The sequence below is a fragment of the Anabrus simplex genome, chromosome 1, assembly GCF_040414725.1.
Source record: "Anabrus simplex isolate iqAnaSimp1 chromosome 1, ASM4041472v1, whole genome shotgun sequence".
In the NCBI taxonomy this organism is placed as follows: domain Eukaryota; kingdom Metazoa; phylum Arthropoda; class Insecta; order Orthoptera; family Tettigoniidae; genus Anabrus; species Anabrus simplex.
This window is the reverse complement of record NC_090265.1, coordinates 332,126,432-332,270,610: the sequence shown is the minus strand read 5'-3', so window position 1 is coordinate 332,270,610 and position 144,179 is coordinate 332,126,432. Positions and strand designations below refer to the sequence as shown.

At 41.8% G+C, this 144,179-nt stretch overlaps 1 non-coding gene across 1 annotated transcript; it reads right to left on the bottom strand.

Annotated features, from left to right (window-relative positions):
- Positions 1 to 56,199: 56,199 nt before the first annotated feature.
- LOC136859206 (U2 spliceosomal RNA) lies at positions 56,200 to 56,386 on the bottom strand. Its single transcript, XR_010858924.2, has one exon. It is a non-coding gene; the product is annotated as a U2 spliceosomal RNA (small nuclear RNA).
- Between the last annotated feature and the right edge of the window lie 87,793 nt (positions 56,387 to 144,179).

Below are 144,179 nucleotides of genomic sequence, written 5' to 3'. Positions count from 1 at the left end.
GCCGTTTCCGTTGCCAAAGTCGTTTATCCATTACATCCGTCCGGTTTCATTTGTCCTTTGGTTCCGTAACGAGAGTTTTTTCCGGAGTAGGGTTGTTGACCCCACGCCCGACCCCCAACTTGGAGGACCAGGGTACTGCTCTTAGTCTGGCCCAACGCCTTGGACCTGTCCAGCTTGGGTGGCCCTACCAGGAGCCGTAGCTCCCGCTGGCATCGCTCTAAGGGTCATTTGAACACGCAAGCCTCCAAAAACACCAGGTAATGCCATATTGCCTTCGTCAAGGTGGCAGTACACGCGGCAGGTTGTACAAATTATATATATATACATAATTCCTAGTTCCAGGAGACGAGTTACTCGACTAAGTGGTATGTTCCGAGCAGTCAGTAGAGAGATGGCGTGGAACGACATTAGTAGACGAATAAGTTTGAGTGGTGTCTTTAAAAGTAGGAAAGATCACAATATGAAGATAAAGCTGGAATTCGAGAGTACAAATTGGGGCAAATATTCGTTTATAGGAAGGGAAGTTAGGTATTGGAATAACTACCAAGGGAGATGTTCAATAAATTTCCAATATTTTGCGATCGTTTAAGAAAAGGCTAGAAAAACAACAGATAGGGAATCTGCCACCTGGGCGACTGCCCTAAATGCAGCAGATCAATAGTAACTGACTGAATTTTATTTAACCGAAAGTCTCCAAGTAATAATTACATTCAGTTATGATACGAAAATGTATATTCCGTTGCCAAGGTCGTTTATCCATTACATCCGTCCGGTTTCCTTTGTCCTTTGGTTCCGTAACGAGAGCTTTTTTCCGGAGTAGGGTTGTTGACCCCACGCCCATTACAATTAACGCCCAAGAGTGAGGCAAAGTATTTAAGTAGATTATAATTGTCACCCAGCATTTGTAGAGTGGTAATTGGTATATTATAATTGGCACCCAACAGTAGGGCATATTTTATTTATATTAATCAGCTATGCAACATTCGCCTTCGTAGCGTAACTGTTAGCACTATTAGCTGCCGTCATCAGAGGCCCTGGGTTTGATCTCTGGTACTGCCAGAGATTCGAGAATGGCAGTAGGGCTGTCCCCAAAATCTGCTTCAACCTAATTCCTGGATAACACTCTACCCCGGTCCCCTTTTCTCCACACATACTTTTCCCACATATCTAACAATGGAATCCCCCATGACCATAGCCTCAACCCTATCCTCCCCATTTGATCCCCTCCCCTTCTCTCCTGGTCAGCCCTATCTTTCCTGATAGCTGCAGAAGCTATTTCCTCCTCCATTTCCTCCTTCCCGTGAACCGGTTCCACCTGTTCCTATCCACTACTCCACATTTCCCTTTCCTACCTTTTCTCTTCCTCATACTTCCACATTTCTCAGCAGCAGTTCCCTGTTCCTCATCCTCCCTCGGTTGTTCTACCTGCAATGACTTGTGCCGATTTCTTACAGTCACCTGTCCTGAATTCTGATATTGAATAGAGCTCTTAGTCTGCAATCTCATTCCCCTTAAAACATTAGACCTCCTGTCTTCTACAATTCCCCCCTTTCCTTCCCATCCCTCTTTTACAACTACTGTATCCTGTACATTTGTTGATTGAGGCCTACGTTCCATCCTGTCCTCTGACAGAATCTTAATTATCTCCCTCAAACTCTTCAACTCCTCCCTCATACTTCTTAATGCCTGGCCACACCCACAGTCCCTACACTTGCACTCCTTAGCTATTCTTTACGGAGCAACGAAAATAAAATGAAAAATAAAATAACATATTCTGTGAACAATAAAAATGAAAGGAAGGAAATATTGTCTAGGATAGTTCATAAAGATCACAGGACAATATGGTAATTAATATAAGGTAATTAAGGTAATTAATATACGGTAATAATATTTAAAATGTATGAATAAATAAATAAATAAATAATAATAATAATAATAATAATAATAATAATAATAATAATAATAATAATAATAATAATAATAATTTATAATTTTTTGAAAATACAGGTAATTGGGTGCCATGTGACACCATTGTATCACTCAATTAATAATAATAATAATAATAATAATAATAATAATAATAATAATAATAATAATAATAATAATAATAAGTGGGGGCCCTCAACCCCAACACGGTGCGTCCCAATGGCGTATAGGGGAAGTTCCTGCAGATATGCAGGACAGGTGTGAATGAGGCCTAGTCAAATAAGCATCCGCGGATCAACTGAGGGAATGGGAATATGGTCAGTGACAAAAGAGGATAATATATCCCAATGGCGGAATGGGAATGGGAATATGGTCAGTGGCAGAAGAGGATAATATATCCCAAGGGCGGACCAACCTAATGAACACAAACCATCTAGCAGCGTCTGTGCCCCATGTTAGGAGCGACTGTGAAAGGCTTCCGTACCCCATATCAGGGGTGGGCTCATTAAAATCCTAGCAGTAGTTATAAAATGCAACCCATCATTGATGGAGGAAATGAATAATAGAAATGAGCCTCGGAAAAGGACGCTACCCGAGGTTCGTCGGGGCACGCTCGGAACTGGTGCTGAGCGTGACAGCAGGCAAGTCACCAATGACATGATGCTAATAATAATGTTATTTGCTTTACGTCCCACTAACTACTATTTTAAGGTCTTCGGAGACACCGAGGTGCCGGAATTTAGTCCCGCAGGAGTTCTTTTACGTGCCAGTAAATCTACTAACACGAGGCTGACGTATTTGAGCACCTTCAAATACCACCGGACTGAGCCAGGATCGGACCTGCCAAGTTGGGGTCAGAAGGCCAGCGCCTCAACCATCTGAGCCACTCAGCCCGACATGATGCTGATCAGGCGGGCACATGTCGATCACCCGAAAATTATACAGCCAACAATCCAGCTAGGAGAACTCAACAGCTACCTACTCCTCCTGCCAAAGGTGTTTCAGAAGTTCAGTTGACCACCAAGGGAGGTAAACGGAGGCAGCGCTTGAAATGGACGGATGAAATGAATAAATTCATAATGCGCTCCTACTTTATAACTACGAACTTAGAGAAAGACCTTACAACGTACGGGAAAAATATGCACAGGTTGTTTGTGGAGAAATTCCCCCAGTACTCCTTTGTCACAAAACAAAGAGTTGCAGACCAAAGACGTGCAATAGTAACCAACAACAGACTTCCTGCCACAATAAATCAAAATCTTAAAGGTGAAGCTGCTAAAATTCTAGCTACCCTACGAGGCTGAATAGTGAAGGCATCTCAATGTCTCACGATACTGGAAGAAAAGAACCATAGGAAAACATATCTGTGGAAATAAGAGGAACTGGTGATGCCAGGTGCTGATGAAACACGTCATGCTGAAGACATGTTTAAAGAGGCAATGGTGGAGTTCGTTGGTCTCAAATTGAACTATAGACCAAAACTCCCCAAAATTCGAGAAACACCAATGAGCATAATCCTTGTAAGTACTGTAAATGACATATTAAAGCAGTATATAGAAACATCTAGTAGCAGAGAGGAAACAAATGCTCTCGTTTATTGCGCAGCAGTAACTGTCGTTAGGTTGAACAACCAAAATCTAATACTCCTCTCCCGAAGGTCTTGTAAGAATGCAGATTCAGAATACATTCCATCATGGCAAGTTCGATTTCAAAGTGATGTCCAAGAACTAAGAGAAAGCATAGGTCAACTTTCCGCGTACCTGTGTAAGAAAACTAAAACTAACATAAACTTGAAGAATGTGTTCAGGAAAAGTAACACCCATACAAAGGAACCTGAGCACAGAGAAAAGGTAAAAGAATACATTGACATCCAAAAGCAAAAGTGTGCAAAAGCAGCAAGGCTCAGGAGGTACAAAGAATCTCGAGCTAGGAAATCGCAAAACAACCTTTTTTCTTCAAGAATGAGCGCCAGTTCTACAGAACACTCAAACAAAACCGACAGACTTGTGGCAGAAGAACCTCCAAGTATGCAGGACACGGAAGGCTTTTGGAAACGCATTTGGTGTACCAACACAGTCCACAATATAAACAAACATGGATTAAGGAAGAGCAAAACAACAATGCTTATGCAGAAATGAGTTTTGATACCATAGAAGAAAGCCATGTGAGTAATGCTGCCAGGAGAACTCAAAGTTGGAAAGCACCAGGTACAGACAAAATAAAACTGTTTTGGTACAAACATTTCACTAGCGTGACCAGAAGATAGCCCAACAATTCACTTACCTCGTACATCATCCTCAAGAGTGTCCTGAATTCCATACGTCAGGAATTACATACCTCCTACCTAAGGATGGTGGAAATGTTAAAGATCCATCAGTTTACAGGCCAATTACTTGTCTACGAACGATCTACAAACTATTTACATCCATACTCACAGAAGAAATGTATAAACATATCTGCAACCACAACATTCTGACTGAGGAACAGATAGGATGCAAAATAGGTCATCACTAGGGTGCAAAGAACAGATAATCATCGACTCCGCTGTAACACAACAGGCAATACACTCACAAAGGAACCTGTATACAGCATATTTAGATTATCAAAAAGCATTTGACTCAGTTCCTCACTCATGATTAAAGTACTTCATTTTTACAAGATCAATCCTGCCATAATTCATTTTCTTGAGGTAACTATGAACAATTGGAAGACGGTGCTCTGCGCTAAGACAGAAAATAAATGTATCATATGCGACACAATTAAAATTTGAACGTGGTATATTTCAGGGAGATTCGTTAAGTCCTCTGTGATTTTGCCTTGCAATGAAACCCCTATCCAGCCTTCCAAAAGCTACTGGTTTTGGATTTGATATTAAGTATAACAATAGGAAACACAGAATATCCCATTTGTTTTATATGGATAATTTGAAAGTGTGTGTTCACAACGAAACGCTAAGGAACGCCCTGCTGAATATAATAGACTCCTACTCATCAGATATGGGAATGACGTTGGCAGTGAAGAAGTGTAAGTTGCTAGCAATTGAACGTGGTCGGTACGCAAACTCCCAACCATACGAGCTTCATACCGGACTTTTAATTGAGGGAATGACACAAAGATACCTACAACTACCTTGTATTTGCTCAGAATTTAACTCTGGAGCGCAAGAAAATCAAACAGGAACTCATTGATAAATATACATCGAGGTTTCATCAGACTTTGCGTAGCTACCTAAATGCCTAGAACAAAATTAAAACAATAAGCGTACGCTATTCCAACTCTTGTTTATTCGTTTGGAATTCTGAAATGGTCTGCTACAGAAGTAGACAGCATACATAGAAAATCGAGAACTTTGCTCACCACCTATAGATTACATCATTCAAATTCATCATGGAAAGGGTCACTCTTCCACGAAAATCAGGAGGCCGAGGAGTACTGGATCTTCAAGTCATACTCCCAAATCGTATAGAGATCCTAAGAAAATACTTCCATAAAAATCAAGAAAGCAGCCTTCTCTAGAAAGCTGTAGCACTTGCTGACAAGTACACTGTACTGTATCCATTTAATGCCTCTGACCCTCATACAAATCATCAACATACAAATCACCAAGTACCCCTGCAGGAGAAAGAAATTGTCTGGGGAGAGAAGATCCTCCACGGAAAATACTACAGCAATCTAAACATACAGAGCATAAACAAGAATGCGCCATGCATGTGGTTACAATGTGGGCGCTTATTTGGGGAGACAGAGGGATTTGCAATTGCTATACAAGACCAAGTAATAGCTACAAACAATTACAAAAAGTACATCATCATAGACACCAGCGTACCCTCTGACGAATGCAGACGATGGTCCGTTCATCTCGAGATCATCGACTATATCATTGCAGGCTGCCCAGTACTTGCCTCCGTAGAATACACGAGATGGCACAATCGTGTCTCGGGAATTATACACCAGGCACTTGCTCAGTAAAACCAATTAACTCAGGAGCATATCCCTTATTACAAGAACCATCCAGCACCACTCCTGGAGAACGAGTCGATTAAGCTTTAAAGGGACACTGTTGTAGTGACGGACAAAACAATCAACCATAACAGACCAGACATTATACTGGTAAACAAGCCAACTGGGACAACTTTTACTATTGACATCTCAATCTCCAATTACATCGACAGGAAGTACCATTAAAAAATCAGCAATCGCAAAGAACTTGCAGAAGAGATCAAGAGGATCTGGAACATTATACTGGTACGGATAGTCCCTGTAATTCTGTCAGTCAACGGCCTCATTCCACACAAATTTCACAAGAGTCTGCAAGAACGGGGTCTTCCACCGAACATCTACAAAATTATGCAACATTCTGTCCTCCTGTCAACATGCAACATTGTGCATCCCGTACCCCGTTACTACCCATATTTCGTGTTGAGAAGTGTGTATAATAATAATAATAATAATAATAATAATAATAATAATAATAATAATAATAATAATAATAATAATAATAATAATAATAATAATAATAATAATAATAATAATAATAATAATAATAATAATAATAATAATAATAATAATAATAAATGGCAGAGCATAAAAGATTCCATTCAGGTCGTGTTCATAGAGCTGAAAACCTGGTACTCTGTTGACTGGGTCTTGTCTTACCAACCAAGGCCGACTCCAATCCTCAGACTGTAATATAAAAACACATGGCAGCCGAAGTAGCCGGATTGCTGGTATTGGCTAACACGAAAATATCACGTACATATTATACAAACGGTGGTAATTTAACATGATACAGACAACATCATAGGAAAAATCACATTTACACGTATGAAAACGCTTCGCCAACAAGTACGCGCCAAATATAATCAACTGGAATCACATATATTCTACTAGAAAAGAATAACAAGCTGATTATTTAGAAATTTCAATGAGTGAAATAACGTTTTCTCTTAGATTTCACTTCGCTGCATATATGAAAACACATGATAAAACTGTTGAAATGATATTTATACCTTCATTTTGAATGTATCAAAATAAATTAAGGTGCGAAATTCCTCAATTTATTCGATCTCATGAGAACTATGAAACATAATTTGTTGCCTTAGTTTTGAAGTGGTGGACAATTTCGTATGTTCAGCACCCAATGAAAGGAAAGTACACCCGAAATAATAATTATTGGCTTTACGTCCGACTAACTACTAATTTGTTACGGTTTTCGGAGACGCCGAAGTGCCAAAATTTAGTCCCGGAGGAGTTCTTTTACATGCCAGTAAATCCACCGACACGAGGCTGACGTATTTGACCACCTTCACATACCACCGGACTGAGCCAGGATCGAACCAAGGCCCCACACCGCTGGCTGCGCAGAAGCGTGTGACTGGGGAAGACATGTCCATGCGCGTACCGCCATGTTGCGGGCGCTCCTCAGCTTGACGCGGAGGTTGTACGGAACTCATGCTTTAACTTACATTTCGTACACATGAAAACATTCGCCTTATAAAATTAATGACAGCCTACACCGATTACCGTGTACACACGCGATAAATATACATAATATCAAGACTGTGGTAATATTAAAATATACTTCTGTACAAAACTGAAAAATCTACACAAATGCTTTGGATAGCCTATAGGTGGCGCACCTAAAAAAAAAAGAAACCTTTAGCAGACTAAATAAGTAGACTGAAAAATACACTACTACAAAAAATACACTACCGGTACCTCGAAAATGATCATGTCGCTCACTTTAACATAAGGGTCATGTTTGTAACGGATGTGTTTGAACATTGTACGTATGGCAAGAGGCCAGAAGGACGAGAATCACGTGGTAATCTGTCTCTTGAGAAACCTAGGATCAACAATTATTTAGCTTTATTGAAAATATGAAGACACATTCAAAAAGCGGTCTACAACTTAAGTATGATTACACATCGTGAGATAAAAATTGCCTGTCTCTCAGCAGACTGGAGAACACAAATTAAATATTTACACTCTCCTGTACCGATAACAATAATCTTCAATATCAACAAAAAGAAAACCTGTGAAATAAAATCTTTCTATGGAAGGTACATAGCTTATGATTCCTCTCAGATAAGTCATTACAGCAAATTTTACTCGATTATCTGAACAGACTGTTTAAAAAGTACACGACTGCAGAAATCTTTCTAAAACAATCAGATACATGTTTTTTTCATTTTCTGAATATGAAATGCCGGCTCTGCGGTGCAGGGGTAGCGTGTCTACTTCTTACCCGGAGGCTCCGGGTTCAATCCCCGGCCAGGTCAGAGATTTGTACCTGGATCTGTGTGCTGGTTCGAGGTCCACTCAGCATACGTGATTACAATTGCTGAGCTATCTGACGGTGACATGCGGCCGAGAGGATTCGTCGTGCTGACCACATGACACCTCGTAATCTGCAGGCCTTCAAGCTGAGCAGCGGTCGCTTGGTAGGCCATCGCCTTTCGGCCTATTGTGCCATGGGGTTTGGTTTGGATATGAAATAACGTAATTGGATGAGTAGAAGTTTAATTATCATGTTTGTGTGATTTGGATTTAGGTAAATGCTGCCTGACATTCGTTACACTGATGCTAGTCTTCTATTGTGAATTTCTTAAAATTAAATTAATGTCTAGGGTTAGTTTGAGTTTCTCTGCGTGGTTTAGGCTTCAGTTTTATTTTTTACAATTTGCTGTACATCGCACCGGCACAGATAGGTCTTATGGCGACGACGGGATAGGAAAGGCCTAGGAATGGGAAGGAAGAGCCCGTGGCCTTAATTAAAAGTACAGCCCCAGCATTTGCCTGGTGTGGTTTCCCATTTTCACACCAAGCAAATGCTGGGGCTGTACCTTTAATTAAGGCCACGGCCGCTTCCTTCCCACTCCTAGCCCTTTCCTGTCCCATCGTCGCCGTAAGACCTATCTGTGTCGGTGCAACGTAAAACAACTAGAAAAAAGGGAAACCACGGAAAACCATCTTCAGGGCTGCCGACAGTGGGGTTCGAACCCACTATATCCTGGATGCAAGCTAACAGCGGCGAGGTTCTAACCGCACGGTCAACTCGCCCGGTTAAGCTTAAGTAAGAATATTATAATTTAAGATGTAAAACCCTCCTCATAATATTATCTTCTTAAATATTACTGCTTTTACAAACTCATTCTGAATTAACATTCTCTGAGCACATAAAAATTGAAAGTGCGTTCTAATTTTTCTCTAATATGAGCACCATGATTTACACCAGAAAGAAAATAAAATGAAATTGAAAGTAAAGCACTTGCAAACAAAAAATATTAATATCATAGTGAAAAGTTAATTTGAATAGCGTTTTGTAATGCAGACTAGGATTGACAAGATTGTAGTCAGCTTTGTTTAGACTTTATATTGTCAGATTTTTCAGGAATAGCGTATGTATTCTTTTATTACAAAGCAAGTGGGAAAAATTGGAGAAATTAAGACATACGATACTAATAAAGCATTTTTCAGATAATTGATCATTTGAAGCGATACCTTACCCTAATATTAGAAGGTTTTATCAAGTTGTATCAATCATATCTTACGGATTCTAGGCCCAGGTGTATCAAATTTGTAATACCGCTACACAGTTTGTATAAAAATTTGTAGTCTTTTTCCGAACAGTTTTCTAAGTTCTAAACAATTATACCCGATGGATTGGAAAAAGGCAAACAAGAAAAAGAAGCCTAAATATTCTAAATTTCATGCCCATGCGCTCTCTGAATCAACCACCCTATAACCTGTTTAGTTCTCGATTATGGTAAATGAAAGTTACTTTTTAACAATTCAATTCCTACTCACATGTGAAAAGAAATACTAGATCCCTTCTGATAGCAGTCTGTATAAATGAAGGCTGCATACGAATTCACCCTCGTGAATATCTTTCCATTCCACAGGTAATGCCTAACTTTAGGCCTAATATTGCCGATCAATTTAACTAACGTAATGTATCAGCTCCCACACTCCTTGAAAATATTTGACAATATATTATCACTCCGTCAAATATAATACCAAACCAGATCCACTTACAGGCACGATTCAAATCGAAAACATGCAAGGGTCGGGAAATATCACGTGCTAGCCATGCATTCGAAGCTGAAGCGCCCGCAACATGGCGATGCGCGAAAGTGTTCAATATTCCGCTTAGCATCAGCGCGCTCTGTGAGTCTAGATAAGTAATATTAAAGTCTTTGGATCGAACCTGCCAGAAAGCCAGCGCCTTAACCGTCTTAGAAACTTAGCCCGAGTACACCAGAAATGATTATGTTAACCCAATGAACGGCCCTGGTAATGTTAACATAATGTTGTCATGTGGCATAGCAACACTTCGCACAATGATGGTAACATTAGTAATGAAACGTTCAGACACTAAAGATATAACAGATTTTTACCTATTCAAGAACATGAGTGCAAAACTCTATTGACTCTAAACACTGATGTTGAACCACATGGACGAGCTTCAGTTTGGTGCTAGTCTGCTTGATAACAGACAACCATAGCATGAACTGGAAGGTGTTGGTAGTGTAAAATTCTGCGTTACAAACCCAACTAATCCCTCCACGTCACTATTTATTCTGTGTAACAGTGTACAGATGGCTCCATCTGTCACACTTATAAGTTCTGTTATGCTCCAAGATCCAGCCAAACATTTCCGCAGGCAAGCACAGATTATTGTAAAATACACTTGCATCTAAATCACTCGCTGAAGCACATAGACACTGACGGAATATCACAATATCAGTTATATTCTATCTAAATTAATATTTTTCGAGGAACACGAAATAGGTTCACCGTTTGGAATTAGAGAAAATTCTTCCCTAACCTCAGACTTATTCTCAAAATGATGTACTGTATGTACACTAGAGTTTTGTCATCGACTTCAAAATAAACGCGATGTGTATTCCTAATCCATTCCTTTGTTGTTTTATTCCGTAGAAAACGTAAGAATAATTGTATGAGAGGCATTGGCATAGTTAGACTTAAACCTGGTTTACAACACGATCAAAACACATTTTTCACATTACTGCGTATAAGTACACATCGTAAATATCCACTAACTCATATAAATACGCTCGCACATTTATATTATACAAAGAAACTAACATTTATCTTTAACTTTCATTAAATTACACCGACTACATACGATAACAACAAACCAAAACAAACCCACATTTTCAACATATCCGGCTACACGATTAGCCATCTCTGAACGATCGAGAGTAGCATCAAGGTCTGAGGACTGGAGTCGGTCTTGCACCAACGTGCTACTTTGCGGGATTTCGCAAAACATTGATTGCCAGCGCACCCAGCGAGACGACTTTGAAACTGAGTATAGTAGTACACTATTATGAATTATGCCGAAAGTTTCACGTTCCAAGTCGTTAAAATGTGACTACAGAAGTTTCCCCATTTCACATTGGATAGTAAAATTATATTCTGTGACGTTCACAGCAAAGAGGTGAGTGAAACTTCTTTTATATATTTACCCTTAACGAGTTATTATCAATTCAGTAAAATAAGCATGGCATTTTAATTGACGCCTATTAAAATACCGTACGTAAAGTTGAAGCTGCCTAAAAATATTTTAGAACCTATTTGAGAGTCTATTTCGGCAGAAAAAATTGCATTTAATCACCTAAAAATGCGAGATCTAGTAATCACTGTTGAATGTTTCTGTGGTGGTAGGGAGTGTGGGGTGATATCTTAATATTAAGAGAAATATGTTAGAACAAATTCAAATACCCACTCCCCTAGCCAAAATAATTAATTAGACGCGATTAAAATCCCCTACCCAGCCGGGAATCGAATCTGGGACCTTCTGAATCGAAGGCCTCAACCCTGACCATTTAACCAAGGATTCGGACAAAACGAAATCATTATTGAGTTTCACTATTTCTATCAACATTAACATTCACCTTTCATAGTTGAACAAAACAAAAATTGTTATTTAGTTCGGTTATCTATATCAATTTTAACATGCAACTTTCGTAGTTTCAATCTTGCCGTCTGGTGTTTAAGGTCGAGCCGCCATGTGCGCCACTGTCAACCTGTCTCTCGGTTTAGTACGGGAGAAAACGGAAGTGTCCAGCTTTGTCTTTAGTGTATTTGGTCTTATCTACCACCCCCTGAAAATGTTTGATAATTGTAGGAGCATTTTTACATGCCTACTATAAATAAATTTACCTGTTTGACTCTAACATATGTATATTTAAAAGGAAATAATATCATGTGAAATTTTACAAAAATAACAATTTGCTATAAAAATCAGAACAACCCTAATCCCACATCTTATTCTCCTCTTTCTTACCACCTTCAGAATAGATGGTTACTCACTCTCGTAGCTTTCTGCTTGCGTGCTTGGATTTCAAGCTTTGTATTTTCATGAGTATATTTCATTATTTTTTATAAATAAGGCTTATAGCAGAAACACACTTCAAATTAATCAACGCCTGAGTCACAGAAGACATATAATTTCTACAGTCAATTGTTCTCTCTCTGCTATTTTGAGGATCGAACCACCCTCTGATGAACTAACAGACAGGCAATAATGAAAATAGAAATGAAATCTACCCTTTAAAATAACAAAGTATATAATATTAGTTCTCTTATATGATCCTTGTTCAATGTAATACAACCACTCAAATGTCGAACTCAGACCAAAGCTAAAGAAGAATTACATACAAGTTTATTCAAGTTGTCGACATGAGCAGGAGTTAGCATTATTTATTATTCATTAAGTGAACTTCGAAATAATAAAGTTCACTTCGACGAGCGATCCCATTCACAGCCGCTAGTCGGATATTAGGTAAAAGACGTATAGTTTAGTTTATACGACTGAAAGTACTTTCATCTTATTCCTTTCGATGCTGTGTGACTAAGGAGTAGGGTTTACAAATCTACGGTGCATTATGACATAGGCAGGTGATGGTGACGTTTCCCAAGGGGATTTTAACAATGTGGTTATTGAAAGCGAAACCTTATCTATGAAGGATACTATTGTATTAGATACTGAAATCCAATCTGGTTCTCAGTCTATTCCAAAGAATACTGAACCGTCAAAAATGGACTCTAGAAATCCTAATCCTGAATTTGTTACGACAACCATGCAGGTCCTTATATTATATTTGTGGGAGCTGAGACTGAGAATACAAATTTAGGCAACCTTCATCCGATGTCACCTGCTAAGCTTTTTATAAAAAGTAGGAATCCATCAAATTACTCGTAAGGGGTGCAACAGAATTCAAACTGAGTGTACATCTCGGATATCGACCAAACTTTTTCTTTCCAATCTCATACTTAATGAACGGAAGTTATCTGCATCTTCGTTTATCAATAAAATTGGTATAATTAGGGCTGTAGAAAAATACATTACTGAGGAGGAGTTTCTTAAATATGCAGAATCATCTCCTCCTTTAGTGGCTGCAAAAGGTATGAAAAGAAGGTCATCTCAAGATGGTGTTATTACATATATATGCCGACTAGGACCTTTAAGAACACTTTCCAATGTCAGGCGCTACCAAAATATGTGGCTTTATATACAGTTCGGTCAGAAGTTCAACCTTTTATTTTCCAGCCAATTATTTGTCAAAAGTGCAAGCGTTATAGCCATACTGTTAAATGGCAGGGGTAAAGCACTGCGTTTCTCAAAATGTGCCCAAACGTATGATTCAAATGCATGCACCACTACTAGCTTTCAATGCTGTAATTGTCTGGGAGATCACCAGGCTGGGTCGTTAAATTGTCCGGAACACAGAAAGCAGCAAGAAATCAAAAAGAAAATGACGCTAGGAAACGTAAGCTTACCTCTGTGGTTACCTCATCTTCTCCCAAAATTGATCGTGTTCCAGGGTTCGATGTGAGCGGCTATAAAGAACTGCTTGCAGCACTTAAAGTTACTACATCAGTGACTCTGAAAAACCCAGTTGTACTATTAATCCTAACGTGGAACTTCCAAGTACCTCTAACATGGATTCCCCATTAGTAGAAACAGTTAACCCACTTCTTTTTGTGGGAAAAATCCAAGCTTTATCGAAAATGATGTCGCATTATCTGCAGTAGGCAGAGGGCAGTTCAAAGTGGATTAATCTATTAAATTGTATACATGAGGATGTGTTAACAGTAATCCACTCTTTAATACCTAACTTATATAAGTCATGATAATATTACAGTGGAATGGGCACAGTATCCTTAACAAGAGGCACGAGTTATTATTGATTATTAATTCGCGTAAACTCCACGCCATCTTTCTTAGTGAAACTTGGCTGTATCCATCTAGGCGTATTAATGTACCATACCTAATTATTATTGTATCCGTCATGATGACTACGATCATGATGGTGTCTGCATCTTTATCTCATCCCAACTCCATTTTAGCTTAATACCAATTTCGTATAGAATTCCGGGAACATAAGCAGTAGCTATTAAGATTGGGAATATATATTTTGTATCTACCTATTGCTCGCCCAAAGTTCAGGGTTCTTTTGGCAATTGAGATACATTTTTATCTAAATTCCCAACCCTTTTTACTACTAGTTGGGGACTTGAACGCAAATCAACCTGTCTGGGGATGTCCTTTATCATGCCCTAAGGAAAAAAAAATGTCCAGTTAGAGGATCGATTAAATTTACACATTTTAAACGATGGATCCCAACACGACTACAAAACAAAAGTACCGTAGACTTAACGCTATTATCCACTTCGATTACCCATACTCTGTCGTAGGATGTCCTCAATGATACCCATTCCAGAGAGCACATCCCTATCATCATATCACAATTAAACAGAAGTCCTGCAACACAACCTTCAAAAAAATTTGCCAGAAAAATGGGGAACTTTAATTCCATGCAGTTTAAATCCTTTCTTGTTGATCGATTATCTCACTACTAACAAGCTGTCATCTTATAACGATCTAACTACTCTGATTACTCAATATCTATACCAATTTTACCCTCGTCAACCCGGCCTGAGTTCGGGACCACTTCGATACATTCGTTGGTTGGAAGGGGGAGAAGATGAGGAAAATATCTAAGTAGGGTTTTTAACCACACCTATTCGTAGGAGCGGGAACAAAGAGTTTAGAAATGTTAGGAATGTATCTCATAATATGGGGAAAATATTTGACGTCAGCTGGGAAGCTAAATTATAAATACGCATTACTCTGACAAGGAATGAATATAAAACAAAAATAAAGGAAGTGCAAGTATTCACGTTTTCGTCAGTCATTTCCTTCTTTTCAGGTTAATCAATCCAATGCTATAGGGGAGACTGTGAAGTTTTGTTAAGATTATTATTGCCAATACGTAGGTATCATACATATGCGAAATGAAAAAAAAATCAAAGGCAGATGATAGTAAATTAAAGAGAGCTGAACACAAGCGCGGTACATAATAAGAGGAGTACAATACCGTAAACATTTGGGAAGTAAAGTCTTTACCAATTGACTATGATACTGAAAGTGTTTCTGTAGTGTGTTTTTCAGGCTTGGTTAAGTGGAATATCATTGTAATGTTGAGTGTATCAGTTAGGACCGTATTCACCAAAGTCAGTTACTTTTGCTGTTATCTTACTAGATTTCCAAAACTCGGATAATATCATTATCTCGGATAACGCTCACTTTTGTATCCACCACAGACAATATTATCTTGGTTTACCAAAACTAAACTAAGGTATCGTTTCAATCTGAATTTGTACCTTAAAATTTTCATGCGCACGGAAAGCAAATGACTGTGTGCTGCCATCACTGTCGAAATGTAAAAAAAAAAATTGGATTTCGTTCGGTGTTTGCAAATAATTTGTCATAAATTATGCCCGCCATTGAGCAGAAACGAAAAAAGATGCCCAATATAAATTTCCAAGAGAATGAATTGTTATTGAATTTGGTAGCAGAAGACATTAACAAAATAGAAAATAATAACAAATGTAGCCTGCACATTGCATATTTCATTCAAACAATAAGGCAGTATTCCTTAATTCTTGATTAAAAAGTCATCCAGTCGTGTACTGTGCAAGATATAAGCTAACATCGAGAATTCATCTTAGGCCTACCTATCTGTTGGGAACTCCAGGTTATGTTTAATCCTGGACAATGTCGGTGCTTTAGATAACCTAATGTGTGTTTCAAAATCAGTGTTATCGTAGTCCTCAAAGTATGAAGCACGTTCTTTTTCTCCAGATAGGAATACTGCCTTATTTTTTGAGTGATATACAATGTGTAGGCTATAATTTGTTTTCTTATTTCCTTTGTTAATGCTTTCTGCTACCCAAGTTCAATAACAATTCACTCTCTTGGAAAGTCATATTAGGCTTCTTTCTTTGTTTCTGCTCAATTGCGGACATAATTTATGCAAATTATTTGCAAACCGTGAATTGCATCAAAAGCCTGTTTATATTTCGATAGCAGCGGCAGCACATAGTCATTTGTTTTCCGTACATCAGTATGAAAAATTTTCGTTCAAACTCAGATTGAAATGAAAACTTAGTTTTGGTAAACCGAGATAATAAATTCTGTGATGAATACGGAAATGAGCGTTTTCCGAGATAATGACATTATCTGAGTTTCTAAAATCTAAGATAACAGCAAAAGTAACTGACGTTGGTGAATACGGGAGATGTCAAATACTCGGATAATGTCATTATCTCGGATAACTCTCATTTCCGTATTCACCACCGAATTTATTATCTCGGTTTACCAAAACTAAGTTTTCGTTTCAATCTGAGTTTGAACCGAACATATTCCATACTGACGTATGGAAAACAAATGACTACGCGCTGACGCCACTATCGAAATGTAAACAAGCTTTTGATTCCATTCGAGGTTTGCGAATAATTTGCACAAATTATGTCCGCTATTGAGCAGAAACGAAGAAAGAAGCCTAATATGACTTTCCAAGAGAACGAGTTGTTATTGAATTTGGTTTAACGTCAAAAACTTCATAATTGGTCCGTATTGAAAACAGTTTTACATTCAAAGATAAAGGGTAGGATTTTCCACCTGTTCAATACTACTTAAAATGTGATATAATTAAAATTTCACATTTTTATTGTCAATTTTTAGGTACCGGTTTCGGCATTTTTATGCCATCATCAGCCTAGGTTACAGAATGAAAAAACGAAATCAGTAACATATGCAACCTTTAAAATTAGCCCTGATACAAGTAACTAACATATTCAAAAATAAAAACACTAAAATCGCCTTTAAAACCAACAACAGAAATCTTGATACATTCCATAATTCTAGCCGTGTCAACCTTCCCAACCCTTTCGATAAGTCAGGTGTGAACAGATTTCACTGTAATGACTGTTCCAGCGTTTATATTGGGCAAACAGGGAGAGCCTTCAAAATCAGATATAATGAGCACGTTAATGCCATTAAATACAAAAGATTCTCAGCAATAGGACAGCATACGCATGATTAAAAACACAGCTTTTACGGCATCAACAATGATTTAGATATCATCGAAATAATAATTAAAGGGCTTCTTTTAGACCTAACAGAGCAGGGCTTCATTCTTTTGGACCAGTACTACAACCCTAACTTTAATCTTAATGAACTGTCCGAAAAACCTACTATCCTATTTGATGTACTCATTTCAGTTATTAGCAAGCTTAAAATTCCAAAAGATCAACCAATATATAAAACAGTTTCCAACACGCTGGCGTATTACCCCTACCCGAATCCACGCCCCCCCCCCGCCCCGAACCTTACTCGCCTGTTCCTGAGACCTCCCCTCCCCCTCCCCCTACCGGGCAAGCCACGATTCCCCGCTGATGCGTGCGGCTTGTTGCCTGACACACCGCTTGGCAGTTCTGTTCGCCAGTTCCTCTTTAACTTCTCGCCGGTAACGTGGTGCTTGAGGTGAGTTTCTATCTTAAAATTGCCTAATAGCTTTCTTGATCCGTTTACGTCATACTTACACAGTGTTCAATTTCTTTTAGGTCCGTTTGAATCGAGATCTTTCCAGAGTTACGTTTGACCACCTGAAAAAATCGTTTTTCATGACATCTCACCTGTCATCCTACGGCCTCAATCCACTCACATTTTTGAATATACTACTGAAATATAGGTTCAAAAACAATTTTATACCCTACTAAGTCAAGCTATTTCAGTAAGATTTAAGCAAGATACATGTCATGAAAGTTTTTCACTTTATTCTAAAAATCCGACAAATTTATGATGGCTCTCTGATTATAATCCATGAGGAACTATTTTTTACAAACATCGGACAATAAAATGCCCTTTTATACTATATAGTAATACTCTGGAAAAAATTAGCTAATAATGTATCTATGCTAAAATCGCTGATGATAGAATGTTCAAAAAGATTTTATATATTGCTCCAAGGCCAATAGTCTAATTTTAATCAGCTGTTTAGATAGTCAAGAAAGAAGATTTTACACAAACTTGTTAGCTACTGTAATTCTATACACAATTACAGCATTTAACATTACCAGGTGATAGAAATGCACAGAGCTGTATATAGAATAATTTATGATATATATAGGAGATATTTGAGTAGTCAAATGTTTTATGTTGTGACGCAATTATAAATTGCTAGGTATTTGAGAAGGTTTATCTGTGTACATACATATGTAATTTACTCAATGTCCTTGTTTGCTTAACCCTAGGCTGATGATGGCATAAAACTGCCGAAATCGGTAACTAAAAATTGTCAATAAAATGTGACATTTTAATTATATCACATTTTAAATAGTATTGACCAGGTGGAGAATCCTACCCTTTATCTTTGAATGTAAATTGAATTTGGTGGCAGAAAGCATTAACAATATAGAGAAGAAGGAAACAAATTACAGCCTACACAATGTATACAGTATTTCACTCAAAAAATAAGGCAATATTCCTTAATTCTTCATTAAAATGTCACCCAGTCGTGTACCATACAAGATATAAGATATAATTGAGAATTCACCTTAGGTCTACCTACGTGTTAGGAATTCCAGGTTATTTTCTATCATGGATAACCTAAAATGTGTCTGAAAATCATTGTCGTCGTAATCCTTGAAATACGTCGCGCGTTTTTTTATCCACCTAGGACGTTTATTAATTGCATGATCTTGATCTAATAACTCGTCACTGTGATTTAATCTTTCAGTTAGATATTCCAGCCGTCTACGAGCTGCCATCTTGGAAGCTTATTACCTTAGATTGTCCATTTTACAAGCCAACCCTTCTCCGGTAAAAATTTAAACGGGGATAATACCCGTTATCCGAGATAATGTTGTTGGTGAATGCAAACTTTACCGTTATCTCGCTTTACGTATCTTTAAATTAAGGTAAAAGCTTTTACTCGCGTTGGTGAATACGGACTTAAGATATTTGCCGTAATCTATATCTCGATAAAAGGAGTTGGGTTAAAGTGAACGATACACAATTCAAACTGAGTCGAATTTTGAACTGTGCATAATAATTGATAGTGTTATTTTTTCCTCAAAGAGTTTAATAATTTATTAATGAGTAACTCGTGAACATTCGTATATTTATTGTAGTGTCAAGTGCGACCATATTTCAGTGGAAAGCAATCACGAACTGTGCATAATATGTGAACAGTCTTCAGTTTCGTTATTTCTAAAGATTATGTACATAAACTGTGATCTATTTCTTTTGTTTATTAGATGCTATCCGCATCTTCATCTTGAAATAACATTTAAATGGTATCTACAAGGGGTTAGTGAAGATCGACCTAATATTACGTCAATATTAAATCAAACGTTGGTGTCAAATAAGTGTGACGGGGGACTGTGCAACTGTGGACACTCATGTGAGTAATATAACGAGTGATTCCCCCGAAATATCGTCGGAGAACGTCGGAGACCCTCTAGAACTTCAGAGGTACGAGTTCGATCCCATGTCGGACCAACCTGGGTGTTCCCGCTTCATTCCCTGGTAAAAAATGAGGCCTGCAGAACGAGATCCAGTCCAGTTCAACTTGGTGACCTGGGAGTACGGGTTACCTGATAGGCGATGTTGAAGACGACGAATATCTACACCAATGTGATATGCAATTAACATGCATTTATTTGAATAAACTTCATTCTTTAAATAACTTTAAAGTTTTCTTGTAGATAGGAACCTTCCTCCTGTACCAAGCCCTAGCTATAATTTACCTAGAAATGCCCTGAGACATAACTCGTGCGATTATAAATTAAATAGTAAATCCGGGCTATGTTTAACTGGTACAGTATGTATGTATGTATGTATGTATGTATGTATGTATGTATGTATGTATGTATGTATGTATGTATGTATGTATGTATGTATGTATGTATTTATTTATTTATTTATTTATTTAGTTATTGTACACGGAAATAGTTGTTGGGAAAGAGCATGCGAAGGATCTCATATTGTGTACTTTTGCTTTTGGAGCAGGTACAGAGAAGGATGATTTCGCAGGGCGAATAATAGATGCTAATAAAATTTTGACAAGATTTTATTAATAATTTCAAGAAAACAACCCTGCTTCTCATTAAATAAAAATTAAATCTTCCAATGATCTCTTCAGAATGCAATTAAATGAATGAATTGTATACGCTGTTACGATTGAACAAAATAGAGTCTTTGTCCTACACATCCACTTGATGTTTATATGATGTTCAGAATGAATACCATCTTTCGACAGTTTCAATACACCCTGCAGTTCATCTAAGGTTCCACACAAAAATTCAAAAATAAAAACCTTGTTCATGAACCTTCGTTCAAACACTTTGTCAATTGACCAAGATTTTTAGAATTCAAAGACAATTAAATCAATCACTTTTGGTGTAAGCCTACAGTCTGTTTAAAACCATTAAATATCAAATTGCACTTGCTTTAGCAATCCTATAGTCCAATTAAATCACTTGCTGCAGACATCCTACAGTCCAGATAAATAAATTAAATATAATTTTTAAATTGTGCACTTGTTGTAGAACAAGTCCTACAGTTCAATTAGGTTGTTATGAAGTGACTTCAGGTTACATTGACTTTAAAAAGAACATCCTAAAGTTCATTTAAAAATTGATCTCTAGTTATACTTGCTTTGGAGAGAAACCTAAAGTTCATTTAAATATGACCTAAAGTGTTGTTAAATAACCTCCTACAATTTAAGCAAGTAGTGGGATTGGAATTCACACGATCAAAAAATTATTTTGTTAGACCAGGCACTTTTCACTTGATATGCGTAGCACTGTTGAATATTGAGAATGATTGATTGCGTAATTAATAAGTCAGTTAATGTTTAAGTGTAATTACTCACTCAAGAAAATGTAAAATACACTTATATCACCTGAGTTCTGCTTATAAGAATGATTGAAGTACAGCTCTGCAGCTTGATGACTGGAACTTCTGCATCGAACAGCCTGAGCTCGAACTCAGCACCAGCAGCGAACCACGTTCCATCCCACGAAGTTACCACGTCTTAATCCCACGAAGATACCACGAATAATCCCTCACAAATACCACGAATTATCCATCGAAGTCGCCTGTCCTATGCTGGATACGATGTTCGAAATAGTGTGAGATTACGACACTTCGCCATGATTTCCGGTGTTTTAGAAAGAAATGTAAAAACACACGGGAAATTTCAATTGGCAATATTATGCACGACGTAGTACTGTAAATGATTAATAATGAGTTGCATTTCACAGTGAGACAAGTTCGAATGCACAGTTTGTACTTGCACTTTTATAATATGGCAGTGAATATGTGACTTGAAATAGCACAGTCTATGTCACAGTTCGAACTACACGTCAAGTTTCTGTGGTAATAAAATGAGATCACTTCGGAAGTCGAAAACACAGTATTTCACTACACAGTTTGTATGACATGAGATTAGACACCAGCACAGTTCATAATATCCATAAATTATGTCGTAAATTCAGCATTAAAATGAGTGTCACAGCCCATTAAATTCACTAGTAAATGCATTTAACACAACTTCTACGACAGTCACTAAAATTCTGACATTCACTGCTTAAGTGGATTTTATGAGTGAGTTTTCATAATAAGGGTTCGTATTACGTAATATCACATCACCAAAAACGTCCTTGGAGGAGTGGAAGGTAAAGGCTTCCACCACTGTTAACCGCGGCACGTGATGGGGTAGAGTGGTTAGCTCTACTCCCGGCCGCCTTTGCCCCCAGGAATTAACCGGGTACTCATTTTTGGTGTAGGCTGAGTGAAACTCAAGGCCACATGCACCTCCGGAAGTGGAAATCTCATTTCTTAGATTTTATGACGTTCTGACGGGGATTCGAACTCACGTTCTTCCGTGATCGCGACAGAGTTCGAATATATATCGAACTAAAAAGTCCCTAAGGCTGTCAATCTGGCAAATTTGACACTCGTATTCTAAGTTCTAATTAAATACACAGTCAATATCACGAGGTCACTTGTTCAAGAAATTTGTAAGTCTATACGACGAAACTCAATTTTATAGAACTTTATAATAATCCACACGTCCACGACGCGGTTGAAGTTTTCCACTTATTACGATCTCGCACAATGAAATTCAAAGTCTTACAATATGACTTACTCGTATTTCGCGCAACGCGACGAAGCGGCATGACCTTCAGTCATGAGTGAGTTGCAGGTTTCAACTGACCATCCCTCTCAAGTCGTTGAGCTATATATACCCCGCTAGAAGCGAGTTCACTGTGTCAAGCGACAGATGAGTGGTTATCTATACCAAATTTCTACTTGTTATGTCTTTTAAACTAATGGATGGATTTATCTCAAGTTTCTATCATAATACATTTGAAATGTGGGCTTCATGTTGGTGTATGTCTAATTTTTATATATTAAGCCGTTTAGAAGTTACAGAATAAGTTCTGGACCTTTCCATAGGTGAGGTGAGAAATATGTTGCGCTGACGTCACTTGACCTTGTTCCCCTCTCTCGCTGTCTCCCTCACACTTGCACGGAGCAGTATAGACTAGAGCATTCCTTCGTACAGCTGTTTCCGATATTACAACTCAGCCGTTATTTAATGATTAAAGATTTGTAAAATATTATGTGCCAGGGCTTATGCCTTCCTAGTACAGTATGTATGTATGTATGTATGTATGTATGTATGTATGTATGTATATGAGTAAAGAACTGGAATCACAGAAAAGGTTTTTGCGTGTGATGTTATTCAGTATAGAGTAATAAATAAGTTAGAGGATTGGGAGCGACTGCAAAGATTGCTATTGGATTTACGTCGCATCGACACAGATAGGTCTTATGGCGACGATGGGACAGGAAAGGGCTAGGACTGGGAAGGAAGTGGCCATAGCCTTAATTAAGGTACAGCCCAAGCATTTGCCTGGTGTGAAAATGGGAAACCACGGAAAACCATCTTCAGGGCTGCCGAAAGTGGGGTTCGAACCTACTATCTCCCGAATACTGGATACTGGTCGCACTTAAGCGACTGCAGCTATCGAGCTCGGTCGGCTGCAAAGAAGAAGAAAAAAACAAACAAAATAGACCTCAACAATATTTTGAGATTAATAGCAGGATGGTAAATGGTGTGAAAAGTCAGATTTTGAGTTTCACCAAGAGGAAAAGTCCTCTCAATTTTAATAACTCTATTGATGGGGGTGAAAGAGCCTTGTGAGGATCACTGTAAGGCATTACTGTATGTGATAACATAAGGAAAGATCTGTATTGGAGCAATTCTATAAACGGGATTATAAATAAATATTTCAGATCTCTTCATATGGTTATGAGGGTACTTATGGTTGTAGTAAAGATGTAACGAAGAGGGCTAAGACCCGAATTAGAGTATGGTCCATTTGTGCGGCACTCTCACCAGAATTACTTGATTCGAGAACTGAAAAAGATCTAAAGGAAAGCAGCACGATTCGTTCTGACTGATTTCCGTCAAAAGAGCAGTGTTACGAAAATTTTGCAAACTTTGGGAGCAAGAAGAGCTGCTCTACTAAGCGATGTTTCGAGCTAATCGCGTGGAATGACCTTAGTAGTCGAATAAGCTTGAAAGTAATTTTTCAAGAGTAGGGACGGCCTTAATAAGAAAGCGCACTCCGTTTATGATTGCCCTTTCTCTAATTCTTCGAGTGATCACTTTCATGCTTTATTACCATTTCGATTGTCATCTTCATTATTATTCTGATGAACAGGGGCTAATAACCACATTTCTCCCTCAGTGATGCTTGCCGTTGGTAGACTTCGTAATAATAAATATCTAAATTCGTGAATATCTCCATTATTATAACAAAGCAAAGCAAAGTCATCTCCGTACAGGCCATGAAGTCCTTTGGAGGGGTGGAAGGTAAAGGCTTCCACTATCCGCAACCACGGCAATCGATGGGGTAGAGTGGTTAGCTCTACGCCCGGCCGCCTTTGCCTCCAGGAATTAACGTGATAATCATTTTTGGTGTATGCTGAGTGAACCACAGGGCCATATGCACCTCCGGAAGTGGAAATCTCGTTTCTTAAATTTTACGACTTCCTGACGGGGATTCGAACCCACGTCCTTCCGAGCGAACCGAGCACGCCTCGGCCAGGCAACCCCTCCATTATTATAGCAAGTAATGTAAAATGCACACCATACTATATAAAATACTGAACAACGGAATTTCTATCATTTGTGTGTGCACATTTTTTAGGTATAACTAACATTCCCGGAGATATTTGGAAGTATCGGAAAAATACAATAATCGCGAATACATCCATTATTTTTCCTCGCACGGTAAAAATGTATGTTACACAAAATAACAGAAATTATATTTCATACAATGTTTATTGTCCGCCTCTGTGGTGTAGTGGTTAGTGTGATTACCTGCCACCCCTGGTGGCCCGGGTTCGATTCCCGGCTCTGCCACGAAATTTGAGAAGTGGTACGAGGGCTGGAACGGGGTTCACTCAGCTTCGGGACGTCAACTGAGTAGAGGGGGGTTCGATTCTCTCCTCAGCCATCCTGGAAGTGGTTTTCCGTGGTTTACCACTTCTCCTCCAGGCAAATGCCGGGATGGTACCTAACTTAAGGCCACGGCCGCTTCCTTCCCTCTTCCTTCCCTCTTCCTTGTCTATCCCTTCCAAACTTCCCATCCCCCCCACAAGGCCCCTGTTCAGCATAGCAGGTGAGGCCGCCTGGGCGAGGTACTGGTCATCCTTCCCAGTTGTATCCCCCACCGAGAGTCTGAAGCTCCAGCACACTGCCCTTGAGGCGGTAGAGGTGGGATCCCTCCCTGAGTCCGAGGGAAAAACCGACCCTGGAGGGTTACGAACGAACGAACAATATTATTTACGGTTTTTCCATACAGTTAATATTAACGGAAATATTTCCTGTTTTGGTCCCTTTAATACTGCTACACCACTGTAGACTATTGAAATAATATATAGGCTAGTGTGCATGCGGTTATCCGTAAACTTGAAGTACCGAGTTTCTTAAAAATCATGTTCAGCCGTTTTCCATTGGTGACGTTATAAAAACAAACAAACAAACAAACAAACAAACAAACAAAAAGAAACAAAAAATGAACTGATCCTACATTCGACTTTCTTTCCTTTTTGTTTTTTCACAATTTACGTCCCATCTACACAGATAGGTCTTATGGCGACGATGGAATAGGAAAGGGTTAGGAATGGGAAGGAATCGGCCGTGGCCTGGTGTGAAGGTGGGTAAACACGGAAAGCCATCTTCAGGGCTCCCGAATGCACTCTGACAGCTACGTGATTCAAACTGCACAGCCACTCGCCCGGTCAACTTTTAATTCCTCTTCCAAGATAAATACGAAGTATGAGTGCGCAGAAAAATTATAATTTTCTTTACATAGATACCTTCCGCGTATCCCAACTAGTTTCCAAGAGTATATTATCGGTTATTGAGTGTCAACTCTAATAAATTTCCTGCTGCTCTTATGTCGCAGGTTTGAGTCATCTGTATTTCTGTCACAATCTACAAATGTTTTATTTCTGGTGTGATGTTTTATACTCTTATCATTTTTGTGGCAGCTTTTATTCATTGATTTTTCTTTCACTTGAGATTGGTAGTTTTCAAAATAGTTTCCTTCTCAGATCCTTTTAAAGGACTTAGCAATGTAGGTAAATTCATGCATTTTTCCTGGTAGAGTTTGGGCACACTGTCAATTCGTTTCAATATGCCATTCCAAAAATCAGACAGAAAAACTGTTTCTAATTTGTCTGTTCAACCCTGAGCTATAATTCCTGTCTCCTATCTAAACTTGATCTGATTTCTTCATAACCTTCGTAAAGAATACGTCGAGTTAAATACACAATTGTCTTACCACGTTAAGTCGGGATTTCAAATGCGAAACCGACAAGGCGAAGCTGAAAAGAAATTGTCTTTTTTTTTTACAAAATCAAAATATTTTATGACATTTAAGGTGCTGGGGTTTACCTAGCCGAAGCGGTGAAAGCGTGCGCGGCTCACCCGGAAAGACGTGGTTTTCCATTCCCTATCAGCAAGTCGAGAATTTGAGAAACGAGATGTCCACGTCTCAAGATGCACATAACCTAGACGTTCATTCAGCCTACTCAGAAAATGACACCACATTAATTCCTGGGTGCAAAGTTCCAAAACTAAATATTGCGATTCTTAGGCGAGAGTATGGTTTGATTATCTGCTCATAGCAGTTTCTAGACACTAACGTTTTTGTAACTGCATTTTTATTATTTTCAATACTTCATCCAGTACGATGCTCACTGTCCAACGAGGTTATAATTGGTGTGTTTATACGCCCATGCACTTTTAAACGTTTCCTGTACACGGCAGATGCCGCCCATATTTGCTGAAGGGTCTGCTTTACAAGGGTATAAATAGCTGCACCAAGGTAATAATATTATTAATAATAATAATAATAATAATAATAATAATAATAATAATAATAATAATATACTGAATCCATTGTTTTTCATAGTCTGAGTGGTTTGTATTGGAGGGCAGCGGGATCGAAGTCTATCGTTACTGATAGTAGGGATATCTTCAACAGGAAAGTCATTGCCAGCCCTCATTTTTATAAACTCCTTTATGAGGGCACATTCATGTCGCAGAGAAGGGGTGCTATAATTATGGCTAAGAATGGGTAGCCTGAAAATGTCAGCGCAGTGGCTTTCAGTTCAGAGGGCCCCGGGTTCGATTCCCAGCCGGGATGAGGATTTTAATTACATCTGGTTAATTCCTGTAACTTGGGGGCTGAATATTTGTTTTCGTCTTAATACACATCTTCATTTACAAACACACCCTTTTTTTACAGTTCGCATTACGTCGTATCAACATAGATAAGTCGACCGTGACCTTAATTAAGGTACATTCCCGCAATTTGACTGGTGTGAAAATCAGTAACCACGGAAAACCATCTCAGGGCTGCCGATAGTAGAGTTCGTACTCATTATCTCCCGAATACAAGCTCATAGCTACGTGATTAAACCGCGCGGCTACTCACTCTACATACGGCTGACGTCAGGAAAGACATCCGGCCATAAGTGCCAACCCTAAATAATTGGAGGAAATGCCAGGGAGAGGAAAAGACTTGATTAATCGTATATATTAAACACTGAAACCTCTTACAGAAGCGCTTTATTTTATTACATGATATATTTGAAGTAGGTAGTAATTGTTTTATCGTGAATCACATGCCTCGTAGTGCAGTACGACGAGTGATCGATATCACTTGTCTCCATATTCATTCTGTCAACACGCTCCGCCCTTAATGCCCGGAAGGTTGGTCCGGCGCCGATTTTCAACAAGCAATCATGGGATACGAAGAGGTCAAACTTATCTTTACTGTGTGAGCTCTGTAAAAGTAGGTGATGCATTTACCACGTATTTTTTTTTGGAAGAAAACATTCTTTATGGCGAAATACCCAGTTTTGTTAACAATTACTAAAAATACACGACATAAATAGCTTTATGCGTACTGGACATCAAAGCAAATTTTTTAAAAAATATCTACATTCTTTCAATACCGGTATTTAAAATCAGATTTACCTCATAAATATAACTTAATGTTATAGAAGGGAAGTACAAAACATATACTTCAAAATATCTTGGTAGAAATATGCAGAACCGTAACTTCGTCTTCACCCCAGCGCCTGATAGTTCCCAATTCAACCCCACTTGCTTCATTTGGCTAAGGGTCGTATCGGTACGTTTTGGCGCGCCCAAATTGCCAGGGAAATATCATGTGCTAGAAGGTAGTTCATCCCCTGGGGTGGTATGATGACATAATCCGCGATTTAACCCTAATTAGTTCATCAGATTATAAAGCCAGGTAGTTGCCAGTGATCCCTCTAGGTAATCGCTATCTGGATTTCGGGAGAGTTTCACAATAGCCGGGGAACTAGGGATCCAGACTAGGGTAGGAGGTAAACGGACGCCGGAATGAAGCTAATCAATATCCCCATAGCAACCGGGACGCCTGGCCACTCCCCACTGAATTGCATGAAGGCGTCGTCGGTTGCGGGCGGGAACGCTGAAGTCCCTACCTCTTCAGTTCTAATTCGATGTTAGCTGGTGCTTCGTGTGTATAATATTTAGGTGATGTTATTACCGCTAAATATAAGGAACTTCGGCATCTTTTGTCATAACGCAAGCTATTTTGTATTTTAGTCGTGGGGCCTACATTTTTACACTGAATACAGACAATTTCAAAAATCCCATTTGCATTTGTTGAGATTCGAGTTACGGTCGCCACGGTGAAAAGTTGGTAGTATCTTTCAGCTGACACAATTCGTCTTTTGACATCAGCTCCGAGAGTTAATGCATGCAGATGCTGTCTAATAAACTATAAAACTATGCAATTTCATTACTTGGACTCCAGGTTGATATAAATATCCCTAGTCAGTTTCTTGCTATTGGTTTAACGTCGCACCAATTTAGACAGGTGTTTGGCGACGATTGGTTAGAACTAGGAAGAAAGTGGCCGTGCCTTTAAACCATTTGTGCTCAGAATAAATTATTTATTTATCATTTGAAATATTTTTATTGCGTAACTAAGTACTGTATCACTAATTTATAAGTGAAGGCAAATAAAAATATGGCTGTGAAAAGGTACTGAAAATTGATTGCAAATTCAGTGGCCTCAGCATTGTAGGAGATGCTAATAATAATTCCTAAAATGCTGTATGTTTCGGTGGGACTTTAAAACACAAATTCATATTTAACAGGATTAGTAACGTTTTATATCATATGTAGACATTCCCAAAATCATACTGCAGAATAATGCATCTGTTCTACACAACAATTGCCTTTAGAACGAAAGTTGTTACTGAGGAGGCGGTAAGATATATTCAAAACAGATGCAAGTCTCTGTGGTGTAGTGGTTAGCGTGATTAGCTGCCACCCCCGGAGGTCCGGGTTCGATTCCCGGCTCTGCCACGAAAATTTGAAAAGTGGTACGAGGGCTGGAACGGGGTCCACTCAGCCTCGGGAAGTCAACTGAGTAGAGGTGGGTTCGATTCCCACCTCACCCATCCTGGAAGTGGTTTTCCGTGGTTTCCCACTTCTCCTCCAGGCGAATGCCGGGATGGTACCTAACTTAAGGCCACGGCCGCTTCCTTCCCTCTTCCTTGTTTATCCCTTCCAATCTTCCCATCCCTCCACAAGGCCCCTGTTCAGCATAGCAGGTGAGGCCGCCTGGGCGAGGTACTGGCTATTCTCCCCAGTTGTATCCCCGACCAAGGGTCTGAAGCTCCAGGACACTGCCCTTGAGGCGGTAGAGGTGGGATCCCTCGCTAAGTCCGAGGGAAAAACCGAACCTGGAGGGTAAACAGATGATGATGATGACAGATGCAAGTACAAACAGTAATATGGGATAATTGAGGTAGAGTCCAGCATTTGCCCGCAGACCACCTCCACAGTCTAATTGATAGAACCGCAGCAATTGCATACGCAGGTTTTGACAGCGTATTTCCGATTTTCAAGAATTTATATGCTCTGGTTGCTGTTCACAGCTAACCTCTCTTACATACACGTTCTAGAAAACCTGAAAGGAATAATATATTACGGGCATTATCTGTCCTGGAACTCGAACATAGGGTCTCTGAAAAGTGAATTTCACCAGCTGATACTCTTGTCATTGATATGCCATTGAAGCAAGGAATAAGTCAATGGCGTTTTGATACGTCTAACGTCTAAACAGTCTTTTTAAAAGCAACTTAAAATAATGTGGAGGGGAGGACAGATCCTGTACAAGGAATTAATTTCCTCATTTCGGTTTTTCTTCGTGGTAGAAAATGAAAACCAAATTAGATTGAAGGGAAATTACCTACACCCTGTTTACAAAACAATGATGTTCTCATTGTAATTTGCTCAGTATTAAATTTGATAGAACAGGTGAAATATAGCATTATGCCTCTTCAAAGCCTGTTATGTTAAATGCAAGCTGAAAAGAACTACTAGTAATAGCAGTAGTGCTGTAAGTGTTGATAATAATACCGAGCGAGATGGCCGTGTGCTAAGGGGCGAGAAGCAGTGAGCTTGTATTCGGGAGATAGTGGGTTCGAACCCTACTGTCAGCAGCCCTGAAGATGGTTTTCTGTGGTTTCCCATTTTAAAACTTGGCTGTACCTTAATTAAGGCCATGGCCGCTTCCTTCCTTCTCCTAGCCCGTTGTTTTCCCATCGTCGCCATAAGATCTATTTGTATCGGTGCGACGTAAAGCAACTTGTCAAATAATAATAATAATAATAATAATAATAATAATAATAATAATAATAATAATAATAATAATAATAATAATAATAATAATAATAATAATGACTCAGTTTTTTCGTGTGGCTATCTCTAGCCGGGTGGACGGCATCTGCCATGTGTAGGTAACTGAGTGTTATTGTGGTGGAGGTTAGTGTTATGTGTGGTTTGTGAGTTCGGGGATGTTGGAGACAGCACAAAAACCCGGCCCCCGAGCCATTGGAATTAACCAATAAAGGTTAAAATCCCCGGCCCGGTCGGGAATCGAACCCGGGATCCTTTGAACCGAAGGCACTACGCTGACCATTCATCCAACGAGTCGGACTAGAACTCAGTTGACAGCCCTACTCTCATGAAAATCCTGCACAAACTAGGACTGGACCGGAAGACACATAACTTTATCCAGAAGACTTTAAAGTTCAGAGGGACGCTCTCAGAAAGTTTTGATATCAATACAGGAGTAAGACCGGTACGCGGTCTCCCCACTCTCCTCTTTAACTGTGCTCTGGAAAATGTAGTAGGAGAGTGGCGAAGGGAGTTAGCTAGACAAGGGATTCTATGTGGTATCTCTTTGGGACACAAGTGCAATGGACTTGATATTGATTCCCTAGTATTCGCTGACGATCTGGCACGTCTATCTAATTCAATATAAACTTCAGTGAAACACCTCAATGTTTTCAGACGAAGAGCAGGAAAGGTAGGGCTACACATCTCACTTGAGAAAACACAGTGTATTACGAACATCAGTGAATCTCCTTGCACAATGCATCTGGAGCAGGGAACGATCACGAGAATCAACAGGTATAAGTACCTGAAAGAATGGATAGAACCCAATCACTCCGAAGGAATAACATTATCAAGTCGAGTTAACAAGCTAGAACTGGCATACCAACTGACCAAGAACACCTACAATAAAAAGTGCCTCTCCTGTAACAGTAAAATGAAGCACTGCACTGAAGCCTTATATGCTTCAGAATGTCTAATATTCAACAGGAAGGGACTCGCGTGCAAGCTTGAAATCCAGGAGAGAAAAATATTGAGGAAGATATTAGGACCAATCTAGGAAAGGAGCGAATACAGAATACTAAACGAATATCAAATTGTAAAGTAATTTGATATTTTAAGGTTTACTAAACTGAAATGATTATTCTTTGTTTTTAGTGTGTTAAAGTTTGCAACACTTCTATCTCTTCCCGCCAATAGGGATGTACTGAAACACTATCGATAGATGTCTCACATGTAGTACCCGGTATGCGCTTGTCGATCGTCATTTGTTTCTATTTTTTTTTAGTGGCAGTTACCTAGTTAAATGTCCGGCTCCATGGCTAAATGGTTAGCGTACTGGCCTTTGGCCACAGAGGTCTCGGATTCGATTCCCGACAGGGGCGAACATTTTAACCATAATTGGTTAATTCCGCTGCCTCGGGGGCTGGGTGTGTGTGTCGTCTTCATCATCATTTCATCCTCATCACGACGCGCAGGTCGCCTACGTGTGTCAAATCGAAAGACCTGCATCTGGCGAGCCGAACTTTTCCTCGGACACTCCCGGCACTAAAAGCCATACGCCATTTCATTTCATTTTTTACCTAGTTAAATGATGAAGTTAAAGATGTAATATATCGTTACGACAACAAAGACAACAAGAAAATTGTGATGCCTGACTATTGCTGTGTCCCAATGTCCCAAAATCAAGATCGACCGTATTCATACTATCAATTTCCTAAGCAAGATCCTTTCCGTAAAAAGTGGTTGCATGCGATTCGTAGGCAGGACCTACAAATAAAAATATGACTCCTAATATCAAAGTCTGCTCGAAACATTTTACAGTTGAAGATTGTGTCATTACTGAAACTGGTAAGTAAGCTAATTAGTACTAATTAAGAAATAATTTTATAATGAGGTAGTGACATTCTGAAAAGTTAATATGACATATTTCAATAATTTTAGGCGAAAGACGAAGACTTAAGGAGAACGCTGTACCTTCGATATTTTAAAGGTGTGGCACCGGTACCTTGGAAATAACTCCGAGAGCAAGGAGATATAGAAGTAGGAAAACAGCCATAACACCGTGTGCGGTACGGTACCCTGAATCACACAGTGACCTGTAATTTGACACTGGAGCACCATCAATTTCAGACTTCCTGAACAGGAAATATTTCATTACTTCCAAATTTGAAATCTTTATATTTGTCTTATGGTCCGAAACAAGATCCTGAAACTCGTACGCTACACGGAAATGAAGTTCAGTCGTACTGGATGTAGCCCCCAGGCACTGCTGTCACACCAATGTCATGCCTTATGTACGCCTCTAACCTGCAAAGAAAAGAAAAATGCCGTATTAGGAATGTTTTCAAAATGCTATTTGTACTTTAAGAATTCAGTCTTAACAAAAACGTTAAAGAAGGAGTAGCTGCATTTATTCCTTACCTTTCAATCAACTCTTGCATTTTTTCGGATATTTTTTCGCTCCTTTTCTTCAATTCTGCTTCCAAATCCGCAATCGTCATTGCACCTATACCATTGCCTGTCTTGTTAAAAACATTAGCAGAATATGGTAACTCCATTTTCATGTATTTAAAACAAAAGTTTCGTTTCGATGATCACTAATGTAGGAATACTCTATACAAGTCGCATGTAAAACAATCGAGCAGCGGAAAGCGCATACCGGATATTACCATTACGCTGCCTAGCGGACAAGTATTGCGTGATACATCCCTATTTAAGATGTTGCCCAATAGAACATTTTTTCTATTTATTTTTCATATTTTGTATATAACGATCGTGGCCAGGAGGAGACCCTAGCATTTTAGGAACGCGTCTACAGGATGCATGATGTCAGGTTGACCAACCATCTAGCTTCTCTTTACTGGCAAAAGAGAAAGTCCAAGCCACCATGGTTGATTGGAAAGACCTGCGAAAACTGGCAGGTACAGAAAGAGACTTCAAAGACCGGACATCTGTCAGGAGGGTGCTTAAACAAATGGGGTTCCCGGAAAAACCCCAAGAAGGAAGAGAGGTACGCTATGTACAAAGGAGAGGAAGGAACAACACTGCCAGAGGATGCACAATTACTGAGGAAATATCAAAACCCACCCTACCCCAAACGCAAAAATTGAATATCGTGGTCTTTAGTCCGCCTGTACGAAACACCACTACTACTACTACTACTAATAATAATAATAATAATCGCATGGCCATCTAGTCTGCGTGCGTGTCAATTGCGCCACTCCATTTCACTCTACCAGATAGCAGGGTAATCCGAATCTGTTTCGGGCGATTTATGGCTGAATTCGAATCAATTTTATCACATAGACACCAAGTATGTCACGAGAGATCTTTTCCATGCCAATATCGTACGACTTTATTCTGCCCTTCAAAAATCCAGCTACTTCTAATAATAATAATAATAATAATAATAATATAGATCATTTATTTTCTGCTGTGGCAATTTATTTGAAGAATGATTTTTGAGAATGTCTGATGTGTGTCGATATCAGTATTGATTTGGGAGGGTAAACAATACTAGTTTAATATAAACTTCTGTTATAAATTAATTCATATTAGACGTCACTGTGAAATCAATAATCATGGTGTCTATGGAGACGAAACTGCAAACATCTTTCAATCAGGTGGAAATAACTGAAGGGTCAATTGCAAGTCTAACTTGCTTGCTTGGCTGGCGCGATAGTACCTCATTTATCCGGTAGGCCTATTTGTGACTGATGGCACTGAAGTCACTGATGATATTGGTGACACTGATAGGAGATAATAAGTGAAATAGATGATGTTCGTAAATTATGTCATATTTTAAAATAATAACAACAATGTTCAGATTCTAGAAGACGCGATTACTGTATTCTTATTAGCAGTAATAATAATCAGTAATCTCGCCTCTGCATGGGAGATATAGGCAACACTTCGTTCTCTCGAGATCGGTGTGTAGACTATATCAGCAATATCTCGCCTCTCGCAAGCCAGTTTGCCCACTGGAGCATACAGTGCTGTAGATAGATACATAGCTTGAAAAACATCTGCAAGCATTGTATATTTATTACGGAAATATCATCCTAGGTAGGGCTTCATTCTCATAGAAACGAATGTCGTCCACGGGCATCAACTTGGAAGACCTGGTAATAAGGGAGAAAGCGTACAACGAGTTTCAAATCCATAGGCTGGATTAAGTAGGAGATGTACTCTGCGTTTCTGTATAACTGGTAATGAAGGAAACTGGAAAAGGGCCAGACGAAGACGGAATAGGTAGTGAGGGTGAACCAAACTGCAATAACAATTGTGAGTTACGTTAGCAAGTGCTGACCAGCTTGGTTTATGCTTATCCGCGCATGCCACTGAATAGATATTCTAGTGCGCTGTAGCATAGCCGGTGTTATTGATATGCAGGTTTCGGCAATGAAACTGGTTCGAAGAACATGTCATGTTATGAAGAATTATAACATGTTAAAATAATCTAAATAATAATAATAGTAATTGTACCGGGCGGTACACCTCCACGCCGCTAATTTAAAATGTGCGCCTGTTGAAACTCCTCTGCTGGAGGAAGTCTGAACTTTATCTACGCTGTTAATTCTTTACCTTCTCAGAAGATGTCACCACGTGGAAAATTTTGAGTTTTTGAACTGTGTCATTTTTGATGTGTTTTTGTTTCGCTTGAAGTAAGAAGTGTAAACTTTCTCTCCTAGAGGACACTACTGAAGATCAACAATAGTGCACCCTAGTGTGGAGTCAAAGAACTATTTTGTTGGAGAAATTTTTATTTCAAATGTTTGTTTCTTGTTAAATTTCCTTCTGTTATTGTTTAAGTTGGCTGTATACCCCTCTTTTTCCCCTTGTTTTAGGTTTATCCAATCCCGAATTTCTTTTAGTAATTTCCGACCAATCCGATGTATTTTCCCCCAACTTGGATATGTTTCTGTACCCTAGCCAATAAAATGATTGTGGGCGGGTGTTTTCATTCCCCTAACGCCTAGAACCTTCCGCGAGAGGATATAAACTGCTGATTTTTGGGTCTCTGCGCCACTTCTGTTCCATCTTTCAGTGTGTTAAGTACATAGCAGGGGGCGGGAAGCGCCTCTTTCTTCGGCAGCGGTCAACAACAAGGTAATGGCCGATTAATAACTTCCTTCTTTGCTAGCTCAGCAGTTTAACTTTCGGGGCGGGTTCTAAGCGTTCAACCATGTAACCTTTTCCTAAAATGTAACTACTCTTTTCATATATTCTCTTTTAAAACGACATATCGGGATAGAGAGTGCTTAACCCTCTCGAGCTCCCACTCACAGCGTCTTGAGGTGAACTTATCTTTCTCAACCAATTCTTCCGTAATGTAATGTAAATTGCTATTAAGTCACCTCTGTAGTATGGGATTAGCCCTTGTGTTAACGGCCTAGTGCCCAGTAGGTCTTAAGCAAAGTGTATTAGGAGTGCAAGTTCGCCTCCTCTCAAATTGTATTTTAGAGGTCATGTATTAACCTTCTTGTCATTTACCAGACCTCAGTAGGTTGGGTATTTTACCCCTGTGTATATGTCCTTGGAGGACAGCTTAAAAGTGGAGTTCGGAGTGGCCTATGATAGGCTTGTATTTTAAGGGGAAATTGCCCTTTATTGAAAATTGTGTCTCTGCCTCAAGGAGGCTTTTGGGTGTAATTGGAAGCAAATGTTTCTGGCATGTTTGGGGGTTTTCGGCCCCTTTGTTGTATGGTGTTCATTGTAAGGTTGGGCTCTTTGCTCAAGAATTATGTTTCTGACTTTTGAAGCCCCAAATGGGGTACCTATGTAAATGTATTTTTTTCAATCGTGTTTCGGCTACTAAGTACCTGTTCTATTTGTTGTTACCTAATTTGGCAAAGAAAATATAACCTTGTTAAATTTTAAAATTAATTTCACTTTAGTAGCTTGAGACCTATTCACCACCCAGCACCTTCTTTCATGCATAACTACCACCAAAACACGGTAACAAGTGGTAGCAGAGCGTGGTTGAATGGGTCTCAATTTAGCCCCTTTTGACGGCTACACATTGTTTTGATCCGAACTCTAACCATTTTCGCAGTTGCTGGAATTTTTTGACTTTTTCAAAATTGTTCTGTCATCATGCCAGGCCCTCGCGATGTTCTCCATCTTAATTATTTGCGCAAAGAGGAGTTGATCTATGAATTAACTATCAGAAATGTGCAATCTGGAGGCACGGTTGCAGTAGACACTAACAAGCTTAGAGAGTCCCTAGATTTGCCCATTTCCATCCCCAATTTGGGAGAGAAAGAAATTGATGACTCTCTTTCCACGATCGTCGAGAATATTACTGGGCTAGCTTCTGTAGTTAGTTTTTTTGATGAAAATGATCCGTCTCCTAATCAAATTAAGCGTGTGCAAGGCAGGCTATATCATTTTTCGAATAGGGTTAACGATCTGTTGTCTCTAAAACTGAATGACGTTCAGAGGAAGGAAGCTAGTACGCTCCTGGAAAATATTTCCGAATTATCTAGTAAGGTCACTCTATTGTTGACTGGGGAAGTTCCTCCCAAATCTGATCAACCCACCATAGTGAATGCAGGTAGTGAGGAAGCGCCTCCCAAGGGAGAAGTTAATAGGATAACCGTTGCTGCTCAAACTATCCCTGCCCCATTGGACAACGAATCTGAACGTCGTGCATCATTGAGTAACATCCGTTCTGAATTAACTTCCTTGCCATTGAAACCTTTACCTACTATGTCACCCGGGTTTAGCAGCTTGCCTCATCCATTGGCAATGTTGCTCAGAGGCATTTCTAAGTTTTCTGTTAATACCACCAGTGATGTAATTTCATTTTTAAGATTTCTAGTTGAATTTCAGGATCATGCCCTTGTGTTTTCTCTTTCTCCATGTCAAATTTTGCAAATTATTTATCCGTATGCTATTGGTAGTCTCTCAGATAAAATCGTAAGAGCCATTGCCGAGCAATCATCTATTGAGGATTTCCATGCCCATTTGCTAGCTAATTTCATCCCGGCTAGGGCCAGGTCCTCCCTTATTCAGAAGTACTATTATCGTGTACAGCGCTTGGATGAAAACTTGGCTGATTTCATACAGGACATTAAGTTTTACACTAGGGTGTTTGCCCTTCATTTTCCTGAAGATCAGATTGTACAGGCTATTGTCGAGGGAATTTCACCTCCCTATAGGTCATATTTGTGTTTCGCGGCGTGCCCGCAAAGTTTCTCTGAACTTGAAGCATTGGCCGTCTCAGCGGAAGGAGTTAGATACGCCGATTCCTTGCGTGTCGCGAAAGAACCCCCGCCTTCCTTTAGTAACACTCGGCCTCCACCTCGCCGACCAGTCAATCCCCGTAAATGTTATGCTTGCGGGTCGCCTGACCATCTTCGCAATAAATGTCCATTGGTCAAAAGCAGTAGGGCAAATAATGGAACCGGGTCATCACAAGGCTGTTTTAAGTGTGGGGCCTTCTCACATATCGCCAAGAATTGCCCAAACTCAAATAGCACCCCCTCCTGCACAACTTCCGGTGCAAATTCCAACTATGCCAATAATAAAAAGTGACTAGTGGCTTCGGCTGAGTCGACTAATCCATCTTCCCGAGACTCAGCCCCTAGTAAACAGGTTGTAAATGCAGTGAACGATCAGCCTTCAAATTCATCTTTTGAATGCCCTAAAGAATGTCTTAGGATTGCGGCGGATACCCCCGCACCGGTTCCTTTTCTTAAGATTGAGTTAAATAACGAGCCTATTACAGCTCTCTTAGATTCAGGCAGTGTTTGTTCGATTATTTCGGCTGAATGGTATTCTAAATTGAAAACGGTTTGTAAACTTCCTGACTATGTCTCTTCTCCTGTTCAATACGTATCGGCTTTCATCTCCATTAGAAATTCTAGGTTCCTTACTGGTCAAAATTCGTATTTTTAAGTTTACATGGAAAGTTAAATTGTTTGTGGCCAAGCAATTGTCTTGCCCCATTATATTGGGAGCTGACTTTATTTCTCACACTGGTCTTGTGCTCGATCTCCAGTCTAGGTCGTGCACATTCAAATTTGCTTCTAATGGTAAAATCCCACTATTAAAGTGTAATTCTGTGTCATGTTCTTCTATTTCGCCTACCCAGGATGAGATGTTGTTAGACCTTAGACATCTACCTGAGGAGCAGGCTGATAGTATTCGCAAACTGTGTCAGTCGTTTCCCGAGGTGTTCTCTGATACTCTTGGTGTTACTGACCTTATTGAATACAAAATTGAGGTCACGGATTCGATTCCGGTCCGTTTTCCACCTTATAGGCTATCTCCACCTAAAATGAAGGCTCTAAAAGAAATCATCGATCAGATGTTGAAGGACGGTATTATTAGGCCCTCTAAGTCAGCGTATTCATCGCCTATTTTTCTAGTCCCGAAACCCCAAGGAGGCTTCAGGCCTGTCATTGATTACAGGGCTCTCAATCGGAAGGTGGTGTTGCAATCTGTGCCCCTTCCTGACCTTCATTCTTGTTTTTCATGGTTTCGTAAGGCCAAGTTCTTCACCATCTTAGACTTGAATCAGGCCTATAATCAAATTCCCCTTGCCGAAGAGTCTAAACACCTTACAGCGTTTGCCACGGACTGGAATTTATACGAATACAACCGCGTACCTTTCGGGCTCCCCACGGGGGCAGCTGTGCTCACTAGGCTACTAGATAGGGTCTTCTCCGACATCAAATTCGAGTACTTATATCACTACTTAGATGATGTCGTCGTATTTTCAGAGACTTTTGAAGAATATCTAGATCATCTGCGAGAAGTTCTCGATCGCCTTCGTAAGGCTGGGTTAACTGTTAAGTTGTCCAAGGTTGCCTTTGCTAAGCCCTCTATGTCTTTCCTAGGGCATATTGTGTCACCGGATGGTGTAGCAGTCGATCATTCCAGAACACAGGCCATCCGTGATTTTAAACCTCCCAAGGACATTAAAGGTATCGCCAGGTTCATTGGTATGGTGAATTTCTTCAGGAAGTTTATTCCTAACTTCGCTAATAGAGCGGCGCCCTTAAACCTTCTTCGTAGGAAAGGCATCAAATTCGAGTGGGGACCTTCTCAACAAGCCGCTTTTGAAGACCTTAAATTAGCACTTTGTAATGCCCCTGTACTTGCTATGCCTGATTTCTCGAAGAAATTCATCGTCCAAACCGACGCGTCGTCGTCAGCGGTAGCTGCAGTCCTTCTTCAAGAGACTGAACTAGGGAGGCGCCCCATCGCCTATGCGTCTAGGACATTGTCGGCTCAAGAAGCCAAGTATTCCATCTATGAGCTCGAAGGTTTGGCAGTCTTATTCGCCTTAGAGAAGTTCCGTCTCTATCTGGAACATGTCAAATTCGACCTGGAGACAGATAATCAAGCCCTAAGCTGGGTCTTAGGTAGGCCGCGTCGTACTGGTCGTATAGCCCGTTGGGCCATCCGTATTTCTGCCTTCCAATTTGATGTCAGGCATATCAGAGGTACCGAAAATGTTGTTGCTGATGGACTCAGCCGTATGTTTTCTAACGACGTCGAGACCCAGGAACCGGTCGACAGTTCATCACCTCCCGAGTCCATACTATCTGGTGTCAATGCCATCTTAACAGATGCTCCCATGCTTTTTAGGGATATTGAGAAATACCAACGTGAAGATCCGACGCTGGCTCCGATAATGGAAACCCTTTCTTCTGGGGAACATGTCGTCCCTTATGTTCTGAGGAATGGTGTTTTATGTTGCCCTTCGAGGCATGACAAGATGATGAAGGTTGTCGTTCCAGCTGTTCTTGTGCCTATGATCTTCAAGTACTATCATGAGACCCCATTAGGGGGGCATCTTGGAATCTTTAAAACTCGTGAAAAGATTCGTGAAATGTTCATCTGGAAAGGTATGGACGGTGAAATCCGTGAACTAGTAAAGGCTTGTAAATCCTGTTTGATTAGTAAACCAACCATGTCCACCAAGGTAGGCCTCTTGTCTTCGCATCAAGCATCGCGCCCCATGGAACGCCTGTATATTGATTATGTAGGACCCTTCCCCCAGTCGAAGGGAAATGCCAACAAATTCATCTTTGTATGTGTAGATGGTTTTACCAGATTTTCCTGGTTATTTCCGACTAAGCTGGCTACCGCTCAGTCTACCATTACTTGCCTAAATTCTATTTTTGCTTCTTTTGGTCCGTGCCAATATATTGTATCTGATAATGCTAAGGCTTTTACATCTAATTTATTTCGTAAATTCTGTTTTGACTTATCCATCTCTCATGTAACTACTTCTGCTTATTACCCTCAACCATCTCTGGCTGAACGGGTTAATCGTAATCTCAGGTCCGCACTTATTGCCTATCATCATGATGATCATTCCAGGTGGGACACGTCCCTGCATTGGTTAGCTTTTGCTTTGAATTCAGCGGTTCATGAATCACATAAATTCACTCCAGCTTCTTTGATGTTCAAGTTTGTTCCCAACTCGCCGCTCTCTAACCTCTGGTCTCTGAGTGACATTCTACCCGAGACAATAGATCCGGATAATATTAAAGATCTTTGGAAGAAGGCTAAAGCCAATCTTAAAGTGTCTCATGAAAAGGTTAGGGAAAAGTATGATCGTGGACGGAGACCCACCACTTTGAAGGTAGGTGACCAGGTGATGGTCAAGAATTTTGTTCCCGCGGGCAAGCTTGCCCCCAGATTTCATGGGCCATGCATCATTCTCGATTTTCTTACTCCGGTTACGTTGTTAGTAAGCAATCCAGCCACCGAGAGGATATTTAGGGTTCACCTGTCACAGGTGAAACCAGTGTAAATTTTGTGTCAACTTGCTTCATATAATTTGGAAGGAATATGAAGGTTATATTTTTTTTTTGAGTTCAACTTTTAAGGCTTTCTGCCCCTTCTATAATATTTTGTCTTATATGTAAACCTCTTGTAAAACCTTCCCCGATCCGTTAAACTGCCATTCTGTCCTTGCCTCGGCCATTACCACGCTCCCGTCTCCTGCTTCAATACACACTGTGGCTTGATTTGAGTAAATGCCATGGATATCTGCACGCCGCTGACCCCTCAACCTCCTCACCAAGCCTGTGCCCTTAAAAAAAAAAGATGATGGTCCAACACAATTCTGCCGCCAAGCTTTAATGTTTCAGTGCCCCCGCAGCCGCGCGGCTCCGTGCAGCAACTGGAGCAGAGGACGGGCCCCCTCGGCCCCAGCGAGGACGACGTGTGCACGGCGAGCCGGAGCTCTCCTCCCGGCCAAGGCTGATGTGCGGCGCACGACCTGCTACTTGCCCGCAGCCGGTATATGTTCACCGCGGGCGCGGCGTGCTTCAACACCTCTGCTCCCCTCATAGTGCGGGCGAGCGGTATCTCAGGGTACTTGAGGGGTCCGAGCGGCCTCCTTTGGACGCAAGCCGCAACGGCCGGTCTGGCCATCCCACTTCATCACCATCAACTACATGAACGGTTACTATAAGTAATGACTACACTTGGGAATTTAACTGCAATATTTGGTGGACTATGCAAAATTTTTCATCACTTTTAAGTATTAAAAGTTTATCTTCAGAACTCAACTTCTACAAACATAAAGACTGTACTTCACCTGCAACAACAAATGTTGAAATCTTATAAATGCTTCTGCAATCAATCTTCATATCCACAGCATAACTTGGACCTTGTTTCAAACAATTTCATGTGTCACCCCTGGAGGAACTTTTGGGGGGGGAGGTCTGTACCGGGCGGTACACCTCCACGCCGCTAATTTAAAATGTGCGCCTGTTGAAACTCCTCTGCTGGGGGAAGTCTGAACTTTATCTACGCTGTTAATTCTTTACCTTCTCAGAAGATGTCACCACGTGGAAAATTTTGAGTTTTTGAACTGTGTCATTTTTGATGTGTTTTTGTTTCGCTTGAAGTAAGAAGTGTAAACTTTCTCTCCTAGAGGACACTACTGAAGATCAACAATAGTGCACCCTAGTGCGGAGTCAAAGAACTATTTTGTTGGAGAAATTTTTATTTCAAATGTTTGTTTCTTGTTAAATTTCCTTCTGTTATTGTTTAAGTTGGCTGTATACCCCTCTTTTTCCCCTTGTTTTAGGTTTATCCAATCCCGAATTTCTTTTAGTAATTTCCGACCAATCCGATGTATTTTCCCCCAACTTGGATATGTTTCTGTACCCTAGCCAATAAAATGATTGTGGGCGGGTGTTTTCATTCCCCTAACGCCTAGAACCTTCCGCGAGAGGATATAAACTGCTGATTTTTGGGTCTCTGCGCCACTTCTGTTCCATCTTTCAGTGTGTTAAGTACATAGCAGGGGGCGGGAAGCGCCTCTTTCTTCGGCAGCGGTCAACAACAAGGTAATGGCCGATTAATAACTTCCTTCTTTGCTAGCTCAGCAGTTTAACTTTCGGGGCGGGTTCTAAGCGTTCAACCATGTAACCTTTTCCTAAAATGTAACTACTCTTTTCATATATTCTCTTTTAAAACGACATATCGGGATAGAGAGTGCTTAACCCTCTCGAGCTCCCACTCACAGCGTCTTGAGGTGAACTTATCTTTCTCAACCAATTCTTCCGTAATGTAATGTAAATTGCTATTAAGTCACCTCTGTAGTATGGGATTAGCCCTTGTGTTAACGGCCTAGTGCCCAGTAGGTCTTAAGCAAAGTGTATTAGGAGTGCAAGTTCGCCTCCTCTCAAATTGTATTTTAGAGGTCATGTATTAACCTTCTTGTCATTTACCAGACCTCAGTAGGTTGGGTATTTTACCCCTGTGTATATGTCCTTGGAGGACAGCTTAAAAGTGGAGTTCGGAGTGGCCTATGATAGGCTTGTATTTTAAGGGGAAATTGCCCTTTATTGAAAATTGTGTCTCTGCCTCAAGGAGGCTTTTGGGTGTAATTGGAAGCAAATGTTTCTGGCATGTTTGGGGGTTTTCGGCCCCTTTGTTGTATGGTGTTCATTGTAAGGTTGGGCTCTTTGCTCAAGAATTATGTTTCTGACTTTTGAAGCCCCAAATGGGGTACCTATGTAAATGTATTTTTTTCAATCGTGTTTCGGCTACTAAGTACCTGTTCTATTTGTTGTTACCTAATTTGGCAAAGAAAATATAACCTTGTTAAATTTTAAAATTAATTTCACTTTAGTAGCTTGAGACCTATTCACCACCCAGCACCTTCTTTCATGCATAACTACCACCAAAACACGGTAACAGTAATAATAATAATAATAATAATAATAATAATAATAATAATAATAATAATAATAATAATAATAATATTTCACGTCCCACTAACTACTTTTACGGTTTTCGGAGACGCCGAGGTGCCAGACTTTTGTTTCGCTGTAGTTTTGTGCGTGTCAGTAATTCTACAAACACGAGGCTGGCTTACTTGAATACCATTGGACTGTGCCGAGATCGAATCGATGAATTACTACTGATGCAGTGCACAACGATAAGGGCATAGTTTCACGATTAGCGTATAGAACTCGAATGGGTGTGTCAAAAGGAAGATTATAGATATTTTTGATTGCTCTAGTTTGTATTACCATAAGTTGATAAAGGACTGTCTTTCTGCAACGAAACCAAATTTCGTTTAGATACTATAAGTGTAAATGAGTAATATACTGTGAGTAGAACTTTTCTAGGGACTATATATCTTAATCTTATCAATAGCCCAGATATTGGAGCTATATTTTTCGCAATGTAACCAACATGCTCTACCCATCTGAAATGTTTATCTACTATTAGACCTAAATATTTAAAGTGATCGACCTCACCTATTTCTGTGTTATTAATCTCTCCGAATGATTATATTTTTATACTCGGCTTAGTTATTATCATATATTTAGTTATTTGACATTCATAGTTAATTTATTGATACCGAGTCACTTGTTTATTGCTATTATGTCTTCTTGCATGTTATTGATTAGCAAGTCCATTTTGTCAGCACTGTAGAATACATTTGTATCATCAGCGTAAAGCATAATTTTACCTTTTAAATTTAGAATATTTATATCGTTTATTTATATCAGAAACAATGTGGGCCCAAAATAGACCCTTGTGGAACCCAACATTTCACCTATTTTTCCGTGATTTGATAATCATTGACAGAATCAAATTGCTTCTTCCGTTAAGGTAGCTGCGGAGCCACTCTAATGAAACACCACGGATTCCAGCATCTTCTAATTTAGACAACAGTATTTCGTGATTTACGGTATCGAAAGCTTTAGCGAGATCAAGAAATAATCCTGCCGCTATCCGGTTACTGTCAACGTTTTCCTGAAGCATCGACACAAGATCAGTAACTGGGAGTTCTGTACTGGAATTCTCCCTGAAACCATACCGGGCTCGATAAATGAACCTGTTTTTTTTTAAAAAAAAAAGCCATTAGTCTTATCTTTATAATGCTTTCCAATATTTTGGAAATGATTCTCCGGGTTTACTTGTGTTCTCTCCTTTGAAAATCGGGATGACTTTAGCAATTTTTAGAGACTGCGGTACGACCCCAGTTGCCATGGATTAATTAATTAATTAATATAACAAGTTTAGTTATTAGCTGTTCATCAAATATTTTGACCATAGTAGCTGTAATTCCATCTACTCGACTACTATTTTATTTTTTTAAATTCTTAATTATACATTTGACTTCCATGTTATCTGCTGGATATAGTAAAAGGGATTCGAGCTCGCAGTTACTATTCTGATATGTGAAATCATGTCTGAGATGCAAGAGTATCGGCTATGCATGTAAAATAGTAATTGAATTCATTAGCAATTTCTTGCTTATCTTTAATTACCATGTTCCCTATTGACAGAGATTTGCAAGTTTCTGAACTGTACTTTTTATTATACATAATTTCATTCAAAATCTCCCACGTTTTCTTGGGATTTTTACCATGCACGTTTAATATTTCCGAATAATAATTTGTCTTAAGTTTTCTTTTTAGGAATTTTACTGAATTTCTAAATGTATTCTTCTCCCAAGGATATATTATCTTTTTGTTGCCCAATCTTAATTTTAGAGTAAAGAATGTTACGTCCCTCAACGAGTTTTATCAATTCAGATGCTATCCAGGGAGTTGCAACATCTGTTTTGAATGGGTTTCTTTGCTTTATGGTATGGCGATTGCCTCTATTTGTGTTTGTTTTAAATTTCAGCAATAAGGGAGCTGTACATGTGGTTCATCTTAATTTCCTGGGCAGAATATCTTGCATTCTCTGGCAGGAAATTAGTGTTATTTAAATTATTTTTATCTGTGCATTATAAGGGTAAATTCAAAGTGTTGTTTTGGATATAGGTTCTCTTATGTGGCCATACAGTATCTGTGATCAAGATGTTATGATCATGTATGTCCCTATCTACATTCGAAATTGTGAAATATATTTTATCCGCGTTAACTGCTACATGATCCAGTAGAGTTGATGTTTTGTCAGTCGTGCGTGCTACACAATGTGAACCCATAGCATGATAGGATATGTATATACTGCTTTTTTAAATGATTTTCAGTAAAAGTGTCAATATTTGTATCATCAATAAAAACCGAAGAGTATTGCTAGTCTAAGAAAGGAAATTTTCCAAAGATGTTAATAATGACGTTGCATTGCCCTTCATAGGATTGTATCCTCCAATTATATGCAGACTATCTGAATTGGAATTACCAGCGGAGATGTCTCGCCAAATCTCAACCGAGATTAAGCTTTCATTTCACATTTATTAAGTATTTTAAATTTTTACATTTGATGGATAAATATCCCTAACCCACCACCCCCTTATGTATCTCTGCGAGCAACCGAACATGAGTAGTTATTTAAATTGTAATATTTGGCCTCGTTACTTTTAACCCAGGTTTCGGATATAACCAAGACATGAACTTCACCTAAGATATGGAGCAGTATTTCTTATTCGTCTAACTTATTTTTGACACTTCTACTGTTAATATGCAATATTTTTTTTTTTTTTGCTAGGGGCTTTACGTCGCGCCGACACAGATAGGTCTTATGGCGACGATGGGATAGGAAAGGCCTAGGAGTTGGAAGGAAGCGGCCGTGGCCTTAATTAAGGTACAGCCCCAGCATTTGCCTGGTGTGAAAATGGGAAACCACGGAAAACCATTTTCAGGGCTGCCGATAGTGGGATTCGAACCTACTATCTCCCGGATGCAAGCTCACAGCCGCGCGCCTCTACGCGCACGGCCAACTCGCCCGGTAATATGCAATATTTGTAGCTTATTACAGTCAGCAAGAATATTATTACTATGATGATGATGATAATGCTTGTTGTTTAAAGGGGCTTAACATCGGACCATTATTACTATGAATAGTGTTTTTTTTTTTTTTTTTGCTAGTTGCTTTACGTCGCACCGACACAGATAGGTCTTATGGCGACGATTGGACGGGAAAGGGCTAGGAGTTGGAAGGAAGCGGCCGTGGCCTTAATTAAGGTACAGCCCCAGCATTTGCCTGGTGTGAAAATGGGAAACCACGGAAAACCATTTTCAGGGCTGTCTACAGTGGGGTTCGAAACCTACTATCTCCCGAATACTGGATACTGGCCGCACGTAAGCGACTGCAGCGATCGAGCTCGGTATGAATAGTGTAGTCATGCACTAACAAATTTTAATTTCCTGCAGTCGTGGGGATTAGTGTAGACAGTGTGGTCTGTCGATATCGTCCCTGTCGTCATCGGCGTTTCACCGTCAAGGCCACCTTAAATGTCCACGGGGATGTTACTAGTTGCTGCTAATACGGCTTCCATGGTATTGGTAAGATGGCTTGTTTGTTATTTCGGACTGAAATTTGCAGATGTCATTTATGCTGGTAATATGCGTAGTCCTTCCAGTGTCGTTCTTTTTAACATAAATTTTACAGTCCTTCATCCAAACATACTTAAATCCATGCAGTCGAAGGCCTCCTGCCTTTTTGTGCAGATATTTATTCTGGGATTTCAGGTGTTCGTTCCGTGGGATAGTGAAGTAAGCTCTATCCCCGGAAGTAACCAAATTTCTAATCTCTTTTCGTGTCTGAGTGAACCCCGAGGCCATGGGCTTCCTAAGAGTTGGTAGGCTCTACATATATATTTTTTTCTATTTGCTTTACGTCGCACCGACACAGATATGTCTTATGGCGACGATGGGATAGGAAAGGCCTAGGAAGTGGAAGGAAGCGGCCGTGACCTTAATTAAGGTACAGCTCCAGCATTTGCCTGGTGTGAACAGGGGAAAGCACAGAAAACCATCTTCAGGGCTGCCGACAGTGGGGCTCGAACCCACTATCTCCCGATTACTGGATACTGGCCACACTTAAGCGACTGCAGCTTTCGAGCTCGGTATATTTAAATTTCTAGACGGAAAACCTACACGGGGAATTGAACAAACGACCTTTCAGGAGAATAGAGCAAGTTCTTTCCGTTACGACGAGGCCACTCTCTAATGTTATTACATGTCTATACTAACTTAATATATAAGAATAGACTAAGTTTGTTTGTATGTAAGGGGTCCTCTCAGGAACTACTGGACCGATTTTGAAATTTATTTCATCATTTGAAAGATAAAATAATTCCAGTGAGCATGAGGTATGTATTGTCACGGAATATCAAAGTTTCCGCGATAACCGTGAATGAAGGAAAAGATGGCAGCAGTAATAAATCTGTATGTTTGCCTGTCTGTGTTTTTCACGTAAAATCTACTTGACTGATGGAGCTCATATTGACCAAGATTATAGATGGTACTTCCGTTTAACATATAAGCTACTTACTACCATGCGATATTTTAAGTGGGTCATGTAGGGAAAGAAAATGTGAAGCAAGTCAAATGGAAATTACGCCTGGGACTGTTAAAATTGAATACGCTGCTTAAACGATTAGTCCTATTGAACAGTGGTGCGCACTATGCGAACTTAAAACTCCATTTCCCAGAAACACATTTATATGAATTTTCTTCGAATCTCTAATAGTTTTTGAGAAAATAATGTTTTCCTGTGCTTTGGTGGATGCTTTACCCTTGGACTCTTTGTCTTAATTTCCTTCACGAAAAACCTACTTCACAGACCGTGCTCAAATTTGGCAAGCAGGCCGCTGGATGGAACCTTTGGTTAAAAAATAAGATATTTGCTATCGCACTGTTCCTTAAGGGGGTCGTGCAGGGAAGAAAATGTGAAGTAAGTCGAAGGAAAACGTACGCCTATCCCTTAAAGACGAATACGCTGCCTGAACAGTTAGTACTATTAAAGAATGGGGCAGAGCAAGTGTACTTAAAATTCAACTTGCCAGAATATGTTTACACGAATTTTCTTCGTAACTCTAACAGATTTCGAGAAAACAATGTTTTTCTGTGTTTCGACGTATGCTTCTGAGTGTTGGAGTGTGATGTCCTCACTTTGAACGAATAAAATAAGCCACAAAATGGCAGAAGCTGCACCATTTACTTCGAGAACAATTCAATGTACAACATGCATTTGTGTATGATTCCCAGCGCCCGCTCAGGATTTCGCGTTATCTTTGCTTTTTCGCAGTAACAAAGTACAAACCATGTACAATTGACTCCGCTTCAATCCGAGGACCGTACATTAGGACCGCAAGTGAATTTATCTTATTTTAAATGTCCTTGATTTGCAAGGAACATAACTAGGTTAAACAAAAGACAAAACAAAAGCAGAAACACACTTGGTCAACTATCATGGCATGGAGGTTCACTGCAGGATACTGCACTAATATAACAGAGTGCGTTTTGCATCTCGCTTAGTCACAGCCTAGACACGTGCTTAAAAAGTGGTTTATTGCGTTAATGGTGCCGTCATATCGATGTTCTCTTATTTGACAGATACTTTAAGACTTCGGGAAAACCACAGAGACAGTCGTTCTGAAGATTTGAACAAGGCAGGTCGAAAGTGAGTGTCTCACATTATGATGGTATTTGCCCAACTCTATTGTGACTGGCAGCAGGCAAGTGGGCCTGCCATTACAATGAAAACTTCCCAACCCGGACTTCACATGAGAAACGACGTATGGTGACCTACCAGGAGTGTTTCTTGGATAACGCTAAGATCTTCGCAATTTCACAAAATCTTACTCACAATGTGTACACTACTTCACCTACAATTCTCTATACAGTGTAGAATTCCGTACCGAGACAGGGTATATCAGCTAGTTAAATATAAAATATATGAAAACGTATGATATCAGTGACTGTAATTCCATGGTGGGCAGAAATGCCTCCAGTATCTGTGCTGTAAGGTTGTACTAGGAACAAGGAATGAAGGAGGCCAAGGCTGGTGGACTTCTGCGAACAATAAAGCCTGACAACAAATACCGCTTTTTCAAGCACCAAGACGACGCCTTTATACATGGTAATCGCCATAGGCACCAGATAGTAGTAATCCTGGTAAAACAACGATACAGGAACCAAACACAGATATTTATGGAACAACCTGGGATCGTGCAAGCATAGACCAGAACATTTTGAAAATGAGTATGTGGCTAAGTTGGATGTAAATTTACAAGAAAACCAAGGTAGGATGTACATTCCTTGAACGACGAGACAAAAACAGACATGTTTAAAGAAGCCGCACACAGAAGAATCCTTGAGAAGACAGAGAATAGAACATCCACAGTTGGTGGTTTATAAAGGATCCCGTTGTTCAGAATGCCACCGACGTACTGGGAATGATCAAAACATTTAAACAACCGTGCATTATGCAAACAGTTTTGTCCAGAATTACAGAACTAAGAAAATGGGAAAACCTGGTGTAGAAACAGGACGAGGGACTTACTGAAATCTTCATAATGAAATAGATCGGTACTCTCAGGATGCCAAGGATCACTGGCCTTCTGAAGAATGCGACGAGATTGAGACACATGAAAATCGCGGAAAGAGTTCACAAGCACTTAATACAGCCAAAAGAATTACCTGCTCTCCCAAAATAAATCTGACAACAGCTCTGTGCGATAGAATATAACGAAGAAACTCTGGGAATTGTGTAGTAATAAACTGTAAAAAAGGAGATTTCATATACTTGTACACTAATACCCGTGGAACATATATAGACGAACTTCTGCCAGTGACAGGAGAGAAATTTAATCAAATTAATGCCTGAAGAGAAAATTCCAGGTATTGATAATACGTCTGTCAAAATTCTAAGATCAACGAACCGGGAGCTTACTGATGAACTGTACGAACTCATTATTTAGTCCATGGTACAGCGAGAATTTAACTCAAACCATTCGGCTATTTGAAGTTGTATTATGTGAACACCATTGTCTAAAACCACTCTTAGACTGACATGACACTTCTCTATGCTACTGTAAGTAAAGATTGTCACAATAATATCCTTCAACTGTCATACACAGATGTTCCAAAAGGTATTTTATATACACTGACTGACAGAGCAAATGCAACACCAAGAAGGAGTGGTCAGAACTTTATGCCAATTGCAGGGTAGACTGACGTCACTGAGGTATGCTCATGATGTGAAATGCGCCGCTGTGCTGCGCACGTAGCGAACGATAAATGGGACACGGCGTTGGCGAATGGCCCACTTCGTACCGTGATTTCTCAGCCGACAGTCATTGTAGAACGTGTTGTCGTGTGCCACAGGACACGTGTATAGCTAAGAATGCCAGGCCGCCGTCAACGGAGGCATTTGCAGCAGACGGACGACTTTACGAGGGGTATGGTGATCGGGCTGAGAAGGGCAGGTTGGTCGCTTCGTCAAATCGCAGCCGATACCCATAGGGATGTGTCCACGGTGCAGCGCCTGTGGCGAAGATGGTTGGCGCAGGGACATGTGGCACGTGCGAGGGGTCCAGGCGCAGCCCGAGTGACGTCAACACGCGAGGATCGGCGCATCCGCCGCCAAGCGGTGGCAGCCCCGCACGCCACGTCAACCGCCATTCTTCAGCATGTGCAAGACACCCTGGCTGTTCCAATATCGACCAGAACAATTTCCCGTCGATTGGTTGAAGGAGGCCTGCACTCCCGGTGTCCGCTCAGAAGACTACCATTGCCTCCACAGCATAGACGTGCACGCCTGGCATGGTGCCGGGCTAGAGAGACTTGGATGAGGGAATGGCGGAACGTTGTGTTCTCCGATGAGTCACGCTTCTGTTCTGTCAGTGATAGTCACCGCAGACGAGTGTGGCGCCGGCGTGGAGAAAGGTCAAATCCGGCAGTAACTGTGGAGCGCCCTACCGCTAGACAACGCGGCATCATGGTTTGGGGCGCTATTGCGTATGATTCCACGTCACCTCTAGTGCGTATTCAAGGCACGTTAAATGCCCACCGCTACGTGCAGCATGTGCTGCGGCCGGTGGCACTCCTGTACCTTCAGGGGCTGCCCAATGCTCTGTTTCAGCAGGATAATGCCCGCCCACACACTGCTCGCATCTCCCAACAGGCTCTACGAGGTGTACAGATGCTTCCGTGGCCAGCGTACTCTCCGGATCTCTCACCAATCGAACACGTGTGGGATCTCATTGGACGCCGTTTGCAAACTCTGCCCTAGCCTCGTACGGACGACCAACTGTGGCAAATGGTTGACAGAGAATGGAGAACCATCCCTCAGGACACCATCCGCACTCTTATTGACTCTGTACCTCGACGTGTTTCTGCGTGCATCGCCGCTCGCGGTGGTCCTACATCCTACTGAGTCGATGCCGTGCGCATTGTGTAACCTGCATATCGGTTTGAAATAAACATCAATTATTCGTCCGTGCCGTCTCTGTTTTTTCCCCAACTTTCATCCCTTTCGAACCACTCCTCCTTGGTGTTGCATTTGCTCTGTCAGTCAGTGTGTATATATATACATATATATATATATAAATCTCCGAGGTGACAAATTCCCCATCGTTTGTTTACCTAGTCGTTTCATAAATGATTTCAAAGAACTTTGCAATGTATCGAACTTGTTATCGGACTTGTAATTGACATAGAGGCAAAAATCTTGATTTGTGTGGATCATCAGCTCGAAAGACTGCCTTCAGTCCACTTCTTAATCTATTCAGTTAATTAATAACTGACTTTTCTATTCCATGTGACCGGATCAGAGAGAACATCCAACAGGTAGCTGCCGCTATTAGGGAATCTAACCGCTCGGCCTCCTAATCAGTTCACACAAAACAATATTTATGACAATGAGTGTTTTTGTGCTATGTTTTATTATTAGCAAGCAGGTTATATCTGGTATGGTTGTCTGTTGGATTTCATGTCCTTTACTTCATTGAAAGTTTAAGCATTTTCACAGTCATGTCGTGGAATGCAGGTAGTGTCTGATAATTAGTGATAACGAGTGTTTTAATACCGAGTCTGCTATAGTCTGGATGGTGGATTTATCTTCCTCAAGAAGTCTAAAGTTTGTCTATTCCCTCTCGTGCCTATCATCAGACCAACCACTTTACATTTTTGTATTCTGTATCTTTTGTTAGGGTCCTCACAGCATGGTGACGCTCCCGATAAGCCTTTTGGCTCTCAATATTGGTGAATTTGTACCTTTTGGAATTTGATTTTTCTCATCACAGATTTTTTTTTTGGATAGTGTTCGTTGTCCTCAAATCTCATTGCTGGGTCGATGACCATAGCTGCTCCTTTAATTCGGTCGATCACTATGATGCCAGCTCAACATGTTGATCCGTCTTCGGAGAGGCATCCGACTTCTTCGTAGGCTTCTTTTCTACGAAGGATTCCAGTGATCACAGAACGCAGTGGATTGTGGCGATTGATTCTCATTAGCTCTCTCTTGGAACAGAACCCTAATACGTGAGGAAGGGTTTTGAAATCGCCGCATTTTCTGCAAGGGGATGCATTAAGACTCCTTCCAGGAAGAGTTTGAACAGGGATGACAATGCAGTTCATTTTAATTACATCCGTCCATTGCCCACATGGCATGCCTTTCTTAAGGCTTACTCAGGAGTTGCCTTTCTTCGAATGAGAAAATAATATTATTCCTTTTCTTTAAGATGGCAGCAAGGTTATGTTCCTGAAAGGATCTTCACGAAGCAATTTTTGCATAGATTTAGCATTAGAGTTTCCGAGATGTTCAGTTTGCTCTTCGGTGAGCGGTAAGCGCTGGAGACAGCGATTGATTTCGGCTTGAAGCTAATCTGGTCGCGTCTATACAGTATATTGGTTCTTTACAGTCTTCAGCCTTTTGCATAGCATATATTTATATGTTGAATAAAGTCTTCCCGTTGTGATTAAAGATACGAAGTCCTCTGAGACTGCGTGGTGCACAGATCATAGCATGTGGGACATCTGTTGGTAAACCGATAATTTCTTTAACAGAGCTCTTCATGACTTTGTCAATGTCACAGAGAAAGTTTGTTGTCAGGTTTTTACGAGGTGCACAGTGGGTAAACCAGCTGTGGCCAAAAATACTGGTTGAGTACATTTAGTCCGCCTCTGTGGTGCAGTGGTTAGCGTGATTAGATGCCACACCCGGAGGCCCGGGTTCGATTCCCAGCTCTGCCACGAAATTTGAAAAGTGGTACGAGGGCTGGAACGGGGTGTACTCATCCTCGGAAGGTCAACTGAGTAGAGGGGTGTTCGAATCCCTCCTCAGCCATCCTCGAAGTGGTTTTCCGCACTTTCTCACTTCTCCTCCAGGCAAATGCCGGGATGGTGTCTAACAAGGCCACGGCCGCTTCCTTCCTTGTTTATTCCTTCCAATCTTCCCATTCCCCACCAAAGGCCCCTGTTCAGAATAGCAGGTGAGGCCGCCTGGGCGAGGTACTGGTCATTCTCCCCAGTTATATCCCCCGGCCAAAATCTCACGCTCCAGCACACTGCGCTTGAGGCGGTAGAGTTGAGATCCCTCGCTGATTCCGAGGGAAAAATCAACCCTGGAGGGTAAACAGATTAAGAAGAAGAATATATTTAACTTCTGATGAAGAATAAGGAGGGGTGAGCTAACCAACTGGTTTAAATTCTTTGTGAGCTATTCTATGCCAATAGAGGGATTGAATTTAATTTCATCTTGAAATTTTACGCCAAGGTATTTTATGGTATCATCGGAGGTAAATGCACGTTATTTTGTTTCCGTCTAGAGTAGTGAGAGCAGTAGGACTCAGCTGACCCTTACAAATAGAGATAGCTTTAATCTTTCTAGTATTTGTTTGGAGCCGAAATTGTTGCTAGGGAAGTTGTGGCCAGATCTGTAAGGTGCTCAGCAGAATCTTTATTCTTGCATGGAAGGGTAGCGTGTATCCATATTCCTGGGAAGTTTCTTTCTCAATTAATTCTTTCCACTCGACTGCTAAACTGAACAGTAGAGGAGAAAGAGGAGCAACTTGCGCCACGTCTTTCTTAATAGGGATAGTACCGGTTCTGGTTGTCTTATTTATCTGTATGCTAGTTGAATTTTCAGTCAAAAGATTTGCGATCACTGTCCTAAGTTTGGTTGATATAGGGATGGTGCTAAGATGATGCTTGTTGTTTTAAGGGGCCTAAAATCGAAGGTCATCGGCCCGATGGTGTTAAGTGTTCGCTCTATATGCTGATGAAGTATCCTGTCAAAGGCCTAAGAAATATCGAAAAAATACAATATAGTAATCTTTCTTCTTAATTTTAGCGTCTTTCATGCAACCGTTAATAATGGGTGTATTCGTGAAAGTCTCTGGACAGGACATGAGATCATTTTGATTGGAGCTGAGTTCAACAGTTTCTCTAAGCATTCTGTCAATCACACCTTTGATGACCAGTCGTAGAACTGAACAAAATTGCATCTATACTAAAAAAGGCTCATGGTGTCATATCAAAGAGAGAGTGTACAGATCACTTGTGGTTGATCTTGATGACTTGGGGGCTAGAATAGCTGAAGACATAGCCACAGCTGGTGTGAATATGCTATTGCGGTGATGAACAGAAGTGAAATCACGGTTAGATGTCAGGGAAAAATGACATCCCGGCTGCAAATACCGCGCAATAGGTAGCCTATTGTTGGAATATATCTGGCCAGGATGAGTTCGAAATTTTGTCCAGCTTCTTGGCTGAATGGTCAGCATAGCGCTTTTCGGATCATAAGGCCTGGGTTCCATTCCGGGCTGGACTGGAGATTTTAGCCATGTTTGGTTAATTCTTTTAGCTCGGAGGGTGGGTGTTTTTATTCCTCTTAATACACATCTTCATTTACATACGACACACCACACTACCAAAAACCACATAAACACGTAATAGTAAATACACCAGTCCAGATAAGGTTGCCGTCAGGAAGGGCATCAAGCTGTAAAACTCAGCGTAATCCACACTAGTATCGATCCCAAATAATTGCATTAGAGACCAGGAAAGAACGGGAAAAGTATGGGTGTGACATTTTATTGGTGACTTTTGTTTCTTATTACTAGACAAATTTACGCATCAAGACAAAATCGATCTACTATGGGTCTGTCATAGTAGAAGTAATGTACTGTGCATACATATGGAAAGAAAAATCTATACTTATATCACACAGAGTCGTGGGAGCTACGATGGGCGCACTGAAATCTCTTCATCGTCACCAGGGTTATCAGTATCCACATCAATTAATTAGAAGTAATTTTTCCACCATTGGAGTGATAAAATACAATTATTATTATTATTATAATTATAATATAACATTAAAAACATGTAATAAAATGAACAAGTACCAAAATATTCAACTTATTTTTGCTTTTTTGTTTTTAGGGTGGGCCGATCCCGACTGTACTGCAATGCCGGGCCAACCCGTGACAGAGGTGGAGCAAGCACCTAGCAGTCCGTCGATTTCCAAAAATAAGTTTAATATTCTGGTCGTGCGATGCACGACGTATCAGATATTAAGCTGATAAGAACAGAAATATTTTTATTGACCAATGTTTTAGGAAATATTTACATTAGTATTTAAAAATAAGCACTACAATTCATGGTATAAAAACTGGCATAAAAATGTCCAGAACTGTTCTTTTATAGCATGAACACTAACTACACAACACTGCACTACACAATTCACTACGAACTCACTACATTGCTGTAGTCTTTCATGATTGGGAAAGCAGTCTCTTTCTGCTTCACTGTCACAACCACGGCCTCAAGTGACCGGTATTCACCTTGATAGGCTGGGGCAAACCGTGGGAAAACCCCAGTCAGGGCACTTGGTCACCTCTGTCGGACACCAGTGATATGCTCCACATAGATGTCACGCGTGAAGCTAATTGTGTCCGACACACACAGTTTCTTCAACAGCTTGAGATACTTTTTGTACAGATGGAACGTAGCAAATTATCATTAGCTGGGTCCCAAGATCCCAATGACCCAACTAATACGGCGTGCACCTCAACAGATGTAAATCGAGAACGAAGAGCCGTCGCCAAGGTCGCATACTTATCCTTTTTGGCCTGTCGGGCATCTTCGAAGGCGGATTTTCTGTTCTCAAACGGAATAGAAATGTCCAAAACCAAGGCTTTACCATCTTTTCTAAGACCAGGTCTGGTCGTAGATTATCGTGAAGGACCTGGTTATCACTGAAGATGTTATACCTCGTAGCAGCTGCCCTTCTGACCCTCGCGACTACAGCATTATGTCTCTGCTGGTATAGTGCAGACTACCTCATGCAATGGTTGGCTACATGAGGGAGGGTCTCATTCTCGTAACCGCATCTCCTACACCTCTTGTTGCCATCAGCTGTTGAACGGCGACTCCCATTGAGCGGTAGTAAGTTTAGCCTTGCTCGGTGGATAAATCTCCAGTCTGCAAATCTGGTAAACAGACCGGTTCTCAAGAAAACTGTCAGCGGCTACACATTCAATAACTTTTCCTTGGTTAGGCAGGCTGATTAACCTATTAAGGTGCTTTGACTGGAGGTTCATTCTGAGGGTCATAAGCACATTATGTCGATCGATTTTGTACAAGGGTTTTTCATTAATTGTTAAAGATGGGACGAAGTCTTCCAATTTCCAGGTAGTCTGGTTTCTAGTCGATGCCTTCCGAGCTTGAGTCCAGACAGATTGTAAAGGATTAGAGTTCCATCTGAACTCGCCCTCGTTGTGCCCATTCAGGTAAGCCGAGATATCATCTTGATCAACAGGTCTACCAATTCTCTTCTGAACCAAGGTCTTAAGGTCATCCAAAGCAAGCTCAGCGGTGCATAGATCCGTAGACGTAAGGAGCTTGAACACATTGTCGATCAGATGAAAGTCAGTCTCACTCTCTGTAACGGGCAAACCAACACATCCAAACTTCGTTGGGCCATATAAGTAGTCATTAATGGCCTCTTGAGACAGGTAAAAAGTCTTTTTGACCTCGGCCTTGATGATGTTGTCAAGTTTTAACAACTTGCCCTTTTGGTGTTGTGCGTTTCTCATGAGAAACTTAAGTGATGGATAAAAGAACGCCTTCAAGGCATCGATCCTTTGCCAAGGAGCCAGTTTAGAGTGCAGGATCTTCTTAGCTGTAGATATCAGGTCAGCCAGTTCCTTGGTGTTGGATGAGATGTGAAATCCAACAGGTTTCCCCAGAAAGTTTTCAAATTCTCCATCTTTTAAGGCCTTAAGATCTTCATTCTCAATTTTAAAGATGGAGTTCCTTGTTCCTACTGGGGTCACACCAAACAAATGTAGACTGAATGACTTCGAAGCCTTGAGATTAATGTTGATCTTCTTTGATAAGTTGTCTATGACAGTGATGTTATTTTGTAATTTTATCGGATCGTCTGATAAAAGAACAATGTCATCAGCATAGGCAAGAATCTGATGGTCTGTATTCTCGCTCTGAATTGATCTTATTATGGGGTCAATGACAAGGTTAAATAGAAGTCCACTCATGGGACAACCTTGTCTAACACCACATTCGATGAAAATGCTGTCCGTTACCCCATTTCCAGTCTGTATACGGGTAGACGAACCCGTACTGACTGCTTCCACTCATTAGGTATCTTCTCATATTTCATGCAGATGTTAAAAATTTTAGCCAGCAGTGTACAGGCAGGATCAACCATCTTCCAGTGTTCATAAGTGAGACGATCGTCCCCATGAGCTGAGTTTTCGCATTTTTGTAGGCGACTTTGAACTTCATGTGGAGTTATTCTAGCAGTATTAACGCATGGAGTATTCTCAGATGGACAAGAATTAAAATCAGACAAGTCGGCCGATTTTCTCTTAGCAGTCTCTCTGAAATGTTGAGTCACAATCTTGTTAACAATGTTACACCTCCGCCCTTCATCTCCCAGGATCAGCCTTATGGCTTTCCTTCTGTTGTTCCTGTAAAGGGATTGGATATACTTCGGGTCTTCTGGGTCCTTCTTCTTCTGTGTAGAGTCGCCTTGGTGGACAGGGATTTTAAATATGTTTTGCGCATCCTCAGTGACTTTACGGAGAATCCCTTCGAATCTCTGCCAGTTGGTGTGAGAGATTCCTTCCCGAAGTATTGCATCCAGAGCCGGAACATGGACGTAGAGAGGTGACTTATCGTCCACGTCAATAGCAATGTTATCTTATTGGGATCTGGAATAATATCAATATCAGCCAAAGGGTCTAAACCCTCTCGAGGTAAGGTGTTCTCCTCGGAGACACAAGAAGATGGTAGAGTCAGAGACTCGGGAGGTATACCACGCAACTCCCTCAGCGTTGAATCAGTATCAGAAGAGATGGATTTTTCTGAATTACTGATAACAAAGTCGATGTCAGGAGTAACATTTAGAATAATGTCGCCATCATGACCAATAATAATGTCATCGGTGTCAACTGAGGGAGCCGTGGCCGGTCCAGACATTGTCGGCACCGGGTGGCTGTCACTAACACAGCCCTTCTGTGTTGGATGGACCACAGGAACGTCGCCCGACCCGATGTCAACAAGATAGGATGGGCTCGGAATTGGTGCGGGCACAGCTCGAACTACAGCCCGTTCCGTTGCAGGCACAGCAGGGACTACAGCCTGTTCCGGTGCGGGCACACCCGGATCGTCAACCCGTTCCTCAATCCTCGGTGCGGGCACAGCTGGATTATCGACCCGTTCAGCAACCACCGGTGCGGGCACAGCAGGATCGTCAACCCGTACAGCAACCACCGGTGCGGGCACAGCAGGATCATCAACCCGTTCTGCAACCACCGGTGCGGGCACAGCTGGATCATCAACCCGATCTGGTACCTGTACACCACCACCCCTCGTTCTACGTGTCTTCCTCGTAGCTGGTTTTGGGAGGACTACCTCGTTCTGGCTGCGAATCTCTTGGTCACGGTGCCACTGTAGATGGTTCCTAAGTCCCCCGGTGGTCGGGAACGTCTTCTCGCAATGAGTGCAGGCATAGGCGAAGATGGTAGCACTCTCATGTGTAGCTAATAATACCAATCGTTACGCTACGAAGGCGGAATTTGATGATTCATATAAATCAAGTTTTTACTCTATGCCAATTCCAAGTTGATTTTTTTTACAATTTGTTTAACGTCGGGCCGACACAGATAGGTCTTTTGGCGGCAATGGGATAGGAAAGGGTCTTAATTAAGGTAAAGCTCCAGCATTTGCCTGGTGGTAAAATGGGAAACCACGGAAAAAACATTTTCAGGGCTGCAGACAGTGGGATTCGAACCCACTATCTGCCGAATGCAAGCTCACAGCTGCGTGATATTAATCGCACGGCCACTTACTCGGTCAATTTCAAGTCACCTTACATCATGATAAAGGTTTAAAATACCGGGTGAGTTGGCCGTGTGGTTAGAGGCGCGCGGCTGTGAGCTTGCATTCGGGAGATAGTGCGTTCGAATCCCACTGTCGGCAGCCCTAAAGACGATTTTCCGTGGTTTCCCATTTTCACATCAGGCAAATGCTGGGGCTGTACCTTAATTAAGGCCACGACCGCTTCCTTCCAACTCCTAGGCCTTTCCTATCCCATCGTCGCCATAAGCCTATCTGTGTCGGTGCGACGTAAAGCCACTAGCAAAAAAAATTATTTGAAGTCCGTTTTGAGACATCCTATACAGGCTATTAGAACATTAAGAAATGATTTGCAATAAAAAAATGGAGAAATAATTATGAAATATTCGACCCTGGCAAGAAAAACGTTCTCGAAAAAAGAAAAGGAATGTTAGAAATTAAGTGGGGAGATAGTGGGTTCGAATCCCACTGTCGGCAGCCCTGAAGATAGTTTTCCGTGGTTTCCCATTTTCACACCAGGAAAATGCTGGGGCTGTACCTTAATTAAGGCCACGACCACTTCCTTCCTATTCCAAGGCCTTTCCTGTCGCATCGTCGCCATAGGACCTATCTGTGTTGGTGCGACGTAAAGCAAAATAGCAAAAAAAAAGAAGAAAAAAAGTGGATAACGGCAATAACATTTTATTAAAGGTGTGCAGTGCCTTAAGGCAGTTGCTATGCTAGCGACAGGCCACTCCGCCGAACTTTACACGTAAGGAAGAGTAATTTAAGAACTGATTGTCGACAGATTTGATCTGCCTTTATTAACGTGCTCGCAGCGAAATGAGCGACCCCTGAGCGACCTCGCTGCATTGTGTATCTATAGCCGGAGGTCTTGAGAAGCGGAAGCTTGGGCAGCAGCGGTCGTTGGCCCGCTCATCGCGAAGGTCAAGTGCAACATAGACGGCTCCGGGCTTAGCGCCTGAGCTCGCTCATGACAGTCCGTGTGGTGCACAATAACCACCACTTCTACTCGAGTACAATTGCTTTTGTATGGGAAGATACTTATCGCTGCAACATTTCTCTTGAAAACAAACCAGTTTTATAGCAAAGGTTCTTTTCTGGAAACAGAAAAGACCCAGACTCGCTTTTTCCTAAAGCGACTTGCCTAAACAGCATTGGTTTCTCAAGTTTCTTACATTCCGATGCCTAGATTGGTTTCGAAATAGCCGATTTGCTTTAATATAGTCCAGAGAGGAAATTATTACGTAACCTAATTGTTAACGGGAGATACAATATTTTTAAAACGCGCTTTAGTTCAATAATAATAATAATAATAATAATAATAATAATAATAAAGCGCTGGCCTTCCGAGCCCAACGAGAGACATGCAGTCTTTCTTTCTTTTCTAATCCGTTTACCGTCCAGGGTTGGCTTTTCCTTCGGACTCAGCGAGGGATCCCACCTCTACAGCCCCAAGGGCAGTGTCCTGGAGCGTGAGACTTTGGGTCGGGGACAAAACTGGGGAGGAGGACCAGTACCTCGCCCAGGTGGCCTCACCTGCTATGCTGAGCAGAGGGCTGGTAGGTGGGGGGGGGGGGGTATGGGAAGATTGGAAGGGATAGACAAGGAAGAGGGAAGGAAGCGGCCGTGGTCATCCCGACATTTGTCTGGAGGAGAAGTGGGAAACCACGGAAAATCACTTCGAGGATGGCTGAGGTGGGAATCCAACCCGTTCCACTCCATTGATCTCCCGAGGCTGAATGGTTCCCGTTCCAGTCCTCGTACAACGTTCCAAATTCCGTGGCAGAGCCGGAAATCGAACCCGGGCCTTCGGAGTGGCAGCTAATCACATTAACCACTACAACACAGAGGCGGACGAGATTTGCGGTAATATTTTAAAACATCCTTTAGTCTAATAATATATATTTTTGCTATTTGCTTTACGTTGCACCGACACAGATAGATGTTTGGCGACGATGGGATAGGAAAGGCTTAGGAAGTGGAAGGAAGCAGCCGTGGCCTTAATTAAGGCGCAGCCCCGGCATTTGCCTGGTGTGAAAATGGGAAACCTAGGAAAACCATCTTCAGGGCTGCCGTTAGATTTGTCTCTATTTCTCGATTATACCTACATTTTTCTCTTTGTACACGTATAATTCGTAGTTAGAATCACTTATGCGGAAGGTAGAATCATCTAATTCTACACGAACATTGGCCCACCCAGTGTTTATACGTGAGCGAAAATCTATGTTTGTAGCTGTCATATTAATACCCAAGAGTAATGCACTGTGAGAAAACCTTACCCAAATTTCACCCTATTCAACGTGTCTAACTCAATTTTACCCATAAATAGATGAGATAGGAGAAAATATCTTAAGACCAGCCACTTTAACCTCTAAATGAGGCGTCTTATGGTACAATCCGTTTGTTGACATGATGTACCGTTTAGCAGCAGTTAATCTGTAAATGAAGGTTTTCAGTATTGTAAACATGCATATAATTCGTATGTCGATCTATATATATGTTAAAGTCGATTTGTAGCTATGTAGAAAGGGTGTGTTTGCCATTATAATTAATATTTTACATCGATAGAGACTTTGAGCAGGAGGGCGTCTGCTATTGTAATCATTACTCTCCACATCGACTTTGACTGGCAATAGGCATGGGACCCTTCTCCAACTCCTTTGTAACTAGCATTAGTAAGGAGGAACTACCATTGTAATGAATAATTCCCTTCTCGATTTGACTGACAGAAGTCAAGGGAGCATGCAATTTTTTTCAAAACTCCCCTAACCGATTGTGTTTGGGAGTAAGCAAGTGTGTCCGAAATTATAAACAAATTTACCCATCTAAAATGTGACTGGCATTAGCTATTTGCTTTACGTCGCACCGACAGAGATAGGTCTTATGGCGACGATGGGATAGGAAAGGCCTAGGAATCCGAAGGACTGGCATTAGGCATAGTGGCCTTGCTATTATAATGGGGACTCACCAACTCGGTGTGACTGTCGTTAAGGAAAGGGGCCTGTCATTATAATTAAAAAATGTGCCTGCTATTCTAATAAAAACTCGTCAACTGTAATCTATCTGGAAGTAGGAAAGGGCCCCTGCTATTGTAACGAAAACTCCCCAAAATCGATTGTGACCGGCGCAATAGGTAATGCGGCCTCCCATTATAATGAGAACTTACCTACTCGATTGTGAATGGCAGTAGGCAAGCGAGCCTGTTGTTATCACAACTCCGAAACTCGCACTGTACATTGGAAACAACGTATGGGAATTCCCTCCCACTCCCCACCCCTGCTGTTTCTGGATAACGCGAAGAGATATGCAATTAAAAAATCTTATTCACCACATGTACAGTAATTTACTTCGATATCCGCATACAATGTAGAATACCGTAGCGAAGCACAGGTACATTTGCTAGTATAATATAAGGTTATTAAATACCATCTCTATTAGCCTTTGATAGAAATGGATACGTAAAATTCAGATGTTAGAAAAGTAGATCAATACCGATTTCTGAGCCTCCACACGTGTCCGTTGACCGGTTTCGACTGGAACTCTACTCAGAAAACATACCTGTTTGCGGTAAATCGCTCTTCATATTGACAGTAGAGTCAATTACTATATGAAAAAGTGTTACCATTCCACTCCGTATAATAAGACAGCACGTTAACTCGGATAAACGCTGGTTGAACAAGCAAGACGTGTCCCGTGTACGATCACGTAGCTAATGATAACACGCAGGTTCTTGCGTGCTTGTATCGACAATCATTATCTTCTTGTAGACTTAAAAGTAACTGCAGAATTTGATTTTTACCTCGTGAGTTGCCTGGCGAGCAAAGATACCTCTATATCGTGACCACAACACCAAAACTAATATTTTCTCACCGCACTATAAGGAGGAAGACTTGCTAAGAAGCCGCTACTTGCACAGTGAAGAGCCCATTGTATGTATGTTTAGTCATCAGCCCGAAGGCTGGCTGGATGCTCAACAGCTCCGCCATCAGCTGTCATAGATGGCCTAGGCATCACTGAAGAGGCGTACTAGGGAAATGAGGAGTGAGGTAGTTTCTCGTTGCTTTCCTCACTGAACCAGAAGTTGCTATTACATATCAGTCTGCCAAGCCCACTGAAATGCATGCACCAACCGACCCTATGAGCAATATTTTCACACCATTCATAGCAGGGACTGGCTGCAGAAGAAATGGCATTACTAGCATCACTCATACCTCAGTCACTTTCATTTTGTCAAAGCTAAGGATAAAGCTGAGATAGATCAATGAAAGTAACAAAATTGCTCTAGCCTATACCAGAAGACATAGTGCAGTGTAAACACTAGGTCCTGCCAGCAAAGGCAAAAGAGCCCATTATGTTCCGTTTAAAATACAGAATACGTTTTATAATATAAGCTGGTCTCTGGGAAGACTCATAGCAACAGTAAATAGTGATATGATATTACATCAAAAGCAATAGCAAAGTATCATATTTTATTTTCGTTGTGTCAAATTTAAGTTAAATAGGGTTAAAGGTAATTTACGTACCGTTAGGAATAAAACACTGTCTGTTTTACTGATTTAATGTAATGATGGATGGCCCGGTTAGTACACACATATCAAAGGTGCAGAAAACCTTGTTTCGTAAATTAAAGGAGTTTTAGAGGTTATGTGTACAAGTATTGTGAACATAGGAATACACGCACCCTCATTCACCCGACTAAATCCGTCTTGACTTTTCTATTTGGGGTCACATTAAAGATCTGATGTATGAAACTCCAGTTCAGAGTGAGGGGGATCTTGCAGTGCGGATCATTGGTGCTGCACACATCGTGTCCGAGTAGCACCGGGGGTTTTCCAAAGAATGTGCGAATAATTGTTGCGTCCATGCGAATTTTGTCGCCAAGTTGGAGGGAGACATTTCGAACATCCAGGCCCCGATTTCAAGTAGTTAGCGCCCTGGGCAAACAATATTTAACCGCCCGCCCCTCTGCTCGTTTTCCTGTTCCTCTAAAAAATAATTGTTTACAAATTAAATATTACAGTTTTCAAGATTATGAGTATTAAAACAGCACATTATGCAAATACAGTTCTCATAATTAAACTTATTAAGCCAAATAAGAATGAGGCTAATTTTGTTTTTATTTAAAAAGCCGTTGGTTCATTTTGATAGTTTGTATGTGAGTAAATAATTTGAGAAATAATACACGTCTTCTTCGTGACATTTAAATATATAGATTAAATTCAGGTTTTAAAGTTAGAATAGTTTAAAGTGTTTTATATAGTCTAATAAAATAATTGGAATAATGTGTAGAATGTAAAAGTAATTTGAATGTAATGAATTTAAGACGTAATTCACGCAGGCCATAATTACTCGATCCGCCGGCCGCCGCCCCTCAAAAACTGGCGCTCTGGGCAAATGCCCAGTCCGCCCATTTGTAAAACGGGGCCTGCGAACATCCGCTCTGAGGTACTGTACGTTTCTCCGTTTTCATTGTCTGCAGGTGAAATGCAAACAAGAAGCAAGCCGAACTTAAATATTTATGGGCGTGTAGCGCCGGAACTAATCACCGCAGATCCGTGGTTCCTAAGTTCACAATACTTGTGTTTGTACGCTGTAATACTCATTTCATTTACGAAACAAAGTTTCCTTGCATTCTGTGTATGCACACACAATTATACTTGAACTGAGAACAGTTCGTTAATTAATGGCTATTTACAAAAGCTCTTATTGCCATGAAATTGAAATGACAGCGGACTTACGTTTATATAGTTTTAAGTTTATTTCGATACTTTAGACTTATAATGTTAAGTATTACGAAAACATCAAGTAAATACTATCTGGAATAACCAGACCCAAGCATTAATACTTAATAATGTTTAACATTCTGATGAACAGGACTTTTCGAACATCATCTTCAACTTCATCAATAGTTCTTGAGCGTGAACTACCTTCATAAGGTAGATTTCTGTTGTAGGAACGATAATCCTCTGGAATCCACTCCAGAAGTGTCATTCAATCTTTACATTTCTACCAGCTGATTTTTTTCCATTCTTTTATATCAGTTGAGGAATATTCAGTGGCAAATGTACCGGTTTTTGATATTTCTCCGCGGATCGACAGACTGAAATTCACCTGTGAAGTTTGTTTTGTAAAATAGGATCCCAAATGCATCCTTTCTTACATGCAACCATACGACTGAAGATGTTTGAAAGGTATCACTTCAGTGTTTTTTTTTTTTTTTCGTGATGTGATTGGGCAGGCATGGCTGTTCAACGAAGAGGTGAAATGTATGAAGTCTTTCAAATTCACACGCTTCACCCGGAAAGGTGTCTTCTTGTTACATTTTGAAATTAAATTCAGACAGTCATTCCAGGTGAATATTGTGGTAATTAGCAGATGCTTCTTTACTATCTCTATACTGCTGTGATCACCGACAACCTCCTTATGAGTGTGATCTCTGAAAAGAAACTTATGGTTTACCTCTAAGTGATTGGGACTGCAGTTAAGAAGTCACATGTACAAGTACATTAAACATATGATAAGATTCTGGTTTTTGTCCTGCACAGTTATCTGTCCATACAGCCAGAACGTCTATTCCACAATTCACAATATTCTCTTTTGCCAAATTAAACAGAGAGGAGGACATTTCATTACCTCCCCGCCCTGCAGTCACTTCATAGCAAAGCATTCACCAAGACTCTTGAGAAGTAGAATCATGTATTGTCAAAGATGGGCCAGGAGCAAGATATGCACATTGTGTCCCAGAACAAGGACTTGAACCGATTATTTGATTGTTTGCTCAGAGCTAAAACAACGGATATGAACTTACGCTTATAGATACCTAAAATATTTAGAATTGTATTGTAGTAATTAATTTTTGCACTTACTTGTAATTTAATTTAATTTAGCTGTTATTTTCATAGTTTTCTCAGTTTCAGCAAAGAGTGGACTTACGTTAGTCTAGCTCTGAGGTACAGATATGGTAGAGGAGTGTTTTCATCTTCGTGTTGTCCGACTCGTTGGCTGAGTGGTCAGCGTACTGGCCTTTAGTTCAGAGGTTCCCGGGTTCGATTCCCGGCCGGGTCGGGGATTTTAACCTTCATTGGTTAATTCCAGTGGCCCGGGGGCTGGGTGTTTGTGCTGCTCCCAACAACCCTGCAACTCACACACCACACATAACACTATCCTCCACCACAATAACACGCAGTTACCTACACATGGCAGATGCCGCCCACCCTCATCGGAGGGTCTGCCTTACAAGGGCTGCACTCAGCTGGAAATAGCCACACGAAATTAAATTAATCTTCGCGTTTGAATAAATATTGCATATACAGGCAATTTAATATTTTAGTCTTCTCTAGTTAGAAATTTATCAACACAAATACAGGTTTTCAGTGACGCTGGAATGGGAAATGGATAGGACTAGGAAGGTAGCGGCAGTAGCTTTAATTAACGTACAGCCCTGGCTTTTATCTGATAGCCTGCCTGGTACCCAGGATCGTTAAGGCATCAGGTCTATAGGGTTTGACACCGTGGCTTGCCGTTTCGAGTCTCGTTAGTGGAAAATAATTCACCATTAGTACGTTTGTCGGCAAGGTACAAGAGGTGGTGTTATACAATTTCTGATCATTAGATTGCGTGCCAAAAGCCTGGATTCAATTCCAAACCTCTCCGCATTATTCATATGGAATGTGGGCATAGCCTATGGCGCTGTTGGTGGTGATTCATCTCTTAGATGGAGACATAAAGCCTTGGCTAGACCTCGATGGTGTTTTTCGACTAGAGTAGGCTACATGTCGACACTGGATTCACCCTCTTCTTACCTCATTATCATTAGCATCATCTCACTCCTAGACGTGCAGCCTGCCCACGCTTAAAAGACATACACCAGGGGAACGAAACATGCCATCAGACACTCCCGGCACTAAAAGCCATACAATGATGATTGTTATATAAAAGGGCCCAACATCTAGGCCATCGGCCTGAGAAAGCTGTGCGCTAAATAAAAATGAATTGCCTGGTTTGAAAACGGTTAACTACATTCAGTGCTGCCGACGGTGCGGCTAGAAACACGGTCTCAGGAACTCATGCCTACAGCTACAGGATCTGTATCTGTCCAGCTTTGCACGGCTCCTTGGTTAAATGGTCAGCCTAGTGGCCTTTGGTTCAGGGGGCCGTGGTTTCTATTCCGGCATAGATCGGGCATTTTAACTTTGTCGGGTTAATTCCCCTAGCTCGGGGGATGGGTGTTTATGTTCGTCTTAAGACACATTTCCATTTTTCATACAACACATCACACTACAATCCACCACAGAAACACGCAGTTGTGAATGCATCTCTCCACACACGGTTGGCGTCAGGAAAGGCATCCGGCCATTAAACCAGGGTAAGTCCATATGGAGTGCCGACGCCAGGTCATTGAGAAAAGGCCAAGAATAATAATAATAAGAAGAAGATACTGCGTAACCTTTACAGCATATGCTGGAAGCAACATCTTTCTACGAAATTTCTCGTGGCGGAACACATTTAGTTTAAAACGTCTGTAGGACTGCACCGGACGTTCACTGTTAAAATTAAGTCCGAAAACCTTCTCGAATACCTTACAAGCATTGGTTGTTCTCCCTGATGTGATAGAGACAGAAGCCCAGATTTCTGGAGGAAACACAGATTCGGATTGTAAGAAAGTTGTTGGGTGCACAGCACGCTATTATAGAGCGTTACTCAGCCAAATTGCTCACCTCAAATAACTCGAGAACCGCTCAAGACATCGACATTCTGTTTTCAGTTTCAGTAATGGTATCAGGGGCTCATAATCTGACGTCCAGTACTTTTTCGTGTCGTGAATATCTTCTGATATAATGGTACTAAATTTGTTTTTTTAAATGGAACTATACTATTTTCTACATGTATCCTTAAACCTGCAAACATTACAAATTCAACACCGTGATTATTTTGAAAATCGGACAAGCACTTCTCGAGAAAATGTAATGTATTCAAACATGCTTCATTTGCCTGCTGGAGACTGCCCTGTTCGATTCGCGGTACGTATGAAGAATGAGAAACTGCAGGTGTTGGCATACAGAGTTGCTTCACCTTCTTCTGACAGAGATCTTCTCTCTACTGTACTTATACATCATACACTATTGGTAAAATGTATGATTTGACAACTTTAATATCGCTGTAGGTAACAGTTGAAGGAAAAGCAGATATGCGACGGGTTTCCTTTCCTCCCCGACTCCCTTTAGTCAACCATTGTTTTTTTTTTCTTTTTCTGATATCGAAGAAAGTTGTTGTTGATGATGATGTTATTGGCTTTACGTCTCACTAACTACTTTTTACGGTTTTCGGAGACGCCGAGGTGCTGGAATTTAGTCCCGCAGGAGTTCTTTAACGTGAAAGTAAATCTACCGACACGAGGCTCTCGTACTTAAGCACCTTCAAAAACCACCGGACTGAGCCAGGATCGAACCTGCCAAGTTGGAGTCAGAAGGCCAGCACCTCAACCGTCTGAGCCACTCAGGCCGGCTATCGACGAAGGTTTGCGAAGCCAGGAGTCACATTTTCACGACCTTCGTGTTCGTTCTCTTTCTTTTGTTCACTCTTCGAAGAATGAGACCACTTCTCTTTTTCCCTTCTGGTTAGTGTTAAGAAGGGGTGATTGCCCATTTGTACTAGCTGCACTTCTTGAAATAATACTCACTTTAACTACCTCCATTACTTTGAAACATTCAGACTAGGCCTTTCTTTCTTTTAGTTTATTAATGTTTCTCCTCTCTCTGCCACTTTTCCCACAATTTGGTGGGGATATGTTGCGATCCGTGTCACGCATGTTGATCTGGCCAGTTTTGCGGGGAGATGTCCTTCCTGACGTCCATCGTGTATGGTTTTCTTTTTCCTAATAATAATAATAATAATAATAATAATAATAATGTCACTGGCTTTACATCTCACTAGGGGCCGATGACCTTCGATGTTAGGCCTCTTTAAGCAACAAGCATCATTCATCTCACTAACTACATTTTATATGGTTTTCAGAGACGCCAAGGTGCCGGAATTTAGTCACGCCAGAGTTCTTTTACATGCCAGTAAATCTACCGACACGAGGCTGACGTATTTCAGCACCTTCAAGTACCACCGGACTGAGCCAGGATTGAAGCTGCTAATTTGGGGTCAGAAGGCCAGCGCCTCAACCGTCTGAGCCATTCACCCCGGCTTTTCCTAGTGTTAGCAGTAATTCAGTTGGCTTTTTGGTGATCATAGGTTAGGAAGGTTGCTAGGGCCGGAAGGCAGCGGTCATGGCCTTAAAGTGAACATGCTGTGAAAATAGAAAACCACGGAGAACCACCTTCAGGACTGCCGATGATGAGGTTCGAACCTACCATATTCCGAATGCAAGCTAACAGCTAAGCGGCCCACATAGCGCAGCTAGCTCGTTCGGTCTTGTGTGGTTTAATGCCACGTCAGGGTAATATTGTTGTCTCATAGGACCCGTCGCATATCCGTCTTTTCCTACACCTGTTGCCTAGCCTAGGGCGATATTAAGGGTGTTAAATCATACATTTGATCATAGTGTATTTTGTATAAGTACAGTGGAGAGAAGACCTATCTGTCAGAAAAAGGTGAAGTAACTCTGTATATCTCCTGTGAACTCATGTTTCATACGTAGCGCGAATCGAACCGGGCAGTCACGAGCAGGCAAATAAAGCATGTTTGAATAAATTGCATTTTCTCGAGAAGTGCTTGTCCGATTTTCAAAATAATCGCGGTGCTGAATCTGTAATATTTGTAGGTTCAAGGCTACGTATAGAAAACAGAGAAGTTCATTTAAGGAAATAAAGTTAGTATCATAATCTCACAAGACATTGACGCCATGAAAAAGTACTTTAAGTCCAATTATGAGCCCCTTGAAAACCATTACTGCAACTGAAAACAGAATATCGATATCTTGAACGGTTCTCGAGTTATATGAGGTGAGCAATTTGGCTGAATAACCCTGTATATACTCGGAACAATTGACAGTAGTAAACAGTGCTACCATCACTAAAGCCACAGCTATTCTCGAAACAAACTTCTAATCTTATTTACTAATAGTGCTTCCTCACTAATTCTATTACTCGCATGAGAAAGACGCACACGCATCTGTGTATTTGGTACTCCCGCTCACGCACAGCTGACATGTTTATAATTCAGTCGCTCGCGCGCATTGGCCTGTTTACAAATTTCAGTTGCTCGCACGCAGCTGCCATGTTTACAATTCAGTCGCTCGCGCGCAGGTGACATGTTTACAATTCAGTCGCTCGCACGCAGTCAGTCGGTACCCACTGAAAAGGCCATTAAGAGAGAAGCGAGGTGGTTTGAAAGAGTCTGTTAGTTCATTAGCTCACACTGATTGGATCTTGAAATAGACTGTAAAAATCCGATGGTGGCGCCAAATTAAAGTATACTAGGTAGGATGAAGAGTGAAGTATTTCGCCACTGCTTTCCTCACTGAAACAGAAAGTGCTATTGCAGCATGACTACTACCATTATACGAACTAGTCGTACTCCGAATGCCATCACTCAGTACCCCACCCCAATACTTCAGCAGCATCCATACTATGACAGCCTTAAATGGGACTGGGACTTCAGTGGAAGCTGTACTTTACTCTGGTCTGTGCCAAGAGACAGATGAAAAAAATATTTCATCCATCAAGTAACAGCAACCGACGGATGAAACGGGTTGAATAACTGGTGTTATATCCCATGGAAAAACATGGCAAGACCTTCAAGGTGTGCATCGCTTCATAAATAGCAAAATGTGAATTGGTTTGTTTGAAATGTTCGTAGAAGATATAGGCTAAGTGGGATTCGTAAGTCATCAATTGTTAACATTCTCGTTTCTGTGTAAGAAAAGTTGTTATTCGTGGGGAAGAAACAACTTTCAAGCGACATGTTCCTTATGCCGTCCAAAATATTGAAATCAAGCGCTTCCATAAATACCGTAAAATAGACATTAATTAGCGCCAAAAAAAAAAAAAAAATTCCTTCGAACTGGCATACTCGGGTCGACGCTTGTTCAACTGTTGGGCTTCGATCTTTGCCTAGTATTGTTGTATCTTCTCCCCGTGTAGCTCATTTCTTTCATCCGACCTGGGTTACCTTTCTTCTTCAGTGTTTCTTTCCTGAAAATTACGTATTTTCTTCAGAATCTGTCTCACAGCCTGTCCGTTTTGTAAGTCTGTTAGCCGTGGGGAAATGCTTTTCATGCCTTTATTCTATCTTATTAAGTATGTTGTAAGTACATTGAACGAGGCGCATAAGCCGACCATGTTTAATTAAAATGTCCCGGCTCATTTTATGCCCAGCATTTTCCTGCACTTTACACCGTTCATCAAACAACTCTCGTTGCTTCAAGGTCAGAATTTACTCTCGCAGAGTATTCTGCACTCGATGGTGACATCATGGAGAACTAAACTGACGTGTTCAGTAAATAACAGATGTCTCTGACAGTATAATATGAATTAACTTTACAACAGGTGGGGAGTTGTCGTGACACCTGTCCTGTGAGACGTTCTAGTTGGTTGGTCACCAGCCCATTGGAGTTGGCGTATTACCTGTCCTGCCGAGCGGTAAAGTAGGGAGGTAAATTGTAGGTGCGAACTCTGTCCCGCAACTCCCGAAATAAAAGATGGATGAACTTCACTGTCCTTTATTACCCAGGACGACTATGTACACTATTTACAAGTTCATTTACAGATTCTGAATAAGTCGGTCTGACGAGAGCTTGCTTCACGAGCCTACCCTACGGCTACATGCTAAGTCCGAATTCTGCCCTGCGGCACTTATGTACAACTTCACCGACACGACTGACTGTTCGAAAGAGCCTGTTCCTAACAGTACGAATTACTGGTCGAGAGAGAGAGCCCAGCGCCATTTTGACTTAGGGTTATATCTACTCTCCTAGAAGCAAAGGTCGGTCCCTTCCCACTACCTTAGGGGTTGGGTCCATGGGCGTTACCTAGCTGCTTGCTTTGTAGGTGGCGCCCTCAATTACTATTCTGAACTAATTGTCTCAGTAGGTGCTGCCCTCTGGGCACTACTGTCTCTGTCCTAATCTTGTACTCTTGTTTCCTTGTCTCTACTAGAGTGCAACTGTACTGGCTTTGTGCTCTTTGTCGGCGAGCCGCCCGGTTCCTATACCAACTATTAGACTCTGTTTGTCAATACACAAACAAGCAAACATCCGCTGTTGTAAACATATTTTCGTCGGCGCATTCCGCAAGCCCTCTGCCTGACTAATGCTCTCCACTACTCGTAACTTCACTGAAAAGCTTCTTCATCCTTCTAATTATTAAATCTGAATATAATTACCATACAACGTTCTGACACTACAAGGTGTCCCGTATTACTGGTTATTACCCTGACACTGATATCTAAGACTGAATCTCGGATGCTAATCTCAGCTGCCGTTCATCTGACAGTCCGCAGGTTCGAGCCCTTGGGAAGTCGGTACACGATATCTCCCCCTTAGGGAAGAAATGGATGCAACCATACGTTGCGTCCATTTCTGTCCTACACTATTCACACTCTGATGTCACCTGTGCGCAAGGATCGGCGACCCTGTGGTGAAGGGGAAGGTTGTTCTATAATCTGATTAACACTTGCATCTATTTCTACTGCATCTATAGATCTCACAGGCGTACTAAGGCGTCCCCCAGTAGGCCTGGAGTGTAATTCCATGATTTCCTCAGACATCTCCGAGCGTCCCCGGATCCCCCTGGGATGTTGGAAAATAGTTAAATCTTCGTCTGAAGTCTTAACCTTATCTCCCTTCGTAATAACCGTTTGCTTTACACAAATATTTGGGCAATGAGCCCATGCGTCATCGAACCGTCTCTTTGCTGGAAACCCTAGTTTCGGACAGCAACAATTACAACAACAACATCCAAAATTAAACCTATGATACTAATAACTATCCACACAATATATTTGTACACATTAATATGATTAGAGATCATTTGTCTTTGCATTTCTTCTTCCTTTTGTTTCACCATTTTTTCCACTTCTTGTGTCTTATGGGTAGCCCATTTTAAATCGTCAATGTGATTTAACAGGTTATTCAATGACAACTTATTCATTTCAGGTATCTGTTCTAATTTGATTTCACTACCTATTCTTTCGCAACAGTCATAATCAAGCGTTACTTCTGGTACAAAATCTTTACTCTGTGTAGTGTTCACTTCACCTACACCTTGTATTTTACTATGCGGGTCATATACTGTACAGCCTGCACTCAAAACAAGAGTACCAGTGCCTGCTAACCTAATATAACTGGTGGTATCTTTACACATACATGTTAGCTTGGTTTCTTCTGGGGATACATATATATTCGCTCTAATAGGTATCCACACGAGCTGTTGAACGGAAAGTACACCTTTTTCACAATTATCTGGAATCTGACTAACCCCAATGATGAGCTTGACTGCGCAACTATTTTGAGTGTACACTGTTTCAATGGGGAATTTAACATGACATAATTTCCAACTGGGTGTTACTACTTTACATTGCTTTACCTGATACTTATCTAATTGAACATACGTTTGTTTTTCTTTGTCCATAAGGATATAATCCTTGGTGTCTTGAAGATAAACAAAATGGTGTGTATTACTTTTCATATACGTGGGGAATGGAATCATGTGATATAACGTATAAGTTACCCTATCTGTAAGGGATGTCTTGATGATGTAGACTAGATAATTCTTATTTGCGAACACTTCCACTGTGGCTACTTTGTAAATCAAGTAACCGTAAGCTGATTTTAAATCAAATGGCAGGGACAATCCTTTAGGGAAATCACCCTGAGCTTTCTTATAACCTTTAATGATATCATCTGGTGAAATTATTTGCACTTGAATGACTCCTACCTATGCATTCATTATACCTGACAATACAACACTGTATGCTCATACAGTTGTCTAGAAGGCCTTCAATCTCAATTAAATGTCTATTTACTGAATTTTCCAATTCCATTTGTTTAATTGCTTCTGCAATCTGAAGTGTGCCATTGGCAGGATAAGATCTAATTTCTGCAACATTCTGAATTAATCTTTGCTCATTTGCTGTGACATCACAAATGGCGCTGTTCATAGATTGCAATGTTGATTTTACAACTATCAATTGGTCTTTTGCAATTTTCATAATTGATAGTTGTTCTTGTTCTAACTCACTAATTTTTGACTCATATTTTTCTGCATCTTCCTGACTTAATGTTCCAAATAGCGCCTTTGCGATGGAACCTACTGCGTTAATTAAGCCTCGCTTTCGCCTAGTGTTATCAATTTCCCCTATTGGTTTAGTAATCCGCGTAATTAATTCCTTTGATTCCTTAATTCTCTCTAATTGTGCACTTAACATTTTAACATCCTGCTGAAACGTTAAATTAGTACTTTTTTCTAACTGTGTACATATTAACTGAGTCCAGTGTATGCGTCTCTTAACATTCGAAAATACATAATTTAATTTATTTAGATTCACGTAGGTAACTAGTGTCCATTCAGTATGGTATAATTGTATCTCACCCTGATTGTCGAAGTATGTCCCTGGAGTGTTCTCATATGGTGTCATCTTGACATCCAGTACTTCTCCGGTTATTCCGTAGCGGTGTGACGTCACGGCTAGCACTGCTACTACGATGGAGAACAATCCTACCATTTGCGCCATATCTTCTGTCTACCTGCAAGATAAAGACAGGATATGCGTTACCCTTCTATCTGTGGATACTTTCTCTTTCCATTTCTCTTTTCACTCATCTACAAATACAATTTCAATCGGTTTTTATGTACTTTAACCATTTTCCTTTCTTGTTCATCTGTAGCGTTCTGTTCACCCCTGAAACATCTACTATCTTGTAAGGACCTTCGAAGGGTGGACTTAGCTTCCTAGATTTTCCTCTTCGCAATGCATCATTGGGCAAAAGAACCTTGCCACCTACCTGAAAGGTGATCTCATTTTGCTTTTTGTCATAGTGTTCTTTCTCTAATTCTTTTCGCTCAATTAAGGTTTTTCTGGCGGCTTTGTGATTTCGCCTAAGCTGTGCCGTCAGTTCCTCCACCACGTTCTGGTGCTCTTTGTAACTCATCTCGGGTGGCTTTTGCAGCACACCTGGGATATTTGCTTTCCTCCCAAAAATTAATTCGTAGGGTGTGAACCCTGTACATGTGCTCTTCGTGGTGTTATACACAAAGCTAGCTGTGGGCAAATACTTGTCCAAGTCATTTTGCTCCCCTGAGCAGACTTAATGCCTTAGGTACTCCGTGAGAACCTTATGGGATCTTTCTACGCTGCTGTTCGACTGCTATCTGAAGGCCGTGGTATGCGTTTTCCGAATGCGCAGCGTTTTACACAGCGCTTTAAACACATCACTCATGAACTTACTGCCCTGGTCAGTGAGAATCTGTTCTGGTATTCCATAGATACTTATCGCATTATTGATTAGCGTCCGTGCCACAGTTTCTGCCTCTTGATTGGGCATGTCACTCGCCACTAGGTACTTGGACAGCTGATCCTGGCATGTCAGAATGTACCTGTTTCTTGCCTCCGTCAACGGAAGAGGTCCAACCACGTCTAGGGATATCTTCTCAAAAACCGTGCTAGGAGTATCCGTAGTCATCATGGGAGCCCTGACGTCTGGTCTGGTCCCTTTATTCTTTTGGCAGGAGGGACATGTGCGTACATAGCGCTCAATGTCCTCTTTCATGCCCTTCCACTGAATTCGTTCACGTACCATAGCGTACGTGCGCGCTATTCCTTGGTGGCCTCCCACCAAAGAATCATGACACTCCTTCAGAATGGCAAGCCTTTCGGCTTCGTCTAATTCGTTCTTTTCCTCAGATGAGCTATTCTCGGGCGAAATTTCCTCTGTGTTAGCGTCCTCGGAAACCTCGCTACCGTCCGCTTCATGTCCCTCTGCCGTAGCGTCCTCGGGTTTTGAAGACAGTACCTCCTCTCTACTCTCGTCTGAGGTCTGAGTTTCTCCTGTTGTCTCCTGATGAGACCTGTGCTTAGCCGAGTTAACCACTCGCGCTTGGCACTTGGGTTCATTGCGATTCCTACTTAGGGCATCGGCATTGCAGTTCCATTTGCCCTGCTAATCTACGACGTCGAAGTCATATTCCGCCAGCTTCAGCCTGAACTTTAGCAGGCGTGAAGACGGATCCTGCACGTTGAAGACCCACTTCAACGCTTATGGTCTGTCACCACAGTAAATTTTCTCCCAAAGAAGTACGGTCTGATGTATTTTACGGCCCACACTATTACCAACAATTCTTTTCTCAGTTACGCTGTAATTTATTTCTGCCTTATTAAGGGTTCTGTTTGCATAGGCAATTGGAAGGTCTTTTCCGACAGGTCCTTGAGACAGTACTGCCCCAACCGCTTCGTTGCTTGCGTCAGTGGTAACAACGAAAGGTTTTTCAAAGTCCGGATACTGCAGTATAGGTTCCTCAATTAACTTCTGTTTCAATGTTTGGAACGTTTGTTCCTGATCGTCTCCCCACACAAAGGGAACGTCCTTCTTCACTAACTGATATAGTGGCTTCGCAATTTTGCTGTGGTTAGGTATGAATTTCTTATAGTACCCACCCAGTCCGCAGAACTGCTTGATCTGGCGGCTAGTTGTCGGCCTTGGAAAGTCCTTAACGGCCTGTACCTCTGCGGGTCTGGTAAGACACCTTCGTCAGTAATTACATGTCCTAGGAACGCTACCTAGGTTCTTAGGGATTCACACTTATCTGGCTGGAATTTCAACGTGTTTTCTCTCAGCCTTTGAAATACATCTCTTAACTTCGCGTTGTGCTCCTGGATCGAGCTACCTTACACAATGACGTCATCCAGGTAACACAAACATTTTATACCTGTTAGCCCTGTGAACACAGCGTTCATCAGCCTCGTGAACGTGGCTGGCGCGTTCTTCAAACCCATGGGCATTTTCTTGAATTCGTACTTGCGCCCTAGCGCAGAGAATGCCGTCTTTGGCCTGTCTTCAGGTTTTAGTAACACCTGGTGATAGCCACTCGCGAGATCTAAAGTTGAAAAATATCTCGCCTTGCCAAGGGCATCCAAAAGTTCTGAAATTAATGGAAGGGGATAACTGGTTCCTATCGTTATTACGTTCAATTTTCTAAAATCGATCACGACCCTCCATTTCTGTTTCCCTGAGGCGCCTAATTTCTTTGGTACCAAGAGCAAATGTGCGTTCCGACCTGATATGCTAGGTGTGATTATCTCATCACTTAGCATCTTGTCTATATGAGCTTGTATCTACCCCTTCTGTGCTTCTGGAAGTCCGTACGGTCGTACATTAATTGGAGGTTGATCTTGGGGTGTAGGGATCTCATGCTGTAGTACGTCAGTGTGAGTCAGTTTGTCTCCTTCAAGATGGAAGATATCATTGTACTCAACACAATTGGCGTATATTCCTTCCTTATCTGCCTGCGTGAGGTGATCAACTCGCAGACAGTCTATTACCCGCTGTGATCGGTGGTTTTGGGTGGCCGGTTCTCCATTCGCCACTCTACTATTCTGCTCTACTTCCCGCCCTTGTGCTAGGCAGGTTTTATCTACCTCCAGCATGTGCACTCGTGGACTGCGTAAAGTCACCTCTTTTTCAGTGGTATTCATCATGCTAACCACTGCTTTGTTGCGCTCTGATTTGGTCAGGCACCCTGCGAGGTACACCCCTGGTATCACCTCTTCCTTCTCAATAATTCCCAAAGGTAGATTTCGATCTACTTCTATGACAACGACCTTTTGGGTCCTTGGTTCGAGACGGATCAGCTTCGTCTCTCGCGCAACCCCATAGGGTATTGTCGCCCTCTTATGGTGACATGGCCCTCCTTATAATTAATTACGCTATTTGTCAGGATGTCTCGTCCAACTATACCATCCTGCGTCAATTGAAAGTCACTCCCTACGACATGAAATGTGTGACTTGTATTTCCAACGGGAAATCGCACCGTAACCTGGGTGTACATTATCCATTTACTTACACCCATTAATTCAATTGGTTCGCTCCTGTCAATCGGGCTTTCCCCGGGTACCGATTGCCTCTTTAGGCTGGCATCGGACCCAGTATCTATCAAAAATCTCAACGGTCTTCGTTGGTTTGTGACTTGGATCAGCACTGTGCCTTCTATATCGGAATTCTTGGGACCTTTTGGTTTGCGGGCCTCCGTAACTGTCCCCTTGCTACGGGCCCGTTCTAGTTTGCCGCCTCCGTGGCTTTCGTGGCGTGCGTACTACCGCCCCCTTTCTGAACCAACAGTCTTGGGTTCGGTGTGACCACCTATCACAATGTTCGCATTGGGCTCGGTATTTTACGGCCCTGCCCCTATGCGATCACCCTGAGTTTGGCCTTTCATGGCCCTGTTGCCTGTGCGCTTGTCTTGGGCTTTCCGGCAATTTCTCTGAATATGGCCCTGTTGGCCACACGGATAGCACCTACGGCTATCCGTTCGCACCATCGGAGTGCGTGCACCTTGTTGACAGTTTACCTGTATGTGCCCTTTCCGGCCGCAACGATAACAAGTTCTGTTTTCACCTGTCACTGTACTTGGTTGTGTGCGTACTATGCGCACTGTCTCTCGTACCTCTGTTTCCTTATCCCTTTGTTTCTTCCTACAATCACGTTCAATGTGCCTTTTTTTCGCACAACAGCGACATTTTAATTTACCGGTTGTGCCCCCTGTAGCTGTTTTGGAACTGGTGGTCTGTATGGTGTGAGCCCCTTGCGTTCCTGTGTTCTTATCATTCTTTGCTACGTGGCCTTCTTTATTACAATTGTAGCAGACCACCCTAACACTAGCATGTGTTGGCTTAGTATGCCACTTTGGTGCTGCACTGCGCTCCTGTTCTGGTCTGCGCTTGCTATACCCTGAGCTATGTTTTTGTTGTAGACCCTCCTGTGCCTTCTTTGGCATTATTACGGATTCTTCCTGTTGTGCAAGTGCAACTGCCTTCTCAAAAGTAATGCCCTTTTGTGACTGTACTCTGGCTTGTATTCTAGGATTGGCTAACCCTTGTATAAAACTAGCTACACATATTTTTCTCGTAATTTTTAACTGTGCGTCGTGATCTTCCTCTAGTTTGTCTTCAAGTATTGCCTCTCTAAAAGAAGCTGACAATGTCTCTATTTTATGTGCCCAATTAGCAACTGTTTCTCGCGGGTCCTGCGCTGTTTGGAACATATGTACAAATCTAATGTGCCTTGTTGGCCATAATATTCTGTTAATGCCCGCTTGGCTCTGTCCCAATTATATATATCACGTCTGACCAATAATTTATCCCGGGCCCTGCCCGTAACCTTTGTTAATACAGTAGAGTCTCGTTAATCCGAACTAATTGGGACCGGAGTCTGTTCGGATTACGAAATTTTCGGATTAACCGGACAATATTTTCTAATAATAATGTTATTGCTTTTACGTCCCGCTAACTACTTTTACGGTTTCCGGAGACGCCTAGGTGCCGGGATTTTCTCCCGCATGAGTTCTTTTATGTGCCAGTAAATCTACTTACACGAGGCTGACGTATTTGAGCACCTTCAGATACCACCGGACTGAGCCAGGATCGAACCTGCCAAGTTGGGGTCAGAAGGGCAGCGCCTCAACCGTCTGAGAAAAATAGTTTCTACAATACAGTTCAGTACATACTGTAATTTGAAATGTCCATTCTTTAGCAGTTACAAAATACAAAATTACAGTAGGGTATTTAAAAACCCGTAGACGAGGAAACGACAGTGAAAATGACATTAGCGAGTGGATGGAAGCTGACTGTCATCAATTACAAACAGACCAAGGAATTGTAGGTATGGTGGAGAAAGAATCTGGAGTTGATGAGCAACAGAGTGACGACGAAGAAGACCACAATGGACAACTAGTGTCACATTCAGATGCCGCGGCCGCCTTAGAACTTGTCGTACGCTACGTCGAGCAACACTCCGCTGTTACGTCCAATGATGTGATGTTTATGAGACGCTGGTTTAACACTGCATCTTCGAGTAGGTTCCAATCACTACAGCAAAAGAAACCAACAGACTTTGTAAAGATAAACGGTGATTGATGGTTTATGATGTGTAATTATGTTTACATTAAGTTATTCTAGTAAAATATGACTAGTAAAATGCAAGGAAATCTTCATTCTATAATATGTTCTTTCATTTCAATAAGGAGATTTAAAAAATATTGAATACTTCAGTTCGGATTAACCGGACTTTCGGATTAACGGGGTTCGGATTAACGGGACTCTACTTATACTTAAAAATAACTCTTGATCTTCATCCTTAATCATATGAACAGCAGCATCTACATTTGCTATAAACTCATACAATCTGTCTGGTTGACTGCCACCAAACTCTCGTCCAATGAGGCGATGTCCTTCTACTACTGATACAAAAGGCCCACTCATACTTACTGCTTCCTCGCCCTCGAGCACCTCAGTGCCTTGGTCTCCTGGTACTGAACTATTTTGTCGTGCCATTTGAAGTAATGTTCAGCTTACCTTAAATCTTCAATGCTGCTTCACTGCTGGGCTGGATGAGTAGTCAGCTATAGTGCTGCGTCTCCACCGGATGGCGTCGTCTGCTGCTGGACTGCTACCCCTCTGCTGGGCTGGCTTAGTAGGCTGCGGTAGTGATGCTCCTCTTCTGCAATGCTTGGCACTCGAACGAATGATACGCGGTAGCGCGGTTTGGACAATCTTCTGCGAAGTCGCGGTTTTCTCACACGGAGATCTTTTACGAAGTCGCGATTCTCTTAGGGCAATCTTCTACGAAGTCGCGGTTCTCTCATGTTATTTCGGTGAGTTGACTCTGTTCGAGAATCGAACTCGGGACCCTGCACTACCTGACACCAAATTTATAGGCCAGTCGTGACCTACCTGTCCTGTGAGACGTTCTAGTTGATTCGTCACGAGCCCGTTGGAGTTGGCGTATTACCTGTCCTGCCGAGCGGTAAAGTAGGGAGGTAAATTGTAGGTGCGAACTCTGTCCCGCAACTCCCGAAATAAAAGATGGATTAACTTCACTGTCCTTTATTACCCAGGACGACTATGCACACTGTTTACAAGTTCATTTACAGATTCTGAATAAGTCGGTCTGACGAGAGCTTGCTTCACGAGCCTACCCTACGGCTACGCGCTAAGTCCGAATTCTGCCCTGCGGCACTTATTTACAACTTTACCGACACGACTGACTGTTCGAAAGAGGCTGGTCCTATAGTACGAATTACTGGTTGAGAGAGAGAGCCCCGCGCCATGTTGGCTTAGTAAATAACAGATGTCTCTGAGAGTATAAATATGAATTAACTTTACAACAGGTGGCGAATATACACATGCGCGTAAAATGCTGTAATAGTAAATTACTTAAAATTGCTGTTTTCTCAAGCTAAGTAAAAAAAAAAAAAAAAAAAAAAAGCAAAGCAAATCAAATTCATCTCTATACCGGCCACGAAGGCCCTAGGAGTGGTGGAAGGTAAAGGCTTCCACTATCCGTAACCTCGGCACTTGATGGGGTAGAATGGTTAGCTCTACGCCCGGCTGCCTTTGCCCCGAGGAATTAACCTGGTAGTAATTTTTGGTAGAAGCCTCCGTGGCTCATACGGCAGCGCGTCGGCCTCTCACCGCTGGATACCGTGGTTCAAATTCCGGTCACTCCATGTGAGATTTGTGCTGGACAAAGCGGAGGCGGGACAGGTTTTTTTCCGGGTACTCCGGTTTTCCCTGTCATCTTTCATTCCAGCAACACTCTCCATTCTCATTTCATAGCATTTATCACTCATTAATAAATCACTTTGGGAGTGGCGACCCCATCGTAATAACAGCCTATATCTGCTTCATTCATTCCATCCCTGACCCGGTCAATGACTGGAAAACAGGTTGTAGGTTTTCATTTTCAGTAATTTTTGGTATAGGATGAACGAACCTCAGGACCATATTCACCTCCGGTAGTGGAAATCTCGTTTCTTAAATTTTTCTACGTCCTGACGGTGAATCGAACCCACTTCGCTCCGGATGAACCGAGAAGGCCTTTATTACCTCGACCAAGCAGTTCTCAAGCTAAGGCTAGACTTAATTTGTAAATAACACAAAGAATTTATATTAGCGTGACTTTGCCACTTGCTTATGAGAATGATCTCTACATGGACAGTTTTTAAGTGTCAATATGGTAACATTAAAATCACACCACAGAGCAGAGTGAGCTGCGGTTTAACAGCGGCTAGTTTCACTAGCCTTCCAGCTCTGCATTCGGTAGGCCGAGTTGCTGGTCCCTACCGCCAGCAAATGTCAGGACTGATCCTCATATAGGCGACAACCACCACCTCATCACTTCTCCGCATTTCAAAGGACCACTTCAAATCTCTTCGACCCGAGAGAGGGCGTAAAACTCTAAGAAGCCCGTCGTACCCGTTTAGCGTACGGGGTGAAAATGTTTTGAGTAGTAGTCGAGCAAGCTGCACGTTTTGCGCCACGTAGCTATCAGTTTGGATTCGGAAGATAGTTGGTTCGAACCCCACTATCGGTAGACTTGAAGATGGTTTTCCGTGGTTTCCCATTTTCACACCAAGCAGATGCTGTGGTTGCACCTCAGTTAAGGCCAGAGTCATTTCACTCCGACTTCTAACCCTTTCCTATCCCATCGTTGCAATAAAACATCTGTGTCGATGCGACGTAAAGCAAACTGTAAATAATAATAATAATAATAATAATAATAATAATAATAATAATAATAATAATAATAATAATAATAATAATAACCTCAGGATTTATTCATGGACATCGTCTATCTATCTTAATCTGTTTACTCTCCAGGATTGGCTTTTCCCTCGGACTCGGCGAGGAATCCCACCTCTACCGCCTCAAGGGCAGTGTCCTGGAGTTTCAGACTTTGGGTCGTGGATACAACTGGGGAGAATGACCAGTACCTCGCCCAGGCGGCCTCACCTGCTATGCTGAATAGGGGCCTTGAGGAGGGATGGGAAGATTGGAAGGGATAGACAAGGAAGAGGGAAGGAAGCGGCCGTGGTCTTAAGTGAGGTACCATCCCGGCATTTGCCTGGAGGAGAAGTGGGAAACCACGGAAAACCACTTCCAGGATGGCTGAGGTGGGAATCGAACCCACCTCTACTCAGTTGACCTCCCGAGGTTGAGTGGACCCCGTTCCAGCCCTCGTACCACTTTTCAAATTTCGTGGCAGAGCCGGGAATCGAACCCGGACCTCCGGGGGTGGCAGCTAATCACGCTAACCACTACATCACAGAGGCGGACTCATGGACATCGTACAGGGTATAAATGTTAATATTTTCGAAATGAATGGAAAAATTATCGTTCTCAATGCGATTTTATTTTGGTGTAAATAAATATCACACGAGATACGTCCACTTCCTTCCATAAAACCACTTTATTGCCGCTACGTCTATTCGTTAACAACACGCAATTATACATAGCACAACACTATTCGCACTGAAACAATTTACTGCCGATTCTGACAAGTACAGATATCAACAGTCAACTCACTGATTATTCAGTCGATTCTGAAAAATGCACATACCAGGTTTTTTATTGCTGTTTGCTTGACGTCGCACAGACACAGATAGGTCTTATGGCGACGATGGGATAGGAAAGGCCTATGAATGGGAAGGGAGTGGTCGTGGCCTTAATTAAGGTACAGCCCCAGCATTTGCCTGGTGTGAAAATGTGAAAGCACGAAAAACCATCTTCAGAGCTGCCGACAGTGGGGTTCGAACCCTATATCTCCCGGATGCAAGCTTGCAGCTGCGCGCCCCTAACCGCACGGCCAACTCGCCCGGTACAGATATCAACAAGTCTACACATTGATCATTCACTTTACGATCACAAGGCAAGACTAATTACCGTCTCACTCAAGTCGATTCTGACAAGTTCAGATATCAACCAACCCCTCAGTTCACTGTAACACTCACTCTAACTCACACTCTACATTCTCTTACTGCACTGTCTCTGCCACTTTGTCACTGGCCTCTCGGCCTGTCAGCTCGATGTATACTGTTCGACAAACAGTTTAGAAATATCGACTTCTGGAAATGTGCTTGCAACTCTAAATGGAACACATCAAACATACAAGGAATAATCGATCGACCGGCCTCTCGATTGGAGTAGATCAAACTCGAATGTTCGATTACATAATTATACACCAACCAAGACCGACTCCAGTCCTCGGACCTTAATGCTACTCTCGATCGTTCAAAGATGGCGAATTGAGTAGCCGGAATTGTTGGAAATGTGGGTTTGTTTTGGTGTGTTGTTATCTTACGTAGTTGGTGTAATTTTATGAAAGTTGACGATAAATGTTAGTTTCTTTGTAGAATATAAGTGTGCGAGTGTATTTATATGAGTCAGTGGAGTCATAGGATCTGTAATTATACACAGTAATGTGAGAATGTGTTTGTTTTGATCGTGCTTTTACCCATTAAAGAATACGAGTGCACTGCGTTGACCAGGTTTTAGTATAACAATGGCAATGGAACAGAACACTAAGAAAGAAATGGATTAGGAATATAAGTTTACATCGTGATTATTTTTAAGTCCATGAGAAAACTGTAGCGTACATATATAATTTTGAGAATAAGTCTGAGGTTAGGGAAGCTATTTCTCTACTTCCAAACTATTCGTGTTCCTCGAAAAATATTAATTTAGATAGAACATAACTGATATTGTGTTATTCCGTCAGTGTCTATGTGCTTCAAAATGTCGAGTGATTTAGATGCAAGTGTATTTTACAATAATCTGTGCTTTGCCTGCGGAAATGTTTGGCTGGATCTTGGAGTAAAACAAAATTTCTAAGTGTGACAGATGGAGCAATCTGTATACTGTTACACAGAAGATATAGTGACCTGAGGGATTAGCTGGGTTTGTAACTTACGGTTTTGCACTACCAACACCTTCATATTCATGCTGTGGTTATCTGTTATCAAGCAGACAGCGCCGAACTGAAGCTCGACAATGTGGTTAAATATCAATGTTTAGTCAATAGAGTTTTGCACTCATGTTCTTTAATGGGTAAAAACCTGTTATATCTTTAGTGTCTGAACGTTTCTTTACTAAGGTTACTATCATTATGTGAAGTGCTGTTATGCCATATGTCAACATTATTTTAACATTACCAGGGCCGTTCATTGGGTTAACGTAATAATTTCGGGTGTACTTGGGCTGAGTGACTCAGACGATTAAGGCGCTGGCCTTCTGACCCCAAGTTGGCAGATTCGATCCTGGCTCAGTCCGGTGATATTTGAAGGTGCTCAAATACGTCAGCATTGTGTCGGTAGATGTACTGGCACGTGAAAGAACTACTGCAGAACTATATTTCGGCACTTCGACGTTTCCGAAAACCGTAAAAAATGTAGTTAGTGGGACGTAAAGCCAATAACATTATTATTTCGGGTGTACTTCCCTTTCATCACCACTTCAAAACTAAGGTAACAAATTATGTTTCACAGTTCTCATAAGAGCGATTAAATGGAAGAATTTCGCACCTTAATTTATTTTGAAACATTCAAAATGATGTTAGAAATATAATTTTAACAGTTTTATCATGTATTTTCATCTATCCAGCGAAGTGAAATGTAAGAGAAAACGTTATTTGACGAATTGAAATGTCTAAATAATCACCTTGTTGTGGTCTCTTTTCTAGTACAATATATGTGATTCTAGTTGATTATATGTGGTGCGTACTTGTTGGCGAAGCTTTTTCATACTTGTAAAAGTAGTTTTCCCTATGATGTTACATTTGTCATGTTAAATTACCGCCGTTTATACAATATGTACGTGCTATTTTCGTGTTAGCCAGTACCAACAATCCGGCTACTTCGGCCGCCATATTTTTTTAATATTACGGTCTGAGGATTGGAGTCAATCTTGCACAAACCATAGTGTCAGAATATACAAAAATCCTAATGTTTCTACATGTATCTGAATAATAGATAATTACAGTAAGTTTATATGTATCAGAATGATAATTATACCCAATATACGAATATTACACCTCAGAGTTTTCTACAGTTTTTCGGCTACACAGACTTCGAGGTTAGACGTATTCACAATACGTATTATACAACATGTACAATACATATCTACAGAATATAGTCGTACTTAGCATTTAATAAAAGATAATTAAAATATATTAAACATAGGCTTAATAATTGGAGGTTTTACAAGAGTTAGGTTATGTGTAGAATGGCGTACATACGACATAATAATGGCTTGTAAGTGGGAATGCGGCAAGTCAAACTTATCATACGAGCAATGAATAAGGGTGACAGTAGATTGAGGAAGATATTGAACCCTACCCTTTCGGAGAATAACGTGATGAAATTTGTAACATCACCATCTATGCTCATTTAGAGTGAGAATGAACAACAGTTATTGGCCAGATACAGGGCAAGACAAGCATAAAGATGGCTCTCAACATCATGTGGCATGTTCAGTCACCTGTAGAATGATTGATCTCGCCATAGTAGAAGGTGGCAGAGGCTTGATTAGCCTAGTGAAGCAGAACGTCTCAAATAGAGATTTCCATGGGAAAGTGAAGTTATCAGTTCTGCGAAAAGTGGCCGTTTTAACATGTTGATTATCATCTTTGAACATCATACACAAGAACAAAGTTATCGTCCGAGAACACTTCAATTATAATTCCAGTGAGAACTCCACGGAGGACACTTCTTTAATGATCTCTGACATGAAATAGGCGCTCAGGGTTATGTAGAGCATTCTTATCTACGAAATGTCACTGTAATATTTGTCCCAAATGGAACATAATAATTTCTTTTACACAAGTGAAGTGACAAATCTGCGGTAAATTAAGAAATACCGCCGTTACTAGAGAAATATGTACACGTACTTACGAGCTGTAGACAGGACTCCCTTATGTTGTATTCCGCCGCTCGTGCCGTCTTTTGTTTCCTTCTTGAGGTCCAGGGCTAGCACCGACGAATAGGAAAGCTACGTCTGTGAATTCTCATTATCTTTGTCAATATGACTAGCGCGGGCAGTTAAAACAGCAAAATACCATGATCCCTGGACCAATAAATATATTGGCATCAAATATGGCAAAGAAATGAAACATATACTGTAAGTACAAGAATTCCTAGACCTTGTTCACACTGAAATCTTGTCGATTACCTCAGAGACGAATGCAATTCTCTAAGCTTTTATCGGTTTCACTTTCGTAATTGGCTTAAGTTGTCTATGGTGTCTGTTCCACATCGAACCTCGGAATAATTAGGTCAATATCCGTCGCTGCCGTGGTGTAGGGATTACGATAGTAGCTTCCCGAATTTAAGGTTAGGTTGTGAAACTAGGACGGGGTATTCCCAGCTTCCGTATTCTTTCACACCGAATCCAGACAAATGCTGAAGCAGTACCAAAAATATAGGCTATAACCACAGTCTAATATACACAGTCGCGAAGCTCGGCTCATTTTTTTCATCCATGCGACTGCAGCGCTCCACGCGGACAGCAAGCTGCCGGTCTTCTGGGATGTGTAAGATGTATACGTTTTGTGAGGTAAGCGTGAGGTAATTACATTATAGATGATCAGTTTTCTATTAAATTGATGTGGTATTTACGAAATGTGTATGGCGAAATAAATTGCTCATTTACAAGAAGATACCAGAGATATCATTCTTTAGGTTTTCTAAAGATCCTGTACAGTAAAGCTTGAATTACAGTTTACATTTTCGGATGATAGAACAATATTGTGAAGATTCAGAAATTTAACTTGAGGTAAGTAAGCATTTCGTTCATCAGTGATTCAGGAATGTAACTCATAGTGAAATCCATCCAATTATAATTATATGAACTTAAATAACGTTTTAACGCAACCGTAACCTCTAACACGTAGCGGTATTTTAATTTTCAATGTGTATAAAATTGCTTGTCGCCTCTGTGTAGTGGTTAGTGTGATTAGCTGTCACCCCCCGGAGGCTCGGGTTTGATTCCCGACTCTACCACGAAATTTGAAAAAGTGGTACGAGGGCTGGAACGGGGTCCACTCAGCCTCGGGAGGTTACTGAGTAGAAGGGAGTTCGATTCCCACCTCGGCCATCTTCGAAGTCGTTTTCCGTGGTTTCCCACTTCTCCAGGCAAATGCCGAGATTGTACCTAACTTCAAGCCACGGTCGCTTCCTTCCCTCTTCCTTGCCTATCCCTTCCAATCTTTCCAAATCTCACAAGGCCCCTCTTCAGCATAGCAGGTGAGGCCGCCTGGGCAAGCTACTGGCCCTCCTTCCCAGTTGTATCCCCCAACCCAAAGTCTCACACTCCAGGACACTGCCCTTGAGGCGGTAGAGTTGGGATCCCTCACTCAGTCCGAAGGAAAAACCAACCCTGGAGGGTAAACGGATTAAGAAAGGAAGAAAGGCAAGAAAATTGCTTGTAAATAGTAGGAGGGCTGATTAATTGGAGAAAAATGTGAACTATTTGTCCAATAACATAACGTTATGTTCGAATCATTTTGGAGACAGCCAGTTTATGTCAGCAGAGAAGAAGAAATTAGTATGGAATCTCCACAGATTTCTTCGAACCGAAAGTTATTGATAACGCAGTCATACGTTGCACCGACATAGATAGGTCTTTTGGCAACGGTGGGATAGGAAAGGGCTTGGAGCGAGAGGGAAGCGACCATGGCCTTAATTAAGGTACAGGCTGTTTTGACAACGTGAAACCACGAAAAACCATCTTCAGGGCTGGCGACAGTGGAGTTCGAACCCACTATCTCCGGAATATAAGCTGATAGCTACATGACCTAAACCGCGCGGCCACTTGCTCGGTTGTCAGAGGAGCAGAGAGAACATGGGCTGTATGCTCACTAACTTGGATGTGTTATACTATTAATTCCCTAATGTAAATACCTGATTTTCCACAATAATGCTGTGAAGGTACTAAGTCATTAGTGTTGAAATTATTTGTGAAACTAAGATTAGATCACATTGTGGTATTTTGCAATGAAAATTTTCAGTGTCATAAAACAAAAACGCTCAAAATTCAGCCATTTAGGTTCCTGAGATCTGTGAATATTATTTTAATTGTTTTGTAGTTCATTTCTATTTTTGTGATTTATGTGAAATTATCAAATTCAGTTCAATTATAGGTTTTCAAAAATGGCTAAGACCTTAACTACAGTGGTTGTTCCTTCGAAAATAAACTATTGTTGTTTTCCTTCGGCATTATTACCACGCTGTTGCAATAAGTAGTCTGGTGTATCGACGTATTTTATGAAAATGAACGATTAATATAGTTGTCGAGGTGGTTACAGTTTATAATTTACGTGGGAAAGTGCAATGAGTTGTTTGGTAGAGAGTTAGAGCTTGCTGGTGTCGTTCCGCCTGTCAACAGGATGCCATTTCTTCACTACGGAGCTTCGCGACTGTGTATATTAGACTGTGCTATAACCATTCTTTTTTTTTTTTTTTTACTACGTGTTTAACGCTGAGAAGCTCAGACGGTATAGCGCTGGCCTTCTTAGCCCAAGTTGGTGGATTCACCCAACTCAGGCCAATGGTATTTGAAGGTTTTCAAATACATTAGCCCCATGTTGGTAAATTTATCTGCACGCAAACAGGAACTGTGTGACAAAATTTTGGTGTCTCCAAGAGCCATAAAAAGTAGAAAGACGTAAAATCAATAATATTATTTTCTTCGCATATCGTTTCGGAAGACCACTGGTTAACAATTGTCAGCTTTTCTGGATTTCTAGTACTTCTTCATCTTGGTGGAGAATGCAGTTCTTCGCTCTTTAGACCACTTCTTGCCAGCTTTTATTCTCACACTTTCCGGAAGATCCCTCATCGCGTCTGCCCATATCCCGAACTCCTTCATTTCTTCTTTTTAATATCATATCACAATCTTCTTATATGAAACAAAATATACAGACGATGAACAATTTATTCGAATATCTTTACTTCACATAGAGTTGTACAACGTCTGTTTGGAATATTAAGAATGTTATTCTGTTATTCTTGTAGGGCATTGCCTCTTGCCTACGTCATGTTGACATTAAGGGAGTGTGTTTGTCTAATTCTTAGTTGTGCTTTGTTCACAACAAAACACAGGAGCTAACTGTACTGGACTGTTGCTAATGAGGTCTTACGAGGTAAGAACAGGTTCTATCAACAAGTGCTAAACAAGAACAGTTACAATGGGCGACCGGATACGGCAGACTTGTGTCTCTAATCAAAGGGCTAAGGCGGAACTGGGAGCTCTGTAATAAACTTCCAAGAAAACACAAATGAACATGAGTGGCACTTGTGTGCTCGCACACTGGTTACCCTCCTTCAGAGAAATTACTGAAAGTGAGTTTACTTCATGAAAGATGTTTTAAGCCTCGGGACTCAAATTTACATCTTAAAAGGACAAGGTGTAAATTTATATTTAGTACATACCATGTACTCATTTCACATTTTTGTGAACAGTGTATCCTTCATAAACATGCGCATACTGTAGGTCCGACTAAACAAATACTGATTTTTCACACCTCCTAAGTTTTGCACATGTTTATACCTTTTTAAAACCATGTAAGGTAACTAATTCTACCATGCGTTAAGTCAAGACCTATGCTTCATTCGCACAGTCCGTACGCTCATGGTGTGGCCTTACTATGGTTGTGGTCTTATTATTATTATTATTGTTCTTATTCACGTCTATTTCCAGAATTTTTTTGGTCAGGTTCACCATGTACAAAATAACATTTTGAAAAACTGATAATAATCTTCTCCTCTTTCTTCTCTTCTTTCCTCCTTGTCTTTCCCACACACCCCTCTCTTATTTAGAATGAAGTTAAGATTTAATAATAATAATAATAATAATAATAATAATAATAATAATAATAATAATAATAATAATAATAATAATCCCCTCTTTGGCTGAGTGGTAGCGCGGTGACCTTTAGTCCGACGGGGCCTGAGTTTGACTCCTCGCCAAGATAGCTAATTCCAGCTATTCGATACATATACCGGTGACAGTCTAGTAGAGGGTTAATAGTAGAAGCCAATGCTGTCAACATTTTAATTCCTAAAATAAGTGGATTTTTCTCCTTTTAATACTAGAAGCCTTAGATACTTTATTGGTAGCAACATAGCAACCCCTCATTTACTTTTTCAAGAGATGTATCAAATCAGACTGGTCACCGAAGACAGAAGAAAACTGTCAGTAACACATAATCTGTTGTTTTCTGGGGCATCTCCATTTTTCAACTCACTGAATGGGGATCATATTATGTTTCAGGTCTTGTCATATGTCAGTCAAAATTCACGGTTTCCTGAATACGCGGTGTAGCACCATCGTTTGTGTCTTTTACCTGGAGGCCCCAGGCTCGATCTTAGTTTGTCCAAAGATTTTAATTTTGGACCGAAGGCTGTAAAGGTGTTCATTCAGCCTCCTGAGATCAAATGAATGGCTTTCCGAAACGAGAGCCACCGGACATAGCCGGAAAGCCAAGCAATTTGACTGAAGAATTCACATCTTTCATCTGGATGGAAAGCAGTCTTCTTGGCAATGAAAGAGAACTGTATCTGTTACAGGTACACGGGAATTATATGTATGCGTAAAGTTTTGGCAGACGCGTGGGCTAAAAGTAAGCATGTTGGATGAAGCAGTTCGTACGAATCAACTATGAGATGCTATGTGACGCGTATGTAGGTGGATACATTAACTATGAAATTAATGAACTAAGTCATAGCGAGAGATGAGTGTTGTTTTGAGGTGGAAAACAATGTGATTATCGGTATTCTTTAACATTACTCGATGAGAGAAAAGGAGAGTTTTGACCGCTTGAAGAAAGGGAAGTGTAATGGAAGGGAGGAAAGTGCAGACTCTGAAGGTCTTGTAATTATAGAAACTATGGGAAGTCGATATTGTGTTATAAAAGAAAGACCAACACTTGTTTTTTCCTCAATTACAGTTTTTTCATTTTGGTCGCGTTCGGTAATAATTCTATTTCTGCATAACTATTTCTATGCGGTTTACTCCGTTATGTCGGATAATGAATATTCCTAGCAAGATATTGTTGCAATTTGTCATACTCATGTTTAATGTAAGGTTCACAAGGGTTCTGCTAGTTAAAATTGCATTTCTCTTAGGGGTAGTTATTAAAATACATTTGTCAATAAATTATGAAAACACGTCCATTTAGTTTTAAATTAGTTTTAATATTCTTTTTTCAGATTTTTTACTTCGTCACGTTGGTATTAATCTTGTTATTTGGCTTAATTCTGGATATTTTTCTCCTTACAGTACCAAGCAGCAAAATGAGTTCCGGTGAACTTTTCATGTGTCTTCATAACACCAATTTTGTAATTGCCTTTGCTCCAAAAAGTACCATTTTTGATCCTCTTCTTTATTTATTTTATGTCTTTATATGTTGCGAAGTTAGGGCTCACGGACCTCTCTTACACTTAAGCACAACTTACAGTACACAGTCACATAATTTGGAAGTTAATGAGACTGGATACCGTATATAGAAACTACGTAAATTAACGGAATAAAATAGAATTACAATACTTATTTTCTTGATGATTAATATTATCTATGTTACCTAACAATAGCTTTAAATAATCCTTGCTCTAATTCACTCTTAACATTCATACAAGCTGTTCACGTATTTAAGAGGACATCTCGACAAGACCGTGTAAAAAAAGACTATTGAAGTGCTATTACGTATACTGACAGGGAGAGTGTTCCATAGCCTTGCCCCCAAACACCTTGAAGGAACAGCTGTATACATATGAGTGATTAAAGGGTATCATCAGGGTAGAAATCGATCTGGTATTATGTCCATGGCTAGAGGAAAGGAAGTTAAAATTTGAGAATAGGTATTCAGGTGTAGATTCGTTCAGAAGTAGCAATATTAGTGTCGCAATACGTAGGTTTCTCAGTTCATCGATTTTCAGCCACGATAGCTTCTCATAATAAGGGAAGGTATATGTCTCAAAGTTCAAAGAAAATATAAATCTTAGGCAAGAGTTCATTGCTTCATTGTTTGTTCTAAATTTGCGTCGATTAGTACATCACAGTAATTAATTATTGCAAAAATGAGTGTTATTTTTATACTACGTGGAAGAATGGATTGTTTAATTTTTAGGGGGTGAAGAGATGCATGTACGTTTCTGCAAACACTTGTTATGTGATCATTCCAGTGTGTCATTCATGGAGACGCCTAGGTTTGTTTTACAGACTTCTGAAAAGGTATAGCTTCACCACAGAACATCAGAGTAGGCAGATGTTTAGGGTATTTAAAAGAATACGCTGTCGTAATATGATTGCGTTTTCTTCGGGTTAATTAATTGGCAGTTCTCTTTTTCACAGGAGCTAATTGAATTTAAAATTTAAAATGGAGTTCATTTGGTGGATACTTTAAATTGTGAATATATTTGAAGACCGTTGGCATATAGGTGATAGTTGCAGTCATTCATTTGAGAAGAAATGTCATTAATATAGATTAAGAATAAGAGAGTCCCAAGAATAGATCCTTGAGGAACGTCAGATAACTTAGCCCTCCATTCTGTAGTCGTCGTGTTTGATGAAACTCACTGTCGTCTATTTTTGAGGCATGAGCCCAAGAGCTGAATAACAGAACTAGCCATGCGAAGTTTTTGTAACTTAAATAACATTATGTCTATATTTACAGTGTCAAATGCACTGCTGAAGTCTAGGAGGGTAAGTATAGTCAGTTTTCGTTCGTCCTTTGCCCGTCTAATGCCAGTTGCAGTACTGTGTCCTTTCTTAAAACCAGACTGTAGGGATGAACTAAATAATATTTTTTTAAGCATTTAACAATTTATTTATGCATTATCTTCTCCAGAACCTTAGAAAGTGCTGTGAGAATGCATACAAGTCGGTAGTCAGATGTATTGCTTATTGGAGAGATTTCCTGGGCTGGAAGAATGAGTGCTTTCCATTTAACTGGGATATTGCCTGAAGTAAGGCATGCATTAAATAAATGCGTAATTTCTTTCTTTCTTAATCTGGTTACCCTCCAGGGTTGGTTTTTCCCTCGGACTCAGCGAGGGATCCCACCTCTACCGCCTCAAGGGCAGTGTCTTGGAGCTTCAGACACTGGGTCGGAGGATACAACTGGGAAGGATGACCAGTACCTCGCCCAGGCGGCCTCACCTGCAATACTGAGCAGGGGCCTTGCGGGGATGGGAGGATTGGAAGGGATAGACAAGGAAGAGGGAAGGAAGCGACCGTGGCCTTAAGTTAGGTACCATCCCGGCATTTGCCTGGAGGAGAAGTGGGAAACCACGGAAAACCACTTCCAGGATGGCTGAGGTGGGAATCGAACCCACCTCTACTCAGTTGTCCTCCCGAGGCTGAGTGGACCCCGTTCCAGCCCTCGTACCACTTTTCAAATTTCGTGGCAGAGCGGGGAATCGAACCCGGGCCTCCGGGGGTGGCAGCTAATCACACTAACCACTACACCACGGAGGCGGACATAAATGCGTAATATTGGACAATATTATGTCGATTATATAGGTCTCGAATAAAATAGGAATTTCATAAGCTCCTGTTCAGTGAGATTTAATTGACGTACAACTTCCGTACTGCATGCGCTGTAACAGTATCAAATCCAAATAAAGGATGGACTGGAGATTGTTGCTTAATATATTGTCAATGATGTTTTGTAGTGCTGGTGTCTCATGAATGAGACGTTTCGTGGAGAAATATGTACGCTAGTGTCCAAAAGTTCAGCATAAGTTACGGGTAAGCATGGCAACAGGAAATAGACCGCAAATTGCACGACACATGCACCTACCAACCTTACGTGTTCGCCCTCTATAGGAAGGGAGTGTTCCCTGCTTTGACTAGCGGCGTAACCGCAAGGTAAACACAGCCAGTGCCTGCGCCCCATATTCCCTAAGTCGCGTTTGCCCTGTTATAGTGTAAGGAGTGTAGCCTCATGGTGAACGTGACAATATAATGGCACAACGACGCCATTTGGACCCCATTTTGCAGGGTAGAATACTCGGCCGCCTGGAAGCAGGCCAGATAGAGACTGAAGACGTCGTATCCTTGAATGTGGTACAAAGTTTCATTTCCAGGCTTTGGAGACGAATTCGAGACACAGGCGATGTTAGTCGCAGGCCAGTACCAGGTCGACCAAGGGTACCACCCCATAGCAGGACCGATATCTGGCCTTAACCGCCCGACGAAATCGGAGTGCACCTGCAAGACAATTGTCGGCGGAGCTTGCAGCCATCTCAGGGGTTGCCGTTTCCCGGCAAACTGTGTACCGGAGGCTCAGAATAGCAGGGCTGTTTGCCCGAAGTTCAGCGGTGTGCGTCCCGCTCACTCCAGCACAGAGAGGGGCCTGTTAACTGTGGAGCCGTCAACATCGAAACTGGACCATAAATAAATGGAGGCATGTGCTCTTCACAGATTAATCCCGCTTCAGTATGCAGAACCGTCACACATTAAGCTGGAGAGAACCGGGTGGCCGAGACAATCACAGGAACATCGTGGAACGGGACCAGTATGGTGGTGGTGGTGGCGTCATGGTGTGGAGCGGCATCATTTGGAATGGCCGTACGGACCTGCACATCTTCATGGGTGGTCCGAGGAAGACTGTTAACGATCGGAGACACAGGGATGAGGTACTGAGACCCCATGTTCGACTCTTCAGAGGTGCGGTTGGTCCAGACTTCCTCTTAATGGACGATAATGCCCGACGCACCGCGCTGCTCTGGTGGATGAATTTCTGGCTGGGGAAGACATTCATCGCATGGATGGCCAGCGAGGTCTGCGGATCTGAATCCTATAGAACATGCCTGGGATGCATTGGGGAGGCGAATTTCATCCCGTCAACCTCCACCAAGGAACCTCCAAGACCTTCGAATTGCCCTTTCGGAAGAATGGGATTGACTGCCACAAGAGCTCTTGGACCATCTGATAGAGAGCGTGTCACGTCGCTGCGAAGCATGTGTGGCCGTTAGGGGAAACCATACACCCTATTAACAGCATATTTTGTTTTCAAAGACATTGTCAAGTTTTGTTAGTTGTTGTCAAAGGTGTACCTTAGCTATCAGAACCTATCTCACACTGTTTTTGTTTTTGTTTTTTTTGACAAGTTGTGTGACATATGGTGTGCGAGTCAGCTTCCTTTTGTTCAGCAATCCGTCTGACATTCCCATCGGGCGGTATAGCCTCGTTTAGTGATTATACTTAACTTTTGGACACTAGTGTATTTACTTCATCAAGGCTCTTACGCCATTTACACTGTACCGAAAGATTATCTTATCCTCTGCAGATGACGCTGAGGTCTTGCACACATTACCCTCAGGTAGGGCCCTCCTTATTTATGTCATCTGGTGAGAGGGTGCCTCTGTAATATTAATCCTCCAAGAATTCGACTGCCTGTTGGTTCTCGGGTCCATTTTCAGGGTGCCTGAACCAGCCCACATACGAGCATTTGTGGATCCCTATCCACCACCTCAGGATGCGACCTCTAAAGGCTCCCCCGAGGGAATTATTGTACATGCAATAGTAAAATAACCTCTTTACACCTCTGTTTTTGGTGTGATTTCAACCATTTAACACTTCTTTGCAGAAAAAATCCTTTGTACTATGTCTTACTTCTTGATCTCCCATAACATATCCAAAATTCAGTAAAACTGGCAGGCGACACCAAGCTACGTTTCCTCGTATGCTGGACCAATAAGAACACTCCGATTTTCACGTGTCTTACCAGGTGAGATCAGGGAAAATAAAGACAAGGAGAAGTAGTCCTAGGAGACGGTGGTCAGACTTGAAAACTAATGATAAAGATGGAGCATTTGAAACTGGATATCCCACAGTCGTGGTAACAATGTGATTACTTTTACGATTTCCAAGACGTCATTGTGCCAGAATTTTGTCCCTCAGTAGTTCCTTTACGTCTCAATTAATCTACCAGAACGAGACTAATGTATATAAACAAAATTCAAATACCACCGGACCGAGCAAGGATCGAACCTGCCAACTTGGACTCAGAAAACAAGCGCTCTGCCTAAGTCAAAATATCGACACAGTAATAGCTGCGAGTAGATGAGTGTGAAGGCGTGGATCAATCACAAAGGCTTGGAGACTGAACGCTAAAAGACATGACTGCCTCTAAAGGAAAAGTGGTATGAATACTTTAAGCTGTTGATGATTAAACATCTGCATGGAAATATGAAACACAGAAAAAGAGTAGTTCAACAATTTGAAAACATAGTCTCATAGTGCCTCCAAAGCATTTCCCAGAGCAGTCATAATCGAGAAGTACTTAAATTTGTCCTAGTTCTCACAAGTAGTTCTCATCATCTTACAAATGGATGGTATTATTTACATATGTGATGAACTCACTGGTCATGCGAGAGATTTAATGTTACAGGCACGTTTTATGCCCGCGAATTATGGAAGCAGACAGAGAACCGCATGGCAAATTTTAGACGCCGTTACAAAGTTCCAGTAGCAACTGTCTTCCGGCGAAGAAAAAGCGGAGTCCATGATTTTGTGGGAAGAACGGCATTCCTCAAGACTAACACACCGTAGCAAATCCAAACTAGCATGATGTTTTTAAGTGAATGAGAAGGTTCAATGTTCACTTCGCGAGATGAAGTGTGTACTGACATATTACTGTATGTTTGAGATAGATACATACATATTCGGAAAGTCCGATGTTGCAGCTAGATATATTGATGTCGTAATGTTTTCTCGACCATTCCCATTGCTTATAATGTCAGTAATATTATGGTCAACTCCGAGAGATAGCGTGTCTCCCTCTTACCCTTGGGTTCGATTCCCGGTCAGTTCAAGGAATCTAAGTCTGGACTGATGTCTGGAACTTGGTTCCTTCAGCCTCCTGAGACCAACCGAAGATTCGTATATGAGATGCAAGCGGAGTTAGAAGTCAGGTTGTGAGTTTCACAAATAGGAAAAGTCCTCTCAGTTTTAATTACCATTTGGGGATCATTGTAAGTATCTAGGTGTTAATATAAGGAAAGATCTTCATTGGGGTAATCACATAAATGGGATTGTAAATAAAGGGTACAGATCTCTGCACATGGTTATGAGGGTGTTTAGGCGTTGTAGTAAGGATGTAAACGAGAGGGCATATAAGTCTCTGGTAAGACCCCAACTAGAGTACGGATCCACGAAGATTACTTGATTCAAGAACTGGAAAAAATCCAAAGAAAATCAGCTCGATTTGTTCTGTGTGATTTGCGACAAAAGAGTAGGGTTACAAAATTGTTGCAAAGTTTGGGCTGGGAAGACTTGGGAGAAAGGAGACGAGCTGCTCGACTAAGTGGTATGTTCCGAGCTGTCAGTGGAGATATGGCGTGGAATGACATCAGTAGACGAATAAGTTTGAGTGGTGTCTTTAAAAGTAGGAAAGATCACAATATGAAGATAAAGTTTGAATTTAAGATGATAAATTGATGCAAATATTCGTTTATAAGAAGGGGAGTTAGGGATTGGAATAACTTACCAAGGGAGATGTTCAATAAATTTCCAATTTCTTTGCAGTCGTTTAAGAAAAGAACAGATAGGGAATCTGCCACCTGGGCGACTGGCCTAAATGCAGATCAGTAGTGATTTATTGATTGACTCGGTCCGGACAGCCCAGCAATATGCCTGAGGATAACATCACACTGGCCACGTGACACTTCAATATCTGCAAGCCCTCTGGCTGGGCAACTGTATTCCGAGGTTCTGAACGGGCCGTGGTGCCATGCGTTTTTGATATAAATATGGATGGCCATGACCGAGAAACACATTTATGATAATTTGATTTTAGCAAAGGAAAAAGTGTTTTTTTGTTTCAACGAATATTCTCATACAAGAATTACTTTTCCCCTGGTAACATACCTTACGGAGTCCTCAAAATATGGCATGCTACTCGGTAATGAGGAACGACTATATATTTCTTAGTAAGAATATATTATTTTTCAGTCAATGTATTAGTTATTTTGCTGCGATTTTGGGAGGTTTGGTACAGGGCATGGGCGCCCATATAACAGTTTGTAGGGGGGGAGGGGAGGGTAGATCTGGGGGTATGCAGTATTTTTAATATTTTAGAAGATGAATGGCGCCTAGCATTCCGCGGTAGAATAACACGCATGGTATCCCCCCCCCCTGCCTGTTGGTGGGGGCGGTACTACCACTTCTACGTAATACCGAATTCTAAATCATTTTCTTGAAAGAAAAACACCTGACTACATTAGACTTTTCCTTTCGATGAGAGCTAGAGGGGGGCCACGCCCCCCCCCTCCTTTGCTCCCGGGCATGGGCGCCCTTGGTATAGGGCGTTCGACGTAAACCCTTGCAATTTTAATGATTTAGGCCATATAACTTTTGAACCAATGATAACAAATGTGTGCAAACTATTTTGAATTACAAAGTAACTGTGAGAGATTCCGCAGAGTAAATGTTGAAAATGTGGGGCCACAGATTTTTTTTATATCAGTCAATCATCGAAGAAGCTGGCTTTTCATGGAATTGTTAGATGTGTAACGTGTTGCACTATCTTGCTCAAATTAGCCTTCTGTCTATTCAGTCCCGTTCAGTTGTTCCGTGAATTCACTGAAAATGAGCCCAAAAACCTTAGTGCTTACTGCATTGTCTTATAAAATGGGAACCAACAATTCTGGTAGCTGATACCGTGCACCAGATTCCAAACATTTCAGAATGCAGTGGTGTTTCGTGGATGATGTTCGGATTTTAGTAGCTCAATATCTGCTCTATGTTGTTAGTAGCCTGACGGGTAGAACCACGCCTCATCCGCAAATGTAGAGAATATCTTGTAACATCATGATGCTTGTTGTGCAAAGGGGCCTAACATCTAGGTCATCGTCCCAGGGATTGTAATAAGAAGAGCCTGAAACATTGTTAATAACGCATTACTTCAATTCCTGGACTGCATGCCACCAGTAAGAACCTAAGCCCGATTCATTTGCAGCTGTCTAGCATGGGCCATATGAGTAGCCTGTTTTCTGGCTCAATCAGCAAAATTACGGTAAAAGTTTGGTGAGTTCAATTGTTCTCGAGCATTATTACCACAATCTGGACTCATTTCAGGTCTGTGTTTTCGCCTCTAGCCGAAGAGCAAGCTAGTGGTCTCTGGTTTTCTTACCATCGACAAAATTGTTGGATTGGTTGAAAAATCGCGCATACTGAATTCACTTCGAAATGCCCGTTGTGTTTCAAACACGGAATTTGTCTTCTAATACATTTTCACAATAAAAACACGCTGCCGAAAAGAATACTGCATGTTCCTGTTATGACTGCAAAACTAGAGACTGCGAACTAATTAATAATAGCCAACAATAATCTTAACGGCTCCCGCTATAAACTCTCCCAGAGCCAGTGAGATCATTAAACTCAGTTTCAAGTTTACACTAGCTTCCAGAGCGAAATTATAACTCATTATAATTGTCAAGGTTTATACGGATCGAGTATACACGATACGGAGACGATATCCAGTTTTTAAAGCTTTGTCTGTCGTTCAATTTGAATTGAATTCACGCAAAAATTGCTAATCCGCTTTTAATGAGTATTACAGTACAGACATCTGGATTTTCCCTACACTTGGTTTTATTTCAAACCGTTAAGTAAGGGTTGAGAAATTTAACCTCGTGAATACTCAGACATCGTTCAATGTAATTCCACTACACCCGTTCCTATGGTAACTCTAGTGGTGGCTCACATGAAAGTTTTAGCGAAGGCGCCCATACTGGCGTTTCTCTGCGATCGCGATGTTATAGGCTATACCTTATTTATTTGCTAGTGGCTTTACGTCGCACCGACACAGATAGGTCTGATGGCGACGATGGGATAGGGAAGGCCTAGGAGTTGGAAGGAACCGGCCGTGGCCTTAATTAAGGTACAACCACAGCATTTTCCTGGTATGTAAATAATACCTTATTTCAGTACATCCCTTTGAGTTGATTTTGTTCATTCTCTTCAAACCCTGACGGTATTAGGTTTGCAAAGGCCAAGGTAATCTTTCATTTTCAAGTTATGATTCACGTCTGGCAATGGCAACACGGTATTGTCTGCCTGAAGTATAGTGATGGCGGTAGACATTGGACTTAGTAAGCGACTTTCTTATTCAAGTTTCTTCCATGTATCCTCCTTTAACAGTCCGGCCCCATGGCTAAATGGTTAGCGTGCTGGCCTTTGGTTCAAAGGGGCCTCGAGTTCGATACCCGGCAGGGTTGAGGATTTTAACTTTAATTGGTTATTTCCACTGGCTCGGGGACTGGGTGTGTGTGTCGTCCTTAAATAGAAAATACATGGAAAGAATGAGAAAAATATGAAAATATCAGTAATATAAAAAAGTTTAAGAAAACATCACTTATTACTATGTTATTGAAACGTATCGGATGAGAAGCAACGGATTCTAGAATAACCTCTTTCTTCCACTATTCTTCAGGCAGCCTGCATGTTTCCTTCATAGTCGATGATCACCGCCGCGAACTTTTTGTTACCTATCTCTGGAATAACTATAGAACGGCTTGACGCCATAAATTGGGCTGTTTCTCTCCACTCACCAGGTCGAATAGTCCTTCAGAAAATTGGTTCTGGTGTCATGACAATACAATCTGTCCATCCCTCAGAAATGAACGCGAGAACATATGATTGTTTAATCTTAGATGTAACGACAGCGTCATCTATGCTGATCGACAGTGAAACAGTACCGCCTACTCTAAGAAAGACTACACTCCTGCTACGTATGAGGAAGCTCTTAACTTGGCAGCTTGGATTGGCGACCACGGGGTCTTTATCTGAGTCCTGGCAGTATTTCCACTTACTTGTGCCACGTTCCTCACTTTCATCCATCCTATCCGACCTACCTTGGTCATATCTTGGTCTTTTCCGACCCTGATGGTATTTGGTTGCGGGGCCTAGGGAGTGTTTCAGTTGCATACCTTTCGTGGCCTTTGTCTTTCTTTGGCTGATTTCATTTCATTTTTCGAAGTGTCGGACCACTTCAAACTTTTCTCTCTAATTAATGTTAATAGCGGATGGTTGCCTAGTTGTACTTCCTCTTAAAACACTAATCACAAAGTAATTCTTGTCTATGGGTAGGTGTAGTAGAATAACATCTATGGTACCCGCTACTTGTCGTAAGAGGCGACTAAAAGGGGGACCAGGGGCTCTTAACTTGGGAGCGTGCGTGGGCGTCTACGGTTCCACTAGCTGAGTCTGGCATTGAATCCACTTACTTGTGCCAGACTCTTCGCTTTCATCTTTACTATCTGACCTCCCTTGGTCGACCGTTGTACTTTTGCGACCCCGACGGTATTAGCTTTGTGAGGGCTAGGGAGTCTTTTCACGCCCTCCGTGGCCCTTGTTCTCCTTTTGCCAATACCTTCATTTTTCAAAGTGTGAGGTCCCTTCCATTTCGTCCCTCCGATTAACGTTAGTAGAAGATGGTTGCCCAGTTGTACTTCCTCTTAAAACAATAATCACCACCACTATCATAATTGACCAGAAATGTGACAGATTCCCATCTGTACTTAGTACTTCGTGCTAGAGGTGAACGCCTGTACATAATACAAGAAACGAAGAGGGCGTATTATTCCTTACAGAGAAGATGGTTGCTACTTGGGCTCAAGAACGTCGATCCTAACACACGTGAGGAAACAAATGGGAAAAATTGAAATCTACACGTTGATTCATACAGGTCAATGGCCAGACAGGATGAGCATAATAATTTAATACTATTTAGTCAGTATAAATTTGATATGTACCGGCATAGAGGGTGAACTGTAAGACACGTCTTACGATCGTGCCTGGAAGGGGAACTGCTTATCAGTACAAGATACTCTGAAGAAAATGGAAATTGCAACACCCAGAAGGAGTGGCGCTACTTTGCTGAAATTGAACATGCAGGACGAGTGTTTGGTTGTGCTTCGATGATTACACTTTCAGCTCCCTCTGACCGCAAGTTTGGACAACAATCAGTACAGGATGTGCCCATCACGAGCTGCAATACATTGATGAATTCATCGAGGCATGGAGTCAATAAGGCCGTGGATCGCTTCCTGAGGAATTGTGGCCCATGCTTGCTGCACTGCACTGGTCAGTTGTTCCAGAGTTGTGGGTGGCTGAGGACGGTTGGCCAGTTGTCGACCCATCATGTCCACACATGCTCAATAGGTCTGAGGTCCGGGGATCTGGCGGGCCATTCTAAGGTTGTGATGTCGTGGAGAGCTTCTCTGGAGATGCGTGCAGTGTGAATCCGGGCATTGTCCTGCTGAAACATCCCATTAGCAATGTTCGCCATCATAAGGACAACCACTGGATTGAGTACCCTATCAACGTACTGCCGAGCAGTCATAGTGCCTTCAACAAGCACTAATTGTGATTTCACATTAAAGCCAATAGCTCCCCAGACCATAATGCTTGGTGTTGGCCCTGTGTGCCTCTCGACAATAAGATCTGGGCGGCCCCTCTGCCCGGTACGTCGGCGCACACGATTCCGGCGATCACTGCGGGCAAGACAGAAGCGCGATTCATCACTAAAGCCGACCCTATCCCATTCGTCGACCCACGTCGATCTTTCTCGACACCAGGCCAGCCTTACACGTCGCTGTTGTGCAGGGACACGGGCTCGTAAGTCAGCTGCACGCAGGCGATTACCAACTGTTTGTTGTGTAACGTGGGGTGCCACAGCTGCTCGAATTTGCGCCATCCGGGCCATCCGAAAGATGCAGCAATCCTCCCTCACAGTTGTGTGTCGCGCTGGGCCTGTGCCAGGTCTACAAGTGTGGGTACCTTCATTTAACCACTGCTGCCATACAGGTTGTACCGTAGATGCCTGTCGGCCAACACGTGCAGCGCCAGTCCTTAGCGATAATCCAGCCTCACACAGCCCAATTATCCGAGCCCTCTCAAACGGTGACAGGTGTTGATAGCGTGCTCTTCTCTGTCGTCGAGGCATGTTTTGACGGGGAACACTTCACTGCACAGACTGCAAGTCAACTACGCTCCACCAGAGTCCGTATACTGGGTTGATTCCTCCGCGACCAATTACGTGGGGAGACCTGTAGCAACAATCCAATGGGTCTGAAACTTTGATCATTTACATACCTACATGGCATCGTTCCATATCTTGAAAAACGAGCAATGCCTTCATGGTGTTGCAATTTCCATTTTCTTAAGTGTACCATGCAACGAAGATTGCATTGGCCACGAATAAGTCAAAAAAAAATGGAAAGTATACGTGGAGGTCCATAGATCGTCAGCTGATGGCACCGCGAGAAGAGCTCACATTGTTGCCTTCAATAATTGTCAGTCAGGCAGAGCAATGATTTAAGACCCTAGTGTAAGATTCGAGAGAGACCTAAAACCAGGCTGACGCGGTCAACTGGGGGAAAAGACCATTTTTTTTTACAATTGGCTTAACGTCGCACCGACACAGATAGGTCTTACGGCGATGATGGGATGGGAAAGGCTCTAGAGTGGGAAGGAACCAGCCGTGGCCTTCATTAAGGAACAGCCCCAGCATTTGCCTAGTACGAAAATGGTAAACCACGGAAAACCATCTTTAGGGCTGCCGACAGTGGGGCTCGAACCCACTATCTCCCGGATGCAAGCTCACAGCTGCGCGCCCCTAACGGCACGGCTAACTAGTAGCGGTAGTGGTGGTGATTACTGTTTTAAGACGAAGTACAACTAAGCAACCATCCTCTATATAATACTAATCAGAGAGAAAAATGGAAGGCATCGGACACTTCGAAAAATGAAGGCATCGACCAAAGGAAGCCCAGGGCCACGAAGGGCGCAAAAAGAAAGACAAGCACCGAAACTTTAGACCAGTTGGTTATTTTACTTTCAAGCTTTACTGGTGGAACACGCTATTTATATGAGCGTGCGCAGAACTCTATCCTGGCCAATAGCCTCATGATGCACGTTTTAATTTCCACAGCCGCTTCTATTTAATACTTCTGGCTTGGGGACTGAGTGTTTGTGTTTATCTCAGAACGCATCTCTTCATTTATACACAACACACCACACGACCAACTGTCCCAGAAACATATTCCTTCACTTAGAGTTGGTCACCGGAAGGGCATCCGTCTTAAAACAGGGTCAAGTCCAGATGATCGACACATTTCGCACCCTGTGGGAAAAGTGGCGGCGGTGGCAGAAGAAGGAGAAGAAGAAGAAGAAGTTGTTAGACACCGGCCCTCCTGTTTTTACGAACAACAAAGACGTGACATTTCATCTCAAGTATTTCACTTGCATTGGCTGGGATTCGAATCGCGGGCACCTTGGTAATAAGCAAGTGATGATGCCATGCTGCTATAACGCAGTTAAGAAGAAAATACTAAAGCAGCATCTATTGAAATCCAACGAAAATGCGTCGCTCTTAAGGCAAATGAAACCAAAGATAAGTAAATTTGTTAACATGTAACCGGGCGAGTTGGCCGTGCGGTCAGGGGCGCGCAGCTGTGAGCTCACATCCGGATGATAGTGGGTTCCAACCCCACTGTCGGCAGTCCTGAGGATGGTTTTCCGTGGTTTCCCATTTTCACACCGGGCAAATGCTGGGGCTGTACCTTAATTAAGGCCAAGGCTGCTTCCTTCCCATTCCTAGACCTTTCCTGTCCCATCGTCGCCATAAGACCTATCTATGTCGGTGCGACGTAAAGCAACTAGCAGTTAACGTGTAAGTAAAGTTACTGATTGTGGTATTTCTTACTAGCTGCGGCACTCAATCGAACTAAAAGTCCATCATCTCATGCTAGGTTCTTATCAAGCAACTGTGGTCCAAATTCCGGTCAACACACGTGCTTGTACTTCAGATCCCTTTGCCTGAGGTAACAAATTTTTATGTCCAATTTAGGCAAGATAATCACTGAAATTAAAAGGTCATTACCATTAATATTATGTCGTGAATTCTACTTCCGTAACCCTCAACTTAAATTGCACGCATTCTTTTCCGGCCTGTTAAAATTCGAGGAAATTGTTTTTCCTCGGTCGTAATGGCTGCGTGCCTTCCTGATCACGATCGTTTTCGGAGGATCGAATCGATTCACGCGGCAGTTGCACGATTTGTCACCTCCCGCTACGTTTTGCTCGACGACGTTGGATAATGAAGAAACATGTTGTCTGCTGAAATTAAGAGCATCGATATAACAATTAAAATAGTAATGAACGAAAATAATGAACACCTTCCAATGGATTGCGCGAACGATAGATAGCTAGATATGGTTTATTTCAACTGGCAGAGTTAGGGGCACGTGTCTCCATCTTATACTTACAACCTGTGTCTGAAAGGTTCCGTGAATGGTCTTATGAAATAAAGACCACGTAAGTTACACACAAAACTCCTTTACTGGCCTTCAAAGTAATCTCCGTTAGCTACAACACACTTTTGACATCCACTGTAAAGCTGCTGGAAGCTGGCAGCAAGCGCTTCTTTTGGAATCTCCCGGAGAACCCTTGTCACGCGTTGTTGGATACCTGCTACACTGTCGAACCAGTGGCCTTTCAGAGCTAATTTAAGACGGGGAAACAAAAAATCTGCCGGCGCCAAATCCGGAGAATACGGAGGGTGTGGAAGAACAGTCACCTGGCGTTCAGCGAAAAACTGGGTTACGCGTATCGCGGTGTGCGGACGGGCATTGTCGTGGAGGAGCTTCCACTGTCCACACCGGTACAGTTCAGGCCGGACCCATCTGATGCGTTGCAGTAGCCGTTTCAAAACTCCCTCATGGATTTTCGTGTCGACAGGTGTACCCTGGGGTACAAATTCATGATGAATGATACCATTGCTGTCAAAAAAGGCGATCAGCATTGTCTTAATCTTGGACTTTGTGCGCCGACTTTTCTTGGGAGGCGGAGAAGACGCTGAACACCACGCCATTGACTGTCTCTTGGTCTCCGGATCATGCTGGTAGCACCACGACTCGTCTCCTGTAATGATGGTTTTCAACACCTCCGGATTTTGGTCACAGACATCATTGAAATCTCCCGACGTTTCCATCCGAGTTTGCTTCTGCTCGTCTGTCAGGTTGTGCGGTACAAGCCGAGCACAAATCTTCCGCTTTTTCAAATGTTCGTGAACAATGGTCCTTACACTGTCCTTGCCTACACCCACTTCATCTGCTATCATTCGTAAGGACAGTCGCCGATCATTCGCAAGCATCTGTCGCACTCGTTCTTTGTTGTCTGGAGATGTGCTTGTGGTTGGTCGACGCGAACGCGCCTCGTCCTCAACACCGTCCTTTCCATCTCGAAAGCATTTAAACCAGTCAAAAACGCACTTTTTACTCACTGTTCGAGCGTGGTAAACTTGCACTAACATTGCGTGTGTTTCCGTTGCCGTTTTGCCTAGGTGGAAGCAAAACTTCATGCTAACGCGTAGCTCCGTTTTGCACTCCATTGTGCAATGACAACAGTCCTCACACTGATTCCGTGCGATGTGTTGCAGGTTCAACTCCGTTTAACTGTGTTCAGTTGACCGATAGGGGGTACTGGGTGTCATGTCTCGCAATGTGTATGCGCGAGCGCATCGTCCGAACTAGCACGTTGTTTAACCTAGGCGACCATTACCGAACTTTTCAGACACAGGTTGTAACGATTGAAGTACATAAATAACATGAAATAAAAATATTGATATATTTAATAAATTAGAATGAGACTAAAACAAATTACAATGCTATCTTATTCTACATAAAATATCTGCACTGGCGGAAACAAAATATCCAAACACCAAGAAGGGGTTGTGCTAGATTAACGAATGTTGGTAGGCGTGTTTATACATCTCAAAGGTGATGTTGATTCAAATTTCCCGCAAATCGCATTAGCGTGGCGCTAGTAGCGGCCCCATGACGTCGAACAACAGTTTTGCTTTAAATACGGGCTGTACTGTGCGAGAGCGTTAGTTACCTGTGAGATTGGACGACGTGACTGTGAGTGGGTCAAGAATGCCTTTCCGACGACGAAAAGGCCAGTATTAACGGCTCACTGCGGTTGAACCAGGCCGTTTAATAGGGCTCCGTGGAGGTGGATTTTCCTTCCGTGCTATTGCAGAACGACTTGGCAGGAATGTCTCCACTGTGCATGCGTGCTGGCAGCAGTGGTCACGAGAAGGTACGCGCCGTATTCGGCGTATGACTGTGGCGCAGCAGACTGCGTCTGCAATAGCAATTCGAGCGGCAGTTGGCACCACAGTGACACAATGAACTGTTCGAAATCGGTTACTTGAAGGACAGCTCGGAGCCCGACGCCCTCCGACGTGCATTCCACTTACCCCAAACCACCGCCGTCTGCGACTTCAGTGGTGTCAAACGAAAGCTCATTGGAGGATGGAGTGGAGGTACGTTGTATTTTCCGATGGAAGCCGGCTTTGTCTTGGTGTCATTGATGGCCACGTGTTGGTTAGAAGGAGGCCAGGCGAGCGCCTGCATTCAACCTGTCCGCGGCGTCGACACACTGGACCTACACTGGGAGTTCTGGTCTGGGGAGCAATTTCCTATGACAGCAGGAGCACTGTCGTGGTTATCCCACGCATCCTGACTGCAGATGTGTACGCCCGTCTGGTGTGCTGCCATTCATGAACAGCATTCCCGGGAGTGTTTTCCAACAGGATAATGCACACGCTCCTGCCGCTGTTGTAACCCAACGTGCTCTACAGAGTGTCGACATGTTGCCTTGGCCTCTTCGATGCCCGATTTGACCCCAATCGAACGGGTATGGGGCATGATTGAACGACAACACCAACGTCATCCACAAACGGCATTAATCGCCCTTGTATTGACCAACCAAGTGCAACAGGCAGGGAACTCCATCCCACAAGCTGATATCCCGCACCTGCACCTGCACGACACAACGCATGCACGTTTGCATGCCTGCATTCAACAGTCAGGCTATTACACAGGTTATTAATGGCTCAGCATGGCATATTTGCGATGGCTTTTCTCGCGCGGATATTAACTTGTAGTCTTGTACCTTTAATCAATTAAATATGTTAAATCGATAAATATATTGCCAACATTTCCGTATTCTACTTTCCTTATTTTATGGTGTTTGGATATTTTTCCGCCAGTGTATTACAGTATATAATATAAATGGACATTTTGCTTCCTAGGTACAATAATATAGTACCTACGAAGAAATTAAACTATAATAATAATAATAATAATAATAATAATAATAATAATAATAATAATAATAATAATAATAATAATTGTAGGAATGTGGCGACCCCATCGCCCACTCGGTAACCACTGCAATCAGCCACCCGAGTATTGGCGAGAAAACTATACCTAGTTAAAGTAGGAGGAAATGCCTGCTCTTAGCCAGAAAACATCGCAAGGCCCTCCAAGGCTCATAACCTTGGTAGTATACTGGTCAGTGTAAAACACCACTGACCCCAGTCTACAGTTTTTCAACTGTCTAAAGCATGGAGGAAAGTTCAGTAGAAGCTACTACGCCAGGTGGTAAGCAATCCACCTTCGCCTTGAGCGAAGGATGCAGGCCTTCGGATTCTGGGGATCCTGCACCGACATGCATGGAGGTATTGGAGACTCTAGGAAAGATCCTACACAAACGACGGAATTTCTTTGCTACCTTTAAAACGAATTCCCTTCGGAAGATTGGCAAATTGAAACAATTAACTGATACTTTATCCCATCATCAAATATTGATTACAGCGATTCAAGAAACAAGATTCACTGATGAACAAGTCTTTGAGTCTGAGAGTTACAGAATCTTTAAAGGAAAAACTAGTACACGTGTTCTAAAAAACGGTTCCCCATATTGGCGCAGGTTTCGTAGTCAGTAGGAAGATTCCGGATTCGGTCATTAATATCACTTCACTGCACCCGTCATGCCGGGCTCAGCTCGGCCGGTGAGCGAGGATCTCCAGGGGTAGATCGTTCGCTTATCGGCTGTGCGAAAATTTTAAAGTGCAGGGACAGATGATGAACTAGTGGCAAATGAGAGAAAGCTAAATAGGTTTTACACATTTATTACAACTACTGCTCTTCTTAAACTTTACAATAATTTACAAAATCTAGGGATTTGGTTTATCTGATTTGTCTTCTTTTATGTCGTAATCACATAGACACTTCATCGATAAACGGAACAGCGAATGCCTGAATCTGTAAATATAATATTTATATTTTTAGTTGAAATTTAATTAAATAATTAATAATAATTAATTTGAGATGATATCTCCCATTGATTATTAAATAACTCGAAAATAAATTTCCTTCCTCCAAGGATTTAACTTTAACCAAGTCTGAAAATGATCATTTTCACTCTTCTTTGAAAATTAAATAAAAATTTTCTTCCATGAAATTATAAATCGTCTTCCTTGACCTTTAAATCAATTAATAAACTCTATTTTATAATTATTTAGTAGTTGATTTTCACATAATAGCTTGGAACTTGACATCATGTCAATCTACATTTATCCATTAATTGAAATAATTAATTAAGTAACTCTTACAATTTTGATTTTGTGAGTTCAATCCACTGACATGGCCTATATTTATTTATGTGTATTCGTTAAATAAGATCCTATTCTTCCTTAAAAACGAATAAAATTCACTAAAGGTTTAAATTCAGTCAACTGGTGAACCACTAAAGTTGGCGTAAAATAGACCAAAAATTCCACGAAACAACGAAGAGCATCATCACAAATATGGATTGAAAAATTACATTAAGCAAAATACAGACAAATCACACACACTACACTCACACAAAGGTACACGGAAATATTATATACATATTTACACGAACGCTAGCCCTTGGTTATTAATTTTCATGTTTAGTCAAAGTTAGGAAAAATATTCTCATGATGACACTATCGTAGCGACCTCCTCTCATCAACTTGAAATGTGATAGAGTAATGATTATCACTTTATTAAAGAACTCAGTTACACGACGATGTTCAGAGAAAATTTACGAACAAAAATCATCCAAAAATCATCGACAAATATGCTTAAATGCAGGTCAGAATTAAAATTCCGCGCACGCGGTTCATGAGCTGCGATATTTATTTTTACTTCTCCACCATAATTGTAACTTTCGGTTAATCTGCACTCACAACGAAGAAAATCACGTCAAGTAACGTATTTCCTTCTTAAATTGACTCATTAATGGATGCACAGCTCGACTGCTGAATTCAATAATATCCATCTACCAGTCAACTAATTATCACAGCACAGCAAATATATAAAAATTGTATCGGTCAGATACTGCCATTTCCCAGGCCTAAATTAATATAAATGAGCGCACATCAACCATATTCAATAGTAAATAATATTATGCTCATGACCTTAAGTATTTTAAGTATTCTTTTACGCGATAATTAAGTTAATAATAATAATAATAATAATAATAATAATAAATTATTATTATTATTATTATTATTATTATCATCCCTGACCGCGCAAGATCATACGTGCGGAAGCTACTGCACAATAATATTTCAGATGACTCTATTGCACTCGAAATTTAACCATATGTCGCATAATTGAGGAATGAACTCTGACATAATAGAATCCACAAAATTACTGTCCCATTTGATCTCAATTTACGTCTAAAAATATTCAAATAGTCCTAGTTTAACGTTGAGGTCATTTTACATTTATTTCTCCTGCCACAATGAACTCGGGACAGTTGAAACACTTCTCGATGACATTCACTCAAACAAACTAATAGGTTCAAAATACTCACACATCCACAAACTACCGTCACCAAGAAAGAAGAGATGGGAAAATTCTAACTAATAGAAATTTTCTAAACAAATAAGTAGAGGCTATGTCTTTACAATTACATTTACAGATAGAAAGAAAGAATAACAAAGTTTAAATATTACTTGGTGGTGACTGTCGGTTGTAGAATTCGGGCTGATGACCTAGTGCATTACCACATTACGCACCATCGATCCTGGTCACGCCCGTCTGGACTGCCTTACATTTTACTCGTACATTCTGGACATGCTGGCGCGCTGGAAATCACACCATTCACCTCGTAAGAAGACAGGCATCCTGACTTGAACTCGAACCAGTGATCTCTTCTGTGGAAGTTCTTGTGAGAGCTGAAACTGAAATTTACGTCTGAGACAAGTCCAAAACACACACCGCTGTTTGATAAGATGGAAAAATAACTTATCTTTTAATATCTGGTGAATTGTAAGTGGAATCCGTAGATATCTGAACTGCTGTTGCAACAAGTTGTAGGCTCTGAATATGACGAAGTTCCTCAGTAAGCGAAGTGCGTCTTCTCCCGTCCGTAGTTGAAGCTAGAGTAATTCTCCACACGTCGCGTTTAGAGGTAGAAATTTCCAAGTAAAGTTTCCTTAGGAAAATCCATAATTCACCGTCTTAAGACAGGGGTGCGTCTTTTCCTTATAAGCGATTGGTTAATTTATTAACTTCGCACCAAATTAATTGCTTGATTGGCTGCCATAGTCAGACGTCATACACCTTCACTAATATCGATCGAGCACTTGACACACATTCTGCCTGGTCACGTGGCATTCACGGCTGATTTGAAGGTTATTTGGCTAGCTGTATCTGCGCTCTCCCCTCGTTCGCCCTTGGTTGGAATTCCCGTACACCTGGCGTCTAGCTCAGCCGACTCGATGTGTTAAAACTCCCTTCCTGGTTCACGAAATAATGTTCCAACACACAGTAGAAATAAAATATTTTCCAATAAATGATTTTTACCACTTTTGAAGGGGACATCACCTAGTATCCGAGTTTCAACACTCTTCTTCCAGAGCACAAGCAAAGTTTATACTATTGTGAATGTTCTTGTGCTAATCAGTCAAGCGAATAAGGGAGACCCAGAAGGAACAGATAGATTCTGAGAAGATCTTGAATAGGTTCTCTGTACGATCCCAGACAAACACACGGTTATACTTCTTGGAGCTTTCAATGCACAGCTGGGTAACGAGGGAAAGTTCCAAAACTTCATCGGAAACTATCCAGCACACCAGAGGGCAAACCGCAACGGAGAGAGGCTCGTGGAACTACGTAAGGCCTTCAGGTTGATTATGTAATCTACAGCTTTCAAACACCTGCCCAGTAAGCAGAAGACTTGGACATCTCCGAATCCCAGTCTTGGGAGTTTCAACGTTGCAGTCTCCCGTAAAGCTCAAAGAGAGATACAGAATGTGAAGGTTCTAAGGAATGCCAATCTAGATTCGGATCACTATCTATCCAAAACCAAAGTTAAAATGATTCCGAGAAACACCAGAAAGGTCCACTTAGAGAAGATCAGTCGATTTGATACTGAAAAACTACGCTCATGTCCTGAATTTATGAAGAACCTAGAATACCTGAATTCCCAGAACTGGGAAGAGCTACAACAGACCTTGGTTACAACAGCAAAGAAAACAGTCGCACTGATGAAGTCAAGGAAACATGATTGGCGTAATGATGAATGTGACTCAGTGGTAAAACAAAGACAACTCGCCTGGAAAAAATAGAATTCGGAAAAGAACCGAGAAAACTGGGAAAAATTCGTGAACGAGAGACAATGTCCGGCAAAACTATTCGCAATATAAAACGCGCGTACAGCAAGAATTAACTAACACAGACTGAACAAGATTTCCAGAGGAACAACTCACGGGACTTTTACAGAACCTTCAAACGCAATCTACAAAAGTATAATCCAACAAGCTTACAGTTCAAAAACTCGGATGGGAAACTAGCTTTCAATGACAAAGGTAATTGCCAGGTTCTAGCGAAGTACTTCAAATCTCTTTTCAATTGTGAAATTCTAATATCCACTTTCTCATTTGAAGACAACATACACGTCTACCCAGATTCATCCCCTCCGACAAAAGAAGAAATCAAAGAGATTATTCAGTCCCTTAAGAAAACAGGGCACCAGGTGAGGACTCGGTAACTGCCGAATTGTGGAAGTATGTTGGAGACAAAATGATTGATAAAATGAGTGACATCATCAACAAGATTTGGGAAACCGAGAAACTTTCACATGACTGGACTTCTGCCTTGATTCACCCACTGCATAAGAAAGGGGACAAAACGGATGTCAACAATTACCCTGGCATTTCCCTTCTATTGGTATCTTACAAAATTATCTCAAAAGCTTTGCAGACTAGGGCATAACAACAACTTGATCCACACCTGGGAGAGTACCAAGGAGGGTTCAGGAAAAAGCGCTCATGTGCCGAACAAATTATTAAATCTGAAATCTATCCTCTCATATCTGAAATTAAGGAACAAAAATTTGTGGTGACCTTCGTCGACTTCAAGAAAGCCTATGACTCGATTGACACAATCACTCTTATGCAAGTCCTAAAGGAATTTGGCTAGGACAACAAAACCAGGCAATCATCGAACAGACCCTAGCTAACACAATCTCCAGAGTTGAACACAGAGGGGAAATTTCAGACGCTTTCAAGAGAAACACAGGAATTAGGCAGGGAGATGGGCTCTCGCCCCTGCTCTTCAATTGCATCCTTGAAAAAGTCATCCGTGAGTGGCGCAAAGAAATTAACGACGATGGGATCCAAAATGGTGTGAGAATATGAAACTTTCAATCGATTGCCTAGCTTTTGCAGATGATCTAGCAATTTTCTCTGATTTTTAGACATGGCTACAAAGCAAATTAATCGCCTCAAGTCACCGCCGGAAAAAGCAAGTCTTCATATCTCTTTGGAGAAAACGCAATTCATAATTAACTTCAAGTTAGCAGCAAGAGAGCTAAAATTAAACCAGGGAGCAATCAAACGGACAGATAGAATAGAGTGTATAGAATCAAACAACTCTGAAAAAGAAGCTTTCGCGTCGCACATGAATAAAATGAAAATAGCTTATCGCTACTAGACGTTTGTTTACAACATAAAGTCCATATCATTGAACGCAAAACTCAAACATTATTGCACTGTCATAAGACGAGAGGCTTTTTATGCAGCGGAATGCCTTGCTATGAACAAGAAAGGCCTGATAGAAAAACTAGAAATTAAAGAAGGAAAGAAAGAAAGAAAGAAAGAAAGAAAGAAAGAAAGAAAGAAAGAACTTAAGGAAAATTCTTGGCCCAGTCAAGGACAAAGATGAATACAGACGTCGGCATAAATATGAGCTGTATACTCTTGTCCAGAAGATCTCTGATGTCATGCGGATAAGGAGAATTGCATTTTATAGCCACTTGCTAAGGCTGAAACCTACACGATTATCGAACCAGATCTTTACCTATTTTAAAGATAAGAAGACCCAGCGAACTTGGTTCAAGGAAGTGGAAAGAGACCTACAGGAGATGGGGATCATTTATGAAGATATTCAAGAACGCAACCCACTCAGGAGGAAACTAAAAGACCATCAGGGTTTTCAAGAAAGGCCAAAGTTGAAGACGGGAAAGACGTGGACGAGGGAAAGAAAAGAGGAACACCGGTCCGTAGTAGGCCGATACGAACAAATAATAATAATAATAATAATAATAATAATAATAATAATAATAATAATAATAATAATAATAATAATAATAATAATTGTACCCGCTCCCACGCATTTAAATTAAGCGCCTTGGAGAATGCCATCTCAAATATAAACCTTGCAAAAACTAGTACAAGAAGTTTGAACATTTCCCAACAGATGTCGCTACTAGGAACTTATGTTGTGCCCTTTGGTGTAAAGATGAACTATTCAAATTCTAGATACATTTTGTATGTAAAGGTTTCCTAAACTGGAATGTTTAGTGTGTTTTTTTTTTTCAAAAGTTATCAACTCTTCTATCTCTTCTCGCCAACTTAAGGCGTTGGCCAAACAAAAAATGTGTACATTTATTTATTCACCAATGATAATATTTTGATGTTTATTTAATTACCCAATGAGAATTGGGGGTGTGTCGGGCCCTTGGCCCAGAGTTTTCTGGAACCTTCCCCTCTAGTATAAAAGCTGACACTTTTTCGGACCAGGTTGTCTTAGTGATCGTTCCAGTCTAGAGTGTGTTCGTAACGGAGGCGGTGGCCGCCTCAGCCACCTTCGCGAGGTCCACCAGCTCAAGGTAATGGCAGATCCAGTTTAAAATGTGATAGTCTTTCAAAGCTAGCTCGAGGGGAAGGTTTCCAATCTTTAGTAATGTAACTTAATTTTCTAAAATGTAAATTTCAAACGCTAAGTGTTAATTTCAAGCAAGCCGAAAGAACTTAACCGAAATCAGGGAATAGAGAGTGAGGTGCCCTCTCGTATTCCCTCTCAATTTGATTTTGAGGTGACTATAATTTTGTAACATTTTCTATCTTGTAATTTCTGTAACTTAAATAGTTTTCTCCATCTAGTCACCCCCGTAGTATAGGCTTAGTCTCTGCAACGTCGGGCCATAAATCCAAATAAGGTTTTATGCATTTAATGCAAATTTTAAGGGGGGCAAGTGTTCGCCTCCTCACAATTTGATTTTTGGGCCAGTAAATTTACCTTTTGCTTTTACCAAAGGCCTTGCAGAATGGGTACTTGTTACCCCTGTTAAACTCTATTCATTTCGTGTTAAAGATATCAGACTGTTGAGCAGTTAAGACAATGCATACGGTTTAATTTTGTTAAATGTATGTTGTGCCTATGATAGGCCTGGAAAGTGTGAATTTTTGGAAATGGATTCCTAAGTGTAAATTGGTAGAGCAAATATGCTCTCCCTAATGGTGAAATTTTTTTGGGGAGATTCGTCTCCTTGACTATTGATTGAAAGGAGTAGTTGTGTTCAGGTAAAAATTGTAATTGGGAACATCAAGCTCAGCCTGTAAAATTGTTATCTGGTTACTTTAGACCTCTCTAAAAGTGTTTTTCAAACTTACGAGCCAGCGTTTGCAACTAATTGTTAATTACTTGGCAAAGTATTAAGATTTGAAAATTTAAAAACAGGGGGAAAGGTTAAGAAAAGAACTAAAACTGCCAATTTTAATGGGTTTTTTTTCAATCTTTCGATTTTCGTATATCCACCCATTCATGCCCGCACCTTCCTTCATCTCTGTGATTCACAAAAACACGGTAACAATAATAATAATAATAATAATAATAATAATAATAATAATAATAATAATAATAATAATAATAATAATAATAATAATAATAATAAATCAGATATAAACAATTACAGGGGGATTTCCTTACTATCAGTCGTCTACAAAATTTTCTCTAAAGCCCTACTGAATAGATTAGAAAAACAAACCGACCACCTCATTGGAGAACATCAGACAGAGTTTCAAAAAGGAAGATCATGCCCAGAAAAAATCTAAATCTAAAAACTATTTTACAAATTCGTAAAACAAAACAAACAATAATTACCTTTGTTGACTTCAAAAACGCATACGATTCAATAGACCGACAGACTGTATTCAACATACCTGAGGAATTTCAAGTCGACAGAAAAACAAGGGAATTGATCAAACACACACTAACAGCCACAACAGCGAAAATTAAATTTTTAGGTAAAATTTCAGAGCCATTCGAAATTATAACAGCGGTCAGACAAGGCGATGGGTTATCACCACTACCATTCAATCTAGTTCTGGAAAACCTGGTTCGAGAATGGAAAAATGATCCTAAAGGGATCAATATTTGAAGACTTCTCAATAAGCAAAATTCACCTCGATTGCCTCGCCTTTGCGGATGACTTAGCAATCCTCTCCAACAACAAACAAGAAGCACTACAGTCCGTAGAATAACTTCATGAAATAGCGGTAAGAACAGGTCTGCAGATTTCTTCTGAAAAGACGAAGTATATGGAAGGTAAAAAATCAGGATTTAACAACCATGCACTAGATATGGAAAAATCTCTCAAGTAGATAAATTCAAATATCTAGTTGAAATTATACAACCAAACGGGATAAATCAGCAAGCAAACAAAGAATTCTAAAATTACAAAAAGCATGCAAAATTGTCTGGAGCAGATACAACAAAAAAATCTATATCCCAAAGCGCAAAATTACGACACTACAACACAGTTGTCAACCCAGAAGCCCTTTATGCATCATAAACTCTGATAATTGGTGAGCGATCACAAATAAAAAGCATCGAAGAACAAGAGAGGAAAATTCTCAGGAAAATTCTAGGATCTAAATGCGAAAATGGCACTTGGATGAAAAGAAAATCACAGGAAATCTATCAAGTAACAGAAAAATCACAGACGCCATTAGAAAAAGATTAAAATTCTATGGTCACCTGATCAGGATGGATAACAATAGGCTAGCAAAGAAAAAACGAAATCACAACAACTGGCTTACAGAAATAAATATCTTCAGGAAATTTGTATAAATGAAGAAATCATGCAAGACAGAAAAAATTCAGAAATCTCATAAACAAACACAAATTTGCTGATCAACCTAATAGACAAGCTAAAGGATGGACGGAAGAACGCAAAGAAAAGCACAGCGAAAGAATGAAGAGATTTTGGGAAGACAAGAAGAAACGTTGTGCTAAATAAGTTCACAAGTTGGGTTTAACGAATCAAATAATAATAATAATAATAATAATAATAATAATAATAATAATAATAATAATAATAATAATAATAATAATAATAATGTCCGCCTGCGTAGCGTAATGGTTAGTGTTATTAGCTGCCGTCCTCGGGGGCCCGGGTTCGATTCCAGGTACTGTCAGAAATTTAAGAATGGCAGGAGAGGTGGTCTGTGGTTCAAATGGTACATGCAGGTCACCAACATTGAGAGGGTGCCTGAAAAGAGCTGCACCACCTCAGGATGACGACACGGGTTTACTTTTGTCCGCCTCTGTGGTGTAGTGGTTAGTGTGATTAGCTGTCACCCCCGGAGGCCCGGGTTCGAATCCCGGCTCTGCCACGAAATTTGAAAAGTGGTACGAGGGCTGGAACGAGGTCCACTCAGCCTCGGGAGGTCATCTGAGTAGAGATGGGTTCGATTCCCACCTCAGCCATCCTGGAAGTGGTTTTCCGTGGTTTCCCACTTCTCCTCCAGGCAAATGCCGGGATGGTACCTAACTTATGGACACGGCCGCTTCCTTCCCTCTTCCTTGTCTATCCCTTCCAATCTTCTCATCCCCCAACAAGGCTCCTGTTCAGCATAGCAGGTGAGGCCGCCTGGGCGAGGTCCTGGTCATTCTCCTCCGTTGTATCCCTCGACCCAATGTCTCAGGCTCCAGGACACTGCCCTTGAGGCAGTAGAGGTGGGATAACTCGCTGAGCCCGAGGGAAAAAACCAACCCTGGAGGTTAAGCAGATTAATAAGAATAATAATAATCATATCATTGATAAACCTACTATTATTTAACCATCTAATGTCTAATTCCAGAAATTTCTCACATTGACTGTGGACGAAAAACATTACAAATGGGGATCGGGATAAGGATAACTATTATGCAGGGACCACAGCTGAGTACTACTACTACTACTACTACTACTACTACTACTACTACTACTACTACTACTACTGCTGCTGCTCTTACAGTATCAATGAATATATTAATAATAATAATAAGAAGAAGAAGAAGGCAAGTAGGAGGATAAGTTTATTTTAAAAAAGAACACTAAATAAATCTTTGCCGAACTCGACTATTTGGTGAATATTTAATTTTCACGGCCAAACTGTAGTCGAAATAAACTTTCAACGTATTAGGTCCTGTTCAGTACATATAATACACTAGTTAACGTGCCCTCGCTTCGCTACGGAATAAGCAGGACGCAGACAGCCGTGAACACTCCTCTGTCGTATTCCATTATAAAGTCTAGATGCTGCACCAGCGCCAAACTTAGGTCCATTATAAAGTACAGTGGATCTGAACTGGCCCCGTGATCTAGGGGTAGCGAGCCTGCCTCTTACCAGGAGGCCCCGGGCTCGATTCTTCGTCAGGCAAGCGATTTTTATCGGATTTGAGGGCTTGCTGGAGGTCCACTCAGTCTACCTGACTACAATTGAGGATCTATCTGACGGTGACATAGTGGCCCCGGTCTAGAAAGCCGAAAATAACGGTCGAGATAATTCGCAGCGCTGACCACTCGTCACCTTGTAATCTGCAGGTCTTCGGGATGAGCAGTGGCCACTTGGTAGGCCACGCCATGACGTTTAGTGTTTGTTTTCTTTTGTAGGTCTAGAGAGGTCAGTAAATAAACACACAGCCATATGCACGCTATCGAAGTATATACACAACGGTCTAAGTCTCTTTTTCAGAAATGTGAAAAATGCATTAAAACCTTCTTTCTATACTCAGATGAACTTGCATTACTCTCTATTTTAAGATCGCATGCTAGTTCTATCCATTCTAGTAAAAAGTAGTTGTTTGCTGGCTTCCGTGCGTAGCGACATTCATAAACTTGAGAAATTACATCTAATGGCCCGCAGGTGTAGGGACTTGTTTAACTGGACCTGTCATTATGGAAGAAAATGCGTCAGTTATACGGATGCAACGAATGACGGGATGCAATAACATTCACTGCAACCTCGTAATTTAAGTATGTCCTGCGGTCTTTCTCACACTCTTTCATTGGGATAAGTGGCAGATTCCGCATTATTGCACCTGCCTAGCTAATTCATATAATTACAGCTTTGAGACCTGTTCAGTAGCTGCTGATGCTGCGTCACAATTCAGTACCCTATCATGGCCATCGTTATAGTCCAGTAGTTCCCGAACGTTTGATTCCAGCGTCTTCCTATCCCTGGTGGATACTGGTGGCACTCTCATGGTACATGTTGTTACAATCTAGGGTGGTGGTACTCACCAGAACTTCTTCATAAACTGAATCTCACACTTTGTTCATATCTCCAGATGTACCGTCTTCTTCTCTTCCAAAGGTATTGATTTTACTACTGACCCACTCTGAGGAAATTTTCACTTCCACCGAGCTCGACAGCTATAGTCGCTTAAGTGCGGTCAGTATCCAGTATTCGGGATATAGTGGGTTCGTACCCCACTGTCGGCAGCCCTGAAGATAGTTTACCGTGGTTTCCCATTTTCACACCAGGCAAATGCTGGGGCTGATTCCTTCCGACTCCTAGCCCTTTCCTACACCGTCGCCACCATAAGACCTATCCGTGTCGGTGCGACGTAAAGCACTTGTTAAAAAAATCACTTCCATCTGTTTTTCTGGTCTTAAACTTATAAAATCTTGGCACACCTTACAACTTGGCGTTTTTCGCATAAAGCCACTCGTTTCTCTGGAGGAAACAATTTTTCTGAGTTTTAATATCTAACAATTGGGCCGATCATGGTCAGGATGATTTCACTGTTGAACTGAAGAAAATCTATCGGTACGTGCAATGTTTTCCTCACATTCACTTGATTCACTGTTCGCAGGTTCAGGAGATACTTCAAAAGAGTCTTCATGCTTTCTTTTATGTCGCACCGGTACAAAATAATTCGTTTTCATTTCGTAGTGAGGACTGCATTGGCCTCAGGTATGAAGTCTTTAAAATGGGAAGTATACGTACAAATCCATTGTCATCTGGGGTCTCTACGAGAAAAGCTCATATTTTTGCCTTCAATCGTCAGTTAGTCAGTTAGTCTAACTTATGAACTACGTGCACCCCTTGCTCCATCTGGCTCCAGGGCTAAATGGCCACAGGTGCCCGGGTTCGATTCTCGGCAGTGTCGGGAATTTTAACCATAATTGGTTAATTCTACTGGCACAGAGGCTGGGTGTATGTGTCGTCTTCATCATAATTTCATCCTCATCACGATGCGCAGGTCGCCTACGGGAATCAGTTCTGAAGTCCCGCACCTGGCAAGTCGAACTTGTCCTCAGACACTCCCGGCACTAAAAGCCATACGCCGTTTCATTTACCCCTTGCTCTTTCTAAATAACTTTCTACGACGATAAAAATGAGAAAAGTCTTTCTTGGACATATTCTCCGACATAATGACTTCATAAAGAACTTGTTCGAAGGCAAGGTGATGGGAAAGAAAGAGAGAGGGAAACCACGGAAGAAGATCGTTGAAGAGGTACAGTAGTTGAGATGATGGAATGCCAAGGTTATGGAGAAATGAAAAGGATCGCAGAGAGAAGAGATCAATGGTTGCAGCGACAATGCAAAGCCTTTCGATAATGATGATGATGGCTATGAGCTACTTACTAGTTATTTGCTGCTACGTTGGTATTAACGGCAAGGTACAATACGGATACCGTTAGATTGTTCTTAACAAGAACAGTTTGTTTGCTGAAGGGTGAGAAAACCAACCCCCTACTCTATTGTATTTTAGTAGCCAAAAATTTGGAAGGATTAAAGTTCTCTTTCTTTTTCTTTAACTCCGAACTGACGTCGCGAAATGATTAATAGGACAAGAACGATAATTTTAGATCGGTAGTTTACAGAAACTTCAATCAATCACGTGCTCCTAGGCATCATATCTATAGAAACGTAACAAAAGCGGCCAAACGAGATTGATATTAAGCCATTAGTCAACACTTTATAGGAAATGTAATAGGAATATTCCGAATAATATCCAATTCATTTTTTTGTTTCGTTCGTTCGTTCGAGAAAAAGGTGCCGGTACTGTGTACCGTTGCGTGCCGTCACAAAAAAGCACAGATAATAATAATAATAATAATAATAATAATAATAATAATAATAATAATAATAATAATAATAATGTCCGTCTCTGTGGTGTAGTGGTTAGCGTGATTAGCTGCCACCCCTGGAAGTCCGGGTTCGATTCCCAGCTCTGCCAAGAAATTTGAAAAGTGGTGCGAGGGCTGGAACGTGGTCCACTCAGCCTCGAGGGGTCAGGTGAGTAGAGGGTGGGGGGTGAGGGGGTTCTAAAAACCTCCTCAGCCATCCTCGAAATGGTTTTCCGTGGTTTCCCACTTCTCCTCCAGCCAAATGCCGGGATGCTACCTAACCTAAGGCCACGGCCACTTCCTTCCCTCTTCCTTGTCTATCCCTTCCGACCTTCCCATCCCCCAGCAAGGCTCCTGTTCAGCATAGCAGGTGAGGCCGCCTGGGTGAGGCACTGGTCCTCCTCCCCAGTTTTATCCCCGACCCAGAGTCTGGCGCTCCAGGACACTACCCTCGAGGCGGTAGAAGTGGGATCCGTCGCTGAGTCCGAGGGAAGAATCCAACTCTGGAGGGTAAACAGATTAAGAAATAAATAAAGAAAATAATAATAATAATAATAATAAAATAATAATAATAATAGTGGGTCTCAATCTTGTTTTCCGACCCCGATGGTATTGCAGTAGGCATGCGATACTTAGAGAGCCCTTCATTTTCAGGCCCTTCGTGTCCTCCTAATTTTGCCGATATATGTGCGGCTCCATAACTAAATGGTTAGTTGTTGGCCTTTGGTCACAGGGGTCCCGGGTTCGATTCCCGGCAGGGTCTGGAATTTTAACCTTAATTGGTTAATTTCGCTGGCACGGGGGCTAGGGGTATATGCCGTCTTCATCATCATCTCATCCTCATCACGACGCGCAGGTCACCTACGGGTGTCAAATCAAAAGATCTGCGTCTGGCGAGCTGAAATTGTCCTCGGACACTCCCGGCACTGAAAGCCATACGCCATTTCATTTTGCCGATATATTTTACTCTTAAAAGGGTAGGACAGCTTCCATTTTCCTTCCTGATAAGTATTAAAACAATACGAAGCGAAGTATTTCCTACTGAACCACGTGTATCTTTACCGCTTCAGCTGCACGGTACCAATACAGTGAAATAGAGAATACTGTAGTGCATGATTAATCAACAAATATTGTGTACACGATATAACATCAAACGAATGTCTTTCTAACGAGGTACCTGGTTACAAGGTATTGGCGTGAAATTTTTTATAGTATGTCGTGTAAAAACAACAGCTCCTAACACTGTACCCTCTAACTACGTAGCAAAGTGAGATACCATCACTTACTCTATAAAGACGTAACGAAAGGCGAGGCATGCAATGGGCTGTTTAAAAAGAATCTGTGGGACCAGCTAAAACTTGCCGCACTTTAATTATTGCCGCTAAGTGGCAATGGCAAGTAATTTCTAATGGAAGACGTGCATTACAACAGCGACATCAAGAACTCGTTTGTTCTTTGTGACGCACTCTGATCTACAGTTAGTAAATTTAGTTTTTCTCGCATAACCTTTTCTTCTTATCATTATCTTTCTTCCGACCAAATTACTCTTGAAATCTCTCTATATAAATGCAAGTCGGTTTTGAAAATAGACGTGAATTAATGAGGCACTTGGAGGCATCTTAGAAACTTAAAACTCTCTACCAGAGTAGCTGATGACCTCAGGATTCGTAGAAAAATCTAAAATTCCAGGAAGACCCCTAAAGGGCCAGGCTGGGAGTTTTTCCAAATTTGGGGCTCAGTATGAGAACGCATGTGTAAGCATTTCTTCCACCCCGTGTGATATATTTTTCTAAAGTGATGATCTATAAGTTTCATGGATTTAACTTCCTCAAAGTCCTATTTTTTAACCCCCCCCCCAAATCAACAAGGCGGTATAATCTGCCAGACGAGCTTGAAAATTGGAATTTGGCAAAATTATAGGTTTTAGACTGTAACAGATTGAGCATTTCCTTGATGTTTATATTTTTCACATTTTACCTCGGAAAATATCGAAATATGGAGGCAATTTTAATGACGGTGCAGACCTACACTTCGAGGTACTTGGTGGCTAACGGTAAGTCGTATCGCAAAACGGATGGCAAAATCTCATTTCAATTTGGAGTGATCTACAACTTTGGTCCTATGACTTTTTGTCGCATCACTATTCCTTATACGTTAGATTTAGTTATATTTCTCGATTGTACGTAGACTTTGTACTTTTTACACGTATGTTTCATAGTTTAAAATACGTATAGTTAGGACAGAATCATCATATTCGGCACGAACATTGGATCACCCAGTGGCCACATGTGAGCCAAATTCTATGTTCCTAGCTGTCACATAAGTATCCGAAAAGTAATGCAGTGTGTGAAAAACTGTACTCAAAATTCGCCCTATTGAAAGTTTCTTAGTCCAACCCATAAAAAGAGGAGATACGAGGAAATGAACCACATAGATCGCTAAAAGAGGCGCCTTATGGTGCAATTCATTAGTCGATATGACGTACCGTTTAGCTGCAGTTAATCTGTAAATGAAGGTCTGCAATATTGAAAACGTGCATATACTTTCGTATATCGATCTATATATATTCACTGGAGTCGATTTGTACCGATCTACAAAATAGGTGTCTGCCATTGTCATTAATATTTTACAAATCAATAGTGACTGTCAGCAGGAGGGGCGTCTGCAATTGTAATCAGTACTCCCCACACGGACTTTGACGGGCAGTAGGAATGGGGGCTTTCTCCAACTCCTGTGCAACTGGCGTTTGCAAGGAGGGCCTACCACTGTAATGAATCATTCCCTTCTCGATTTGACTGGCAGAAGGCAAGGGAACATGCAATTTTGTTCAAATCTCCCCTACCCGATTTTGTTTGGCAGTAGGCAAGTGTGCTCGCCATTATAAACAAAATTACTCATCTAAAACATGACTGGCATGAGCAATGTGGCCTGCTAATATAATCGAAACCCACCAACTGGAGTGTGACTGGCAGTAACTTGGCTGGCATTAGGAATACATTTTTCTGGTGCGTTGACCAAACTGTACCGAAATGCACTTTAAAAAGAGAGAAGAAAGCCCCGTGAATTAAGAAAGAACTTTTGAAGTTAATAAGGAAACGGAACAATCTATACAAAAAGTGGAAACAGTGCCAAACGGAACAAGCGTGGGAAAAGTACAAATCCGTACGCAAAGACACTAAGAATAGGATCAAGGAGGCTTACGATCAGTACATTCAGAAGGCTTGCTCAGATACCAAAGAGCTGTGGAGGCTGCTAAAAAGGAACTGTGGCAGCGGTGCACCAAGCTCCTTTCAAGATAACGGGAAATCCATCTCCACGCCCGCAGACATTGCCTAAATTTAAAGAGAATTTCTCCCAGGCACAATCTGCTGGGGACATGTATATAACCAACACACCCGTACCACCCCTCCCTCTCACCAGCCTCTACTTCTCGGAACTTGAGGTACTAGCAAGTTTGAAGAGGATTCGACCCCATGCGGCGAGCGGCCCTGATGAAATACCCAGCCGTATACTCCGTGACTGCGCTGAGTCACTGGCACCATCTCTCTGCGAACTGTTCAACCTGTCGCTCCACTGTGGATCACTACCCCAAGATTGGAAGTGTGCTGATGTAGCCCCAATCTTCAAGAAAGGGGACAAAGCACTCATTGATAACTATCGGCCAGTGTCTCTCACATCCCACGTATGTAAATGTATGGAACGACTGGTAGCCTCTAATATACGGGAATTCTTCCGGGAAGGTAATCTGCTAAGTCAAAGCCAGCACGGTTTGCTTCCAGGAAGATCCTGTAATACTTTATTAACAAAGGTTATTGATGAGTGGCAGTTCTCTCTGGAGAAATCTAAAATTGTTCAGGTTGACTGCGTGGCTTTGGACTGGGCTAAAGCTTTTGATCAAATCCCTCATGAACGACTTTTGTTAAAATTAAGACAGATGAATGTTAGGGGAAGTGTACTGGCATGGTTGCGGTCATTTCTCGAGGGTCGAACACAACGCGTTGTGTTTGATGGAGTTCGATCATCGACCGTTAAAGTAACCTCAGGAGTATGTCAAGGCACCGTCCTCGGACCTTTATTATTTAATGCATTTGTCTCTGATTTACCTAAATGTGTGACCTCAACCATAGCTCAGTACGCTGATGGCACAGTAATGTACAGGGATATACAATGTGCAGAGGATTGTCTGAGGTTACAGTCGGACTTGGACACTATAGCGGTGTGGTGTTACGTCAACGGTCTCAGCATTAATGCTGGCAAATGTAAATACATTAGGTTAAGTAGGTCTCGACACCCAGTAGAATGCATATATAACATTAATAATGTACATATTGAGCGAATTAAAACTATGCATTTGTTAGGAATAACCATTTCTGAACAACTAAAATGGAACGCACAAACAGAGGAAGTGAGATGCAAAGCTGCCAGGGTGCTCGGTTTTATGCACAGAAGCCTCCGTGGGTGCAAGACGAATGCTATACGGACGGCTTACGTGACACTAGTGAGACCTATACTAACGTATGGTCTACCTGCCTGGCACCCTACCACTGCAGCTAACCTTCACAAACTAGAAGGAATCCAACATCGCGCTGAACGACTAATTAACAAGAACAGCTGCCCGTCTTCCCTCCCGTCAATCGCCTCCTTGTGTAAACAAAGCGGCATCACCTTCTTACACAAGTCCCTCACAGGGGCCATTCACCTTTCACCATTCCCTCGGCTCTCCTTATCTTACAGCTCCGTCCGTAGAGGCAAAGGGGTGTGTCTTATACCCCCCTTTGCGCGAACTGAGTCCTACAAACTATACTAGACTTAACTAAAGTTGGCGTCTGACAGGTAAGGTTGGAGGGAGGAGCACTGCACGTGCCATTTCACGATGTTGCCACATTCCAGCATTCCTTTCTACATGCTCTTACCCCTCGCTTCCGGTTCACTTGTTCCCTCCTTCATTCTGACCGCTGTGATCTGTTGTAGACTACCTGGCCAGGCGGTGCCGTCCCATTTTCGATCACTCTTATACAAACAATCAGGTTCTTATCAGTGACAGTGACAGGTTTGGCAACTCCCAGCAAGACGAGCTGCCCTGAAGTTTTATCTCCATGGCAACCGCAGTCGCCCCACCCTCGTTTCCATGGCAACCACACAGCCACTCCCTTTATCCCGCCTCGGTAGGCAGTAAACGGACCTCCCTCTAAGAAATGCCAGACGCCAACTCTTATTATTAGCAGTATAGGTTTCTTTGCTCGTTCAGCGCGGCTTTGGAACGATCTACCCGCCAACATTAAATGCAGAAATGTAAATATAGTTAAATGCTATGTTAGGAAGCACATACACCGGGCGAGTTGGCCGTGCGCGTAGAGGCGCGCGGCTGTGAGCTTGCATCCGGGAGATAGTAGGTTCGAATCCCACTATCGGCAGCCCTGAAGATGGTTTTCCGTGGTTTCCCATTTTCACACCAGGCAAATGCTGGGGCTGTACTTTAATTAAGGCCACGGCCGCTTCCTTCCAACTCCTAGGCCTTTCCTATCCCATCGTCGCCATAAGACCTATCTGTGTCGGTGCGACGTAAAGCCCCTAGCAAAAAAAAAAAAAAAAGGAAGCACATACGGTGAGAAAATGCATGTGAATATGTGGAAGAATGAATGAGGGAGTGAAAGGTTGTATAAATGAGAAATATGTATATATTAGGCTATATTTTCCGGCCCCGTGGTGTAGGGGTAGCGTGCCTGCTTCTTACCCGGAGGCCCCGGGTTCGATTCCCGGCCAGGTCAGGGATTTTTACCTGCACCTGCGGGCTGGTTCGAGGTCCACTCAGCCTACGTGATTAGAATTGAGGAGCTATCTGACGGTGAGATAGCGGCCCCGGTCTAGAAAGCCAAGAATAACGGCCGAGAGGATTCGTCGTGCTGACCACGCGGCACCTCGTAATCTGCAGGCCTTCGGGCTGAGCAGCGGTCGCTTGGTAGGCCAAGGCCCTTCAAGGGCTGTAGTGCCATGGGGGGGAGGCTATACTTTGTTACTTTACCTGCAAATAGTGTATATGACTGTTTTACTTTAGGATTTATGTAATTATTTCAAAGGTCAGGGGGCACTACGTGTAGGGGGCTTGTCCTTTTCCCCTGACCTTCCATAGATGCTGTAAAGTTTTATGATAAATAAATAAATAATGAATGAATAATGATATCAGCACAACTCAATTTTGACTGGCAGTAGTGAAGGTGCCTGCCATTATAATGAAAACTCCTTAACTGGAATGTGTCTGGAAGTAGGAAAGGGGGCCTGCCATTGTAACGAAAACTCCCCAAATCGAATGTGACCGGCAATAGGCAAGGGGGCCACCATCGTAATGAAAACTTCCCAAGTCGATTGTGAATAGCAGTAGGCAAATGAGTATGACGGTATAGTAGAAACTCCCGAACTCGGTTGTGAATGGCAGTGGAAAAGCGGGCCTGCCATTATCACCACAACTCCACAACTCGCACTTTACATTAGAAACAACGTATGGGGACCTGCTCATGCTGTTTGTAGGGTAACGCTAAGAGACATGCAATTTAAAAAAAATCTTATTCACTGAGAGTATAGTAATTTATTTCGAAATCCGTGTACAATGTAGAATACTGTAGCGAAGTACGGGTACATTTGCTAGTCCTCTGTACAACACAAATCGGAGAAAAAAATGGAAGGAATCCAACACGTCGAAAAATGAAGGTATCGGCCAAAGAAAGAAATGGCCCATGAAGGTTGTGAAAACGAAAGCCTCCATAGCCCTTGGGAACCTAATACTGTCGGAGTCGGAAGTGAGCAAGAGGTGACCAAGGGAGGTCGGGTAGGAGAGATGAAAGTGAGGAGCCTGGAACAAGTGGAAACAATGCCAGGACACAAAAGGAACCCGTGGTCGCCAACCCACGCTCCCAAGTTAAGAGTCTCTGGGACTTTCATGTTCTTGTATAACAATAAGATTCACAGGTTTTCCCGAACGGGATGAATTAATTTACGGTTACTGAATGATTATTTAAATTTAACATAATAAGCGAGAACTCAAGCCTGTACACATTACGTTAAAATTACGTGAAATTAAACACATTATTTATGATTGCTTCTACTATAAGGTGAGAGGAGAACGTTTTATGTAGCTATTTAAGGGAATATTTCGATTTTATGAAACATGCATGTGGACTCTCGGGCCCATGAAAGCCTCGATACGGCCTGTATATCACGAAGGAAGTTTTACCGTTCAGTTTTAGGAAGATTGATATGTCGGACTTGTTTCTAAGGAAACCCACAAACTTATTATTGCCACAAAAATGTATTAATGTATGAGGAAATGGCAGCTTGTAATACATGCGATACTTATCAATCACTGTTCATTGAGCGTGGTGTACTATCTACAGGATTGGGGTAGTAACACTACTATAGTATTTGATATCCTTGAAGGAATATGTGTCCAGAATAGAATGCGAAAACAGGAGTTTCACTGCCCAATTCAACAATTCTCCGGTCGGAAACAATATAATATACGAGAGAAATTCAGTTTTTTATTTATTTTTACGACTTTTTTCCTTAGTGTAATATAATTTTAAGATCTGGTAGGAAATACTGGGACTGGGAGAAGCCTTCATTCTGCGCTATAGTCACAACACATTAGGTGCACAGTCAACACCAACATACGACAGAAGCATACTATTGTTGAACACCTCGCTTACTGTGCGGTCCGCATCCAGTTAATATAAGAAGGGTACGAAAGGTTTTCGCTATTCCCCGTTCACCCAGCACGCGTCCGTAAGGATTCCGGGGGCAATCAAGCGTGCTGACTCTCTGGTTGGTTGCCACGGGTGATGGCGGGGAGGGGCCATCACTACGGGGAAGCCTGCTGCGATCGCAGTTGGTACTCCCCCACTGTACTTGTTAATATCGTCGGGGTGACAGCCGAACTCGGCACGAGGTCACTGCTCCTCAGAACAGGGGTTTTCTCTGTTTGGGGATTCAGTCCCGAGTGTCGGGAAGGGCCGAAACTTCGGGGATATTAGCAAATACGTGGGATGAGGTGCGCGTCCGAAAGGATTCCGGGGGCGACAAAGCGCATCGACTTACTGGATGGTCGCCACGGGTGATGGCGGGGAGGGGCCATCACCTCTACGAAAGCTTGCTGCTTTATGTCAACGAAGCAAACACCCTCATTGTACTTGGTGATGGGGTGACGGCCGAACTCCAGATGAGGTCAAGGACTGTTGATCTGTTTTGAGGATCAGTCTGCGACCGAGTCGCGGGGACGACTAAGCCTCGCAGGCATCAGCAAATAAGGCGTTGGGTACGGTGCGCGTCCGAAAGGAGACAAAGCGTACCCATTCGCTGAATGGTAGCCACAACTTGCTGCATTGTTAGTTAGGTCAAGGCAATTAATTCTCCTTGGTTGATTTCGTGTGTAAGCCATGTTAGGGGAATGGTTATGTCCGCATAACCTACTTTATTTGGCTGCGAGACCGCCGGTGTCTTCCAACCCCCTCCTAACTTCCAAACATTCTGGCGGGGTGGGGTTTATGCTCTAGATCATCTCCACGGGTAAGGGTGTGGACCACCTTCACAATGAAGACAGACATCAGAGTACCTTTCTTTGATAGCTTTCAGGTGTATCTGCTGAAAGGTGGTGTGTAAAATCAATGCTTTTCTCGGCTCGAGTTGCTGCTGCTGCTGCTCTTCGTTATTTATCACATACTACAGATGTGACAGATGGACCTAGGAGAAGTTCTACCCACTATCTGACAAGAGAGAAGGAACATGCGGTGCATCGACAAAATGACGCACGTTCAGCTGCTGTGATGAGCTTCAATTGTAAATTTTGGTATCAATGGATGGTCAGAAAATATATGTATGGATAATTTTGTCTCTCTATGATATTAGCTAAATAAAATTCAACATCACTGTCCTTTAACTGCGGTATTCTTTTAATATTCAATCAAATACATATTTACACTAACTGTACTATCCATAGCTAATGGGTTATAGAACACTCACAACCATAGGGTTAGCAGAAGATTTAAGATAAAATAAGATAATACACATCTGCCACAAACTCGGAAACCATAGATCTGGGAGAGGTAAGGTAAGACAAGGTAAGGGTGTATTCTGCCCGAAGACAAGTCCGAACCTCCGCAAAGGTGTGCCTGAGCCGGAGTTTACGTACGGTAGGGTGGCCAGTTCCTTTCCGCTCCTCCATTCCCTTACCCCCCACCAAGAGCGCGTGGCAACCCATCCAAATCTTGACCACGCCCAATGCTGCTTAACTTTGGAGATCTCACGGATCCGGTGTTTCAACACGGCTACGGTACTGTTTATTTTAATCTTATTTTCGATACATGCAGTTTACAAAATAGAATATAGCATAATTGAAAAACATACAGTAAAACCACAGATAAAGAATAAGGTGCCTGGGAAATATCATGAATCAAAATTTAACATTTATAAGTGGTTCAGAAATTGAACAAAGAAATAATGGCCTGGAAAGTTTGTTGGAGACATTATTTTAAGAAATGAAACTTCTGGGACATGATATCGACGTTCATCAGATACCCTGGAAACATGACCCCTCCCCCCCCACCACCACAAAGAGGTCACTACAGAAGTCACCCTCAGTCCCTCCATATCATGTCCGGCTCCTGAAATTAATATTAATATTAACTATCGAAAGAAAAACAAAAAACATGCAGACTAATAGGACTAGGAGAATACATTAAATATAAGCTGTAACTACAATCTATGTACCTAACGGCTCTAAACTTCAGCGGAGTTATATTGTCTAGGTTGCCTTAGACATAATTCTGTTACTAAGTTAGCATGTATCACTTATTTTCCTTCCATCAATTTGCTACTCCACATTCCCCTAATAATGAATAATTTTGCAATTCTTCCTGGGTGCATCCACTCTCTGGTCAATAACTTTACAGTCGTATACAGCTGAATTTCGTTATCAATTTTTCTCATATCCTCCTCATCTATATTTTTCTCCCTTATTTTCCTTGTCTCTAAACAATCTTTTATAAGGTTTTCCCATCCCATTTGTGTACACCCATTAACCACCATATTATTTCCTTATTTTCTATAGCTGCAGTCGCTTAAGTGCGGCCAGTATCCAGTATTCGGGAGATAGTGGGTTCGAACCCCACTGGCGGCAGCCCTGAAGATGGTTTTCCGTGGTTTCCTATTTTCACACTAGGCAAATGCTGGGGCTGTACCTTGATTAAGTCCACGATCTCTTCCTCCCCACTCCCAGCCCTTTCGTGTCCCATCGTCGACATAAGACCTATCTGTGTCGGTGCGACGTAAAGCAACTTGTACAAAACAAAAAAACAAACAAAACATTCCTCTAGTGACCTGTTATTTTTATAATGTAATTTGTTGCTTTTCAATATAATTAATTCTTAGAACTAATTATTTTACATATTCTTCGCTGCTGTATGAAATCTCTTTCCTAGTTTTATCTCATTCCTATCGTTTCCAAAATATTCCATACCCCATCCACCCAGTGTCCTTGGTTCTGATATTTTGTATTTCATTTAATGTTGGTAGGCTATCTACAACACCCCGCCAATTGATCCCAACTTCAGTCTCAGACAATACTGGATTATCTATTTAACGATATTCGCCTGCAAACTTACATCATTGCACGTCATTCTCACTCCACACTTAGCTGTACAACTGGGGGTCCGGCTCCATGGCTAAATGGTTGGCGTGCTGGCCTTTGGCCACATGAGTCCCGGGTTCGATTCCCGGCAGGGTCGGGAATTTTAACCGTAATTGGTTAATTTCGCTGGCACGGAGGCTGGGTGTATGTGTCGTCTTCATCACCATTTCATCCTCATCACGACGCGCAGGTCGCCTACGGGTGTCAAATAAAAAGACCTGCATCTGGCGAGCCGAAATTGTCCTCGGACACACCCGGCACTAAAAGCCATACGCCATTTCATTTTTTTGGTACAACTGGGTAGTCCCATAATATTATTTTAGTAAATCTACTCGTAATTGCATCAAGTATATACACTTTCCATTCAACTCACTACACCTGTGCTGGGTACAACACCCTAAATTTAACCAATGCATTAAAAAAATCTTTATACACTCTGTAATCAGTGTCGGACATCTTTTTATCCAAAATGTTAACAGCTGACAGCGCATTCATACCATTTAGTTTAGCTCTTTTATTTGTTCTGACCAATTTCCATTTCCACTTAATATCATACCCAAATACTCTGCTTTCTTGACAACTTCTAATCTCGCCTCACCCATTTACCACTTTCCATTCTTTGACAATTTATATCCTGTTTTCTGTACATTAATTTTTAAATTCAACACTTTACAGTAATTTACCACTTCATTTATACTTCCCTGCATGCTAGCGGGAGTCAATGTGAGCAGAAGGATGTCATCCGCAAAAATGAGACCTGGAATGTCCAGATTTTCATGACTTGGGTAAACCCCTGACTTGAAGTTTTTTCGATTGAAAAATATCATTTATCTATATAAACGCAGTTCTAGGGATCCGATGTCTGTAATTCGATTTTTGCCCATTTTTTAAAGATATTTATCCATTTTAGGTCAACTCAAGACCATATCAGTGGTTTTTAGCTTTCGTATCTCTACATCTGTTCCACCATCGCGGCAAAACGGCTGGATAGATCTCTACCAAATTTCATATTTAGAGTTTACTTATCCAGGAACAGGTTTTGATATGCATATGATTTAAAAATCACGTAACAGACTGGAGGTTTATAGGGAGATCAATGAGTTATTTGATATTTTCTCATACATTATTGGTTTTCTGTAAAATCTCTAGACTACATGTGAAACGTACCTTCATTTTAAATATTTTTTGTTGTCTCCATAATTTCGCTTACTCTTCAAATGACGGAGAAAATTACTATTTTCTGCGGGTTTCCTTCTCTGGCGCAGACCAAGTCGTCAGGATAGGCCAGACTGCTTACTACATTTCCACCTAACTGAATCCCTCCCTGCCACTTTATACTTTTCAGCAGATGATCGATGTAAACTACGAACAGCAAAGGTGAATGATTACAGCCTTGTCTAACCTCTGTAAGTAACCTGAACGAAGAACTCATTCTACCATCAATTCTCACTGCAGCCCAATTGTCAACATAAGCTTTGAATGATTTTAATAATCTTCACTTAATCCCATAACCCCCAGTATGGCGAACGTTTTTTTTTTTCCCTCGGTACCCTGTTACATGCTTTCTCTAGATCTACGAAACAAACATAACTGTATGTTCCTCTCGTAGCATTTTTCAATTACCTGGCGCATACTGAAATCTGATCCTGATAGCTCCTCTTTGGTCTGAAACCACACTGGTTTTCATCCAACTTCCCCTCAACCAATGATCGCACCCTCCTTTCCAAGATGCCAGTAAATAGTTTGCCTGGTATACTGATCATTGAGATACCTCGATAGTTGTTACAATCCTTCCTTTTCCATTGCTTATACACTCATGCTCATAAATTAAGGATAATTGCATATTGTGGTGCCACACAACGTGGCACTACACAAAACTGGCGCTAATAGCATAGGCACATAGTGAACACAAACGAAACCTATCTGTAAGTCCACGGTATTGGTGATAAGTTGCGAAAACCGTCCCAAAACACATGTGCTACAAAACGCCACTGTTTCCTGCGCATGTATCCCGACATCAATGTGGGATATGATCACCATGCACACGTACACAGGCCGCACAACGGGTTGGCATACTCTGAATCAGGTGGTCGAGCAGCTGCTGGGGTATAGCTTCCCATTCTTGCACCAGTGCCTGTCGGAGCTCCTGAAGTGTCCTAGGGGTTTGAAGACGTGCAGCGATACGTCGACCGAGAGCATCCCAGACGTGCTCGATGGGGTTTAGGTCTGGAGAACAGGCAAGCCACTCCATTCGCCGGATATCTTCTGTTTCACGGTACTCTACCACGATGGCAGCTCGGTGGGGCCGTGCGTTATCATCCATCAGGAGGAAGGTGGGACCCACTGCATCCCTGAAAAGGCGGACATACTTGTGCAAAATGACGTCCCGATACACCTGACCTGTTACAGTTCCCTGACAAAGACATGCAGGGGTGTACGTGCACCAATCATAATCCCACCCCACACCATCAAACCACTACCTCCATACAGGTCTCTTTCAAGGACATTACGGGGTTGGTATCTGGTTCCTTGTTCACGCCAGATGAGAACCCGGCGAGAATCACTGTTCAGACTATACCTGGGGAAAATCACTGTTCAGACTAGACCTGGACTCGTCCGTGAACATAACCTGGGACCACTATTCCAATGACCATGTACTGTGTTCTTGACACCAGGCTTTATGGGCTCTCCTGCTAACAGGGGTCAGTGGAATGCACATTGCAGGTCTCCGGGCGAATAAACCATGTCTGTTCAATCGTCTGTAGACTGTGTGTCTGGAGACAAGTGTTCCAATGGCTGTGGCAAGGTCCCGAGCAAGGCTACCTGCAGTACTCCGTGGCCGTCTGCGGGCACTGATGGTGAGATATCGGTCTTCTTGTGGTGTTGTACACTGCGGACGTCCCGTACTGTAGCGCCTGGAAACGTTTCCTGTCTGCTGGAATCGTTGCCATAATCTTGAGATCACACTTTGTGGAACACGGAAGGCTCGTGTTACGACCTGCTGTGTTTGACCAGCCTCCAGTCGCCCTATTATTCTACCCCTCATAACGTCATCAATGTGTGTTCGTTGAGCCATTTTCACCACACAGTCACCATTGGCACGTCTGAAAACATCTGCACACTTACTCGCTGTACCGTACTCTGACATGCACCAACACTTCTCTGCGTATTTCAACTGCTGCCAGCGCCACCGTGCGACGACCGCAGGTCAAATGCACCACATGGTCATACCCCGAGGTGATTTAAAACCGCAAACCGCCCACCATAGCGTTGTTTTAACATGTATCAGCACTATCCTTAATTTCTGAGCATGAGTGTACGGGGTGCAATTACTGCTTTTGTCTAATCTGAAGGTACCTCAGTAGCACTCCATGCTAATCTTATTACTCTATGAAGCCATTATATCCCTGCCTTCCCACTATTCTTCACCATTTGAGGTCTAATTTCATCTATTCCTGCTGCTTTATGACAATGGAGTTTATTTGCCATGCTTTGCACTTCCCCAAGCATAATTTCACCAACACCGTGTCCTCCTCCTCATGAGCTCGGTTGTTCGCGACGTCACCAGCAAGATTTTAAAAATATTCCTGTCACATTTCTAGCGAAGTGAATCCCTGAGATGTATTATGAGTTCACCTATATTGTTCAAAACACTATTCATTTCCTTTTCCCCTCCTTTATCAGTAGTCAGATTTTTCAGCTGCTCCAATACATATCACTACACTAAGAAAACAAGCAAGCCTTTTGTTTTATCTTACAATGAATTTGGTCGTGATATTTCGTCTGCCTGTGGATGGGGACATAAAATACGTCTTCGGCATTCCCAACATGTTATAAGAAGCGACCAAAACGGAAGATTTCTGAAGAGATCACAACTTAGCAACGTGGGTTGGCGACCACGGGGCTGGTAACTCCTAGCTGTTCAGCTTCATATTTATTATCCGACTCTAATGGTCAACTCTTCTTCTCTTCTGGCTAACACAGTATTAGGTTTTAGACTCCTAGAGAGCCTTTCATTATCAACCCCTTCGTGGCTTTTCCTTTATTCTTGCCGATAACTTAATCAACAAATCTTATGTTCATGACCGAACATTAAACGAATGTCTTTCGCCACGAAGTTCCTGATTACAAGCCAATGACTTGACGGATCAAACGTCTTCCATTTTCTCATATGGTTGTTAATATTATTCCCAGTATTTTTTATATTATTTAGGGTTTGCGGAATGGACGTGGATTTGACCCAGTTTTACGGTTGGATGCCCTTCCCGAAACCAATCCTATGTGGAGGGACTATTCTCTATTGCGTGCCTGGTGCGTGGTTGATAGTGCGGTGTGTAAATGCAGATGTGTGCGTATTAAGACGATTACTAACACCCAGTCTCTGAGCTAGAGGAATTAACCAAAACCTGTTCAAATCCCCGATCCAATCGGTAATCAACACATAGACCCTTTAACCGAAGGCCACTACGCTGACCGTTGAGGCAAGACGGCGGACATTTTCTTCTCTGATTGCATTTCCCCTTAAAGCAATTATTACTATCACCGCGATCACTACACAAATGAAGTCACTTTATTCCACCTAGTATTGAGATTACTTGTAGTGTAAACATTTACCTTCTTCAGGGACCTTCATGGGTCCTACGGAGACGACTTCTCATTATGCTTTGCTTGTTGAATTAAAATGCTGAGACAGTACATTTCTTGGTCCGCGGATGCAGAATGGTCCTCGGTCCACAAGTGGCCACGGCTGGTCCGTGGTCCAATAGCTCTACACTCTGACCGGCCAACCGAGCAGAGGAAAGGTGGCCACGGTATTACCGTGGCTCTACGCCAATGCAGTCGGGAGACGGGACAAGGCTGGACCTCACGGCTTGCCCCAACCGTCAGCTGTCCTGAGAATGGTTTTCGGTGGTTTTCCATTCTCCTGCACTAAGGCGAATGTCGGGACAGTTCCTGGTATAGGCCACGGCCGCCAATCCCTCACCTTCTCCGTATATCTCCTTCTTTACCGTAACAAATCTCCCGGCCTGAGAGACAGTGTTACCGTCTAAGAGGCCCGCCTCCTCCTTCAGGGGAGTAATGAAAACATTTTAGTACAGTTAGTACATTTCTTCAGGACCGAGGACACTTCGTCAATTCTAATCATAAATACCCATATAGACGCTATATGAGCCACTTCTTGTACGCAGTGGAATTTCTCTAGGCAGGATGTCAACATCTTATCTCCAAAATGAAACAAACAATTGACGTAAAGAACAGTTCGCTACATGACCTCTTCCTTAGTGGTAAAATATTCTGACGTCAATTGGTGCTAATTGAATGTGACCGTGACTTCACAGTTGAAAAGGTTTGAACAAGGCTGATAAATTGCCACATACACCTGCAGGCTGCATATCATTAGCGCTGGAGATGTAAACATTTACGTCCTCAACGGTACTTGTGTTGCATACTGTACCGGTTTCAAGTAACGGCTGGCTTGGAAATAAATCGGTGATACGAATGTCTAGTAAAGCTGTGTTATGTCGGCGTAAAGCGTCCACTGACCTCAAGGATTTGAAGCTAACCCCATCACAGAATCCGTAACTTACTTCTCAGAGTCAATTATAGCCTCCGTGAAAGACCTTTCATGGAAGTAAAGGAACTAATTTTCATCGCATCGTTTGCTATGAAATACGTAGTCATTAGTATTAAGAGAGGATGGTTATTTCATTGTATATCTCCTTAAAACAATAATCACCATCACCATCACCAGTAGAGGTGCCGAAATTATGAATAGAGAAAACTTTTACTTCTCAATACTCTCTTTAGTTTGGAATGGGTTGTATTTTAATCAAGTCCACGGCCACTTCCCTTCCCTTCCCTTCCCTTCCCTTCCCTTCCCTTCCCTTCCCTTCCCTTCCCTTCCCTTCCCTTCCCTTCCCTTCCAGTCCTAGTCCTTCCCTATCCCATCGGCGCCAAAAACCTTTCCGAGTTGCTGCGACATTAAAACGTTGTATTTCAGCTAAAACATTGTTGCATGGCCATCGTGTGCAAGTATGTCAACGCCGAGATAAGATATGTCCTGGAAAAGTTTCGCAGAAACAAATAAGTATTATTCCTGATAACACTGAGAAGGGAACCATATGTTATGCGTATGACTTCAGGTCACCTCAGGAGCAACCCAGAGGACACCGACGGCACAGCGGTACGTCAATGACATCTTGTGTACTCATGTGTTACCGCCCATGAGATAGCACCCTGGTGCAATATTTCAACAAGTCAATGCACGTTCATATACGGCACATGCATCTGTAGACTGTATCATTGAAGTACTCCCGTTGATAGCGAAGCCCCGACAGTATGTGAGATCTGCAGGATATCGAGGGCCTGTTACAACAATTGGTTAGAATCCCACCTTCTCCTTATAATGTTTCGACAGAGCTGGCAGCAGAGTCCTTCGGATCGAATGCTAATTTGAAGAGAAGAAAAAGACGAAGAAGAAGAAGAAGAAGAAGAAGAAGAAGAAGGGAAACAGTGAAGGATGAACATACTTTTGGAAATTAGTTTCAATAATCGGTGACGTCATGGAGAGTGGTGGTGGCGTCCGCCACTTCGTGTTGATATTTTTTACAATTCGCTTTACGTCGTACCGACACAGATAGGTCTTAAGATGGCGATGGGAGAGGAAAGGGTTGGGAGTTGGAAGGAAGCGGCAATGGCCTTAATTAATTGGCCATTTAAGGTACAGCCTCAGCATTTGCCTGATGTGAAAATGGGAAACCACGGAAAACCATCTTCAGGGCTGCCGACAGTGGGGTTCGAACCCACTATATCCCGACTCGAAATCGTGATTGTTACGACGCAGTAAAATTAGTACAGTTCACGACACCGTGGTGTTAAAGTGCTACAAGTGTACTGTTAAATTTTTATTCGTAGAACATTATCATACTGTCTATTACTCCCCATAAATTCTATAACATCGTGAGCAGTCAATTCAAAAGTTGAAAAAAAAATCTCAACGTCTTCGGTCTAAATGGATCAAGAAGTACCATTAACTCGTTCAAGAGGACAGAGGGAAATCTGAGGAACCGAGTAAGAAATCTCTTGTTGGACGTGAACAACGCAAGAAAATGGAGACGCACAGCTCAGAATTTCCACCGTGCACGTGGAGCCTGTTTATTGTCACATACATCTAATTCTATCTCCTACATTTGTGTCATAAAGGCAAATTATACTCCAGGAACTTCACAGATGTGCCTCCTAACTCACTGCTAAAGATTTTATGCTTCAGTAACTCAGAATTCTGGCGACGATGAGAGAGTACAGAGCTCGAACTGGGCAGGAAGCGGCCATGGACTAAATTAAGGTACAGCTCCAGAATTTACCTCGTGTGAAAATGGGAAACCACTGAAAACTATCCTAAGAGCAGTCTTGCTGGGCGAACCCACCACCTCCCGGACCACGCAGCCAATTCGCTCGATTGAATTATGTTTATATGAAATATTCTGACTGATAATAATTCCTCATAACATTCATTTTGATTGCACTCAATTTCCACCAATACTTAAAAGTATTAGGTATAGCTTTATCGAGCACAGAGTCCGGCTCCATGGCTAAATGGTTAGCGTGCTGGCCTTTGGTCACAGGGGTCTCGAGTTCGATTCCCGGTAGGCTCGGGAATTTTAACATAATTGGTTAATTTTCCTGGCACGGGGGCTGGGTGTATATGTCCTCTTCATCATCATTTCACACTCATCAATACGCGCAGGTCACCTACGAGAGTCAAATCAAAAGATCAGCATCTGGCTAGCCGAACTTGTCCTCGGACACTCCAGGCACTAAAAGCCATACGCCATTTCATTTTCATCGAGCACAGAAATATGAAAAACCTAGCCTCTGTGTTACAAAATTTGCAATTCATAATATATTCATATTTAAAACAATTCATTTCACAATGTAAATTTGTGTAATAAAACCAGATTTCATAACAACTTAAATAAACTAAAACAAGATAATATTTTTCAATTGGTATTCCTTACAGTCCTGTAATTTGTTGGATACAGTTATTACAACAAGAGTATCCTGATGAATAAATTTGTCATGTAAATTTTGAATCTCTAAAACGTTTTATGCTATTTACGTCATCGCAGGATACCAATTCACATTCTTCAGTTTCACGGCTCGTTAATTTTTAAACGGAGAGCAATGGAAAGCTAGTTTGAATCGACAAAGACTCAAGAAGCTACAGGCCTCTGTCTTGTTCCTGGAAATTACAATTTGTATCTGGGAACAATAGTCAATTCTTTGGTAACTGAAAATAATAAGCGAGTGGTAAGTTCCAAGTACAATGTAGAAAGACCAATGTAATGCCGAAAGTATACCATATGCTGACAGAGTTCGGTCAAATAAGCACTTCATAGAATAATACACTGACTGACAGAGCAAATGCAACACCAAGAAGGAGTGGTCAGAACTTTATGCCAATTGCAGGGTAGACTGACGTCACTGAGGTATGCTCATGATATGAAATGCGCCGCTGTGCTGCGCACGTAGCGAACGATAAATGGGACACGGCGTTGGCGAATGGCCCACTTCGTACCGTGATTTCTCAGCCGACAGTCATTGTAGAACGTGTTGTCGTGTGTCACAGGACACGTGTATAGCTAAGAATGCCAGGCCGCCGTCAACGGAGGCATTTCCAGCAGACAGACGACTTTACGAGGGGTATGGTGATCGGGCTGAGAAGGGCAGGTTGGTCGCTTCGTCAAATCGCAGCCGATACCCATAGGGATGTGTCCACGGTGCAGCGCCTGTGGCGAAGATGGTTGGCGCAGGGACATGTGGCACGTGCGAGGGGTCCAGGCGCAGCCCGAGTGACGTCAGCACGCGAGGATCGGCGCATCCGCCGCCAAGCGGTGGCAGCCCCGCACGCCACGTCAACCGCCATTCTTCAGCATGTGCAAGACACCCTGGCTGTTCCAATATCGACCAGAACAATTTCCCGTCGATTGGTTGAAGGAGGCCTGCACTCCCGGCGTCCGCTCAGAAGACTACCATTGACTCCACAGCATAGACATGCACGCCTGGCATGGTGCCGGGCTAGAGCGACTTGGATGAGGGAATGGCGGAACGTCGTGTTCTCCGATGAGTCACGCTTCTGTTCTGTCAGTGATAGTCACCGCAGACGAGTGTGGCGTCGGCGTGGAGAAAGGTCAAATCCGGCAGTAACTGTGGAGCGCCCTACCGCTAGACAACGCGGCATCATGGTTTGGGGCGCTATTGCGTATGATTCCACGTCACCTCTAGTGCGTATTCAAGGCACGTTAAATGCCCACCGTTACGTGCAGCATGTGCTGCGGCCGGTGGCACTCCCGTACCTTCAGGGGCTGCCCAATGCTCAGTTTCAGCAGGATAATGCCCGCCCACACACTGCTCGCATCTCCCAACAGGCTCTACGAGGTGTACAGATGCTTCCGTGGCCAGCGTACTCTCCGGATCTCTCACCAATCGAACACGTGTGGGATCTCATTGGACGCCGTTTGCAAACTCTGCCCCAGCCTCGTACGGACGACCAACTGTGGCAAATGGTTGACAGAGAATGGAGAACCATCCCTCAGGACACCATCCGCACTCTTATTGACTCTGTACCTCGACGTGTTTCTGCGTGCATCGCAGCTCGCGGTGGTCCTACATCCTACTGAGTCGATGCCGTGCGCATTGTGTAACCTGCATATCGGTTTGAAATACACATCAATTATTCGTCCGTGCCGTCTCTGTTTTTTCCCCCAACTTTCATCCCTTTCGAACCACTCCTTCTTGGTGTTGCATTTGCTCTGTCAGTCAGTGTAGAACCTTGAAGAATCAAAG